Raw genomic sequence first — 144,179 nt, 5'->3', positions numbered from 1 at the left:
GGGGTTGGGGGGGAACGGCGTCGCACGGGGTTGGGGGGGGAACGGCGTCGCACGGGGTTGGGGGGAACGGCGTCGCACGGGGTTGGGGGGAACGGCGTCGCACGGGGTTGGGGGAACGGCGTCGCACGGGGTTGGGGGGAACGGCGTCGCACAGGTATATGGGGAATGTGGTTGAGGGAATGGCGATGCACAGGGTTGGGCAGAGCGGTATTGCATGGGGTTGGGGGGACAGCGTTGCACAGGGTTCGGGGAACAGTGATGCACTGGGTTGCGGGGACAGTGTTGCACGGAGTAGGGGGGATGTGGTTGGAGCGAATGGTGATGCATGGAGTTTGGGGGAACGGCATTGTGGGGGTACGACGTTACACGGGGTTAGGGGGAACGGCGTTGGGGGAACGGTGTTGCACGGGGTTGGGTGGAACGGCATTGTGCGGGATTGGGGGAATGGCGTTGCACGGGGTTGCGGGGCGAACGGCGTCGCACGGGCTTGGGGGGAACGGCGTCGCACGGGCTTGGGGGGGGAACGGCGTTGCACGGGGTTGCGGGGCGAACGGCGTCGCACGGGTTTGGGGGGAACGGCGTCGCACGGGGTTGGGGGAACGGCGTTGCACGGGGTTGGGGGAACGGCGTCGCACGGGGTTGGGGGAACGGCGTCGCACGGGATTGGGGGAACGGCGTCGCACGGGGTTGGGGGAACGGCGTCGCACGGGGTTGGGGGAACGGCGTCGCACGGGGTTGGGGGAACGGCGTTGCACGGGGTTGGGGGAACGGCGTTGCACGGGGTTGGGGGAACGGCGTTGCACGGGGTTGGGGGAACGGCGTTGCACGGGGTTGGGGGAACGGCGTTGCACGGGGTTGGGGGAACGGCGTTGCACGGGGTTAGGGGAACGGCGTTGCACGGGGTTAGGGGGAACGGCGTTGCACGGGGTTAGGGGGAACGGCGTTGCACGGGGTTAGGGGGAACGGCGTTGCACGGGGTTGGGGGAACGGCGTTGCACGGGGTTGGGGGAACGGCGTTGCACGGGGTTGGGGGAACGGCGTTGCACGGGGTTGGGGGTAATGGCATTGCATGGGTTTGGGAGCAATGGCATTGCACGGTGTTGGGGGGATGGGGATGGGGGAAGGGTTTGGGGGGAAACGGGGTTGCACGGGGTTGGGCGAACAATGTTGCATGGGGTTGGGGGGGATGGCGTTGCACGGAGTTGGGGGGGATGGAGATGGGGATGGCGTGGGACGGGTTTGGGGAGAAACAGCGTTGCACGGGATTGGGGAGAAACAGCGTTGCACGGGATTGGGGGAACGGCGTTGCATGGGGTTGGGGGGACGGAATTGCACGGGGTTGGGGGGAACGGCGTTGCACAGAGTTGGGGGAAAAGGCATTGCATGGGGTTGGGGGAACGGCGTTGCACTGGGTTGTGGGGGTGGTGTTGCACGGGGTTGAGGGGAACGGGGTTGTGTGGCGGGAAACGGCATTGCACAGGGTTGCGGGGACAGTGTTGCACAGGGTTGGGTGGAACGGTGTTGTGGGGACGGCGTTGCACAGGTTTGGGGGATGTGGTTGGGGTAATGGTGATGCACGGATTTGGGGGGTCGGAGTTGGGGGAATGGTATTGGGGGTAGGAGGTTGCACGGGGTTTGGGGAACGGCATTGGGAGAACGGCGTTGCACCGGGTTGGGGGAATGGCGTTGCACGGGTTTGGGGGGAACGGCATTGGGGGTACGGCATTGCACGAGATTGGGGGGGGCGAAAGGCGTTGTACGGGGTTGGGGGAAACGGTGTTGCACGGGGTTGAGGGGGAACGGCGTAACACGGTTATGGGGGGATGGGGATGGGGGAACGGCGTGGGATGGGTTTGGGGGGAATTGCGTTGCACAGGGTTGCGGGCGAACGGCATTGGGGGGAACAGTGTTGCACCGGGTGGGGTGGGGAACGGTGTTACATGTGGTGAGGGGAAACGGTGTTGTATGGGGTTGGGGGGAACGGCGTCGCACTGGGTTGTGGGGGCGGTGTTGCACGGTGTTGGGGCAATGGCGTTGCACGATGTTGGGTGACAGGCTTGGGAGGAATGGCATTGCACAAGGTTGGGGGGAGGGTGTTACACAGGGTTGGAGGGATGTGGTTGGAGGGAATGGTGATGCACGGGGTTGGGGGGAACAGCATTGGGGTGTACGGCACTGCACGGGGTTGGGAGGACGGGGTTGGGGGGACCAGCATTGGGGGGTATGGCACTGCACGGGGTTGGGGGGAATGGTGTTGCACGGGATTGAAGGGAACGGCATTGCACGGGGTTGGGGGGAGGGTGTTACACAGGGTTGGAGAGATGTGGTTGGAGGGAATGGCACTGCACGGGGTTGGGCGGAACGGCGTTGCACGGGATTGAAGGGAACGGCATTGCACGGGGTTGGGGGGAGGGTGTTGGGGGGAAACAGTGTTGAACGGGGTTGGGGGGACGGGGTTGGGGGGAACGGCGTTGGGGGGAACGGCGTTGAACGGGGTTGGGGGGACGCGATTGGGGAAACGGGGTTGTGGTGGGGGGAATGGCATTGCACAGGGTTGGGGGGACGGCGTTGCACAGTGTAGGGAGGATGGGGTTGGGGGGATCGGCATTGGGGGGTACGGCATTGCACGGTGTTGGGGGGGCCGGGTTGCACGGAGTTGGGGGTGACCGGCATTGCACGGGGTTGGGGGAACGGCGTTGCACGGGGTTGGGGGGGGAACGGCGTTTCACGGGGTTGGGGGGACAGGGTTGACGGGGAACGGGGTTGCACAGTATTGGGGGGACGGGGTTGGGGGGAACGGCGTTGCACGGGGTTGGGGGACAGGGTTGGGGGGGAACGGCGTTGCACGGGGTTGTGGGGATGGGATTGGAGGAACGGGGTTGTGGTGGGGGGAACGGCATTGCACGGGTTTGTGGGGGAACAGCGTTTCATGAGGTTGGGGACGGGGTTGCACGGGGTTGGGGGAATGGCGATGCACGGGTTAGGGGGAACGGCGATGCACGGGTTAGGGGGAATGGCATTGCACGGGGCTGGGGGGGGAACGGCGTTTCACGGTGCTGGGGGAACGGCGTTTCACGGGGTTGGGGGGACGGGGTTGAGGGGGAATGGGGTTGGACAGTATTGGGGGGACAGGGTTGGGGGGAACGGGGTTGCGCGGGGTTGGGGGGACAAGGTTGGGGGGAACGGGGTTGCGCGGGGTTGGGGGGACAGGGTTGGGGGAACGGCGTTGCACGGGGTTGGGGGGACAGGGTTGGGGGGGACGGCGTTGGGGGGGACGGCATTGGGGGGAACGGCGTTGCACGGGGTTGGGGGGGATGGGATTGGGCGAACGGGGTTGTGGTGGGGGGAACGGCATTGCACGGGTTTGTGGGGGAACGGCATTTCACGAGGTTGGGGAGACGGGGTTGCACGGGGTTGGGGGTGAATGGCGTTGCACGGGGTTGGGGGAACGGCGATGCATGGGTTAGGGGGAACGGCGTTGCACTGGGTTGGGGGAACGGCGATGCATGAGTTAGGGGGAACGGCGATGCACGGGTTAGGGGGAACGGCGATGCACTGGGTTGGGGGGAACGGCGATGCACTGGGTTGGGGGGAACGGCGATGCACTGGGTTGGGGGGAACGGCGATGCACTGGGTTGGGGGGAACGGCGATGCACTGGGTTGGGGGGAACGGCGTTGCACTGGGTTGGGGGGAACGGCGTTGCACTGGGTTGGGGGAATGGCGTTGCACTGGGTTGGGGGAATGGGGCTGAGGGGGAACAGGGTTGCTCAGTGTTGGGGGACGGGGTTGGGTGGGGACGGGGTTGGGGAGAACGGGTATGGGCGGGGACGGCGTTGCACTGGGTTGGGGGGACGGGGTTGGGGGTAATGGGGTTGCACAGGGTTGGGGGGACGGGGTTGGGTGGGGATGGGGTTGGGGGGAACGGTTTTGGGCGGGGACGGCGTTGCACAGGGTTGGAGGAACGGGGTTGGGGGGTCATTGCATGGGGTTGGACGGGGACGGAGTTGGAGGAACGGGGTTGCACAGAGTTGGGGGAATGGGGTTGGGGGGAACAGCATTGCACAGTGTTGGGGGACGGGTTTGGGCGGGGATGGCATTGCACGGTGTTGGGCGGGTACAGGGATGGGGGAACGTGGTTGGGGGGGAACGGCGTTGCACGGGATTGGGGGACGGGGTTGGGAGGCCGGCGTTGGGGGGGACGGGGTTGGGGGGACGGTGTCAGACGTGGTTGATGGGAGCAGTGTTGGACGCGGTTGGGGGTGGGTGGGGAGACAGGAGCCCCCTGTAAATTGAGATACATCCCACCCAGCCCCTCAGCGTCCCCTGTACACACTGACACATTCCCCCTCCTCAACCCCCCACCTCGGAGCCCCCTGGAAACACTGACACATTCCCCTCCGCCCACCCCTCTCGGAGCCCCCTGGAAACACTGACACATTCCTCTGGTGTATTAATCCGTTCCTGAAAGTTAGTGTCAACATCCCCACAATCACGCTAAATCAGCTTCTCTCAAGCTCCCACTCACAATGAAAGCAATAGCTCCCTCTACAAATGGGTGAAATGAACAATCCAAATGATACCCTTCCATTTCCGACACCAAAGCAGTGACTACTCTTCAAGCTGACAATCTGGGCCTCCAATTAATTTCTCTGTTCTAGGAATTCACTGAGTAAATATTAAAGAAATATCCATTATGAACCTGACAGACCACTTTTCAGGGATTCCCCCTGAGGGAGAATGTGTGTATTGGGTATCTCCTGAATTGTCCCAACTGCTGGAAGTGTTTCTCCATCGAGATCCTCTGATTCAGAGTCCAGAAGCCGGGATGTGTGGAAGGACAGGACTGTGAGAGCTACTGTATACCACATCTGACTGTGTCAGTCACAAAAATAAATCTCTCGGTTTGAATCCTGTCATGGTCAGTGAGGATCAGTAATGGACGTCTGATTCCCTGTCTGGGAGAAAACCTTGCTATTTTGCAAGATCAGCATTTTAAATTGAATATTCCCATGTATCAGAACTGCCTCCAGAGTCAGCGATGAACAATGGACCCTAATTTACACCCAGACATCAATGAGACTCAGAAAGAGTCCTTGCTGTTTCAATAGCGCAATCACAGTGCCACAGCCAAGCCAAGCAAATGAGGGGATTGTTTCTCCCAAAAAAACTTTAGCAACACAGACAGAACGATACCATTTAGCCCCAGGAGCCTGACTGCAGCTTAATAACATTCTTTGTTCTGATTAAAAGATTGTAGGCAGCACGTGGCACAGTGGTTAGAACTGCTGCCTCACAACGCCAGAGACCCGGGTTCATTTCCCGCCTTAGGCGACTGACTGTGCAAACTCCACCCATTCTCCCTGTGTGCATGGGTTTCCTCTGGGTGCTTGGGTTTCTTTCCACAGTCACAAAGATGTGCAGGTTAGCTGAATTGGCCATGCTGAATTGGCTGTAGTGTTAGATGTAGGAGAATGGGTCTGGGTGGTTTGCGCTTCGACGGGTCGGTGTGGACTTGTTGGGCCGAAGGGCCTGTTTCCACACTGTAATGTAATCTAATCTAATTTGTTTAAATCACTTCATGCAGAATTTACAAAGGAAATCTGCATTATTGGGAGCATAATCTTATTAGTGACAGTCTGTTGCACACAGTAACATGATCCTCTCACAAACACAAGCTTTTGTTTTATGTTGAAATTGAAATATTAAGCCAAAAAGGTTATGTAAACAATCTACTGCTTGTCACTTTAATAAACGAACTTTCTGATAAGGTAATGCTCAAAGTGTTATAAAGTTGAAGGTGTGTACTCTATCTTTAAGAGGGAGCGAACACTCTTCTGAACTGTGTACTGTATATGACTAGCCAGCAAGCCAAAGTGTACTGGGAAAAGAAACAAATGTAACATTTGGCTGTGAAATATAGACCTATGTTGGTTGCTGTTTTGACAAAATTCAAATTTAACCTAACAGTTTAAATTATACCCCAAGATTCTAAAACCCAATTGAGTTTGAATTTATTGTTTTGCCAGCATCAAGCCAATGAGATGATCTGATGGGGGCGTATAAAATGTGGACATTTTAAAAATTGGTCAGAGAGTAACTGCTGTCTGGGAGAGTCAACATTTTGCTCACCAATAAATTAGGAAAGTCTCTCAATCAAAGGGTACCTTTCCATATGAAACAAACTCAGAGTAAAAGAAGACAACGACGACCCAGGGAGATCCTCAGCCAGAAGCAGAAAGACACAAAATTCACGAGTCACTGTGTGGGTTAGAAATTAAATTGATGTAATTTTAATAAGTCTTATTGAAATAACATATAGTTATAGGGCTGGAGGCAGATAATATGCAGTGAAGAGAAAGGGAGAGCTTAGATTTATGAATAGTTGTTTAATATTCACTTTGAGTTAAAAATAGATTAATGCTATTTTCTTTAAATAGTGGAATGTGTGAGTTTTCTGTCACTAAGACTTTAACAGATTATGTGGGGAGGTGAACTTTTCTGGGTGTTTGGTTTAACTAACAGAGGGGGTCACCGTCATGTTGTAACAAAAGAAACACGACAAAGAACAGTACAGCACAGGAGCGGGCCCTTCAGCCCAGAATGTTGTGCTGAATGTGACACCAAATTAAACTCATCCTTTCTTCCTATCTTTGTTCCATATCCTTGTATATTCACATGCTCACCCAAAAACCCTTTAAACAACCCTCTCATTTCTGCCTCCTCCACCATCCCTGGCAACATGTTCCAGATTCCGACCACTCTCTGTGGAAAACACATTACCCCTCACATCTCCTTTGAGCTCTCCCCCTCTCACCTTAAATGCACATTCTCTAGTAAAGATATTTCAACTCTGGGGAAAACATTTTGACCAGCAACCTTGTGCATCTCATGGCGCTGCGCTGACTGTCCCTAATTAGGCCATTCTTTACCAAATGCACATAAATCCTATCCGTAAAAATTCTGTCCAAAGCTTCCCAACCACTGAGGTGAGACTCACCAGGCTATAACTTCCTGGATTGTCCCTACTTCCCTTCTTGAAGAGAGGAACACCATAAGCTACTCACCAGTCCTCTGCGACCTTTACACTGGCAAGTGAGGACTCAAAAATCATGTCCAAGACCCCAAAAATCTCCTGTCTTGCCTTTCTCAATAATCTGGGGTAGATACCGTCGGATCCTCGGGATTAATCCACTTTAATGCTGTTCAAGAAATCTAATGCTTCTTTCTCGACCTCAAAAATACCCGAGCACATTAGCATACTCCACACAAATCTCATTATCCCCAATATCCTTTTCCTGGGTGAATGCCGATGCAAAGTAATTATTTAGGATCTCGTCCACTTCCACTGACTTCAAGCACAAGTTCCTTCCTTTAGTCTTGACTGGCCCGACTTCTTTCCAAGTTATGTGGAAGCTGTGGAAAGAGTGCAGAGTAGATTTACTAGGATATTGCCTGGTATGAAAGGAAGTTAAAGACACTTTGAGAACTCTGTTGTTATTGCCTCTGCCGAGATATTCTGCCAAGATATTTGTACCTCGAGGTATCGTTGGCAGATTGAGGGTCCTATAGTATAATCCCATTAACTGCATCCTTCTTATCCACGTTGCCTCAGTGGGCGAGCCCCTCCAGTATGTCCTGGGTGCAGACATAACATTCACCCGATTGGTAATGCAGCTCCTCCACCTCTTTTACCGTCCTCTCCATCTCATCTGAAACAATGAAACCCTGGAATATTGAGCAGCCAGTCCTATCCTTCTCCGAACCAAATCTCTGGAATGGCCACAATATCGGATCTGTGCTTATCTACTTTAACTATGTTGCGCCTTGTGTTGAAATTAACACAATCAGCCCATTCGTACAATGGTGTTCATTTCTCTGTATTTCCTTTCTGATTGACTCGTATACATCTTCCGACCTTCCTTACCCCCCACGTGCTGCCCTGCTGCTGTGATTCCCAGGACCTTGCCATTCTAGGTTAAACCCTTCCCTTGTAGCAGGAACAAGCCTCCCAGTGAGGATATCAGTTCCCCTCTAGTTCAGGTCCCAATTATTCAAGATCCTGAAATTCTTCCCCCTATACCAGCTCTTCAGCCATGCATTCATATCTGCTATCTTTCAATTCCTTGTCTCACAAGCACATGGGACTGGTGGTAACGCAATGATTACTAGCCTCAAGGTTCTGCTTTTCAGTCGTTCCCTACTTCCTGTGCTTACTCCTCAGGATCTCATCCCTCTTTCTACCCGTGTCGTTGGTAGCAATGACCTCTGGCCTCCCATTCTCCCAATTCAGAATTTCAAGCAAATGCTCAGAGATGTCCTTGACCCAGGCACCAGGGATACAACAGTCTCAGACGCAGCCACAGTAACACCTGTCTATGCCCCCAACTAGTGCTTCTCCTCCCATTTTCGCTCCCTTGGATTTTGCCCGACCTTGGTCTACAGCAGAGTCAGTTATAGAGTCATAGAGTCCTACAGCACAGAGAGAGGCCCTAAGGGCCAGACTGATCCCTGGCAACCATAATGTCCATCTATGGTCACCCCATTTCCCTGACCATGCCCCATCTCCTTCTAATCCTTTCCTATCCATGTATTTGTCCAAATGCCTTTTAAATGTTGTTAATGTACCTGCCTCAGCCACTTCCACTGACAGCTCATTCCGTATGAGAATCAGCATCTGTGTAAAAAAGTTGCTGCTAACGTTCCCTTTTATTCTTTCCCCTCTAACGTTAAACTGATGCCCTCTAGTCCTCAATTCTTCAACCCTGGGAAAAAGACTAAATGCATTCACCCTATCCATGCCTCTCATGATCATGTACATTTCTATAGGATCTCCCTTATGTCTCCTGTCCTCTGAAGAAAAATGTCCCAGCTTGTCCAACCTCTTCCGATAACTCAGGCCATTGAGTATTATAGACCTGGCTACCGCTGGGCTACTCCCCTGAGAAGCTATCCCCAACAATACACCAGCTCTCTCTCCTTAAACATCCCGCATCCAACCCCATCTTTGTCCCCTGTACGATCCTCAGTTTCCTGCTCTTGCTCCAACCCAACCACGCGGACACCCACTACCTGATGGAACCTGGATGCTTGGACAGGACAAGATCATGGGTGTTTTTAAACGCAATGAATGGAATTCTGAAATTATATTTGGACTGAATGTAATGTAGAGCAGCGTGAAATGGAGGTGGATGACTTACGTGACTTGCTGTAAGGATACTGACAGTAGAATCTGAGGCGATCGTGAGTATATGGAGGTAGAATGTGGGAAACGAGCTGGGACTGTATTGGAGTGGTCATGGTGAGAGAGAACAAATGCTGGATGGAGGGTTTCAGCAGCTGACGGCCTGACACTGAGGTGAACCATCGGAAACTGTGCAAGTGGCCACCATCTAATAGGACAGAGAAACTGATCCATCGGCCTGAAACTGACTGACCACGTGGCTGTCAATGAATCTAATACAAGTGAATGGAAACATTGCTCAGAGTCTGTTTCTGTAACATTCAACACAACCAGGAAATGGAAAGTGAATAATGAGCTGAAAACAAGGCCACTGCTCTGTTAGAGTCAAAATCATTCAATGTTCAGTCACTGAATATTCTCACCTGCAGAAAGGAATCTCCCAGAATCACAGCAGAAGGAGAAAACAAACTTGGCAGAGACAGAATGAAGCCACCGCCTGCATCACAACAGCTCAGAACAAAGAGGCTGAATTCTCAATCAACTGACAAGCAATACAGATACTTTCAGAGTTACAGATAGAGTTCAGAATTATTCAGGAAACAGACTTACCAGATACATTGGTAGGTGGTGTGTGCCAGAAATCCATGAAATAGCTTTGTGATGTGCCGTTTTTTTCGTTGAGAAATGATTCTTTGTTTTCGCCAAGAAGAGCAGATGCATAGTTCACTGATTATTAGATTTACAGACAAAGGAAACCTGATCAAGGACTCACAGGTCAATTACACTGTTAGTGACAGTCCATCGCACACAACAACAGCCTGTTACACAGAGAACAGAACAGATTCTAGTTTAACAGAGACACTCTCACAATGAACATCTGCTGCTTTAATAAAAATGTTACCTGTTTGAAGAAAAGGAACATATCAACAATACAGCGAGACTTTTAAACTGCCCAATATAACTGTGGAGTTTTTGCCCAATTCAGTGATCACTGTTTCTATGTATTTTGAAGCTATTTTGAGCAGGGTATCTATCGTGGGTCAGTGTGGACTTGCTGGACTAAGGGCCTGTTTCCACACTGGAGGGATACTATTCAATATAATTATCAACCTGTCCCACAGCAGGATGGGTAAGGCTCGAGGGGAGTCTGTACTGGGGAGGGGTTGTGTCCCACAGCAGGATGGATAAGGCTCGAGGGGAGTCTGAACTGGGGAGGGGTTGTGTCCCACAGCAGGGTGGGAAAGGCCCGAGGAGAGTCTGTACCGGGCAGGGGTTGTGTCCCACAGCTGGATGGGGAAGGCTCGAGGGGAGTCTGAACTGGGGAGGGGTTGTGTCCCACAGCTGGATGGGGAAGGCTCGAGGGGAGTCTGACCTGGGGAGGGGTTGTGTTCCACAGCAGGATGGGGAAGGCCCGAGGGGAGTCTGTCCCGGGAAGGGGTTGTGTTCCACAGCAGGATGGATAAGGCTCGAGGGGAGTCTGAACTGGGGAGGGGTTGTGTCCCACAGCAGGATGGATAAGGCTCGAGGGGAGTCTGAACTGGGGAGGGGTTGTGTCCCATGGCAGGAAGGGTGAGGCCCGAGGATACTCTGTACCAGGGAAGGTATGCGACCCAAAGCAGGACAGGTAAGGCTCAAGGGTAGACTGTACTGGGGAGGGGTTGTGTCCCACAGCCAGACGGTTAAGGCCCGAGGAGAGTCTGCACCAGGGAGAGGTTGTGTCTCACAGCAGGATGGGTAAGGCTCGAGGGGAGTCTGTTCCTCAGAGGGGTTGTATCCCACAGCAAGACGGTTAAGGCCAGAGAGTAATCTGTACTGGGGAGGGTATGCGTCTCAAATTAGGATGGGTAAGCCTCAAGGGTAGACTGTACCAGGGAGGAGTTCGGTCCCACAGCAAGATGCGAAAGGCCTGAGGACAGTCTGTACTGGGGATGGAATGTGTTGCACAGCAGAATGGGTAAGGCCAGAGGGAAAACTGTACCCAAGTGGGGTTGTGTCCAACAGCAGGGTGGGCAAGGCTCAAGATGAGACTTTACCAGGGAGGAGTTCAGTCCCACAGCAGGATGGGTAAAGCCTAAGGGGAGTCTGTACCAGGGAGGTGTTGTGTCCCACAGCAGAATGGGTAAGGCCCGAAGGGAGTCTGTACCGGGGAGGGGTTCAGTCCCACAGCAGAATGGGTAAGGCCCGAGGGCCATCTGTACCGGTGAGGGATTGTGTCCCACTTCAGGATGGGAAATTAGATTAGATTACATTACAGTGTGGAAACAGGCCCTTCGGCCCAACAAGTCCACACCGACCCGCCGAAGCACAACCCACCCATTCCCCTACATTTACCCCTTACCTAACACTACGGGCAATTTAGCATGGCCAATTCACCTGACCTGCACATCTTTGGACTGTGGGAGGAAACCGGAGCACCCGCAGGAAACCCACACAGACACGGGGAGAACGTGCAAACTCCACAAAGTCAGTCGCCTGAGGCGGGAATTGAATCCGGGTCTCTGTCGCTGTGAGGCAGCTGTGCTAACCACTGTGCCACCATGCCACCCACAAATGTCCGAGGGAAGTCTGTACCGGGGAGGGTTTGTGCCCCACAGCAGAATGGGTAAGACCTGAGGAGTGACCGAGAGCAAAGATTTACTTAGGGAGCTGAGGGGCAACATTTTCTACAGAGGACGGTTCATATACAGAATGGACTGCCAGTGGCACATGGGAGAAACAAGAACAATTACAACATGGAAAAGACATTTGGGCAGGAACATGGAGGGGAGAAAGTTTGAAGGGCCATGGGCCAAACGCAGGGAAATGCAACTCATTCAGTTCAGGAAACCTGGCCAGCATTGGTGACTTCGGCCAGAGAGTCATGCAGCACAGAAACAGACCCTAAGTCTTGCGTTATTGAGGGAGTGGACTCTCGTGACAAGGCATGTTGTCGAGACTGAAGTAAGTTACAGAGATATGGATGGTCGTCTGGACTGGAGCAGGTTCAAACGTATGAAGTGATTGGTGAGAGGGGAGGAAAGTACAGAGATAGGAACTGTTTTTAGCATTAGAATGACTGATCCACATGACAAGCCATAGATACAGTGTGGGAGAGGGAACACAGAATGGAACATTCCCAGACAGCATTCCCACCCTCTCGTGGAAGGCCTGCTTTCCCCTCTTTTGTACTGATGCTCACTAAGACAGCACAGGCTTGGATTGATAACTGTGACACTCCCGATGTTGTCTTAGTACAACAAAACTTGCAGTAAAGGCGGTGACCGAACCTGGGGTGTGTCTGTATTGTGCACCCCCTCCAGCACTATAGCTATGTCATGTCCTGTTAACTGATGTTTGGAGCCCTCTCATTGCTCTCTGCACTGTGAGTGATCTTATCTCACTGCAGGATTTATTGAAGGCTCCAGATCTCCCTGCCCTGTGTCTCTCTGGCTGACAAACCATCTTCAATGAGGGATGGATTAGACACCCAGCAGCTGGGAAGTCTATTAGGTCAGGACCTTCCTGAGTACCTACAGACAGATAAACAGAATTGGAAATTAGAATGATGCAGTGATGGCTACACATGTCAAATGGCACTGAGTCCGACAGAAATCTGGAACACCCCAGTCTCCATCGTCTATCTGGAGTGGAGAATTCTGTTTGCTCAGAATCTGGAGTAGCTGCAAGAGCGAGGGACACTGACAGAGGCAACAATTCGACCCACACAGTGAGCGATACCACATGGAGAGTTACTAAGTAATATCACCAGAGTGCAAGATCAAACAATTGTGTAGGAAGAAAGGGTTTTGATTCTTGTTGCACTGGGATGCGCAACTTGTGAGCAGGCGAAGTGATGGCCTATTGGCATTATTGTGGAACAATTTATCCAGAAACTCAGCAAGTGTGCTCTGGACACAGGTTCAAATCCCACCATTGCAAATGATTGAATGTGAATGAAATGCTTCAAAAAAGATGTAACTAAAAACCTGTGAGTGAGTATTAAACAATTGCTGATGTTAAGAAAAATCCACCGGGTGCATTCATGTCTTTAGTGAAGTAATCTAAGGTGGGTCTTTTCTCCAATTGTCCTCGACCTCAATAGCCCCGCCCACCTGCACATTGACCTTCTCAAGATGGTGGCTCTGAGGCCCGCACTCCCTCTTCCCTCAAACAAATGGCGGCCGTCACCCTGGGCCGCTTTCCCGACAGAGACCACCACGTCCTTATCAGGGCCTTGAGGGTCTTTTTCGGGTTTTTTCACCTGTATCGGCGTCTTGTGAACTCTCTCCGCTCCTTTCTCCCAGTGAGTCTCCCACACACCACTCTCTGAAGCCGAGCGTAGCCGCACCCGGAGAAAGCTGCTCTTTGTCTCGCCGTGTCCTGGTTAATGTGACACTGCGCATGCCCTTCATAGAAACCAAACTGCGCGTGCATCGAAGATTATCAGTGAGTTTATAGAGAATATTCATAACTGCATAGAATCACGGGAGAAATATTAGACATTAGCAATTGCTCTGTCGAGTTACAGTCATTGAGATGGTTCATATCCAAATAGATTTTTCCATCCAACTTAATCATACCGGCCAGGTATGTAAATTTCCAATCATTCTGGGAATTTGAAAATAAGTTTGTTACTCGAGTTGTGTAAATCGATTGGAAATATGTACATTGTCAGATTTACATCTTAACTATGTTGTCAGATTTACATCTTAACGATTTCTTTAAAACCTCACATTGTTTTATGAGAGGGGATAATACTCCACTATGTCGTGAGAATGATCAATCCTGCAAAACAGTTTACTTTCTGACCAATGCTGAAGCGTTCACTCCCGAGAATGCATTGGTCCCGCTCCTCACTCACTCTGTTTGGAGGACTGGACGCTGCTCTGTCCTCCAGTTCCGCCCCTTCCTCCCAATTGCAGTGTTGATTGTGGCGCGACTCAACAGCTAAGCAACAGAAACATTAAGGGACAAGGGAATAAGAGAGAATCTGGATAAAGTAGACTGGAAACAAAAATTTTATGGTGGGAAGTTGATGAGCAGTGGAAGAGTTTCAAAGACATTTTACAAAGGTCTATTCCAGTGAAATGGAAGGACTGTATGAAAAGGCATACTCAGCAATGGGTATCTGAGGAAAGTGATCAAATTAGACCATAAGACCATAAGACATAGGAGTGGAAGTAAGGCCATTCGGCCCATCAAGTCAACTCCGCCATTTAATTATGGCTGATGGGCATTTCAACTTCACTTACCCAAATTCTCCCCGTAGCTCTTAATTCCTTGTGACATCAAGAATTTATCAATCTCTGCCTTGAAGACATTTAGCGTCCCAGCCTCCACTGCACTCCATGGCAATGAATTCCACAGGCCCCACGCTCTGGCTGAAGAAATGTTTCCGCATTTCTGTTCTGAATTTATCCCCTCTATATCTAAGGCAGTGCCCACCGGTCCTAGTCTCCTCACCTAACGAAAACAATTTCCGAGTGTCCACCCTTTCCAAGCCATGTATTATCTTGTAAGTTTCTATTAGATCTCCGAGGAGAAAGTGAGGTCTGCAGATGCTGGAGATCAAAGTTGAAACTTTATTGCTGGAACAGCACAGCAGGTCAGGCAGCATCCAGGGAACAGGAGATTCGACGTTTCGGGCACAGGCCCTTCTTCAGGAATGAGCAGAGAGTGTTCAGCAGGAGAAGATAAAAGGTAGGGAGGAGGGACTTGGAGGAGGGGAGTTGGAAATGTGATAGGTGGAAAGAGGTCAAGGTGAGGGTTTAGGTCGGAGTAGGATGGAGGCGGAGAGGTCAAGAAGAAGACTGCAGGTCAGGAAGGCGGTGCCGGGCTGGAGGGATCCGGCTGAGACAAGGTGGGGGGAGGGGGGATGAAGAAACTGGTGAAGTACAAGTTCATCCCCTGCGGTTGGAGGGTTCCCAGTCGGAAGATAAGACGCTCCTCCTCCGACCGTCGGGTTGTTGTGGTTTGGCGGTGGATGAGTCCAATGACCTGCATATCCTCGGTGGAGTGGGAGGGGGAGTTGAAATGCTGTGCCACAGGTTGGTTGGGTTGGTTCGTCCGGGTGGCCCAGAGGTGCTCTCTGAATCGCTCCGCAAGTAGGCCGCCTGTCTCCCCAATATAGAGGAGGCCACACCGGCTGCAGCGGATGCAGTAGATGATGTGGGTGGAGGTGCAGGTGAATCTGTGGCGGATATGGAAGTTTCCCTTGGGGCCTTGGAGAGAAGTGAGGGGGGAGGTGTGGGCGCAAGTGTTGCACCTCCTGCGGTTGCAAGGGAAGGTGCCGGGAGTGGAGGTTGGGTCGGTGGGGGGTGTGGATCTGACAAGGGAGTCGCGGAGGGAGTGGTCTCTACGGAAAGCTGATAGGGGAGGGGAGGGAAATATATCCTTGGTGCTGGGGTCTGTTTGGAGGTGGCGGAAGTGACGGCGGATGATGCGCTGTACATGGAGATTGGTGGGGTGGTAGGTGAGGACCAGTGGGGTTCTGTCCTGGTGGCGGTTGGAGGGGCGGGGCTCAAGGGCGGAGGAGCGGGAAGTGGAGGAGATGCAGTGGAGGGCACCGTCGACCACGTCGGGGGGGAAATTGCGGTCCTTGAAGAAGGAGGCCATCTGTGTTGTACGTATTTTGAACTGGTCCTCCTGGGAGCAGATGCGGCGGAGACGAAGGAATTGGGAGAATGGGATGGCGTTTTTACAGGGGGCAGGATGGGAGGAGGTGTAGTCCAGGTAGCTGTGGGAGTCGGTTGGTTTGTAGTAGATGTCCGTGTTGATTCGGTCGCCTGAGATAGAAACAGAAAGGTCTAGGAAGGGGAGGGAGGAGTCCGAGACTGTCCAGGTGAATTTGAGGTCGGGGTGGAAGGTGTTAGTGTAGTGGATGAACTGTTCAACCTCCTCGTGGGAGCATGAGGTAGCGCCAATACAGTCATCAATGTAGCGAAGAAAAAGATGGGGGGTGGGGCCAGTGTAGTTGCGGAAGATGGATTGTTCCACATACCCTACGAAGAGGCAGGCATAGCTGGGGCCCATGCGGGTGCCCATGGCTACTCCTTTTGTTTGGAGAAAGTGGGAGGATTGGAAAGAAAAGTTGTTCAGGGTGAGGACCAGTTCGGTCAGTCGAAGGAGGGTGTCGGTGGAAGGGTACTGGGTGGTACGGCGGGAAAGGAAGAAGCGGAGTGCTTTGAGTCCTTCGTGATGGGGGATGGAGGTGTACAGGGACTGGATGTCCATGGTGAAGATGAGGCGTTGGGGACCGGGGAAGCGGAAATCCTGGAGGAGGTGGAGGGCGTGGGTGGTGTCACGAACGTAGGTGGGGAGTTCTTGGACTAATGGGGACAGGACCGTGTCGAGGTATGCCGAGATGAGTTCGGTTGGGCAGGAGCAGGCTGAGACGATGGGTCGTCCGGGGCAGTCAGGTTTGTGGATTTTGGGCAGGAGGTAGAAACGGGCGGTGCGGGGTTGTGGGACTATGAGGTTGGAGGCGGTGGATGGGAGGTCCCCTGAGGTGATGAGGTTATGGACGGTCTGGGAGATGATGGTTTGGTGGTGGGGGGTGGGGTCATGGTCAAGGGGATGGTAGGAGGAGGTATCTGCGAGCTGGCGTTTGGCCTCAGTGGTGTAAAGGTCAGTGCGCCAGGGAGTAGAGACCACTCCCTCCGCGACTCCCTTGTCAGATCCACACCCCCCACCGACCCAACCTCCACTCCCGGCACCTTCCCTTGCAACCGCAGGAGGTGCAACACTTGCGCCCACACCTCCCCCCTCACTTCTCTCCAAGGCCCCAAGGGAAACTTCCATATCCGCCACAGATTCACCTGCACCTCCACCCACATCATCTACTGCATCCGCTGCAGCCGGTGTGGCCTCCTCTATATTGGGGAGACAGGCGGCCTACTTGCGGAGCGATTCAGAGAGCACCTCTGGGCCACCCGGACGAACCAACCCAACCAACCTGTGGCACAGCATTTCAACTCCCCCTCCCACTCCACCGAGGATATGCAGGTCATTGGACTCATCCACCGCCAAACCACAACAACCCGACGGTCGGAGGAGGAGCGTCTTATCTTCCGACTGGGAACCCTCCAACCGCAGGGGATGAACTTGTACTTCACCAGTTTCTTCATCCCCCCTCCCCCCACCTTGTCTCAGCCGGATCCCTCCAGCCCGGCACCGCCTTCCTGACCTGCAGTCTTCTTCTTGACCTCTCCGCCTCCATCCTACTCCGACCTATCACCCTCACCTTGACCTCTTTCCACCTATCACATTTCCAACTCCCCTCCTCCAAGTCCCTCCTCCCTACCTTTTATCTTCTCCTGCTGAACACTCTCTGCTCATTCCTGAAGAAGGGCCTGTGCCCGAAACGTCGAATCTCCTGTTCCCTGGATGCTGCCTGACCTGCTGTGCTGTTCCAGCAATAAAGTTTCAACTCTATTAGATCTCCCTTAACCTTCTAAACTCCAATGAATACAATCCCAGGATCCTCAGCTATTCCTCATATGTTAGACCTACCATTCCAGGGATCATCCATGTGAATCTCCGCTGGACACACTCTAGTGCCAGTATGCCCTTCCTGAGGTGTGGGGATCAAAACTGGACACAGTACTCCAAATGGATCCTAACCAGAGCTTTTTAAAGTCCCAGTAGCACATCGCTGTTTTTATATTCCAACCCTCTTGAGATAAATGACAACATCGCATTCGCTTTCTTAATCACGGATTCAACCTGCATGTTTACCTTGAGAGAATCCTCGACTAGCACTCCCAGATCCCTTTGTACTTTGGCTTTATGAATTTTCTCACCGTTTAGAAAGTAGTCCATGTTTGTATTCATTTTTCCAAAGTGCAAGACCTCGCATTTGCTCACGTTGAATTCCATCAGCCATTTCCTGGACCACTCTCCCAAACTGTCTAGATCCTTCTGCAGCCTCCCCACTTCCTTAGTACTACTTGCCTGTCCACCTAACTTCGTATCATCAGAAAACTTCGTTGGAATGCCCCCATCACTTCATCCAGATCACTAATATATCATGTGACCATGCAGGTAACCATGCCTGGGATCCAATCAACAACAAGTCCAGCAGTAACTTTAGTTCAATTGCCGAATGGGCAGACTGTTCAAGTCCAAGTTATTATCCAAGCAGCTCAGTCCTCAGTCACGCAGTCCCCTCAAGTTCAGACTGCTCAGATTTCTACTATACTTTAAAATGAAGACTCCCAGGAATCTGTGGATAGCACGACTGACTCTCAGAAACGTAGAGAAATTCTATCGAGACGGCCTTCATACAGGAAAATCCTGAATGAACTTTCTTCTGATCCCCCCAGTGTGCCAAGAAATCGATGAGGAGAAATCAGAAGAAGAGACTGTCTCAACCATTACTACAACGATGATGCAGACACCCATCTATCAGATTAGCAGTGGACAATACATTGCTATGACACAGGGGGAAGCAATTCAGCTGGCCATCAATGGTACAGATTAAATGCAAGGACTCCACACATGAACAATGACCAATACAGCGACAGCCAAGGTTGGAGCAGCCATTATACAGTATGCACAGAGCCCTGATGGACCGCAAATCTTTGTGCCAGGCAGCCAAATGTTTGTTCAAGGTGCTGCTGGAGATGTCCAAACCTATCAGATCTGTAGAACTCCTAACTCCACTGCTGACCAGGAAATGGTTATGGCATCTTCACCAGTCCTGCAAAGCCAGCCCCAGAATGCTGAAGAAACCACTCGTAAACGTGAGGTCCGCCTCATGAGAAACAGGGAAGCAGCTCGAGAGTACCATCGCAAGAAGAAATAGTATGTGAAATGCTTGGAGAATTGGGTTGCTGTTCTGGAAAATCAAGTTGAAAGAGAAGTTGGACAAAGTGGCCAAAAAAAGCATGAAACTAGAACTGGGAAAATGTTAAAGGTCAACCGAAAGCCACAGGAGCTATAAAGAAAAGTAATATAGAACATGAGAAAAATAAACTAGCACAAAGACAGAAAGGAAAAGTTTATATAAATATATATAACGAGAAAAGAATGGCTAAAGTAAATGTTGGTCCTTTGGAAAATGAGAAGAAGCATTTAGTTATGGGATATCACAGTGGAGGATACTAATATCTTTCCAGTAACTAGCAAAGAGACAAAGGTAGGTAAGGATTTGGAAACTATCATTATTCCAGAACAGCTAGCTTTAGACTGTTTTCAGGTAATTGAGCTAACGATAGAATAGTCTCCTCACCTTGATGGAATGCATTCCAGGGTACTAAAAGAGATGCTAGGAAAAATAGCAAATTCACTGGCAGTAATTTTCCAAAATTCACTGGAGCCTGTGGCAGTCCCAGCAGACTGCAAAACAGCAAAAGTGACACCAATGTTTTTAAAAGGAGGTAGACAAAAAGTGGGGAATTATGTACCAGTTACTTTATTCTCTGTAGTGGAAAAGATGCTTGGGTCTATTATCAAGGAAGAAATAATAGAGAATCTCGATAGAAATTGTCCCATTGTACAGACACAGCATGAGGGACAGGTCATGCTTGACCAATCTTTTTGAATTCTATGAAGACTTTTCAAGCAAGGTAGACAACGGGGACCCAGTGGATGCGGTGTACCTGGATTGCCAAAAGACCATCAACAAGGTGCTGTGCAAGAGGCTGTTGCATAATATAAGGGTGCATGACGTTACCGGCAGAGTATTAGCATGGATAGAAGATTGGTTGACTAATAGGAAGCAAAGTGTGGGGATAAATGAGCATTATTCTGGCAGGCAATCATTGACAATTAGTGTGCCTCAGGGATCGGTGTTGTGACTGCAATTATTTACAACTGATACAGATGATTTGGAGTTGGAACCACACGTAGGGTGTCAACGTTTGCATGTGACTCTAAGATGATTAGCGGAACAAAGTGAGCGGAGGACTGTGAAACTTTGCAGAGGAACATTTCAACATGGAGTGAGTGGGTAATGGTCTGTAAAATGAAATAGAATGTTTGTAAATATAAAGTTTATACTCTTTGGTTGTAGTAACATTTAAAAAAAATCACTTGAATGTTAAAAAGTTGCATTATTTGCTCTGCAGAGTGACCTAAGCATCCTTCTACATGAAGGTTGGTCACCAGATACAATAATCAGTTCAGAAAGCAAATGGAATTTAGTCCTTCATTGCTGAAGGGATTGTGTTTAAAAGCAGAGGTTTTGTTTCAGCTGTATTTGGGTGTTGGCGTACTGCATGTAGTTTTTGTCTCCTTACTTGAGAAAAGATGAGGTGCAGAGGAGGTTAACTAGGTTGATTCCAGAGTTGACAGGTTCGGCTTAACAGAGACTGAGTAGATTGGGATTATATTCATTGGAATTCAGAAGAATGAAAACATATAAAATAATGAATGGAATGGATAAAATAGAAGTAGAGAGCTGTTTCCATTGGCAGGTGAAGCTAGGACAAGAGGGCATCACCGCAAGACTAGAGGCAGCAAATTTAAGACTGAATTGACAAGGAACTTCTTGACCTCTATGGAATTCACTGCCCAGGGAAATAGTTGGTGCTCGTTCAGAAAACGTTTTTAAAACTAGGTTAGATTTTTAAAAATGTAATTAATTAATGAACACGGCGAGAACGTGGGTAAATGGTTCTGTGTCCACGAAATGATCAGCCATGATCTTATTGAATGGCAGAGCAGGCTCGAAGGGCAGGACGGCCTTCTACTGTTCGTAGATCTTAGGTTATACATCCCCCCCCCCTCATTCGTGACTTGGAGGTGTTGGTGTTGGATTGGGATGGACAAAAGTAAAATTCACAGAACACCAGGCTATTGGTCAACAGGATTATTTGGAAGCACTAGGTTTGCTGCTTCTTCATCAGGGGGTTTTGAGATGCTGTTGTCATTTTTGTAACTCATGAACAGCAACAAAAGCCACGAAGCAATCCGCATGCTCCAGCCAACAATGCGCCCCGGGTGATTGATGTCAGCGGCGGACCAATGGAAAGGCAGGGACAGAGCTGGAGGACCTGGCGCACAGTTGGTCCTCCGACCAATCAGGGTGAATGAGGGGCGGGACTAGACTAGACCACTTGATCATCCTCGCGGTCTGTTCGGGATGTGTGGATGGAGAGCTGTTGGTAAAGATAGAAATAAACAGCAGGAAGCGGGAGGGAAATGGTGTCGGTATGGGTTGAGAGGGTTTACAGACATTTGGTGCACATCGAAAATACAAATTTGAAACTCAGTCCCGTTTTTGCAGTAAACGGGAAAATGCCTCATCCAGCGATTGATTCGAGTAAGCACCACCATCTTTATTCGGGGCAACGATTCACTGGACACGTGCAGCCGCCAGCTTTGTAGGGGGCAAAGTTCAGCGGGACGCATGTGCAGCCCTCTCTGGTAGGGAATCACAGGGCAGGATTTGCACAGAGCATATTCACACCCAGAGAAATGGATTTTTTTTTCTGGATTTGTTTTTTCATTTAAATGATTTGGATGTGAATAGAGGCGGTACAGTTAGTAAGTTTGCAGGTGACACCAAAATTGGAGGTATTGTGGACAGTGATAAAGGATATCTCAAAGTACAATGGGATATTGATCGAATGGAACAATGGGCTGGGGAGTGGCAGATAGGGTTTAATTTAGATAAATGTGAGGTGCTGCATTTTAGAAAAGCAAAACAGAGCAGGACTCACACACTGAATTGTAAGATCTTGGAAAATCTTGTGAACAAAGAGACCTTGGAATGTAGGTTCATATTTCCTTGAAAGTAGAGTTGCAGGTAGATACGGCAGTGAAGAAGGCATTTGGTATGCTTCCCCTTATTGGTCAGAGCATTGGGTAAAGGAGCTGGACAGGTCATTGGTTAGGTCACTTTTGGAATATTGTGTGTAGTTCTGGTCTCCCTCCTATCAGAAGGAGGCACTGAAACTTGAAAGGTTTGAGAATTGATTTTCAAGGATGTTGCCAGTGTTGGAGGATATGAGTTGCGGGAGAGGCATAATAGGCTGGGGCCATTTTCCCTGCAGTGTCATAGGCTGAGGTGTGATGTTATAGAGGCTTATAAAAATCGTGAGGGACATTGATAGCGTAAGTAGACAAGGGTTGGTGGAGCCCAGAACTAGAGGATATAGGTTTAGGGTGGGGGGGCGGGGGGAAGAATTCAAAAGGAGCCTAAAGGGCAACTGAAATTGTAACATTTCAAAGGCATTTGAATAGGAAGGGTTCAGAGGGATGTTGGCTATGTGCTGGCAAATGGGAATAGATTAGGTTAGAATATCTGGTTTGCATAGATGGGTTGGACCGAAAAGTCTGTTTCTGTGCTAGACATCTGACTGTGGGATCATAAAAGTGAACATTGCTCTGATTCATCTCTGGGCTCCTTGATGTCCACTTGTTTGTTATCTAGCTTTCTCAGTCTCTCGTGTGTATTTTTGCTCTGTGTAGTATTTTACTATTACGTTCACAGTCCTCTTTGTAAATGAATTGTCCACTGCTGCCTGGCTCCTGACCATATACTCTATTATCAGGTTATTTTTTCCACAATATCTTTGACGGTCAAGAGTTCTTTTTTTTTCCAATAAGTGAGTGGATTTTCCTTCCATTTCTGACAGTCAAATTCTGCACCATTTTCATTCCCCCATAAATCATATTGCACTCCCTGAAACATGATGTGTATTTCTCCTTCCACAGATACCAGTGATCAAGGCCAAAGCTCTGTTGCCTGTTGAGAAGGTGATGTTTGACTTCCTTGTACTGCTGCAGTTGGTATGGTGAAGGTGCTCCCACAACGTGGTTGGGTAAGAGACATTACATATTATGCACTCAGAGATAGTGAAGAGTAGAAGATATCTGTATAAATCAACACATTTTTAATTTCACAAAATATTGAGAACTTTTGACATAAGGCTACAGATGGAGAATATTATGTCCGGTGACCAAACCTTTGCGAAATAAGCAATTTTTCAGGAATGACTTAAAGGAAGAAAGCAGATCTTAGAGGGTGGGAATTCCAGACCGTGTTGCCTTGGAATCTGTAGAAACAGTCACACAGCTGAACTCAAAAATAAACATATCATTGGGAGTCTAAACTGAAATGAGTTATTGAGATGTTGTGGTGTAAAATTCCAAGCAGTGGAATGTGGTGAAACGGTTAAAAATTATGTCCCAATACATGTGTGAATCTAACCGGAATGGAGGTGTTGCTTAGTCCCGTGTGAATCTTATTACACACCTCCCCGTGTGAATCTTCTTATCTGTATGTAACCAGAATGGAATGTGTTTTTTAGCCTTGCTCTGCTGTTCACATGAATGTTTATATCTGGAAAAGAGTATATCAGCTGGAAAAGTCTCCAGTTCGGTGAGTCTGCTCCGGGGTTACGTTTAACCGCCGAGCGTGGGTTGTTGGCAACCGCTCTACGAGAACTGACGGCTCCCAGTTCCGGTAACATGTAGAGTGAGTATAAGCCAGACCCGTTGTGGCGACGCTGCAGGGAATAAAATGCCCATATTCTAGCAGACTCGCCTCTTGGTCGTTTGTTCTGTGTCAGACTACTCTCCTACGAACCTGACCTTGAGAATTTTTTAAAACAGATGTGAAAGTGTGTCTGGTGCATGGAGATAGGAATGATTACAGCCAGGAATTAAGTCAAGGGTGTGAAAGTAAATTGCTGTTGCTTATAAATGGGTCAGCAAGTTCTGGTACAAGTGAACATTTGGGCAGTAGAGTTTTCAATATTCTGGAGATTATAGGGAGGGTGATTGTGGGATGCTGGCCAGGAGTTGGTTTAGATAATGAAATCTAGAGTTCATAAAATGAATGAATGAGAATTTCATTAAATTAGCTGAGACTGTGGTGAGGTCAGATGATATCACTGAAGTTGAAATAGTGGTCTTGGAGTGGGACGGGCTGTTACCTTCAGCTGTTTGTCAGTTTGTGAATCAAGTCTGTAACAAGCTCAGAAGCTGATTGGCCTTGCAAGCACCCAAACTGGGCGTCACTGAGCAGGTTATTGTGAGCATGTGCTTGACAGCACTATCGATGACAACGTCTATCACTTCACTGCTGAGCGAGTGTGGACTGATGGAGGGAAATTGGCTGGGTTGGATGTGTCCTGCGGTTTTGTGTTGAACAACACTGGGAAACATTTCCCAATATCGGTAGGTGCCAGTGCTGGAGCAGTACTTGTCTTGGTGGGCAGCAAGTTCTGGAGGAGAAAGTGAGGACTGCAGATGCTGGAGATCAGAGCTGAAAATGTGTAGCTGGAAAAACGCAGCAGGTCAGGCAGCATTCAGAAACTCATTCCTGAAGAAAGGCTCATGCCCGAAACGTCAATTCTTCTGCCCCTTGGATGCTGCCTGACCTGCCTGCGCTTTTCCAGCAACACATTTTCAGCAAGTTCTGGAGCACAGCTATCAGTATATATTGCCACAATGCTAGCAGGGCCCATAGCCTTTACACTACTTGTCCATTTCTTGATCTGATTTGAAATGAGTTTTCAACCAATTCGATTCACATCTGTGATGTCATGGACAAATGAAGAAGCCTCATCCACTTGGCACTGCTGGCTGAAAATTGCTGAAAATGCTGTCGTCTTATCTGTTGTATGAATGTGTGAGGCCCCTCCATCAGTAAGGGTGGGGATATCAGTGATGCTTCCTGCAGTGAGTTGTTTAATTGCCCATCACCATTCCTGACTAGGTGTGACAAAATTGCAGAGCTCAGATCTGATCCACTGGTTGTTGGATCACATAGTTCTATTTGGTGTTGCTTGCACTGTACCTTCACCAGGTTGGCGCCACATTTTCAGGTATGTCTGGTATTGCTCCTGGGATGCCCTGCGGAACTCTCCATTGAAGTAGTGTTGATTCCCCTGGCTTGATGTTAATGGTTAAGTGGGGGATATACCAGGCCATTAGATTACAAAATTGGGCTGGGGTACAGTTCTGGTACTGCTGTTGGCCCACAGTGAGACAGAGGTTGTAGGGTCAAGAGGGCTGATTGTGTTGTTGTATTTTCCAGTGCATTGGTAGATGTAATGTGGTCCATCCAGTTTCATTCCTTTGTTGAGACTGTGCAGTGACTAATACAATGAGTGATTTGATGGGCCACTGTCAGGAATGCAACTTTTGAAAGAAAGGTTTTGTGATTTATACATGAAAGAAGTGAAACTATCATGGTATTCGAACAGATGAAAGACTCAACATACAACCAAGGTATTTTTCAATGGACAATTTCAGTTACGTCACACTATAAATTTTTGCTATAAATGCTGTGCCTTAGAATTGTGCCCTCCACACTCACCTGATGAAGGAGCGGTGCTCCGAAAGCTAGTTTGCTTCCAATTAAACCTGATGGACTATAACCGGTGTTGTGTGATTCTTAACTTAGAATATTACAGCACTACTAACAGGGCTGCGTGTAAACAGGCTCAGTCCAGTTAATCAATACATTCGGAAGGATTTCCTCCAAGTTTGATAACGCAATATTCGTCAAAACCGTCAACTTCAACCTGCAATGTTGTTATTAACAAAAACTTCAGGCTGACATAAAGCTCCCCACCCCACTGCAATGTGGTAACCGGGCCCGGCCCAGGAATTGGAACTGGGACATTTGTGGACCGTGATCTCAAAGGAAGCGAGCAAACACAATTCTGACAGATGAGTTCTCAAAGATGAGTAGCAGGTTTGAGACGAGGCCGGTGGTATGCCGCCTTGCATTCAGCTTAATTGCATTTCTTTATTTACAGTAGTGTTTTGAAAAGTATAAAGAACCAGTTTGTTTTCTGTGGTTGGGGAGTTTTATCCTCGTTGATCACAGTTGCTGCCTCTCGCTCCACAAGTCAAATCATAGGATCTAAACAATAAACTGCAGGTGCTGGTGATCTAAACCCAGAAACAAAGTGCTGGAGAAACTCAGCAGTTCTGAGGGCATTGGTGAAGAGAAAAAAAAATGTTACATTTCAAGTTTTTGTCTGAATGGACAAAAGGTCATTGGACTTGGAACTTACAATGTTTAATTCCCCTCAGAGATGCTGCTGGGCCTGCAGTTCTCCATCACTGTGCTTTCGATATTCAACTTTATTTACAAAACAGATCGGAAAAATACTAATCTGCAAAAGTGAAAGGTTCATTGCAAACATGAGCATAGTTTCCACACTTGAGTTACACAAGCACGCCTCAGTTTAAAAACAAGATTTAACTCAAAGTAGTATTCCATTTCAAAATTAGCCGAGTTACACCAGTAATAAAGCTCACCAGAAACAAAGTGCTGGAGGCACTTCAGCACAACATCCTGCAGTGTTGCACACAGCCACCTTTACCGAAGAATGATCACATGTCACAAAATTGAAGGCAAAGAGCGTGTCTCTTTACAGGAGCTGAAGTCAAACTCTCAATTTTTGGAAAGATTTTTATTAAACCTGATTGAACATTTAAATCTCAGAGCAAAATCTTTGCTTTTTTTAAACAAAGTGTGTGGGAAACATCCCACATCTTGCTGAAGGTTCAGTTCAGTCTGATACATAGAGCCAAAGGTCAAACAAACATCACACTTTCTTTCACTTCTACAAAGGGCTGACATCACATTTCTTCAGGATTTAAAGTATTTTATAAATTGTTTGTAAAATCATTTGTCACGTTAAAGAACTGGACAATAACTACCATTGTATACAATAAGAGTGAAGCCTGTGACAGCAGATTGAGCTTTGGAGGGCAGTGAATGCACTTTCGAAATTCTGGGAGCACTTTGGGAGACTGCTCCCAGGTGGTGATAGTGAGCATATCTGGAATGCCCTGTTTAGATTTGGGAATCCTTGGGAAACAGTCTGTGGTTTCACTGATACTTGGTGTGCGTTGTTGGTGTACAGTAAGCAATTCATAAAGTTACTTATGTCTTGTTGTTGACTACCTGAATGGTATTCAAATCTGCCAGGTTGCTTTCAATAGTGTGAATGCATCTATTGTAAATATTTCGAATATTCCAGAACTGCCCAGTGCTTGGCAAATTCAGGGGGGACAAAAAAATCACATTGAGTAATTTGAAATTAAGAATCCAAGAGGACGTAACCACTGAAATATTCAATTCAAATAGTTAAATGGAATGCTTACATTTAAAATACCTGTTATCCATAGGAATGGATGGACTGACAGAATTGGGACCAAATTCCTGGCTGGGGCATGTGAAATGTGCTTTGATAAAGTCACCTGCATTTACCAACAATAATTTGGCAAGCTCGGAAATTTAAAAAAACAATACGAGCTTCATTGCTGCTCCAGTCGGGTCCCAAGCTCTGTGAAAAAATAACAATGTTCAGGTTTATTGCATACACTCTGAAACACGTGTTTCTTCAATAGATCTTGCAAGTTTACCAATGAGCATAGCAACATCATTTGGATGGACAAACTTTTGCCAACTCATTTCTTTCCGAGCCTCTATAGCCTGAAGAGTGACCAGAAGCAATTACTCCCCATATGTGGGAACATATGGGGAGTAATTGGGGTGGCACAGTGGTTAGCACTGTTGCCTCACAGCACCAGAGACCCGGGTTCAATTCCCGTCTCAGGTGACTGACTGTGTGGAGATTGCACATTCTCCCCGTGTCTGCGTGGGTTTCCTCCAGGTACTCCGGTTTCCTCCAACAGTCCAAAAATGTGCAGGTCAGGTAAATTGGACATGCTAAATTGTGTTAGGTGTAGGGGAATGGGTCTGGATGGGTTGCGCTTCGGCGGGTCGGTGTTACTTGTTGGGCCGAAGGGCCTGTTTCCACACTGTAAGTAATCGAAAAAAAAATTACCGTCGAGGATTTTTTCCTTCAGAATTGATTTCCATATATTCAGTGCCCAGAAAAGATAAAAAGCTTGTCACCTTTTATAGAGCAATGATTCAGTGGGAGTAAAACACTCACCTTTTCTTGCTTAATAATCACGCTGCCTAAATTTTAAACATGAACACTTCTTAATAGTTCACGAGATCCTAACGAAATATTTTGTGCAAAACAAATCACATGATACATAGTTATTCAGATAATAAAACAAGTTTGTTCATTGAAGAACCCAGAGGAAAAGGTCATGAAACAATGTGAGTTTGATACACCTCAATTATCATTTCAAGTGCATTCTCTGCATAAATTCTCCTTTTCCTCCTCGAAGTATTCAAATTCTTGAATAATTGAGAGAATGAAGTCACAGTTGTACAACACACAATCAGACCCTTCAGTCCAACTTGCCCGTGCTGACCAGATATCCTAAATTAATCTAATCCCAGCATTTGTTCCAGCATTTGTTCCATATCCATCTTAAACCCTTTCTACTGATTATCATTTTATTTTACTTTATCAGCACTTGAAATACTGACGTTGTTTTCTCTAACATTGGTTAAAGAAATCATAAGTTCATTCATCCAAGTTAATTTTGTAATCTTTCACAAAGAAACAATTGAGAACAAAATATAGCCGAGTGCAAAACAAAATACTGCAGCTGTGCGATATCTGGGAACACTCTAAAGCTGAGGCACTGATACTGCACAAGTTTGTCAGCACGGTTTCAATTACTGACAATAATTTATTAATGTCTTAGCCTTCACATAGTTAAGGTAAATGTGAGATATCTGAATTTCATGAATTGGTTCCTATTGCACTTTGATCAACAAAAAATATTCTTGGTTTAATCTACTCAAAGGAGAAAGTGACAACCAAAGAAGCTGGACATCAGAGTTGAAAAGTGTCATGCTGGAAAAGCACAACAAGTCAGGCAGCATCCGAGGAGCAGGAGAGTTGATGGTTCAGGCATAAGCCCTTCATCAGCAATCACAGGCTTCAGAAAAATAACTGGCATAGACTTATGGCAACACATACGTAGAAAGGTCAAAGCACGTTACTATCTGATTAGAGACTAATTTCAGATTTGTTACCATTCAGTGCAACATTTCAGTATGATATTTACATATGTACCTAAAAGATAAGTTTGGTTAAAATTACAAGCTCTAGAATGATTATAGGATTAAACCTGGAAATAAAGCTGGTGAACAAGAATGGCAAAGTGAAGTCCCACCAGTATCGCCTTGGGCAGTGTCAAGTAAGAATTTGAGAGCAGAGTTGCCACTTTGGAGTAACCTGCAGTCTGGCCAAATTGCAGCAAAAAGCTGTTCAATTTTATCTGCAAACTATTGAATGCAAAATCCTCCTTGCACAATAATGAGGCAGTATTTTGAGATGTCATTTTTAAAATATATTATTTTCAAAGTTACTCACAATTGAGAGTAACAGCTTGGCGCTGTCTGCATAACACAGTACGTAAAGGAATTAACAGAAAAAATATTATTACCCAAATTCAGAGTCACTAATTTATTGATATTGCATGGGTCCAGCATTGATAAGTAATCGATTTTTAAAAATAAATATAGATACATTTACTAACTACATTGGGATACAGTCAAGTTTCTTACTGAACAGTGACAGGATTGGACAGAGTCCGCGTGGATTTAAGAGAGGGGAATCATACTTAACAAAGCTACTGAAAGAATCGACAGAGTCAAATATTAAAGTAAGAAATTGCAGGACATTTAGAAAAGCTTATCATTAAACATGGTAGACTGGGTTTTGTGAAAGAGAAATTATATTTGACAAATTTGCGACAGTTCATTGAGGAGATAACAAGCAGGGCTGATAAAGGGCAATCCAATGATGTTCTGTATTTGGATTTTAAAAATGCAAATGATAAGGTGCTACATAAAAGTCAATTGCTCAATTTAGGAGCTCATGGTATCGGCGTAATGTATTAGCATGGATTGACGATTGGTTTACCACACTGACTGTTGGTGAGTCCTCACTTGCAGTGTTGTATACAATGTTAGCTCCCATATTTAATAAAGGATAAACCAACATCGGAGACCATTCAAAAAAGATTCAATTAGATGTTTCGAGGACGAAAGTGTTGACCTATCAAGAATAGATAAGCAGGAGTGATCTTATGGAAACAAGATTCTGAGGAGCTTGACAGAGTAGATGTTGACTAGATTTTCTAGCACCAGTGAAGTCTCAAACCAAGGGACATTACATAAGGGAACATTCATTTTAGAAAAAGTAAAGAACTTTTTCTCTGTGAATGGCTAGAATTTCCGCACCCAAACAATTGTGAAAGTGTGGGAGGGGAATGGTTGGCTTACTCTTCGGAGGGTTGTTCTGGCTTGTTGGGCTGAAGGACCTGTTTCCACATAGTAGGGAATCTATGATTCTATCTCAAATTATTTTTAAAAAGGGCAAATAGATTTTTGAAATATTGAGCAGTTGAGGGCTATGCGGATCAAGCATAAAAGAGGTATTGAGGTCTGGGTTGGCCAAGCCATGATCTGATAGAATGGGGGAACAAGCTGAAGGCGATGAATGCCCTACTCCTGCACCGATTCCATGAGGCTCTATTTCATGTTTTTTTTTGTTTCCAAAGAAGAGCGTGATACAATGTGCTTAAGATCTCAGATGTTGTGAAAAGGAGTGAAAATGGGGTGTTTATGTACTGATTCAGAAGGCATTGATTCATCAATCACAGCTATACAGTCATGAGTAGGAAGGCAATCCCCTCCATGAATAAAGGAAATCTCCTGCAGAGCTCACACAAAGGGAATTCTTACCCTCAGTAAACTCTCCCATCACATTACCCAACATATCAGCTAAAGCAGGACACACTGCGCATGTTCTCGCCAACAAAGGACTCCGGGTGATTGATGTCAGCACCGGACCAATGAAAGGACGGTGGGCGGAGCTGGATGACCTAGTGGGATGTTGGTCCTCCAACCAATCAAAGTGAATGAAGGGCGGAGCTAAACTAAACCATGTGATCACCCTCGCGCGCGGCGCGGAGTCGCTGTAATGAAGGCTCGGGAAGTTATGGAGAGAAAGGATACGGTAAGGAAAGAAATAAATAGGGAAACTGGAGAAAAACTGTGTTGCCATGAGCGGAGAGGTTTTACAAACAAATTGTGCACGTCGGAAAACACAAATTTGAACGTCCCAGTCCCGTGTTTGCAGTAAATGAGGAATGGCCTCAGCGCGGCTGCAGGCCTGAGTGAGCGCCGCCATCTTTATTCGGGACAACGATTCACTGGACACGTGCGGAGCCGCCATATTTGTAGGGGGCAAGGTGCAGCCAGGCGCATGTGCAGCCTTTCTCTGGTACGGAGTCATTGTGATCATTGCAGCCCATACAGCTCTGATTCACCTCTGGGCTCCCTCATCACCACTTTGTCAATATCTAGCTTCCTCAGTCTCGAACCATGGGTGTATTTTGGTCTGTTTACTACTGTATTATTACTTTTATAGACCTTTGCAAATGAGTTTTTCGCTGCGGCCCAGCCCCTGACCATGTGCTGCTAGATTATCAGATTACTTTTTTCTTGAATATTTTTGACTGTCAAGAATTCTTTTTTCCAAAAAGCAAGTGTATTTTCCTTCCATTTCTGGCTGTCAAATTCTGCACCATTTTCATTCCCTGTAATCCATTTTGCACTCCATGAAACATCAACTGTGTTTCTCCTTCCACAGATACCAGTGATTAATGCCAAAGCCCTGTTGCTTGTAGAGAGGGTGATGTTTGACTTTCTTGTACAGCTGCAGTTTGTGTGGTGAAGGTGCTCCTACAATGTGGTTGGGTCAGAGACATTATAGATTATTCATTACAGCAACAGTGATGATTTGAAAATAATGTCAAATCAACAACAGTTTGTATTTTTATTATCATGCTTATAATTTCACAAAAATACTATTGAGAACTTTAGACATAAGGCCAGAGATGGAGATATTAGGTCAGGTGACCAAAAGTAGGTTTTGAGGGATGTCTTAAAGGTGGAAAACAGACCTGTGAGATTTTGGTTGCGAATTTCAGACCATGCTGCTTCAGCAACTGTAGAAACAGCCACACAGATGAAGTAATGAATTAACAAATTGTTGGGAGTCTCAAAGAAAATGGGTTGTCGAGGTCTCAAAGTGTGTGTGGTGCAGGGAGCTAGGGATTATCACAGCCAGGAATTAAATCAAGTGTGAGAAATTTAAATTGAGGGATATTGGCCACATGCTGGCAGGTGAGACTAGATTGGGTTGGGATATCTGTTTGGAATGGATGGGTTGGACCGAAGGGTCTGTTTCCATGCTGTACATCTCTATGACTCTATGTTGGCCAGGGAGTGAGTTTGGATAATGAAGTCTAGAGATAGCTCATATACTTTCATCACATTGTGTTGAGACAAGGGTGAAATCAGCTCGAAATAGTGATCTTGGAGTGGGGCTGAGCTATCACCCTCACCTCACCTCTGGGATTCAGCTGGTTGTCAGTTTGTGAATCAGGCGGTGACACAATCGTGAGCTCATTGGCCCTGGTGGAGCCTAAAGTGAGTGTCGCTCAGCTGGCTGTTGCAGAGGAGCTGTTGCTTGGTAGCCCTGGTGATGACATCTTCCATCACTTTACTGCTGATCGAGTGTAGACTGATAGATGGAAATTGCCTGGGTTGGATTGTTCTGTGCTTTTGTGTTGAACATCCCTGGGCAATGTTCCACATTGTCGGTAGATGCCAGTGCTGGAGCGGTACTTGGCTCGGTGGGTGGCAAGTTCTAGAGCACAAGCCATCAGTATTATTGCCAGAGTATTGGCAGGGCCAGTAGCCTTTACACTACTTAACCATTTCTTGATGTGATTCAAACTGAATCGAACTGGTTTAAAACTCACATCTGTGATGTTAGAAACCACTGGAGAAGGCTGAGATGGATCATCCCACTTTGCACTTCTGGCTGCAGATTGCTGCAAATGCTGTCATCTTATCTGGTGCATGGGTATGTGAGGCTCCTCCATCAGTAAGGGTGGGGATATCTGTGATGCTTCCCCCAGTGAGTTGTTTAATTGTCCATCACCGTTCACAACTGGATGTGGCAGAACTGCAGAGCTCCGATCTGTTCCATTGAATGTTGGATCACTAAGCTCTGTTGCTTGCTGCTGATGCTGTTTGATATGCAGGTAATTCTGTTTGATAGCTTCACCAGATTAGCACTTCATTTTTAGGTCTGCCTGGTGCTGCTCTTGGCAAGCCCTCCTTTACTGTCCATTGTGATGGGTGAGAGCAGGATTTACAAACCCATGAGATTACAGATTGTGCTGGAGTACAGTTCTGCTGCTGTTGATGTCCCACAGTACCTTATAGATACCCTATTTGAGATTCTACATCTCTTTGAAGTTTGTCCCATTTAGAACGGTGATAGTGCCACTCAACACAGCGGAGGTTTTCTCAACTTTAAGGCAAGGCATTGTCTCCAAAAGGAACATGTGATGGTCGTTCTTACCGATAACTGTCATGGCCAGACATATCTGCAGCTTGTCAATTCATAACAATGAGATCAAGTATGTTTTTTTCCTTCTTGTTGGTTCCCTCACCACCCACTGCAGACTCAGTTGAGCAGCTATGTCCTTTAGGACCTGGCCAGCTCAGTCAGTAATTCTGTTGCAGAGCCAGTCTCGATTGTGGACATTGAAATCCTGTACCCAGAGTATGTTTGACACCATTTTGGTGCCTCAGTGCTTCCTCCAAATGTTGTTCAACATGAAGGAGAACTGATCCATCAGCCAAGGGAGGACGGTACATGGTAATCAGCAGGAGCCATGAGACTCCCAGGGCGAATCCTCCCTGTCTGTACACCACTGTGCCACCACCTCTGTCTGGTCTGTGCTGCCGGTGGGACAGGACATATCCAGAGATTTTAGGAGAAATTGAAGACTGCAGATGCTGGAGGTCAGAGTCGATAGTGTGGTGCTGGAAAAGCACACCAGATCAGACTGATGAAGGGCTGAGGCTCAAAACGTCGATTCTCCTGCTCCTCTGATGCTGCCTGACTGTTGTGCTTTTCCAGCACCACACTCTCGATATCGAGGGATGGTGATGGTGGTGTCTGGTCATTGTCTGTAAGGGATGATTCCGTGAATATGACTATGTCAGGCTGCTTCTTGACTAGTCTGAGGTACAGCTCTCCACATTTTGGCATCAAAAACCATATGTTAGTGAGGAGGACGTTACACCATCGAGAGGGTTGATTCTGTGGTTGTAATTTCTGGTGCCTTGTTAGATGCCACATGGTCCATCCAGTTTCATTCCTGTGTTGAGACTTTGCAGTGATTAATACAGTGAGTAGCTGGATGGGCTGCTGTCAGGATGGCAGGATTTTTTTTTACCATTGACAATGGTTTCATGGAAATCAGGAGATTCCTAATTCCAGTTATTTTTTCGTGAATTCAGATTCCACCATCTATAAAGATGGGATTCGAACCAGGACTTCAGTCGTTTGTTTTAATATTCTGGATAAAAGCTAAACACATCAGGTTTGTTCACTCATTTTAAATATCACTAACCCTGGATTTGTTTCTTTGTAAAACACTGTCCATCATCCTGTCTCCTCTATCCTCCCCTCCAATAACATGAGTGAGGAGCACATGGAGTTTCTCTGTCACCATGACTGAGATAATCCGATCTGCTGCTTCCCTCCCTCCCACTAGCCCACCGAGCCAAACTGCCTCACGTGGTGTTCCTGGTTTTTGTCCTAAACCTACATCTTTCTCCAGTCTCTTGTTAAGCCTTATCAGAGCTCATCTTTACAACTTACCCAAAGCTTGCTAAACCACAGACTTTCCAACACTCTGTCTCCTCCTCCTCCTCACCGATTCACAGATATTGTTCCTTGTTCTGGCTGTCTGTCTTTTCTGGTTATGCCCTTCTCTCCCCTTCTTTGAAAAACTTCCTTTTGACCTCATGGTTTTTGGAAAATCCTGCTCCATTTCCACTCTCTCTTTCCTTTCTGAATTCCTTGCATTTGGTGTCTCTCCAGTATCTATCCTTGCTCTCTCCTGTATCTCACCTACATACTGCCAGGAGTTGACATTGTGAAAAAGCACCATGTTAGGTTTCACATGTACACTGACACTGTCCAGCTCTCCCTCCCCACCATCCCTCTCCATTGTTCCACTGTTACTCAGTTACCAAACTGCTTATCACATTCCCACTACTTGATTAGCTGCAGTTTCCTCCAATGAAACATTGTAACGGTTAAACCCATTGCCTTCAGTTGTTATTCCAAACTTCTTTCTCTTACTGCTGAGCCTCTCCCTCTCCCTGGTAACTGTCTGAGGCAGAAATACATTCTTCACAATATTGCTGTTATATCTGACCCCAAGGTGACCTTCTGATCAGACATCTGCACAATCCCAAACACCAGGGAATTCCAATCTCTTAAACATTGTCTGTCTCCACCTCACCCCAGCTCCATTGCTACTGAAACCCCTTACCCACCTCTGTGTCGCCTTAAACTTGACGAATCTGAAGCAGAACCCTTGATTCCGCGACTGACCCAGAATCTGGTTCCAGACTCCCTTTTCAGTATTAACACTCGGAAACATCCACTCAGTATTTAACCTGTCAAACCCCTTAAGAATCCCATCTGTCTCAATGAGATCACCTCTCTTTCTCCAAAATCCAATGAGTAGAGTCCCAACCTGTTCAGCCTTTATTTAAAAGATAATCTCTCCAAACCAGGGATCATCCCAGTGAATCTTCCCTGCTGAAAAATGTGTTGCTGGAAAAGCACAGCAGGTCAGGCAGCATCCAAGGAGCAGGAAAATCAATGTTTCGGGCATAAGCCCTTCAGCTTATGCCCAAAACGTTGATTCTCCTTCTGCTTGGATGCTGCCTGACCTGCTGCGCTTTTCCAGCAACACATTTTTCAGCTCTGATCTCCAGCATCTGCAGTCCGCACTTTCTACGAGTGAATCTTCCCTGAAATGCCTCCAATAAAGTGACACATTTCCTTATCTAAAGGGACCAAAACTGCTCACTTTACTCCAGATATGGTGGTCTCACCACCACTTCCTCACGTTACTCTCGGGTATATACTCCAAACTCTCATACTGAAAACCCTCTGAACAAAACACTCCATTCCCCTTCCTGATGACCTGTTGTAACTATGTACAGTAATCCTGCGCCAGGAGGAGGGGATGGTGTGGGTTTCTAACTTGAACTGAGAGTGACAGATTTTATAAACTTGTATTACAGGATATTACAGGTGGACATTCAGATGGTAATCTCAGTAAATGTTCTGCCAAACTCTGAATTACTCAGTACATCAGGACCTGGATATTCGCATTGTGAGTATTGCGTTCCAGATCAATCCCTTTTGCTGCTTAAAAATTCTCCTTTGAATCATCACATTCTCTCAAAAGGTCTCCCCAAACCTTCAATGTGTCATGTAATCCTTTTATGATGACCTGATGAGTGTAAGGTTTATTATTCGAATGTGTAATTTTTGTACAAGGATGTCACAGAGAGGGAGCAGAATATTCTTAAAGGGGAGAATAACCATTTTGAGGGGAGGCTGTTATTTATTGGTATCAATGACATAGGAATAGAAGAGTTCACATTGTTGGATCATTCGAATCTCTTGTGGGGTAGAATTGACCTCCATCAGAAGGATGGATTGTACCTGCACTGAAAGGGAAGAGTTGCTAGTGCTATTCAGGAGGCATTAAACCAGTGAAGGAATGGAGGTATACTCAAAGAGAGAGTGAGGAAAGAGCCAAGTCTGAGGCTGGTACAGTTCAGGCGTCAAACAGTCAAGGCAGGCAAGGGCAAGGCACAGAATGAGGTCGGACTGAGCAGTTACACTGCATTTATTTCAATGCAGGAGGCCCGATAGGTCGGGCAGAGGAGCTCAGGGTATGGTTTTGAACATGGCACTGGGATATTACAGCAATTACAGAGGCATGACTTAGGAATGGTTAGGACCAGCAGCTTAATGTTCCAAGGTATAGATGCTATAGCAAGGATAGAAAGGGGGCAACAGAGCAGGGGGGTGAGATGGTTTTGATGAGGGATAACATTATGGGTGGGCTTCAGGAGGATATTCCTGGAAGTACATCCAGGCAAGTTGTGCAGGTGGAACTGAGAAATAAATAGTCAGCCGGGAATTGAGAAGTAAATTTACTAACAGATCACTTATCTGTAAGAATAGTATGATTGTATACAAGACTTGACCTTTTTAACTTCACTCACAGGATGAGGGTGTCACTGGCTGGGCCTCAAGGGCAGTTAAGATTCAACCACGTTGCTGTTGGTCTGGAGTCACATGTAGGTCAGACCAGGTAAGGATGGCAGATTCCTTGCCTGAAGGATATTAGTGAATCTCATGGGTTTTTTTTTTTGCAACAATCAACAATGGATTCATGGTCTTTAATAAATTCTTACTTCCACATTTTTATTGAATTCACATTCCACTGTCTGCTGTGACAGGATCCAAACTCTAGGCCCCAGAACGTTATCTGGTTGTCTGGATTATCCATCTAGCGATAGTATCACTAGACCATTGGGCAGGGTGAGTGACTGAGGTATCAGTGGGGCAGCACATCAGCACCAAATATCCCATGGTCTCTGTGGAACATAGAAAGGGCTGGGGAGGGAAATATATCCCTGGTGGTGGGGTCTGACTGTAGGTAGCGGAAATTGCAGAGGTTAATGCGCTGTATCTGGAGATTCGTGGGGTGGCAGGTGAGGACCGGTGGATTATATTCTTATTGTGGTTGGAGGGGTGAGGGGAAGGTGGAGGTACGGGAAGTGGAGGATATGCATTGGAGGGCATTGTTGATCACGTGGGAGGGAAATGCAGTCCTTGAAATAGGAATCCTTTCTGGGATGTCCTGGAGTAGAATTGCTTCTACTGTGAGCAGATATGGCAGAGGCGGAGGAATTGGGAGTACAGGTTCATGTTTTTACAGGAATATACTCAAGGGAAATCAGATGAGCAAAAAGGGAACATGAAATATCTCAAGGAAATGGTTTAAGTAGAATCCAAAGCGATTCTACAAATATATCAAGGATAAAAGAAAAAACAGACAAAGAATACAACTTCTTAAAGATCAAGAAGGCCATCTGTGGAACAACAGGAGGTGGGAGAGATACTATGCTACTCTTTTCTGAAGAGTTTGGAGAACTTGATAGTTAACAACAGTGATAACTTGAAAAGTGTCCATGTTACAGAGGATGTGATACTGGATGTCTTAAATGGCATCAAGGTGGATAAATCCCTGGGTCCTGATCAGGTGTATCCCAGAAATTTGTGGAAAGCTAGGAAAGCAGTGCCCCTCCCTGAGGTATTTATATCATCGTTTGTGACAGGTGAGTTGCTGGAAGACAAGTGTTGTTATTTTAAAAAGGTGGTAAGGAAAGGCCAGGGAACAAGAGAACAGGCAGCCTGAAGTCAGTGGTAGGCAAGTTGTTGGCAGGGATTCTGAGGGATAGGATTTACATGTATTTGGAAAGACCAGGAAAGATTAAGGATAGTCAACATGACTTTGTGTGAGTAATTCTCTCTTTCTAACTTGATTGAATTTTTTTGAAGATGTGACAAAGATGATTGATGAAGGCAGACTGTGGACGTTGTCTATGTGGACACTGAACGATGTTCCACAAAGCAGACTGGTTAGCAAGGTTAGATAACATGGAATGTTGGGAGAACTAGCCATTTGGATACAAAACTGGCTTGAAGGTAGGAGGCAGAGGGTGGTGATGGAGGGTTGCTTTGCGACTGGAGGCGTATGAGCAGCATTGTCCTGCAGGAATGGATATTCGGTCCTCAAATAAATGACTTGGATGTGAATATATAAGATATAGTCAGTGGGTTTACAGAAAACACCAAAATTGGAGGTGTAGTGGACAGCGAAGAAGGTTAGTTCAGAATACAACAGGATCTTGTTCAGATGGAACGAAAAATGGCAGACTGAGTTCAATTTAGATAAATGTGAGCTATTGTATTTTGGAAAGGCAAATCAGGGCAGGACTTATACACGTAATGGTAAAGTCCTTCGCAGTATTGCTGAACAAAGAGACCATGGCGTTCAGATTCATTGTTCGTTGAAAGTAGAGTCGCAGATAGGCAGACTAGTGAAGGTGGTGTTTGGTATGCTTATATTTATTGGTCGATGCATTGAATACAGAAGCTGGGACATCATATTGTGGCTGGACAGGACATTGATTAAGCCATTTCAGGAATTCTGTTTTAAGTTCAAAATCCCCTGTTCTGGGAAGGATGTTCTGAATCTTGAAAGAGTTCAGACAAGATTGACAAAGACTTTGCCAGGGTGGGAGGATTTGGGCTACAGGGAGAGACTGGGGCTATTTTCCCTGAAGAGTCAAAGACAGAGGTGACTTTATGGAGATTTATAAATCGTGAGGGGCATGGATACGGTGAACAGCCAGGGTCTTTCCCCCCCCCCCCCCCCCCCCCAGGTGAGGTGGGTCCAAAACAAGAGCACATGGGCTTAAGTTGAGAGGGCAAAGATTTAAAAGGGATCCAAGGGGCAACGTTTTCAAGCTGTGTGTGGTGTGTGTGTGAATGAGCTGCCAGATGAAGTAGTGGAGACTGATACAGTTACAACATTTGAAAGGCATCCGTGAATTCGATGGGTTTTGAGAGATAGGGCCCAATAGCTGGCAAATGGGACTCCAGTAGTTTAGGATTCCGAGTCGGCATGAATGAATTAGACCGAAGGTCTGTTTCTGTGCTGTCCATCTCTATGACACTAATAAATTAAGATGCGTTCCTCTTTTGTGGAGAGCTAGCAGAAGCACAGATAATTGTCCTTGGAGCTGAGACGGTTAAGCAGTGATTTGGACCAGGTGCAGATTTGTTTCCAAACAATTAATTTGCAGAGAGAGAGGAATTGTTAGCACGATCACAATTTTTCGTAACGACTTTCAGGTAACTGGCAAATAAAGCAGAGTGAAAATGGGAACATTATTTCACTCAGTAAGTTCTGCGCACCTGGAATAGGCTGAACGGCAGCTGGACACAGATTCAGCAGGTGTTCTCAAACAGATTTATAATTTTACTTTTTAAGGAAGGACTTAGTGGGCTTTGGGCAAGTGAGAGGGGAGTTGGGACAGATTTGCAGCATCTCCAGAGGGAGAGAGTACAGTCCCAATGGGCTGAATAGCCCCAGCCCCTGTGCTCTGTGATACTGCCCCATTCACTGTGAATGATGAAGCTCATCCCAGGGCAGAGAGAGAGAGGATCCCACCACTTACCTCACAATGGGGCCCGGCTGATTGATCTCAAACAAGTACACTGTTTCGGAAAGCGTCGGAGGTCACCCTCTCAGGGGCATATCGCACTGACAAGCAAGGTACTGGTACAGAGACTGGCTCCAATGTAATGTGAGGTATATGAGGTTCCTGGTGATCGATGGTGATAGGAGATTCTCTGGTATAGGGCACAGACTGCCGTTTCTGCAGCTGACAGTGAGACATCAGAATGGGTGGTACCTCCCTGGTGCCAGGGACAAGGATGTCTCGGAGAGGGAGCAGAGTATTCTCAAAAGGGAGTATGATCAGTGGGAGCTCATTATACATTCGTACCAATGACATCGGAAGAGGAAAGGATGAGGTTCTGACGAGAGAATATAGCAAATTATCCTGGAGGATAAAAAGTAGGTCTTCGTGGGTAGTAATATCTGGATTACTCTTTGTGCCGCATGCTAGTGAGAGTAGGAACAGCAGGATAGAGCAGATGAATGTGTGGCTAAGGATCTGGTGCAGGGGAGAAGGATTGCCATGTTTGGATCATTGGAATCTCTGCTGGGTTAGAATTGACGTGCATAAGAAGGATGGATTGTACCTGAATTGGAAGGTGTCTAATATCCAGGCAGGGAGATTTGCTAGTGCTACTCAGGAGGCATTAAACCAGTGAGGGAGTGGGGGGTAAACCTAAAGGGATAGTGAGAGAAGAGGTATGTCTGAGCCTGGTACAGTTGAGAAGTTAGACAGTCAAGGCAGGCAAGGGCAAGGCACAGAACGAGGTGGGACAGAGCAGTTTCACTGCATTTATTTCAGTGCAAGAGGCCCGTCAGGGAAGGCAGATGAGCTGAGGATATGGTTTTGAACATGGGACTGGGATGTCATGGATATTACAGAAACGTGGCTCAGTGATGGATAGGACTGGCAGCTTAATGTTCTAGGGTGCAATGGAAAGGATAGAAAGGGGGACGAGAGGAGGCAGAATGGCGTTTTGGATTAGGGATACCTTTATGGTTGTGCTCAGGGAGGATATTGGGAATATTTCCAGTGAAGTTACTTGGATAGAATTGGGAAATAAGAAAGGGATGATCACCTTGTTGTGGTTGTCTGCTTGGGTTTCGTCTGGTTGCTCTGGTTTCCTCCCACTGTCCAAAGCTGTGTAGGATGGGTGGGTTATCCAGGCTGAATTGCCCATAGTGTTCAGGGATGTGCTGGCCAGGTGGATTGCACATTGGAATTGCAACGTTATAGGGGTAGGGTAGAAGGTTCTGATGTTCAGTGTGGATGTGATGGGCTGAATGGCCCGCTTCCACGCTATCTGGATTCTCTGATAATTCTACTAGCTTTAAAATAGTTACAGAAAATAATAGACCAGATCTAATAGGTAGCCTTCTAAATTGGACAATTTCGATGGCACAAGGTAAGAACTTGCAAAATTTGTTTGCGGGAGGTTATTTCCAGGGAAAGGGATGGCTGGACAAAAGAGTAACCAGGCAGAGAATAGCAACCCTCAAAAATCAGTAAGGCTGTCTATGGAACCGCAGGCGGTGGGAGAGATTCTGTAAGTATTTCACATCAGTTTTTACTGAAAAATGATATGGAAGCTAGAGAGTTTGGAGAAATAAATAGTGATAATTTGGCAATTGTTCATATTACAGTGGAGGAGCTACTGGATGTCTTAAAAAGCAGAAAGGTGGATAAATCCCAGGAATCTGAGCAGGTGTATCCCAGAACTTTGTGGGAAGCCAGGGAAGTGATTGCTGGGCCCCTCACTGAGATATTTGTATCATCGATTGCCACAGACAAGGTGATGGAAGATGGGTGCCATTATTTGAGAAAGTTAAAAATCACACACCAGGTTATAGTCAAACAGGTTTATTTAGAAGTGTGCTTCCAATTAAAACGTTTGGACTATAACCTGGTGTTGTGTGATTTCTAACTTTGTACACCCCAGTCCAACACTGGCATCTCCAAATCATTATTTGAGAAAGGTAGTAAGGAAAAGCCAGGGAACTATAGACCGGTGAGCCTGAAGTCAGTGGCAGGCAAGTTGTTGGAAGGGATTATCAGGGACAGGATTTACATGTCATTGGAAAGGCAAGAAAAGATTAGGGATAGTCAGCATGGCTTTGTGCATGGAAGTCATTAACTTGGACTTGAGAAAGACACAAGGTTCCACATAACAGACTGGTTAGCAAGTTCAACACCATAGAATACAGGCGGAACTAGCTATTTGGATACAACATTGTTTGGAAGATCAAAGAGTCATAGATGTACAACACACAAGCAGAGACCCTTCGGTCCAACCAGTACATGCTGACCAGATATCCCAACGCAATGTAGTCCCACCTGCCTGCACCCGGCCCATATCCTTCCTATTCATATACCCATCAAGATGCCTTATAAATGTTGCATTCGTCCAACCTCCACCACTTCCTCTGGCAACTCATTCCATACACGTACCACCCTCTGTGAAAACGTTGCCCCACAAGTCTTTTTAAAGTCTTTCCCCTCTCACCCTAAACCTATGCCCTCTAGTGCTGGGATCCAACACCCCAGGGAAGAGACTTTGTCTATTTATCCTATCCATGCCCCTCATGATTTTAAATACCTCTATAAGCTCACCTCTCAGCTTCCGACGCTCCAGGGAAAATAGCCCCAGTCTATTCAAAATCTATTCAACCCCCAGCTGAGCTCAAATCCTCCAATCCTGGTAACTTTCTTGTAAATCTTTTCTGAACCCTTTCAAGTTTCACAACATCCTTCCGATAGGAAGGAGACCAGATTTGTACGCAATATTCCAATAGTGGCCTCACCAATGCCCTGTACAGCCACAACATGACCTCCCAACTCCTGTACTTAATGTTCTAACCATATGCCGCCTTCACTATCCTATCTACCTGTGGCTACACTTTGAAGGAGCTATGAACCCGCACTCCAAGGTCTCTTTGTTCAGTAACACTCCTCAGGACCTTACCATTAAGTGTATAAGTCCTGCTAAGATTTGATTTCCCCAAATGCCACTCCTCAGCCCATTCACTCATCTGATCAAGATCCCGTTGTACTCTGAGGTAATTGTTTTCACTGTCCACTACACCTCCAACTTTGGTTTCATCTCACTAACTATGCCTGCTATGTTCACATCCAAGTCATTCATATAAATGATGAAAAGTAGTGGATCCAGCACCGACCCTTGTGGCACTCCACTGGTCACAGGCCTCCAGTCTGAAAAACAACCCTCCACCACCACCCTCTGTCTTCTGCCTTTGAGCCAGTTCTGGATCCCAATTGGCTAGTTCTCCCTGTATTCCATGAGCTCTAACCTTGCTGAGCAGTCAGTGTCTTGGTGGAGGGTGCTTTTAGGACTGGAAGCCTGTGGTGAGCAAAATGCTGTCAGGCTGGGTGCTGGGTCCACTGCTTTTTGTCATTTATATCAATGATTTCCATGTGAATATAGGAGCTATGGTTAGTAAGTTTAGAGTAGACACCAAAATTTGAGGTGCAGTGGACAGTAAAGTTACTTCAGAGTACAATGAGACTCCGATCAAATGGGCTGAGGAGTGGCAGATGAAGTTTAATTTTGATAAATGTGAGGTTATGCATTTTGGAAAAGCAAATCAGGGCCGGACTTCTACACTTAATGGGAAGGTCCTGGGCAGTGTTGCTGAACTAAGAGATCTTGGAGTGCAGGTTCATAGTTCCTTGAAAGTGGAATCATAGATAGGCAGGGTAGTGAAGAAGGTGTTTAGTATTCTTGCCTTTATCGGTCAGTGCATTGAGTACAGGAGTTGTGACGTCATTTTGCGGCTGTGCAGGACATTGATTCAGTCACTTCTGGAATTCTGCTTTCAGTCCTGGTCTCCCCACTATCGGAATGATATTGTGAAACTTGAAAGGATTCAGAAAAGATGTGCAAAGATGTTTCCAGGGTTGAGGGATTGAGCTAAAGGGAGAGGCTGAATAGGCTGAAGCTGTTTTCACTGGAGAATCGGATGCTGAGGGGTGACCATAGAGGTTGATAAAATCGTGAGGGGCATGGATAAGGCAAACAGCTAGGGTCTTATTCATGTTTAGGTGAGTCCAAAACTAGAAAGCACAGGCGTGAGGGAAAAGATTGAAAAGGGATATTAGGGGCAAAGTTTCAAGCTGAACGTGATACGTGTATGGAATAAGCTGCCAGAGAAAGTGTGGACGCTGGTATAGTTACAACATTTAAAACGCATCTCATTGGATATGTGATTGGGAAAGGTTTAGAAGGCTATGTGCCAAGTGCTGGCATATGGGACGAGATTAATTTAGGATATCTGGTCGGCATGGACAATTTGGACTGAAGGGTTTGTTTCTGTGTTGTACATCTCTACGACACTAATAAATTAAAATTAAGATAGGTTTCTCTTTTATGGAGAGTTAGCAGAAGGTCAGACAATTCTCCTTGGAGCTGAGAAGGATAAGCAGTGATTTCGACCAGTAGTTGATTTGTTTCCAGGATATTTCATTTATAGAGAGACAGAGTGAGAAATTTTTAACGTCACAATTTTTAGTAACTACTTTCAGGTAACTGGCAAATTATGCAGGTTAAAAATGTGAAGATTATTTTACTCACTAAGTTCTGAGCATCTGGAACAGTTTGAAAGACAGCTGAATGCAGATTCAGTAGCTATTGTCAAAACAAATTTGAAATTTAACTTTTTAAGGAAGGATTTGGAAGGCTATGTCCAAATGGGAGGTGAGTTGGAACTGACTGGTACCATCTCCAGAGGGAGAGAGTACAGCCCCAATGGGCTGAATAGCTCCCAGCCCCTGTGCTCTGTGATACTGCCTCATTCACTGTGAATGATGAAGCTCATCACAGGGCAGAGCTGTAGAGATGTACAGCATGAAAATACACCCTTTGGTTAAACTGGTCCATGCTGACCAGATATCCCAACCTAATCTAAGTCCCATTTGCCAACACTTGGCACATATCACTCTGCACCCTTCCTATTCATATACCCATCCAGATGCCAAATGGTATAATTGTACCAACATCCTCCACTTCCCGACAGAAGATTCCATACACGCACCAACCTCGGTGGGAAAAAAAATTGCCCCTCTGATCCATTTTAAATTCTTCCCCTCTCATGTTAAACCTATGCTCTCTCATTCTGGACTCACCCACCCCAGGGAAACAACCTTGTCTATTTATCCTACCCATGCCCCTCCTGATTTTATAAACCTCTGTGAGGTCACTCCTCAGCCTCTGATGCACCTGGGAGGATCCCACCACTCAGGTCACAATGGGGCCTGGCTGATTGACACAGCTTCAGACCAATCGGAGAGTTGGCATGATCCGCCAGCCAATGGGAGTGAATGAGGGGTGGGTCCAGCAGGCCAACACATGACCATCAGCTTTGCAGGCGCAGTGTCACTGTGAGGGGGGACTCGGTGAGTGTGAAGGGAGTGGGAGAGACAGCAGAGACTGGGAGAGAGATGGAGTTAGTGTGGACTGGGAGGGTTGATAAACACTGTTTCAGTCTGCTAGAGCTGAATTAGATACTCCGGGTAAATTGAAAGAACTGTGGATGCTGTAAATCACACACAACAACTGAAAGTACTGGAAAAGCTCAGCAGATCTGGCAGCATCTGTGAAGTGAAATCGGTTCGCATTTTGGATTCGGTGACATCCTCAGGAACTGATGCTACTGAGAAAAAAATGTTGGTTTTTATGCAGAAGGTAGGGGTTAAGGAGTAAATGATAGGGGGGATAGAGTCCAAAGAGAGAGATAGGAGCAGTTGGACAAAGGAGTGGATAACGATCTGAGGGGGAGGGTGAATAGCTGTTTATGGGGACTGTTAGTGGCTAACCATAGGTAGTGTGTAATGCCAGGCTATGTAATAAAATGGCCTGGTGTGTGGGGTAAGGGGCAAAGACACTAGGACGTGGGAGAGTTCAGGACCTAAAATTATTGAATTTGATGTTGAAGCCAGAGGATTGTAGGGTCCCTGACTGGGAGATGAGGTGTTGTTCTTCCAGCTTGTGTTAAAGTGTGGCGCTGGAAAAGCACAGCAGGTCAGGCAGCATCCAAGGAGCAGGAGAATTGACATATTGGGCATGTAAGCACTTCATCAGAAATGTGGGAGTTGGGGGAAGAGGGCTGAGAGATAAATAGGGAGGGGTGTTTGGGGTTGGGGGGGAAGGGAGCTACGAAGAGACTAGGTAGATGTAGATGGGGTAGTGGTGAGAGGGTGGAATGGATAATTGGGAAGGAAGGTGGACAGGTGGGACAGTTCAGGAGGCCAGTGCCGAGTTGGAGGGTTGAGTCTGTGATAAGGTGGGGGAGAGGAGATGAGGAAACCTTGATGCCGTGTGGTTGAAAGGTTCCAAGGTGGAAGATGAGGTGTTCTTCCTCCAGGCGTGGGGTGGCTTGGATTTGGGGGTGGAGGACACCCAGGACTTGCATGTCCTTGGCAGCGTGGCGGCAGAGGTGATGTAGCTGAAGTGGTCGGCCACAAGGTGGTGGGGTTGGTTGGTGCATGTGCCCCAGAAATATTCCCTGAAATATTCCACAATTTGGCGTCCTGACTCCCCAGTGTAGAGGAGTCCACATTGAGAGCAAAGGACACAATAGTTGAGGTGTTTGGGTGGGCAGGGAAATTTCTGCTGGATGTGGGAGGATCCTTTGGTGCCTTGGATGGAGGTGTGGGCACAGGTTTTACACTACTTGCAGTGGCAAGCAAAGGTGCTGGGAGTGGAGGATGGGTTGGTGGGGAGGGTGGACCTAACGAGGAAGTCACAGAGGGAATGGTCTCTGTGGAATGCTGAAAGGGGAGGGGAGGGAAACATATTTCTGGTGGGGTCTGATTGTAGGTGGTGGAAATGGCAGAGGATGATGTGTTGTATCTGGGTGGAAGGTGAGGAGTGGGGGGATCCCATCCTTGTTGGGGTTGGAAGGGTGGGGTTCAAAGGCAGTGATGTGAGAAGCGGAGGAGATACACTGGAAGGCATTGTTGACCACATGGGAGGGGAAATTGCAGTCCTTGAAATAGGAAGCCATTTGGTATGTTCTGGAGTGTTCTGCCAGCTTGTATCAAGCTTCACTGGAACACTGCAGTAAGCATGAGACAGAGATGTTGGACAGGGAACAGTCTTGTGTGTTAAAGTGACAGGCAACTTGAAGCTCCGGGACCTTTTTGCAGCCACAATGTAACTCATCAGTCACCATTTCCACCACCGCTACTGAGATGCTACCAGGTTCCTGTCTCCTCCACTAACAGCTTTCCACCCTTCCACCAGATCGTTATTCACTCCTTTGTCTTTCCAAATGTTCCTGTCTCTCTTTGCACACTCTATCCCCACCTATTATTTACCCTTTAACCCCTATCTCCTGTAGTCCAAAGATGTGCAGGTTCAGTGAATTGGCCCAGCTAAATTTCCCGTAGTGTTCAGGGATGTGCATTAGTCCGGGGAAATGGAGAGTAATAGGGAGGGGAATGGGTCTGAGTGAGATGAACTTCGGAAGGTGGGTGTGTAATTGTTGGGCCGAAGAGCCCGTTTCCACGCTATAGGGATTCTACTTTTCCCAGCTGTTTTCGGTTCTGATGAAAGGTCACAGAACCCGTGATGCCCCTTGGTGTTTGCAGGAGGCGGAAAGGGGAGAGTGGCAGCAGAAACCGGATGAGATGCATCAGTGTAGACTGGGAGGGTTTAGTCATACTCTGTGCAGGTCGTTAATCTGAATTAGAAAATCCTGGTCCCACATTTGCAGCAAAGGGGAAGATGACTTGGGCCTCATGCAGTGAGAGGTCCTGGGTTATGGCCGCCATCTTTATTTGGGGCAAGGTACAGCAAGGCACATGCACATGTCCTCTTTTGGGGGGGGGGGGAGCGGGGTGATTTCAAGAGGAGTGTTTACACATCAAACACATACCAAGAGAAGTGTTCGCCTTCACTATTCATCTTGCACTGATTGTGAGCTTTGTTTTGCGAATTCATTTTCTAGGATATTAATTGAGAATAATTGAGACTGGGATCTCAAAAACAAGTTTCTACAGTCAGCGGAGTCATCAGGATCTGAATATCATTGGCATTTAACTATGGAACGAGAAAGGTTTGTTCAGTCTGGGAAAATACCACCAATAGTTTTGTCAAGCAAAAAGCAGAAAGATGTTCAAGTTCATGGTCAGATCACCCTTTGGGTATGTGTTCAATTCTTGGCCCTGCAGCTGTGGAAGGAGGTATTGGCCTGAGAGAGAGCACAGATTTATCCAAATGCCAGATTTAGTCCCAGTCACCCACTTCATGATGTTAACTGTAAACTCCCTACTTCCAATTCCCTGCAAGCTTCTCATTGAATTTCCTTGTGGACTCAAATTCCAGCACCATTTCAGGTGGAACATTCCAGATTCTGACAACTGTCTGTTCATCCAGAAACTGCTGAAGTCCATGTTGACTCTGGGGTTACAAAGGGCTGAACTGAAAGATGAGATGCTGTTCCTGAGCTCCCATTGAGATGCGTTAGAACAGTACAGGAGGCTGAGGGCAGTGTAGGTATGAGCAGACATTGAAAATGACAGGGCTGTACTGAGAGTGCTGCTTGGCTCAATGAGAGTGTTTTGGAGTTGGGTGTAAACAGAGTGAGGTGAGACTGGGAGAAGGTGAAGCTGAAACTCAAGTTTAGTTCAGGCCATTCAGTAATTCACGTGGTCCCAATGGGAACAGCCAATTTCTCAGTGATACCTGCGGAGTATTTCAGTTTTTAAAGTATGACATATCTGCTGAAGTAAAGGTTTTTTTTTATTATAATGTACATGTTTGAAGTGAAGGAAGGTTGCTCACTCGTTTAAATTTTCTTAATGGGAGTAACGAGATGAATGTAGAGAGATGTTGTGATAGGAGACCTCAGACCCGTGGTGTGGTCCTCTTGTACAATGTGGGAAATAAGGGACGCTTCCAGTGTCCCTGACGGCTATGTGTGCTGCAAGTGTGTCCATCTGCAGTTACTGGGAAACTGCTTTTCAGACCTGGAGCTGTGAGTGGACTCACTGTGGAGCGTCTGAGAATGTTATGGACAGCATGTTTAGTGAGTTAGTCACACTGCAGGTGAGGGCTACACAGGCAGAAAGGGAATGGATGACCATCAGATCAAGTAAGAGGCTCAGGAAGGGGGTGCAGGAGTCCCCAGTGGTCATCCCCTTCTCATACAGATACTGTATCCCGCTTGGGATTCTGTAAGGGCGGGAATGGGTGGGGTAGCTTCTTGGGAAATCAGCACCAGCCAGGGTCATGCCACCACAGAGAGCTACGCTGCAAAGAGCGGGAGGAAAGAGAGGAAACACGGCTATAGTGACAGGGGATTCAATGCTCAGGGTTAGGGCGAGCACTGCTGTGACCACAGACATGAATCCAGGATGGTATGTTACCTCCATAAAGCTACGATCCGCAATATCATGGAGCGGCTGCAGGACTTTCTGGAGCTGGAAGTTAAACAGCCCGTGGTGGTGGAACACACAGATACCAACAACATCGCTAAACAGAGGGATGAGGGCCTGAAAGCTAGATATAGGGAGAGCAGAGATGCATTAAAATGTAGCTCCTGAAATGTAATAAGGTCAGACTTACTCCCAGTGCCATGTGCTACTGAGAGCAGGAATAAGAGGGTAGATCAGCTGGATGTGTGGCTGGGGAAATGGTGTACCAGAGAAAGGTTTAGATTCTTCAGGCACTGGGACTGTTTCTGGGTGGGACCTATACCAGCCTGACCGGTTACTCCTGGGCAGAGCTGAGACAAATCTGATGGGGGCTTTTGCAGTTCCATTGGTGAGGTTTTAACTAGTCTGGCAGGGGGTTGGGAAATCAAGTGTCGGCTTAGATGGGTCAGATTCGGGTCAGGGAATGGGAGGTAGAATATTAGTGATGTAGTCAGCAGCTCAGAAAGCCAAAGAAAAGGAGGATTAAACGAGGATTGAGTCCCTCTTCAGCCATCAGTCCTGCCATCTCAGAAATGTGAGTCAACAAAATATGGAGCTGTATACATGTCTATGACTCTATGTGCTTCAGCAAAATGGTGGAAATCTACAATAAGAACATAAATTGCTGGACATCCTCAGCAAGTCTGTCAGCATCTGAAATGGTGACAGATGCAGGAAACATTGCAGCCTTGAAGAAGTGTTTAGATGATCACACCAAGATGTTACACGGAGTGCCAGAACGTGGGACTAGAATAAATAGGCGCTTGATGACCAGCATGGATACGATGGGGATGGAAAGTTGATGTTTCGGGTCAGGACTATTCATCCGGACTGACAAACTGTCCTGACCAAAACATCAACTTTCCTGCCCCTCTGATGCTGCTTGACCTGCTGCACTTCCCCAGATCCACATTGTATAAACTCTGACTTCCAGCATCTGCAGCCCTTAACTATCTACACATCCCAGGACTCAGGCTGGTGACCCTCCTTTACTCTCTCTCAGTAACGAGGAGAGCCTTCCTTGGGAAAGGGGAACAAAGGTACATGCAGTACTCCAGGTGTGGTCTCACCAAGGCCCTTCCAGAAAGGGATCCCTGCTCCGGTACTCGAATCCTCTCACTAGGAAGGTTACACATCATTTACATTCTCCACTGCTTCCCACTCCTGCCTGCTTCTGAAAAGAGGGAATCTCAGAGAAACACGCAATAAAATGGGGTCAGAGTCTCTGGTCTAAAACTGTTGAACACAATGCCCCCATCTTCTCCATACCGGTCATCAAGCACACATGCCTGGTGTGATCATCGAAACACTTCTTCAAGGCTGCAATGTTTCCTACATCTGTCACCATTTCAGATGCTGCCAGACCTGCTGAGGATCTCCACCACTTTGTTTTCTCTGTTGTAGAGTACTGAAAGGGGGAATTTGTAGTTGAGAAATACACATTGAACTTCATGTTCAGTTTTGATAGTCACTGGATCTGTGCCGATCTGGATATCATTGGCCTTTTCATCTGGAAGGAAAGGTGTGCATTCTGTCCAGAGACGAATATTTCAAATGTCAGTGTGGCTGGAAAAAGTACTGAGACAGCAAAGTCCGTGTTAGTGTGATGACTGTAGAGAGAGATTTCATTTGGTTTTTGAAAGTCTAAAAAATCATGGCACATTTCCCAGGAGCAGTTAAACCCCAGATTGGTTAATTGTCCTCATACAAAACCATGAAACCAGAAAGACAAAAGGATTCCTGCATCATGGAAAAAGCTATGAAAATGGGATTGTTGTAACGGAGTGAATTATCGATCATGGATTGCAATCCATTGGTGTTGTCACGTCGGTTCCAATGCCGTGGGGAAAACGCGTGAAATGTGATGGATGCAGTGTAGGTTTCAGTTATTAAACTGGAAAGGTGCAGAAGAAATTTACAAGAATAATGCCAGGTCTCAGGGGTCTGAGTTATAGGGAGAGGTTGGATAAGCGAGGACTTTTTTGTTTAGAGCAGAGGAAACCGAGGGGGAATATATTAAAGAAGTGTATGAGATCATGAGAGGCCTGGGTAAGGTGAATGCACTCAGTCTTTTTCCCAGGGAACTAAGGACTGGAGGGTATCAGTTTAAGGTTAGAGGAGAAAGACTAAAAGGGAACCTGAGGGGCAACTGTTCTACACAGAGGGTGGTATGTATATGGAATGAGCTGCCAGTGGAAGTGGTTGAGGCGGGTCTGATAACAACATGTAAAAGACATTTGGACAAATACATGGATAGGAAAGTTTCAGAAGCAGATGAGCCAAGTGCAGGGAAATGGGGTTCGCGTGGATGGACATTCTGATCGGCATGGGCCAAAAGGCCTGTCTCTGCTGTAGGATTCTATGACTAGGTGCATTTGCTATTTCTCCCCCTAACTCTGTTGGTATCTTGGGATGTATTCTATCAGGGCAAAGAGACTTGTCTACCTTTAGCTCCATTAGCTTGCCCAGCTCTAACTCTTTCATGATAACGGTTATTTATAGGTCCTCACCTTCCTCAGTCTCCTTATCAATTACCGGCATGTTCTTCGTATCCTCCACTGTGAAGACTGACTGCTGTGTACTCATATTCCTGAACCCTGCTGGGTAGGAATAACTGGGCACAGAACTCTGAGAGGTCTTCTTTAGAGTCTTTATTGATGAGACATGGTAGTTACGTGCAAAATGCCTTCAGACAACATCAGGTAACTCCCCGCCTGTCCGGTGTACGCCTCCCATTTTTCTACCTTTGTGGTTTGTGACTTTGAATAGAGACTATCTCTCAGGATTATCTCCATGGCAACAGAAGTTAAAAAGTGTTGTTCAGTTCAGCACTTTGTGGTTAAACCATACACCCCTCCCCCACACCCCTGTGGCTCAGTCAGGTATCTGACAGGCAGTTCAGTTTCAGTGGGGCTGTCTGTCAGGATTCTGATGTGGAGGAGCCAGGGTTGGGGTGGGATGGACAAAGTTAAAAACCACACAACACCAGGTTATAGTCCAACAGGTTTATTTGGAAATACAAGTTTTTGGAGTGTGCTGTGATTTTTAACTTGATCAGGATTATCTCTATGGTAACAGTTAAGTGCTTCAACAATTACAGAGGCCATATGTTCCCCACACAATAGGTTCCCCTCCAGCAGTGTAAACTGCTATTCTGGCCCTGGAGATAGCTACTCATTACATTTTATCCGTAATCCCATCAAGCTTTCTGTTAATCTTTGAAGTTTTTCTAATCTCCTGGTTTCTCCTTGGTCTTTACCAATTTGTATGCCTTCAATTTCAATTTGACAGACTCCATTATTTCCTTAGACACCCATGGCAGATTACTCCTTTTCCGACAGTCCTTCCTTTTCACTGATACATGTTTTTACTGAGCACTTTGAAAAATTGCTTTGATATTCCTCCACTGTCCGTCAACTGTCCCACCCTAAAGTCTTTGCTTCCAGTCTACATTAGCCAACTCCTGCTTCATCATATTGTAGTCTCCTTTGTTTAAGCACAGGATCTGGATTGGATTTAATCTTCCCGCTTTCCATTTTGTGTTCTAAATTCAACCAGACTTCTCAGGTCTTTTATCAGGTTACGTGGGGAGGCGGTGTTTTGGGTTTCATTGTCAGAGACCTTGGCTTTGTAGTAAAGTATAGGATAGATATTCCCAACAGAGTATTCTGGACGCTGTGAATGTCCTACACAGTCGAACACCATAAATCACTGTGTCCCCTCAGTTTAAAATTGCAAAATCATTATCTCCTACTCGCTTCCTCACTATCTAAGTTTGGAACGCTAATCCACCTGAGTATCCTGCGTTTTGTGAAGGTGGTGATTTTTGGATTCAGCCTTCCAGTTATTACCGTAAGAAGATAAGCACTGGGCCCAGGAGAGGCAATGCAGCCCTTCGAACCAGCTCCACCATTTAATACAATGATGATTGAGCTCACCTCGCTCTCAGCTGGATTTTCCCGCCTGCGCGCTCTCACCCTTCAACTCATTGCAAATGAAACATCTGTATCTTTTCATTAAGTTTGCTCATTGCCCTGGCATCCACCGCATTTTGAATAGGGAATTCCACAGATTCAGAACACATGGAGACAGGTACATTCTTCTTCATGAGAATAGAATAGAGTCCCTATAGTGCAGAAACAGGGTGTTCATCCATCGAGTCCACACCAACCCTATAGTCAGCATCCCATTTAGACCCATCCATTCCCTGTAACCCTGCATTTCCTGTTGTTAATTGTCTAACTGGCACATGCGTGGACCCTGTGGGCAATTTAGCATGGCCAATCCAGCAAACCTGCACATCTTTGGACTGTGGAAAGACACCGGAGCACCCAGAGGAAACCCACGCAGCCAGAGGGAGAATGTGTAAACTCCACACAGTCGCCGAAGGCTGGAATCAAACCCGGGTCTCTGACGCTGTGAGGCAGCAGTGCTAGCCACTGAGCCACCTCTCTTAAAATTTGCTGCCCCTTATTAACCTCCCCACCCCGCAATTGGCTGAACGTATATTCCTTACGTCAGAACTCGGGTTGTCTAAGCAGATGTCTCCGTAAAACCCAGTGACAGCCCACATGTCCTGTGTGTCTGAATGGGGATCCAACACCCTCCAGCCCACAATTTTCATTCACTTTCCAGAGGCTTCATGGGGACAACAACTCCCACAATCCCTGAGGCAGGGACCACACGTGTGGGGAAACCCGGCATTGTACATGTATGGAATGTGGGCGTGTTTTGGAGCATTTGTTTTGGGTAACTAGCAGAAAGCATTTCACACCGACTGGCTGTAGAAGGGACGCATCTACTTATAGTATTGATCGGTTGGGGGGAGGGGGTCAATGTGCCATCACACCCACGTGGAACCAAGTTCATCCCCAACTCGTTGTAATGCTGGGAATCGACCTATGGGAAACGAGGAAGGATCTGACACCTTCTCCCAGACTGAAGGTTCCTCTTCTGTCCAGGATCTGCCACCTCCCTTTCTGTCTCCTTTTGTTTCATTCTTATGTTACATTACTGACTTGCAGCAACTGAAGGGAAAGGAAGTGAACCCAGAAAGGGTGCAGAGTCTAACCAGGGACGGGAAGTGGTGGCATGGATCTGTTTATCAGCAACTCCATGAGAATGGGGAAGGTGTACATTAGGGGGTAGCAGAGGCAGAACAGTGGGAGAAAGTAAGTGGGCTGGAGGGTTACAGCTTTGGGGGAAGAAAGGGGAAAAATATTCAGGAGAAATTAGAATTGTCTGTTCTGAATTTCTAACCTGTACATATTCCTTTATACAGGGTGCTAGATGGTGAAGATTTGCAGACTGAAATCTCAAAATCATGTGCAAATCGTGATTACGTTAACCAGCATTTGAAGAACCAAAGACTGAGACTCACTCGGCCAAAATCGTGCAACACTCTCCCTCCCAGCATTGTCGGTCTATCTGCACCAAATGGACTGTGAATGGTTCAAGACAGCAGCTCACTACCATCTTCTCAAGGGTAACTAGAGATGGGGTATAAATGCTGGCTGAGCCAGTGATGCCCATATCCTGGAAATGGGTTCTCTCTCTAATTGCTGAAGCGCGGTTGATGTTACTGCAGGATGATGAGGGATGCTGAGTGCATCCTCCAGGAGGCAGCACCATCACATTACCCCTGCCTACACCCACACAGTAACACAGCAACGTCACTGAAACAAAAGGTGGTGAAGCCAAAGGAGGACTTCGATGAATTTACCTCGAAGAACTATATCTAAGGGGATTGGGACACAGCAGGAACAGGTGATGGATGGTCAGCTGGTTCCCATTGGTTGGTGGAGCAGGATTGAAAAGCCGAATAGCTGCTTCTTGCTATCTCCCAGGTATGTATATAGCCATGGAGCCCGAGTAGGAAGAAGTAGGCAGGGCAGGGATTCTCCTGGAGATTGCACCTCCACATCAGTTTTCAGTGAGAGAGGGTTTGATAGATTTTATTTAATATTTGTCTTTTACATTTAAAAAAAATAAATTTGCAAACCTTGTGTTCAAGTTTATCCCAGAATAAAAGTAAAAGAATCGAAACGATCTGAATATAAGTTTTTAAAATTTCAAACGCCCTGTAAAACAAAATCCTGTCTATTCCCGGACACCATCACTTCCCAGTTGCTCAAACTCCAAGGAAATATTCCCTCCCTGTCAGAACCTTTGGTTTGATTTAACTGCTTTTCAGTTCTCGTTCTGTGAGCTGTGAAGTGTTCTTTTTCCCCCCCATTTCTCCTACCCAGGAATGTTATCTCTCACAGCTGTGCAACCTTCCCACCATCAACATCATCATTACTCCATTTTGCTTTTTGTTACCAGCAGGAAGCCACCCGTGTAACCAATTGAATATTTCCAAACAAGACCCCTTACAGGCAAAGCAAACCATTACAAGTGACAAAGTGAGAAGGGACTAAATCAAGGCAGAGTTGTAGGGAGGGGGCAGCGACAGAGATAAAGCACATATCCCCTGCGGTGCCCACCTCTATCTAAAGGCATTGAGAGCATTGATACACACCACATGCTCCTTCTCCAGGGACACCCTGCTGTGTAACGTTTATCCTCAATCATAGAACAGAATCCCAACAGTGTGGAAGGAGAGCATTGGCCCATCAAATCCCACCGACCATCTGAAGAACATCCCACGCACTGCACTCCATCACTGTAACACTGCATTTCGCATGGCTGATCCACCTAGTCTGCACATTCCTGGACACCATGGGCAATGTAGCACAACTGATCCACCTAACCTGCACATATTTTGACTGTGGGAGGAAACCAGAGGACCCACACTATCGTGGGGAGAATGTGGAAACTCCACACAGGCCGTTGACCAAGGCTGGCCTCTGACCTTGTACCTGGTGCTTTGAAGCAGAGGTGCTTCAATCCCAATATAAATCAAAACAGATGATCCCTGCTCATTGTCACATTGCTGTTTGTGTAGCCTTGTGCTCAGAGAGACATCCTGAGCTTCAGAAAGTGGCAATATAAATTCAGTCAACTCCAGCCCAGTTAATGTGGTTAACACCACAACAACATCAATATTCCAACAGTGTCATCGTGTACAAGGTCCACTCCTGACTCTGATTAACAGTAACTGCAGAATCAGAGTCCTGCAGTGATGTGTGAACTCTACCCCACACGGAGCAGAGGGATGACCACTTCCCTGTGTGCACTCGCTGGTCTCTGTCATGTTGAAGATGCAGCAAATCCCTTGTCACACTGAGAGGTAAACAACTCCTACCCAGTGTGAACCCTCTGGTGTATCAGCAGGAGGGATGAATCACTGAAACCCTTTTCACACACTGAGCATCTGAATGGCCTTTCCCCAGAGTGGGCTCACTGGGGTCTCAGCAGATCAGAAGACTGGGCGAATCCTTTCCCACACATGGAGCAGGTGAATGGCCTCTCCCCGGTGGGAACGCACTGATGTCTCTGCAGGAGAGAGATTTGAATGAATCCTTTCTAACACATGGAGCAGGTGAATGGCCTCTCCCCGGTGGGAACGCACTGATGTCTCTGCAGGAGAGAGATTTGAATGAATCCTTTCTAACACATGGAGCAGGTGAAGAGTCTAAATCCTCTGTGACCTCTCTGGTGCCTCAGCAGATTGCAAGAGTGAGTAAATCCCTTCCCATACATGGGGCAGGTGACCAGCCTCTTCCCAGTGTGACTGTGTCAGTGAGTGTCCCGCTGGGAGGGGTAAGTGAATTCCTTCCCACAATCCCCACATTTACACAACCTTGCCCTGGTCCTATCACATTGGTGTCTTCCCAAATCACATGACCAGTTAAATCCTCAACCACATGCACAACACGAATGGTTTCTCTGGGCTGGGAATGCTGCTTTCCCCTTCCGTATTATGTATAATGTTCAGGACCTGCGGAATTGGGTGTGTTAAATGTGATGTTAAAGCTGAGTTTCCCATCTGTGAACTCTCTCTGTAAAACAAATTTATCTCCTTCATTACTACAGCTCCCAACACCAGCTCTCCCTTTAGTTCTCCTGAAATTCTAAATTTGGACTAATGCAATAATGTGGCTTTCTCTCACTTGTTTCTGAAAGTAAATTAGGATGATTTTGAATAACTGGACTTTACTAGCCAAACTCGTTCCTACTCTATCATATACGACCTTTAACCCATGGGAAATGTGTTACCAGCTTCGATGACCGTTATAATGTTCTGACCACTTCTATGGAGTCTGTATAAGTTGATTCTAACAATTATCAATAGATCGTATCTAAACAGGATGCCCACACAACAGTGGGCGCTCTGACACTCAATGCCTGTAAGTTGTTATTTTTCTTAAAGCCCCACATGTGTCTGGCAATCTGGCAATACAATTGAAGATAGTTTATACAGTAACCTTACAGTCTTAGTTGCCAATTCCAATCCATGAAGCAGTCAGTAACATTCCCCAGTGAATTGAATTCTATTAGCAGCTTTGTCCTGTCAGGAGAGATTGAGGATCATGAAGCTGTCTTCTCTGGAGGACTGAAATATGAAACACTTGAAATGAACAAAATTCTTTAAGAGCTCAATAGGATAGATATAGGACGATGTGCACCCTGGCTGATATGTCTTGAATGAAATAAGCACTAACTGCGGTGTCTTTACCCAGCATCCCCTTTAGCTGCATAAATGTTCAAGATTTATTTGCTGCTCTAATTCCACTCTCTTATTGAATCCCATTTGTAACTGCTGTAATGTTGTTGCCGTGCAAATTGGTAACATTTGATTCAATCTATCCTAAAACCTCTCTGTATCTGTGTCTCGCTTTTGTTCACCAAGACCCTCATTCAATCTGACCTCTTTACAAACCCTGCCCTGATATTTTCTTAGAGGGCTCAGAATTAAATGTCCACAGAATTGTTACTGCACAAAAGGAGGCTGATTGGCTCATCAGCTCTCCAAAGGATCACCTCACCGAATGCTATTCTTCTACCTTTACCCCATAAACCTTCCCATTCGTCCTCTTCCAATAACTGTTCTGTTCAATTCTATTCTCTTCATTATACCTGGCTCCCATTGTACTCTTTGGCAGTGCATTCCTGACCATAAACTGTCTCTGCATGAAAACACTTTGTATCATGTTACATGTGCTTCTTTTGTCAATCCCTTGACATCGGTGCCTCCTCATTATTGATTCTTTCAAGAAAGAGAGCAGTTTCTCCTGGTCCACTCTCAATAGATCCCTTTTGGAGGTGTCTTTACCCAGTATCCCTCGGGATGGTGAATATCATCTCTCCTGGTCACAGGAGACCAGTGCGAGACCATTCAGTAGCTTTCACTGTGGGGCTGGGTTCAGGACACCATCCAGCCTCACTGTACTCCAGCGAATACACACTGGGGAGAGACCATTCACCTGCTCTGAGTGTGGGAAGCAGTTCACTCAGATATCCAGCTTGATGAAACACCGGCGAGTTCACAAGTAACCACAGCGATTGGATTTATTTTGTTTGTTCATGGGATCATGGCAACACTTGCTGGGGCAGCATTTGTCAATCATTCTGACTGCCAAGAAGATGGTCCAGGGTCAACCCCATTATTCAGGGTCTGGATTCACATGTAGGCTGGTCAAGGTCAGAATTAACACAGTTTCCGAGACTCAGTGACATGAAGAGGGAAAACACTCAGACACTGACCAACCCATCTGATTGTCAACTCAGACAGAAAGACAGAAAGAAAGATGCACATTTAGATAGCACCTTTGATGACCTGGGGCAATAACGCATGCTTCTATCCCAATGATTTCAACCACAAATCTCTGAAAACACAGGCACAAAGCTTCCTACTTGTACCAGGTTGTCTCTCAGCCTCCTCTTGAGAAAAGAGTTTTAAGCTGTTAAGACTTTCCTGGTGATTATAACCTCTATGTTCCTATAAGATTTGTGACTGAACCTTTATTTTCCTGTTCCTTGTGAGTGATGCCAGCAGCAGAAACAGCTCCTGACCTGTGCGGGTTTCGATTGGAGTATTTGTATTTAAAAATGCATTTTCACCCTCATGTACAGTGTGAAATTGCTATAAAACAGAAGGAAAGGATTGAGTGAGAACCCACAGAAACACAAAGGCAGTATGTGTACCTGAACTGAATGAACCGGGCATGAGGAAAACATGACGACAATCACAGCTAGTTAGAGTCACAGAATCCCGTAGGTGCAGAAAGAGGCTATTCAGTCCATCAAGCCTGCAATGAACTGCTCTCCCACCCTCCCTCCATAACCTCTCATTTACCATGGCTAACCCAACCCGCTAAACCTGCACACTACAGGCCATGTTAGCACAGCCAATAGAGCAAACCTGCACATCTGTGGGAGGGTCACAGATTACATCCAAATGCTCAGAATTGTGGATGATGTCTCACGAATATTTGACTCTGATACAAATGCTCTGTTTTTAAAAATAAAATCTGGGAGAAACTGCAACCAGAAAGATTTCCAATTATCTCTGGAGGAAGAGAATTCAAAACTCGTGCCATTGACCCAAGGGGACACAGTGAAGTCACAGAGGTCTGGGAACCATCAGAAATGTAACAGGTTGTGAGCAAGGAGGAGGTGAGACAAGGACAAACAGACAGTCTGTCACACAGGGGAAGGCAGGAGAGATTAAACAGCAGAAATGGTAGTCCCTCAAGGCCACAGGGAATAGTGTTCAGGCTGGGATTGAAACTAGGAAACAAGGTGTGCAGCTGTCAAAGAAATACATTGAAAAACAGATAATAAGAACATAGAGGGCAGAGATCACAGTCTGAAATTGTTGCTGTCAATGGTGAGTATAGAATGCTGTAAAGCCTGGATAGTTCTATTACAACCAACACATACAGGATGGGCCAAGTGGCTGCGATCTGTGCTGTAACTTTCTGATAAATTTATTCCGACATTTGGATATCAAGTCTGATGATGCTAATAAATTCTCAAATTCGACTTGAGTTGAATATGCTGGAGAAATGTCAAATAAATCACATTGATCCCATTCTGCAGACTTTAGTCTGCAGCCCTGCATGTTCCAGCATCTCAGTTACATCCATAACCTTTTGTCCTAATGTGATGCTGGTTACTGCCTCTGCCACCCCATCAGTGACTCACCATCTCCGAGTGAAATGAATTCTCCCCTCCCCTTCTTTCTGAGAATTAGTTTCAATCTAAAACCTCCAGTTTCTGACCTCTCTGCTAATGAATAGCTCCTCCCTATCCACTCGATCTGTATTCTTCAGCATTTTATCACTTCAATTAAATCTCAGCTCATCCTCCTCGGAAATCATCCCCAGCCTACCCAACCTTTCCTCAGAGCAGAAATTTTCCAATCGGAGAAACATTCTGATCAATCTCCTCTGTACCCTCTCTGGTGTGATCACATCAACCCTGGAATGTGGGGATCAGAAGTGTGTGCAGTACTTTAGCTGTGGTCAAACGAGTGTTCCTGACCTTTCCCACGTCACCTCCGTGTTCTTGTGGTTGTCGCTCAGACAAGAAGTGTCCTGGTTTTCCCACATGGAACTGGATGTGCACTCCATGAGCCTGGGATTCCCTACCATGTGTTTATTTGTTAACTAATCCTAAATTAACTTCAGATTAAAACAAGATTATCAGCTACCCACCAATCAACTTCTTCCATTATACTCAAGTCACCTTACTTTTTAAAAATATCTTTAAAATTATTACTATCTAAACACAACAGGCTTTAATTTGCTGATCAAGTATTCAGATGTCTCCACTGTTACAATCACTTGAAGATTATCTTTACCTTCAGCTACATTTGGTGAATTGAACACTGATTGTAAATATATGAATATCAAAAGGACTTGAGTTTTATGATAATTAATCCAGTCTGACATTCTTGTTGGTTAATATCTTGAAGAGAACTGTCCTCAGAACTCCAGCTGTGCTCTGACTTCATTGACAACAGTCCATGGCTGGACTGCAGAGCTTCGATCTGTTCTGTTGTTTCCCGGATTGCTTCACTCTGTCTATCACTTGCTGCTTCTGCTGTTAGGAACACAAGTAGTCCTCTTTGGTAACTTCATCAGGTTAACACCTCATTTTTGGGTATTCATGCTGCTTTTACTGTAAGTTTTGTTGGAGTACAATTTTACTGCTGTTGGTGGAAGGAGAGAGCTAAACTCTTACACTGTCGGCCCCATACACAAGAAGCTACATGCAGTATCATGATCACTGAAAGGCCAAGACATGAAATACAAGCAACTCTGTACAATGATGCAGGATCACAACTGCAGCAAGGGGAGTTTAAGATCCAACCCGACATAGGAGTATGGAAAAAACAGCTGATCAGATTGTCTCATTCAGAGTCACAAAGAGACTCTGTGAGATTATTGTGCTGTTGGGGGTGAGGATGGAAGAGGTTGGGGAGATGGAGAGTCCTTCAAAAGAAACTAATCTGCCTGAGAGTTATGGGATTGACTTGATTGCCATGCATTTAACAGAAAGCTAATTGAAACTGTTTTTATCCCCAATAGATAACAAGGCATCAGAAACAAACCCCATGATACATGGTTCTGAGATGGATGTCAATAGCCCATCAACATCCAACTCCTGCAATGAATAAAGGAAAATAAAAGTCTCTACCCAGTGTGAATCTGCATGTTCAACGATGTTGTGAACATTTCCGAAGCTAAGTTCTCTATGTGCAAAACTTTATGAACTGCCAAAACCATTGTTCATTACTTGGTGTGAACAAGAGAAAAAAAATCCTTCAACTTGTGGTTATGAGTAAATTGACTGGTGTCTCAGCAGGATGGATGCCTGAGTGAATCCCTTCCCACCCACCCTCCCCCCCCCACCCCCACCCCCAACCACACACTCACAGAGCAGCAGAGCAGGTGAACAGCTTCTCCCCAGTCTGACTGGTTTGGCCAATTTCCAGGTGGGATGGGTAAAGAATTCCTTTCTGGCATTCCCCACATTTCCAGAGTCGGTCCCTAGTGTGGCTTCACTGGTGTTTTGCCATTTCAGACAAATGCTGGCAGACTGTTATACACACCGTCACACCCCCTCCCCTCCCCCACCCTCGAACCCAGTATAAAACAGTAAACATTATCTCCTGCTGTGGAGGGACAGCCTGTATTAGTCTGTGTAGGAACCCTGAGCAGATTTACCTCAATGACAATTTAATCGGTGACCAGAGCAAGTTAAGCAAGTCCAAATAAAATGCATTATAGCACAGAGAGAGGCCCATCAAATCCAAGCTGGCTCTCTGTAGCAGAATCCCATATTCTCGCTCCCTATACTTCCCCCAAACTCTGCAAGTTTACTTCCCTCAGATCGGATATAATTGTTTTTATCAATTATTCATCTTCTCCTCTGCCTGCACTACCATAATAGGCAGTATGTTCTGCATATTTCCAGCCAATACAGACAGCAGAAACAATGGCTCATCTCCCACTGTCTCAAAGTGGGGGTGGCGTTTTTGCCAGTTTGATGGTGAGTTTGGTGTTGGAGCGGACGGGGGTGGAGGTTTTTGTTGGTTTGATGGTGAGATTGGGGAGGCGCAGTGGTAGTTTGGCGCACTGATCTTTACACCGCTGAGGCTAAACGCCAGCTCACGGACACCTTCTCCTACTGTCCCCTCGACCATGACCCCACCACCTCCCACCACCAAACCATCATCTCCCAGACCATCCATAACCTCATCACCTCAGGGGACCTCCCATCCACCGCCTCCAACCTCATAGTCCCACAACCCCGCACCGCCCGTTTCTACCTCCTGCCCAAAATCCACAAACGTGACTGCCCCGGCTGACCCATTGTCTCAGCCTGCTCCTGCCCCACTGAACCCATTTCTGCCTACCTCGACACGGTCGTGTCCCCCTTAGTCCAAGAACTCCCCACCTACATTTGGGACACCACCCAAGCCCTCCACCTCCTCCATGATTTTCGCTTCTCCGGCCCCCAACGCCTTATCTTCACCATGGACATCCAGTTGTTATACACCTCCATCCCCCATCATGAAGGCCTTCAAGCGCTCCACTTCTTCCTTTCCCGCCGACCCAATCACTACCATTCCACTGATACCCTCCTTCGACTGACTGAACTGGGTCCTCACTCTTAACAACTTCTCCTTCCAAACCTCCCACTTCCTCCAAACCAAAGGAGTAGCCATGGGCACCCGCATGGGCCCCAGCTATACCTGCCTCTTCGTCAGATATATGGAACAGCCCATCTTCTGCAGCTACACTGGCACCACCCCCCACCTTTTCCTCTGCTACATCGATGACTGTATCAGCGCTACCTCGTGCTCCCACGAGGAGGTTGAACAGTTCATCCACTTTACTAACACCTTCCACCCCGACCTCAAATTCACCTGCACTGTCTCAGACTCCTCCCTCCCCTTCCTAGACCTCTCCATTTCTATCTTGGGTGACTGACTCAACACGGACATTTACTATAAACTGACCGACTCCCACAGCTACCTAGATTACACCCCCTCCCACCCTGTCCCCTGTAAAAACGCCATCACATATTTCCAATTCCTTCGTCTCCACTGCATCTGCTCCCAGGAGGACTAATTCGAATACTGAACAACTCAAATTGCCTCCTTCTTCAAAGACCACAATTTCCCCTCCGATGTGGTCGATGATGCTCTCCACTGCATCTCCTCCACTTCCCGCTCCTCTGCCCTTGAACCCCACCCCTCCAATCGTCACCAGGACAGAACCCCACTGGTCCTCACCTTCCATCCCACCAACCTCCAGATACATCGTATCATTCTTCGTAATTTCTGCCACTTCCAGACAGACCCCACCACCAGGGATATATTTCCCTCTCCACTCCTATCAGCATTCAGGAGAGACCACTCCCTCCGCGACTCCCTCGTCAGATCCACAACCCCCACCAACCCAACCTCCACTCCCGGCACCTTCCCCTGCAACCACAAGAAGTGCAAAACTTGCGCCCACACCTCCCCCCTCACCTCCCTCCAAGGCCCCAATGGATCCTTCTATATCCATCGCAAATTCACCTGCACCTCCACACACATCATTTACTGTATCCGCTGCACCCGATGTGGTCTCCTCTACATTGGGGAGACAGGCCGCCTACTTGCAGAACATTTCAGGGAATACCTCTGGGACACCCACACCAACCCACCCAACCGCCCCGTAGCGGAACACTTTAACTCCCCCTCCCACTCCACCAATTACATGCAGGTCCTTGCCCTCCTCCATCGTCACACCCTGGCCACATGACGCCTGGAGGAAGAGCACCTCATCTTCCGCCTAGGCATCCTCCAACCCGAGGGATGAATGTAGATTTCTCCAGCTTCCTCATTTCCCCTCCCCCCACCTTATCTCAGTCCCAAGCCTCGGATTCAGCACCGCCTTCTTGACCTGCAATCTTCTTCCCGACCTCTCCGACCCCACCCCCTCTCCGGCCTATCACCGTCACCCTCACCTCCTTCCACCTATCGTATTCCCAGCACCCCTCCCCAAATTCCCTCACCCCTACCTTTTATCTCAGCCCGCTTGGCGCACTAGTATCATTCCTGCAGAAGGGCTTATGCCCAAAACATCGATTCTCCTGCTCCTCGGATGCTGCCTGGCCTGCTGTGTTTTTCCAGCACCACATTTTTCAACTCCCGCTGTCTCAAAACCTTACATCTGATCTTAATTCTTATGCCATCGCCTATCGAATACAGATATTTTTGTCTGCTATATCTAGGTCTGTTGTAATCTTATACGCTCTATCAAAAATATATTCTACATCTTCACTTCAAAGAAAATAGCAATTTCTTCAAATCAATCCAGTGACAGCATTTTCTTCATCAGTGAACTACTCCAGTAAGTCTGTACTCTATACTCTGAAGATCACTCATATCCTTCATTGTTGATGTCTGTTTTGTTCCACAAATCCAGACGACGCAAGTTTTCTGCACAACGGCAGTAGCTTTATTATTGGACAGCCGGCGAGAGTTTCAAAGCATCTCTAAAGTAGCTGAGTGTCTACTTGCAGAGGCTGTTCTTCCTGAATCTCTGCCTTACCCACAGAGACAGTATATTTAATAGGAATTAGACAAAGGCATATCAGTCACATGGGAGATTGTCAATAGATAGTTTAAAGTAGGTAATTATGACCTTACAAAGCTTGATGAATGACGATGTCCTGTGATAACGTGTGATGGATTACAGAAACTGATTATCGTATTGTTCATGTTTATGTGTTGATGGGAAGAGATTAAGGCAGAAGGGTTCTTCCTTCAGTAAATGGGGGATTCACTTACATATGCTCATATGGAGGGGATGTAAGACAATGGACCGGGAGGCAGTTTAACAGGCTTGTACCCAGGACTCTCAGTCTTGTCTGGCAAGGGCCAATTCGTCTGTCTGGGGATATGGTGGAATCCACATGTCCTGAAAGAGAAGCAAATTATGGAACTGGCCCCTCTGTGGTATTTTAACTTCCTCATTCTGATCAGAAATCTGTTGACCAGAATTGGATGCAATGATTGTCTGTGACCTAACTAGAGCTTTGTCAAGGGTTAGCATCTTTTCCATGTATAAAGTTAAAAATCACACAACACCAGGTTATAGTCCAACAGCTTTAATTGGAAGCACACTAGCTTTCGGTGCGACGCTCCTTCATCAGGTTTATTAGATTAGATTAGATTACAGTGTGGAAACAGGCCCTTCGGCCCAACAAGTCCACACCGACCCGCCGAAGCGCAACCCACCCATACCCCTACATTTACCCCTTACCTAACACTACGAGCAATTTAGCCAATTCACCTGACCTGCACATCTTTGGATTGTGGGAGGAAACCGGAGCACCCGGAGGAAACCCACGCAGACACGGGGAGAATGTGCAAACTCCACACAGTCAGTCGCCTGAGGCGGGAATTGAACCCGGGTCTCCGGCGCTGTGAGGCAACAGTGCTAACCACTGTGCCACCGTGCCGCCCATATATTGGACTATAACCTGGTGTTGTGTGAATTTTAAATTTGTACACCCCAGTCCAACACCGGCATCTCCAAACCACATTTTTTCCGTGAGTTTGTTATCATTCCCCCATTAATGAAGCGGAGCATCCCATATGTTTTCCTCAAAACAATTTATGTTCTCTCTCCCTTAATGATTTGTACACTTTGTTCCCCATTCCTGCTGTCACGCTCTCTGTTTCTGTGCCATTCAAATTATATATTCCCTTTCTACATTGCTTCTCTCAAAATGCATCAACTTACTGTATGTTCTAAAGAAGAGACATATTCCATTCAAAATATTAACTGTCACTCCATACATTCTACAGCCTGGAAAACAGAACAGCACAGCACCGGAATAATCAGCCCACTATGTCTGTGCGGATCATGATGCTATTCCAAACTAATTCAATCTCCCTGTATATGATCCATATCCCTGACAACCCATGCCCGCTTATGTGCCTGTCCAAATGCCTCTTGAACGTTGCGATTGTTTCTGCTTTTACCGACTCCCAGGAGAGTACATTCTAGTCACTCACCACCTTCTGCTCAAGAAACTTGTCTGACACAGCTTCCTTTAAACTTGCAAAGATGTTGTTGGAAATGCTCACCAGGTCATGCAGCATCTGTGAAGAAAACTCAGTTAATGTTTCGGTTCTGGTCACACTTCAACAGAAACGTTAACTCTGATTTCCCTTCACAGGTGCTGATAGAACTGCTGAGTTTTTTTCCAGAAACTTCTGGTTTACAGCATCTGCTGTTCTTTCGGTTTTCATTTCCTTTGAACTTGCCCCCTCTCCCCTAAAATCTATGGCCTCGAGAATTTATCATTTCCACCATGGAAAAAGATTCAGATTATTCACTCTGTCTGTGCCTCTCGGATTATTCCGCAGCCACTGACTTTCCAAAGACAGCAATTCAAGATTTTCCAACCTCTCCCAATCCAGGCAACATCCTGGTAAACCTGTTTCCACTCTCTCCAAAGCCTCCACATCCTCATTATAATGTGGTAATCCAAACAGCACAAAATACTCCAAAGGTGGCCTAATGCCAGTTTTATATTCACTCCCCTGACAGAAGAAAGCTTTATTCCTGATGAAGGGCTTTTGCCCGAAACTTCGATTTTACTATTCCTCGGATGCTGCCTGAACTGCTGTGCTCTTCCAGCACCACTAATCCAGCAGAAGGCAAGCCTGCCATCCACCTTCTTCACCACATTCAGGGAGCTGTGAACTTGCACCTGTATCCCAATGCTGCTCAGGGCCCTTCCGTTTAGTGTACACATTCCTCTTACAATGAGCCTCCCAAAATGTATCACCTCACACTTATCTGAATTAAAATCTGTCTGCAATTTCTCCACATAACCTTCCACCTGCCCTCTTCCTTGCTGTATCCTTTGACAACATTCTTCATGTACCATGTACCATCGACAAACTTGCTAATTAAATCGTTTACATTTTCAAACTAATCATTTATATACATTACAAACAACAGATGTCCCAGTTCTGATCCTTGTGGAACAGCACTAGCCACAGACCTCCAGCCGGCAACTTGCCCCAGCACAACTGTTGTTGGGAGAAATATCAAAGAGGAGCCTTCAGTTCTGTGCTGTGCAGCATGACCAATGTTTATTCAGAGCTTACTAACGCATGATGGGAGAGTTCCCTCTCTGGCTCCCCCAACCAAATCCAGCATTCTGCTGCATTTCCTTCATACGTTCCGGTAATATATCCCCCCTGACCCAATCTCCTGGGTTTGGGATGTCAGCTTGGAGGTTTCTCTGTTCCCTTTTCCAGTTTCTGATTCTCTACCGTTCTGCAACTTCCCCTCTCAGCTCATGCAGTTGCTTATCCAGTTCTTTCACAAATTGTTTAACCCTATCCTTACCATTGCACATCTCGAGCCCTCCCACTGCCACGCCCTCTGGTAGCTGCATAGTCCATTCAGTCACTAATTCAAAGGTAAACAGTCCTGTTTCCTTTGCTGGGGTTGCCCTCAGTTTCATTGGGATGATGGGGAGTACTCTAACCCATCCCTGCCTGTCTCTGTAAAGGCCTTAGTCAGACTAGCTGTCTGTGTCTGCTTCATTCCTTCTGCTGTACCTGAGCACTGGGGGTGGTGTGGGAGATGGGATTTCTGTTCAGTATCAAACAGGGAACAGATGTGTTTAACTATGTGTCCCTTGGTCAGAATCTGCAGGGGAATGCTTTCACTCACTGCGTAAACCTATTTATTAAGATCCAGCAGGATTTCCTTCCCTGGGCTTGGGATGGAGGTGTATGTAAAATCCATCTTAATTATTCCCATGTCCTTCTGGGTCTCAGCTGCTCGATCCACTTTACCCTGATTGCTTTCTCTGGCTCACACAGTGTACAGACTACACACCTTCGACAAAACCTCTCCCTGTTCCAGGTCACCCCGGTAGTAGGTCATCTGATATTGCATGTATCCTGCCCAATATGGTTCAGCCTATGATATGTTTTTAATAATGTTTGTCTTATACAGTGTAGTGGCACTGCTGGATCATCCAGACTCTGTCGTGTCCTATTATTGCCCCATCCTTTTCCTGTTCCTGTTTCTCCAGTTCTGTGACTGTTTCTAAGAATGTCTTTAAACTTTCCTTTCTCGCTTCTGTAGCTACTGTCACTGCCACTTCCCCAAATGTCTGCACTGTTTCAGTCAGTATTTTACCTGCCTTACACGCATACTCACTGCTCTGTTGGTGTGGAGTTTCTACTTTTGTGAGCTCTAATCTTCATCATTGTTGCTTCACTGGGAAATTTAGCTGTTTCCACTAAGTCTCTGACCTGTTCCTCATGCTTTATGTGGCCCCCAGAGGGTGATGTACCCTCACTGAGCCCAGGCCAACACATGGTCATGAACAATGTCAAAGGCATGCTGTGTACATGTTTCCTCCCTGTCCCCTGGCTAATGCCAGTGCTTCTTTCAGGGCTTTAGATGGCTCTACCAATTCTGGATATTACTTACAAAATTCCCACAGTAGTTAAACAATCCTAAGGTTTGCCTTACGCCCTTCACGGTGTGCGGGTGGACAGTTTTAATATCATAGTTTTTGGTTCTGCTGGGACTGTCCCCTCACGCTTCATGATTTGATCTCCCCAGTATGATATCCCTACCTCCCCAGTTGCACTCTCTGTGAGTTAATTTTAAGCCCAGCCTGGATGACCTGACCCAATACTCTGTTTAATATCCAGAGATGTTCTATCTCACCAACTGAGGTGATAAGGTGTTGGTAAGATCAATTTGACTAACTCCATCAGCCATATACCGGTGGGATATACTGGAATATTGTGGGATCCCTGAGGTAACTGGATCAAGGTGCACTGTTTCCTCAGACAGCTATCCGGCTTCTGTCAATTAGTAAGGGATACTGTCAGTCTGATGATTCTCTACTTCTCTCAATCTGTTACTGTCACAATTACTGCCTCCTCAGCCCCAGCTTTAATGGGATTCTGTTTGTGTGGGGAGTGAGAGGGCCCTCAATCTTTACAGGATCTACAGATAATAACCCACATTCCTGTTTGGGTTACCCACACCGCTGAGTGGGTCCTAGCTGTAACTCCCAAGATTCCCTGACTGTCCCACTCTCCCTGCAATTCAGCTACTTTGGTGATGTCGCCTCTTATTTTCTTCCTGTCCCATTACTGACTGGAGCGTCCCTATGTTATAGTCCAGGTCTCTACATCAATAGTTGCTCCTAATTGTTCTAAAATGGCAACTCCCAGAATGGTCCTTTCCTCAGTTTCACACTCCCATATCTGAATGTATTTTGTTATATTCCTGATCTACATCAGGATAGCTTCCTCCAGCTTCATCCAGCTTCCTCAGTTCCCACTCCGACTGCTCTCATTGTAGTAATTGAAAGGGTGAGGGGTAAATCCATATCAGTAACTGATATAGATGCTCCTGTGTTAACATCATGTGTTGCTCGAGCCCTAACAGCGTGTCAATAAATATTTATGGGCTATGCATGTGCACACGTGAACACAGGCCACACACAATGTGAACACCTATCTCCCTCTCTCTGCCTACGTTCCTTGTCTATATGCGCTTTCCTGCTTCCCTTGCAACATTGCGAGTCTGGTTCCCCTCCCTGTACTGCAGCTATTCCCTTGTGTTTCTGAGTTTGCCTCAGCTCTCATGGCCCAATTCAGAATTTGTTTAGAATTATCTCCCACTGGGAGTCCCATGTTTATAATTACAATTACATGGGGTCCCATGTCATCTTTTAAATACATCAAACAAATTTCATCACCACAGGTTGAGGTTTGGTAATCCCCCGTGGTCCTTATACACCTCAAGCTTCCTCTCTGTACGATCGTTGATATTACCCTTGCGGCCCTGAGTCACTAAGGTTATTTTAGCCCATTCAGCCTGTCCCCTCCCCAGTGTGTCCCTGTAATATCTGTAAATGCCTGGAGCCACTGATCGGCTGTGCACTGAAGGGAACCGGCTCACACCCCCACCCTCTCATTGCAGGGACAGATTCTGCTGTACACGTCAGGGCATCTTGGCCTGAAAGGTTTTAGCCTGACATCCTCATCAGTGAGATTGTGTACTTCAATTAATTCATCCATATTCTCCCAATAAGACCCATTATTACCATTTCTCTATCAGGCTGGGTGTTCATTCACCAACATCTGTCATTCAGCCAGGTAAACAGTTCAGGTTTAGTTTCTGTCAGTTCCCTTTGTTGCCCCCTCCTGTCTGTCCAAGTTTGAGTTTTGATGCCAGGCGGTGCCATAGACACGGCCTTCTGGACTTTACAGGGCGGTGGGTCATCCCACCCAATGCTGGCCCTCTCTCTATACATACAGTCATAGAGACATAGAGATGTCCAGCATGGAAACAGACCCTTGGGTCCAACTCGTCTGTGCTGACCAGATAACCCAACCCAATCGAGTCCCACCAAACCTTTCCTATTCATATACCCATCCAAATGCATTTAAGTGTTGCAATTGTACCAGCTTCTAACACTTCCTCTGGCAGCTCATTCCATGCACATACCACCCTCTGCATAAAAAAGTTGCCCCTTAGGTCTCTTTTATATCTTTCCCCTCTCACACTAAACCTATGCCCTCTAGTTCTGGACTCCCCAACCCCAGGGAAAAGACTTTGTCTATTTATCCTATCCATGCCCCTCATAATTTTGTAAACACCTGGAAGGTCAACCCTCAGCCTCCGACAATCCATGGAATACAGACCCAGCCTGTTCAGCCTCTCCCTATAGCTAAAATCCTCCAACCCTGGCAACATCCTTGTAAATCTTTTCTGAACCCTTTCAAGTTTCACAACATCTTTCCGATAGGAAGGCAACCAGAATTGCACACAATATTCTAACAGTGGTCTAACCAATGTCCTGTACAGCCACAATATGACCTCCTAACTCCTGTACTCAATACTCTGACCAAGAAAGGAAAGCATACCAAAAGTCTTCTTCACTATCCTATCTACCTGCGACTCCACTTTCAAGGAGCTATTAACCTGCACTCCAAGGTCTCTTTGTTCAGCAACACTCCCTAGGACCTTATCATTAAGTGAATAAGTCCTGCTCAGAATTGCTTTCCCAAAATGCAGCACCTCGCATTTATCTGACTCCATCACTACTTCTCAGCCCATTGGCCCATCTGGTCCATATCCTGCTGTAATCTGAGGTAACCCTCTTCGCTCTCCACTACACCTCCAATGTTGCTCTTATCTGCAAACTTACTAATTGTACCTCTTATGCTCGCACCCAAATCATTTATGTAAATAACAAAAAGTAGAGGAATCAACACCGATTCCTGTGGCACTCCACTGGTCAGAGGCCTCCAGTCTGAAAATCAACCCTCCACCACCACCCTCTGTCTTCTACCTTTGAGCCAGTTCTATATCCAAATGGTTAGTTCTCCCTGTATTCCATGAAATCTAACCTTGCTAATTAGTCTCCCATGGGCAACCTTATCGAATGCCTTACTGAAGTCCATATAGATCACATCTATTGCTCTGCTCTCATCAATCCTCTTTGTTACTTCTTCAAAAAACTCAATCCAGTTTGTGAGACAAGATTTCCCATGCACAACGCCATGTTGACTATCCCAAATCAGTCCTTGCCTGTGATGGCTGTAATAGAACTACCCAGGCTTTACAGTATTCTGTACTCACCAATGAGCAATAATTTCAGACTCTGAATTCGGCCTTTTTTTTCTGTTTTTGTTTTCATTGACAGCTGCATACCTTGTTTCCTTATTTGTTTCCCAGCCCTAACTCCATTCCCCGTGGCCTTGAGGCAATACCATTTCTGCTGTTTAATCTCTCCTGCCTTCTCCCGTGTGACAGACTGTCTTTTTGTCTTTGTCTCACCTCCACCTTCCTCACAACCTGTTACATTTCTGATGGTTCCCAAGTCTCTGTGACTTCACTGTGTCCCCTGGGTCAATGGCACGAGTTTTGAATTCTCTTCCTCCAGAGATAATCAGAAATCTTTCTGGCTGCAGTTTCCCCCAGATTTTATTTTCGAAAACACAGTATTTGCATCAGTCAAGTATTTGTGAGAATTCATCCACAATTCCAAGCATTTTGATGTAATTTGTGACTCTCCCAAGATGTGCAGTTTTGCTCTATTGGCTGTGCTAACATGGTCTGGAGTGTGCAGGTTAGGTGCGTTGGGTTAGCCATGGTAAATGTTGGGTAATAGGGATAGGGTGGGAGAGCAGGTCATTGCTGACTCGATGAGCTGAGTAGCCTCTTTCTGCACCTCAGGGATTCGAACGAGTTGTGATTGTCATCACATTTTCCTGATGCCCGGTTCATTCAGCTCAGGTACACATGCTGCCTTTGTGTTCCTGTGGGTGCTCACTCACTCCTTTCCTTCTGTTTACATCAATTTCTCACTGTAGGTGAGGCTGAGAATGAATTTGTAAATACAAATATTCCAACCAAAACCAATTAAAAGGTCAGGACCTGTTTCTGCTGCTGCCGTCACTCACAGGAACAGGAAAATAAAAGTTCAGTCACGAAACTTACAGGAGCATAGAGATTATAAACACCAGGAAATGCTGAACAGCTCAAAACTCTTTTCTCAAGAAAAGAGGAGGCTGAGAGACAGCCTTTTACAAGTAGGAAGCTTTGTGTTTTTGTGTTCAGAGATTTGATGTGGGGATCATTGGGTCTGGAGCATGGTTCAATGCCCCAGGTCATCAAAGTTGCTACCTAAATGTGCATCTTTCTTTCTGTCTATCTATCTGAGTTAACAATCAGGTGGACAGGTCAGTATCTGAGTGTTTTCCCAAATCCCTGATTGAATCTTCCTCCCCCACAATCTCAGGTGCCTCACCACTCACTGGGTCATGGAGAAACTCTGCCGTTACAATGAGAACTGTCTTTGCTGTCGCCTCTTCTCGTGCTTCTGCCTAATCCCCATTTCCCATCATTAAATCCCAGCTGCCTATAGCCCACCCACATGGGCATGTTGAAGAGCATGACAGGAGATTGGATTGAAACCGAGAGTTCAATAGCCAGAATGAAATAGGAAGAAGGAAATAAACCGGGTTTGTGGATCCCAGGGGATACAGACTCCAGGTTGGGTCCTTTGTGGGCATTCCCGCAGTAATACGAGACAACATTCTATGATGAGAGTTAAACCCGGATGGCAGGAGAGGGAGCCACTGAACATTAGCAGGTTTAGCTCAAACACAGGTTTGTTCAGTCAGTAACAGTGTGTTAGACATGGAAGTGAAGTGAGCAGTGAGGGGAAATGTTGCCGAAAGCTGCAGATGGGCAAATTTCATTGGAACAGGAGGAGGCTATTCAACCCCTCAACCCTGCTCTGCCATTCAATAGATCATGGCTGATTTCTGGCCTAACTTGCAATGTTCAAAACTCTCCAAACTCATCAATAAACTCCTCTGCAACAGACAAGATCAACATTGAAAAACTAACGATCTGCAAATGCTGGTAAATCAGACACAAAAACAGAAATTGCTGGAGAAATTCAGCAGATTTGGTAGCATCTGTGGAGAGTGAACCTTTGGGGTCAGGTGACCAGCTGCAGCTGACCATTCTTCCTTTTCTGTAACACTATCTGGAACAGGTTGTCTGTGAGAGGGGGATGAGATTGTCAATAACAACTGAGCAAACAGGAGGGCATGCTCAATTAGAATAAAACCCATTTTGGAAAAAGTGAGGACTGCAAATGCTGGAGATCAGAGCTGAAAATGTGTTGCTGGAAAAGCACAGCAGGTCAGGCAGCATCCAAGGAGCAGGAGAATCGACGTTTCGGGCATGAGCCCTTCTTCAGGAATGAAGAAGGGCTCATGCCCGAAACGTCGATTCTCCTGTTCCTTGGATGCTGCCTGACCTGCTGCGCTTTTCCAGCAACACATTTTCAGCGCTAAAACCCATTTTGGTCTTGCACTTTTAATTCAACTGCAAACATTATTCATTACCATTTCCAAAATAGGATAATAGATCATAAATCAACTCTTAATGTCACTGAGTCTAGGAAACTGTTACTTCTGACCTGGTCCAGCCGGCATGTGAATCCAGACCCTGAATAATGGGGTTGCCTCTGAACCATCTTCTGTGCAGTTAGAATGGATGACAAATGCTGCCCCAGGAAGTGATGCCATGATCCCATGAACAAACAAAATAAATCCGATCACTGTGGTTACCTGTGAACTCGCCGGTGTTTCATCAAGCTGGATATCTGAGTGAATTTCTTCCCACACTGAGAGCAGGTGAATGGCCTCTCCCTGTTGTGTATTCACTGGAGTACAGTGAGGCTGAATAATGTCCTGAACCCAATCCCAGAATGAGAGCACCTGAATGGTCTCGCACTGCTCTCCTGTGACCGGGAGAGATGTAGACACTATCCCAGGGTATGGTGGGTAAAGATATCTCCAAAAGGGATCTAGTGAGAGTAGATCAAGACAAACTGTTCACATGCATGAAAGAATCAATAATGAGGAGGCACCGCTGTAAAGGGATTGACAAAAGAAGCACATGGGACATGAGACAAAATGTTTTCATGCAGAGAAAGTTTATGGTCAGGAATGCACTACCAAAGAGTGTGGTGGAGTCAGGTACAATGAAGAGGATAGAATTGAACAGTCATTGGAAGAGGATGAATGGGAAGGTTTATGGGGTAAAGGCAGAAGAATAGCATTCAGTGAGGTGATCCTTTGGAGAACTGATAAGCCAATCAGCCTCCTTTTGCACAGTAATAATTCTGTGAACAATTAATTCTGAGCCCTCTAAGGAAATATCAGGGCAGGGTTTGCAAAGAGGTCAGATTGAATGAGGGTCTTGGTGAACAAAAGTGAGACACAGATACAGAAAGGTTTTGGGATGGATTGAATCAAATGTTATCAATTTGCACAGCCACCAACATTACAGCAGTTACAAACAGGGGTGATCAAGAGCATGGAATAAGAGCAGCAACTAAATCCTAAACATTTATGCAGCTGAAGGGGGTGCTGGGTAAAGATAACAACGTTAGCGCTTATTTCATTCCAGACACACCAGCCAGGGAGCACATCCTTGCTGTATTTATTCCATCGAGCTCCTGAAGAATTTTGTTCATTTCAAGTGTTTCATTTTAGATACTCCAGAGAAGACAGTTTCATGCTCTGCAATCTCTCCTGCCAGGGCAATGCTGCTGTTAGAATTCAATTCACTGCGGCATGTTACTGGCTGCTTCATGGACTGGAACTGGCAATTGAGACTGTAAGGTTACTGTATAAAATATCTTCAATTGTATTGCCAGATTGCCGGACACATGAGCGGCTTTAAGAAAAATGACAACTTACGGGCATTGAGTGTCCATTGTGGGGGCATCCTGTTTAGATAAAATCTATTGATAATTGTTAGAATTAACTTGCACTGGCTCCGGTGAAGTGGTCGGAGCATTATGACTGTCATCGGAGCTGGCAACAAACTTCCCATGGATTAGAACTCGTACATGATAGAATAGGTGTGGGTCCTTCTTGTAAAGTTATTCAAAATGGTCCTAATTTACTTTCAGAAACAAGTGAGAGAAAGGCACATTACTGAGGTCATTGCATTAGTCCAAAATTAGAAATTCAGGAGAACTGAAGGGAGAGCTGGTGTTGGGAGTTGTATTAATGATATGGAGAAACTTTTTTTTTACAGAGAGAAAGTTCCACATGGGAAACTCAGCTTTAACATCACATCAACTGCAGAGTCGTCCAATTCCGCAGGTCCTGATCCTTATCGGTAATATGGAAAGGGAAAGCAGCATGCCTAGCCCAGAGAAATAATTCCTCTGCTCTGCATGCAGTTGAATATTTAACCGGTCATGTGATTTGCGAAGACACCAATGGGACGGGACCAGGGCTAGGGTATGTAAATGTGGGGACTGTGGGAAGGAATTCGCTTACCCCTCCCAGCAGGACACACACTGACACAGTCACACTGGGGAGAGGCCATTCACCTGCCCCACGTATGGGAAGGGATTTACTCAATCTTACAATCTGCTGAGGCACCAGAGAGGGCACAGAGGATATCGACCCTTCACCTGCTCCATGTGTGAGAAATAATTCATTCAAATCTCTCACCTGCAGAGACATCGGTGCATTCCCACTGGGGAGAGGCCATTCACCTGCTCAGTGTGTGGGAAAGGATACACTAGGTCCTCTGAAATGCTGAAACACCGAGCTCACTCTGGGGAAAGGCCATTCACTTTCTCACAGTGTGGGGAGACATTCACTCAAATGCACTACCTGCAGTGACCCCAGAGAGCTCACTCTGGGGAAAGGCCATTCACTTGCTCCCAGCGTGTGGGGAGAGATTCACTCAAATGCATCACCCCCCGAGACACCACTGAGCCCACACGGGACAGGCCATTCAGATGATCAGTGTGTGAGAGGGGATTCAGTGATTCATCCCACCCCCTGAGACCCCAGCGAGCCCACACAGGGGAGAGGCCATTCAGATGCTCAGTGTGGAAGAGAGGATTCAATTATTCATCCTGTCCCCTGAGACCCCAGCGCGTTCACACTGGGTAGGATCGTCACTGCGTGACAAGGGATTTGCTGAGTCTTCAACACGACTGAGAGCCCAGTGAGTGGACACAGGGAAGTGGTCATCCACCTGCTCCGTGTGGGGTAGAGTTCACACATCACTGCAGGACTCTGATTCTGATGTTACTGTCCATCAGAGTCAGGACTGGACTGTGTTCATGATGACACTGTTGGAGTATTGATGTTGTGGTTGTTAATCACATTAACTGGGCTGGAGTTGACTGAATTTATATTGCCACTTTCTGAACTTTGAGATGTCTATCTGGGCAGTGAGTCTCCACAAACAGCAATGTGACAATGAGAAGGGGCCATCTATTTTGATTTAAATTGTGATTGTAGCACTGCTGCTTCACAACATCAGGTATAAGGTCGGAGTCCAGCGTTGGCCAACGGCCTGTGTGGAGTTCCCACATTCTCCCCATGATAGTGTGGGTCCCCTCCCGGTGCCCTGGTTTCCTCCCACAGACTAAAGATGTGCAGGTTAGGTGGATCGGTCGTGCTAAATTCCCCATAGTGTCGAGGATTGTGTAGACTAGTGGATCAGCCATGGGAAATGCAGTGTTACTCTGGATTGCTCTGGGTGGGATGCTCTTCGGATGGTTGGTGGGATTTGATGGGCCAATGCTCTCCTTCCACACTGTAGGGATTCTACTCTATGATTGAGGATAAAGGCTACACAGCAGGGTGTCCTTGGAGAAGGAGCATGTGGTGTGTATCAGTGCTCTTGATGCCTTTAGATAGAGGTGGGCACTCCTTTATCTCCAGCGCTGCCCCCTCACCCCCAACTCTACTTTGATTACGTCCTTTCCCACTCTGCCACTTGTAGTGGTTTGCTTTGCCCATAATGGGCTTTGTTTATAAATATTCAATTGGTTATTCAGGTGGTTTCCTGCTATAATGGCGAAATGATGATTTTGATGGTGGGAAGGTTGCTGTGATAACACTTCTGGGTCGGAGAAATGGGGAAAAAAGAAAACTCCACAGCTCACACAACGAGAACTGAAAAGCAGTTAAATCAAACCAAAGGTTCCGACGGGGGGGGGGGGGGGGGGGGGGGGGGGGGGGGGGGGGGGGATTATCTCCTGGAGTTTGAGAAACTGGAAAGTGATGGTGTCCGGGAGTCGTCGGGATTTTGTTTTATACGGCGTTGAAATTTTAAAACTGTTATATTCAGATCGTTTTGTTTCTTTTCTTTTTGTTTCATTTATCGTGGAATAAACTCGTACATGTTTTAAAACCAAATTAACAAACTTTGCATTAAAGACAAATGTTAAACAAAGTCCATCAAACCATCCCTCACTGAAAACTGATGTGGAAGTGCAATCTCCTGGAGAGTCCCTGTCCTGCCCTCTCCTTCCTACCCGGGTTCCATGGTTACATACAGACCTGGGAGATAGGGGCAGGAGGGGGGCTTTCGGCTTTTCAATCCTGCGCCACCATTCAATGGGAAACAGCTGACCATCCAGCTCAGTCTCCTGTTCCTGCTGTGCTCCAATCCCCTTTGATGCCTTTACCTTTAAGAACTATATCTAAGTCCTCCTTTAGCTTCATTGCCTTTTGTTCCAGTGCCGTTGCGGTGTTACTGTGTGGGTGTAGGCAGGGGTAATGTGATGCATGCACTCATCATCCATCATCATCCTGCAGTAACAATCAGGTTTCAGTAAATAGAGATAGAAACCATTTCCAGGATATGGGCATCACTGGCTCAGCCAGCATTTATTCCCCATCTCTAGTTACCCTTGACAAGATGGTAGTGAACTGCTGTCTCGAACCATTTGCAGTTCATTTGGCGCAGATAGACCGACAATGCTGTGAGGGAGAGTGTTGCAGGATTTTGGCCGATTGACTCTCAGTCTTTGGTTCGTCAAATGCTGGTTAACTTAATCACGGTCTGCACATGATTTTGAGATTTCAGTCTGTGAATCTTCACAATCTAGCACCCTATATAAAGGAATATGTACAGGTTAGAAATTCAGAACAGGCAATTTTAGTTTCTCTGGAATATCTTTTTCCCAGTCTTTCCCTAAAGCTGTAACCCTGCAGCCCACTTACTCTCTCCCACTGTTCTGACTCTGCTACCCCCTAATGTACACCCTCCCCATTCTCATGGAGTAACTGATAAACAGAACCATGCCACCACTTCCCGTCCCTGGTTAGATGCTGCACCCTTTCTGGGTTCACTTCCTTTCCCTTCAGTTGCTGCAAGTCAATAATGTAACAGCAGAATGAAACAAAAGGAAACAGACAGGGAGGTGGCAGATCCTGGACAGAAGAGGAACCTTCAGTCTGGGAGAATGGGTTAGATCCTCCTTGGTTTCCCATTGGTCGATTCCCAGCATTATGAGGCATTGGGGATGGAACTTGGTCCCACGTGGGTGTGGTGACACCTTAACTCCCCGGCAGATCAATACTAAAAGCTGATATGTTACTCCTCCAGCCAATCACAGTGTGAAGTACTTTCCGCTAGGTACCCCAAAGCACATGCTCCAAAGCCCACCCACATTCTGTACATGGACAGTGCCGGGTTTCCCCACTCACGTGTGGTCCCTGCCTCAGGGATTGTGGGAGTTGTAGTCCCCAGGAAGCTACTTGAGCCCTGTCTCTGGAAAGTGAATGAAAAGTGTGGGCTGGAGGGTGTTGTCTATCAAATCCCCATTCACACACACAGGACATATGGGCTGTCATTGGGTTTCACTGAGACATTCGTTTCCACGACCTGATTTCTGACGTGAGGAATATAGATTCAGCAAATTGGGTGATAGAGAGGTTAATAAGGAGGAGCAGAGTTTAAGCAGAGGTAGCTGAGTGGTTAGCACTGCTGCCTCACAGCGTTAGCGATCTGGGTTTGATTCCAGCCTTAGGCGACTGTGTGGAGTTTACACATTCCCCCCCATGTCTGTACGAGTTTCCAACCGTGCTCCAGTTTCCTCCCATAGCCCAAATATGTGCAGATTAGGTGGATTGCCCATGTTAAATTGCCCAGTTTCCATGCATGTGCTGTTTAGGCAATTAGCCACGGGAAATGCAGGGTTACAGGGAATGGGTGTGTCTGAATGGGAGGCTCATCATAGGGTTGGTGTGGACTCTGCACTATAAGAACTCTATTGTATTCTCATGAAGGAGAATGTACCTAACTCAATGTGTTGTGAATCTGTGGAATTCCCTATTCAAAATGCGGTGGATGCCAGAACAATGAGCAAATTTAATGAAGAGATACAGATTTTTAATTTTCAATGAGTTGAAGGGTGAGATAGAGCAGGCGGGAAAATCCAACTGAGACCGAGGTGAGCTCAGTCATCATGGTATTAAATGGTGGAGCTGGTTCAAAGGGCTGCAATCCCTCTCCTGTGCCCAGTGCTTATCTTCTTACGTTAATAACTGGAAAGCTGAATCCAAAAATCACCACCTTCGCCAAAGGAGATTTTCGGGAAAAGTAGGATAGTCAGGGGGATTAGCATTTCAAATTTAGAAGATGAGGAAGCGTGTAGGAGATAATGATTTTGCAATTTTAAACTGAGGGGAGACAGTGATTTATGGTTTTTGATTGTGTAGTAAATTCACACCGTCCAGAATACTCTGTTGTGAATATCTATCCTGTACTTTATTACAAAGCCAAGGTCTTTGACAATGAAAACCAAAACACCCAGGTAACATCATCTCACCTCGTAATCTGATAAAAGACTTGTGATAAGTATGGTCAAATTTAGAATACAGCTGGAAAGCGGGAAGATTAAATCCAATACAGATTCTGTGCTTAAACAAAGGAGACTACAATAAGATGAGACAGGAGTTGGCTAATGTAGACTGGTAGCAAAGACTTTACGGTGGGACAGTTGACGGACAGTGGAGAAATATCAAAGAATTTTTTCAAACTGCTCAGCAAAAGTATATATTAGTGAAAAGGAAGGACTGTAGGAAAAGGAGTAATCTGCCATTGATGGCTAAGGAAATAAGGGAGTCTATGAAATTGAAATAGAAAGCATACAAATTGGCAAAGACCAAGGAGAAACTAGGAGATGAGAAAAACTTTAAAGATCAACAGAAAGCTAGATGGGATTGGGGGAGAAAAGTGATGAGTAGCTATCCCCAGGGACAGAATAGCAGTTTACACTGCGAGAGGGGAACCTATTGTGTGGGGAACATATGGCCTCTGTAATTGTTGAAGCACTTAACCGTTACCATAGAGATAATCCTGATCAAGTTAAAAATCACAGCACACTCCAAAAGCTTGTACTTCTAAATAAACCTGTTGGACTATAACCTGGTGATGTGTGGTTTTTAACTTTGTCCACCCCGTTCCAACACCGGCTCTTTCACATCAGAATCCTAACAGACAGCCCCACTGAAACTGAAGCGCCTGTCAGATACCTGACTGAGCCACAGGGGCGTGGGGGAGGGGTTTTGTGGTTTAACCAATCAGTGCTGGGCTGAACTCAACTTTTAAACTGCCATTGCCGTGGAGATAATACTGAGAGACAGCGTCCATTCAAAACCACAAACCACAAAGGTATAAGAATGGGAGCGGCACATCGGACAGGTGGGGAGTTACCTGATGCTGCCTGGAGGTGTTCTGCATGTACACTATCCAGGTAACTGCCATGTCTCATTAATAAAGACTCAAAGAAGACCTCTCAGAGTTCTGTGCCCAGTTATTCCTATCCAGCAGGGTTCAGGAAGTCTTCACAGCAGTCAGTCTTCACAGTGGAGAACACGAAGAACATGCCAGTAAATGATAAGGAAACTGAGGAAGGTGAGGAACAAGAAACAACCATTATCACGAAAGTGTTAGAGCTGGGCAAGTTAATGGAGCTAAAGGTAGACAAGACTCGTCGCTCAGATGGAATACATCCCAGGTTGCTACCAGAGATAGCGGGAGAAATAGTAAATATACTTAGAGTCAGAGTCCTACAGCAGAGACAGGCCTTTGGCCCAAACTGGCCAATACTGACTAGAATGTCCATCCACGCTAACCCCATTTCCCTGCACTTGACCCATCTGCTTCTGACCCTTTCCTATCCATGTATTTGTCCAAATGTCTTTTACATGTTGTTAATGTACCCACCTCAAGCACTTCCACTGGCAGCTCAGTCCATATACATACCACCCTCTGTGTAAAACATGTGCCCCTCAGGTTCCCTTTCATAATTTCTCCTCTAACCTTAAACTGATGCCCTCCACTCCTTGATTCCCTGGGAAAAAGACTGAATGCATTCACCTTACCCAGGCCTCTCATGGTCTTATACACTTCCAGAAAACATTCCCCCTCTGTTTCCTCTGCTCTAAACAAAAAAAAAAATCCTCGCTTGTCCAACCTCTCCCTTTAACTCAGACCCCTGAGCCCTGGCAAAAATTCTTGTAAATTTCTTCTGCACTTTTTCCAGTTTAATAACTGAAACCTACACTGCACTCATCACATTTCCAGTGTTTCCCCACGGCGCTGGAACTGACGTGACAACGCCAATGGATTACAAGCCACGATCGATAATCAACTCCTTTACAACAATCCCGTTTTCATAGCATTTTCCATACTGCAGGCATCCTTGTGTGTTTCTGGTTGCATGATTAATTAAAACTTTGTCCTCATACAAAACAAATCTGTAGCTTAATCGTTCCTGGGAAATGTGCCATGTTTTTTCAGACTTTTAACAACAAATGAATTCTTTCTCCACAGTCACCACGCTAACATGGACTTGGCTGTGTCTCAGTACTTTTTCCAGACACATTGACATTTGAAATATTCGCCCATGGACAGAATACACACCTTTCCTTCCACATGAAAAGGCCAAATGATATTCAGATCGGCACGGATCAAGTAACTATCAAAACTGAACAGGAAGTTCAATTTGAATTTCTCATCCACAAATCCGCCCTTTCAGAACCCTACAACTGAGAAGACAAGTCACCACCGTTAACACAGGATGGAAATTCATAAGACAGTGATAGTATTAAATTGTAGTTTCTTTGCTCCCCCAAAGCTTTAAATCTCAGTCTCACAATTGCTCTCTTCTGTGAACTGAAATCCAAACCAATCTCCTCACCATTTTTCCTCCACACCCAGTTCTCAGACACTCTCTCTTCTCTTTGAAATCAGCTTCCTAGCTCCTGCCTGCAGACTAAGAACCAAAAAAAGGTTTCCTCCCACAATCCAAAGATGTGCAGGTCAGATGAATTGGCCATGCTAAATTGCCCATAGCGTTAGGTATATTAGTCAGAGGGAAATGGGTCTGGGTGGGTTACTCTTCCGACGGTCGGTGTGGACTGGTTGGGCTGAAGGGCCTGTTTCCACACTGTAGGAAATCTAATCTAATCAAATCAATGAGTCTGACTCGGAGCCTCCTGGATGTTGGTGAATCCTCCCCCCATCTCCCAGGCTTCCTTCCTGGTCAGAACCAAACTGATTTTTTTCCCCCAATCTGGAACATTTTATTTATTTCCCCCACACGGACCCTCTGATGAGAACCATCCTGCAAACACTGACCAAATCATATCTGATTGAACTAAGATGAACCAAATTAGAACTTTAATTGCAGGCCCATCTGTGTTGTTTTCCATAACATTCCTGAATATTCACACGAGTTCTGATAACTTTCTGCAAAATGCTCCCCCCACTGATAGCCGACTACTTGTCACGATATCAGGGCAGGGGCCATTTCCCTGAGTTCTGTTCCCAGAGGGAGGAAACTGCCAATGACAGATTAACCCCACACACGCACAGCCTCCCTCCTGGCCCTGACCAGCCCTGCACATACACCAACAATTGCCCAGCACTGCGCCCGTGCACTGGTCTCCCCTCCTACAGCACATGCTCCAGATCACACAGAAGCTGGGTGATTGACAGCAGCCGCTGCCCAATAGGGTGGAGGGGGCAGGGCTGGAGATTGTAAACAATGAATGAATGTGGAGGACACTGGGGGATGGACAGGTCAGTGACGGACAGGAGCAGTGCAGCAGTAGGAGGGGACCCTGGACAAAGTGAGCAATGGGAGAGAGAGTCTGACAGGAGAGAAACTACCGGAAGGTTCTGTTGAGGCTCAGGCGGGGACAGCTGGGAGACAGTATGGCCTGGCGGCTTGGTCATGTTTTCCAATCACCCTTTTCAAAGATGCTGTTACTCAACTCTGAGCCCGATCCTCCTGGTTCAGAGGAAATGACACTACCATCATTTTCTGGTGAGCTAGTGGAAAGAAGGGAAGATTTTCTCAATCTCTCTTACATGAAAACTCCATGAGCTCCTCCCACTTACTGTCTATGGTGGGGATGGAGACAGAGCAGATGGGAGCGGGGTTCTGGATATAGGGACTGCCTTTCAAATGGAACTTACCTGTGTGGGTGATATCAACAAGACTCAATACACAGTCACTAACACAAACCTGATGTACTTGAACTTTATCCAGAATATTAACAGTCATAACTGGGTGACACAGATCCCAATGTACAGAGTTAAGTCCTGGATATTAATAATGGCTTTGTGTATGAGAAATCACGTCACATGTACTTGAGTCAATTTTTTTTGAAGTAACAAAGAGGATTCATGAGGGCAAAGCAGTGGAAACGATCTACATGGACTTCAGTAAGGCGTTCAACAAGGTTCCCCATGGGAGACAGATTAGCAAGTTTAGATCTCATGGAATAGAGAGAGCACTAGCCATTTGGATACAAAACTGGCTCAAAGGTAGAAGACAGAGGATGGTGGTGGAAGGTTGCTTTTCAGATTGGAGACCTGTGACTAGTGGGGTGTCACAAAGTATCAGTGTTGGATCCACTAATTTTCATAATTTATATCAATGATATGGATGTGAATATAGGAAGTATTGTTAGTAAGACGACACCAAAATTGGAGGTGTAGTGGACAGTGAAGAGGATTACCTCAGATTATAACAGGATCTTGATCAGATGGTTGAATGTGCTGAGGACTGGCAGATGGAGTTTAATTTAGATAAATGTGAGGTGCTGCATTTTGGGAAAGCAAATATTAGCAGGATGTATACACTTAATGGTGAGGACCTTGGGAGTGCTGCTGAACAAAGAGACCTTGGAGTGCAGATTCATAGCTCCTTGAAAGTAGAGTCGCAGGTAGATAGGATAGCGAAGAAGGGGTTTAGTATGCTTTCCTTCATTGGTCAGAGTACTGAGTATCGGAGTTGGGAGGTCATATTGCGACGGTACAGGACATTGGTTAGGTAACTCTTGGAATATTGCGTGCAATTCTGGTCTCCTTCCTATCAAAATAATATTGTGAAAGTTGAAAGTGGCCAGAATAGTATTAGAAGCACATTGCCAGGGTTGGAGGATTTGAGCTACAGGTAGAGGCTGAATACACTGTTTTCCCAGGAGCGTCAGATGCTGATAGGTGACCTTATAGAGGTTTATAAAATCAGGATGGGCATGGATAGGGGAAATACACAAGGTCTTTTCCCTGCGGTGGGGAGGAGCCAGAAGGGGGAGACCGAGAGCGGAGGGTGACGGTTATTTTGTAGAGCTACAACACAACCCTGTTCCTGTTTTCTCCCCATTCCCTTCAATCCCTCTGAAGGGCTCAGAACAAGTGCACAGGCCCTGAAAGGTAGAGCTTCAGGGTGATTAAGTGCTGAAGGTTGCATTTGGGACACTGACCTTTATTGGTCTGTGCACTTATCAATAAATGGACCTAGGTTCAATTCACTGTCCTGGATTCATGTCTGTGGCCACAGACGCGCCTGTCTCTGACATTGACTACTGCATCCCCTGTCACTACAGCTCTGCCATTCTCCTTCCTCCAGTTCTGTGCAGCGGAGCTATCTGTGGTGTCATGAACCTGGCTATTGCTGACTTCCCCTGAGAGTCCACTCCACCTGTTCCCCACTTGTAGAATCCCAAGCGGTGCACAATATCTGTTTGAGAAGGGGAATGATCACTGGGGAGTCCTGCACTTCCTTCCTGAGCCCTTTACTTGATCTGATGGCCACTCATTCCCTTTCTGCCTGTGTAACCCTAACCTGCAGTGTGACTAACTCACTAAACGTGCTGTCCATAACATTCTCATTATCGCAGATTCTCAACAGTGATTCCACTCTCAGCTCCAGGTCAGAAAAGCAGTTTCCCAGTAGTTTCAGATGGGCACTCTTCCTGCACACATAGCCATCACGGACACTGGAAGCGTCCCTTATTTCCCACATTGTATAAGAGGAGCACACCACGGGTCGGAGGGCTCCTGTCACAACGTCTCTCTAGTTTCAGCCAGATACTCCCATTCAGATAATTGAAATGAGCTAGTAACCTTCCTTCACTTCAAACATTTCCATTATAACCAAAAGCCCCGATCTTTACTTAAGCTGACATTTTACACTTTAAAAACTGTTAATAAAAACTCAGCAGGTATCGCTTACAACCTGGCAGTTCCCTTTGGGAACATGTGAATTTCTGAATGGCCTGAACTAAAACTGAAGCTGAGGTTCACCTTCTCCCTGTCTCCCCTCGCTCTGTTTATACCCAACTCCAAAACACTCATTGAGCCAAGCAGCCCTCACAGTGCAGCCCAGTCATTTTCATTGTCTGCTCATACCGACACTGCCCTCAGCCTTCTGTACTGTTCCAATGCATCTCAATGGGAACAGCATCTCATCTTTTAATTCAGCCCTTTGTAACCCCAGAGTCAACATGGACTTCAGCAGTTTCTGAATGAACAGACAGTTGTCGGAACCTGGAACATTTCACCTGAAATGGTGCTGGAATTTGACTCCACAAGGAATTTTCATGAGAAGTTTGCAGGGAATTGAAAATAAGGGGTTTACAGGTTAACATCATGAAGTGGGTGATTGGGTCTAAATCTGACAGTTCCTATAAAGAGATGAGGTGTAATTTGGATAAATCTGTGCTCCCTCTCAGGCCAATACCTCCTTCCACAGCTGCAGGGCCCAGAATTGAGCACAAACCGCAAGGGTGATCCAACATCTTTGAACATCTTTCCGCTTTTTGCTTGAAAAAAAAGATACTTTCCCACAGAGAGAACAGACACACCTTTCTCCTTCCACAGTTAAATGTCAATGGTATTCAGATCCTGATGACACTGCTGACGATAGAAAATTGGTTTTGAGATCCCTGTCTCAATTATTCTCAATTAATATCCTATAAAATGAATTCACAAAACAAAACTCACAGTCAGGGCAGGCTGAACCGTAAAGACAAATATTTCTCTTGGTATGTGTTTGATGTGTAAATGCTCCTCTTCAAAACGCCCGCCCCCACCCAGGAAGAGGACATGTCCATGCCCCAAATAAAGATGGCGGCAATAACCCAGGACCTAGCACCGCCTGAGGGCCACAGCCATTTTCCCATTTGCTGTAACCGTGGAACCAAGAGTTTCTAATTCAGGCCTAACTACCTGTACAGGGTGTAATTAAACCCTCCCAGTCTAAACTGGACCCAACTCCCCTTTCCAGTTTCCTCCTCCTGCACACACCAAGGGACATTCTAGGTCCAGTGACCCTTCCTCAGAACCGACAACAGCTGGGAAAATTAGAATCCCCACAGTGTGGTAACAGGACATTCGGCCCAACAAGTCCACACCCACCCTCTGAAGCGTTTCTCAACCAAACCCATTCCCCGACCCTATTATTCTACATTTCCCCTGACTAATGCACCTAACCTATACATCCCTGAGCACTACGGGAAATTTCGTTGGGCCAATTCACCGAACCTGCATATCTTTGGATTGCAGGAGATAGGGGTTAAAGAGTCAATAATAGGTGGGGATGGAGCCCAAAAGAGACAGTAACATTTGGAAAGACAAAGGAGTGGATAACAATCTGGCTGGGAGGGTGCAGAGCTGTTAATGGAGGGGACAGGAACCTGTGTCGGGCAGCATCTCAGTGGAGGTGCTGGAAATGGCAGCTGATGATCTACGTTCTGCTGCAAAACCGACCCCGAGCTTCCAGTTGTCTGTCACTTTAACACACGAGCCTGTTGCCTGGCCAACATCTCTGTCTCATGCTTACTGCAGTGTTCCAGTGAAGCTTGGTGCAAGCTGGCAGAACACTCCAGAACATACCAAAATGCCCTGTATTTCAAGGACTGCAATTTCCCCTCCCATGGGGTCAGCAATATTCTCCAGCGTATCTCCACCACTTGCCTCACCTCTGCCAGTGAACCACACCTCTCCAACTGCAGCAAGTATAGAATCCCCCAGTTCTCATCTTCCACCCAGATACAATGCGTCATCCTCTGCCATTTCCATATATTAACATAGAAATCATTGATATAAATGATGAAAAGCAGTGGACCCAGCATCAATCCTTACACCATATTGCTCATCACAGGCCTCCAATCCGAAAAGCACTACCTTCCGTCTCCAACCTTCCAGCCAATTTGTTTCCAAATAGCTGGTTCTCTCTGCATCCCATGGTGTCTAACTTGCTAAATGTGGAACCTTTTTGAATGTCTTTTTGAAGTCCAAGTTAGTGATTTATGTACAAAGCCATGCTGACTATCCCTAATCACTTCATGCCTTTCCAATTACATATAAACCTATCCTTCAGAATTCCTTCCAACAAATTGTCTGCCACAAACTTCAGACTCACCAGTGTATTGTTCCCTGGTATTTCCTCATCAACTTTCTCAAATAATGGCGCCTGTCTTGCAACACCTCACCTGTGGCTATCGGTGATAGAAATATCTCAGCGAGGGGCCCGGCAATCACTTCTCTAATTTCCCACAAAGATTTGGGGTATACCTGATCAGGTCCCACAGATTTAATCAGCATTATGTATAAGACATCCAGTACAACCTCCTCTGTAATATGGACAGTTGTCAAGTTATCACTATTTATTTCTCCAAAGTCTCTAGCTTCCATATCCTCTTTCAGTAAAAGCTGACATGAAATCCTCGAGACCCATGATGGAATGCATCCCAGGGGACTAAACGAGATGGTGAAGGGTCTATTGTACTTCCTTGCTAGAGGGATGGTTATGCTGCAGCTGTACAGGGTGCTGGTGAGGCCACACCTGGAGTACTGTGTACAGGTTTGATCGCCTTACTTCAGCAAGAATGTACTGACACTGGAGGGGGTGCAGAGGAGGGTCACTAGTTTGAGTCGGGAGTGGAGAATGTTGGTGTATGTGGAGAGATTGAATAGACTGGGATTATACTTGTTGGAATTTAGAAGAATGGGAGGTTGTATTGGAAAAACTAAAATTAAGAAGGGAATAGATAAGATAGAAGAATGGGAGGTTATTTCCACCTGGGGGGGGGGGGGGGGTCAACCTCGAGAGTATAGCGTCAAAGTAAGGGGGTATCTGATTTAGGACAGAGTTCAGGAGCAACTTCTTCAGCAAAAGGGTTATGAATCTGTGGAATTCCCTGCTGAGTGTAGCAGTTGATGTTATCAATTTGAATGTCTTTAAGGCAAAAGGTAGATTTGTGAACAGGAAAGGAATTAAGGGTTATGGTGAGAGAGCAGGAAAGTGGTGCTGAGGCCATGATAAGCTCAGCCCTGACCTTATTGAATGGCAGTGCAGGCTTGAGGGGCCAGATGGCCTACTCCTGCTCCTATTCCTTCTGTTCTTATGTTCCCACTTTCCAGCCGTCCCTTTACCTGGGGGGTTGCAAAGAAATATTGAAAGTTCTTGCCTTGTACCGTGAAAATTAACCTTTGTCCAATTTTGAACAACAACTTTTAGATCTGGTCTATTATTTTCTGAAACTATTTTAAAACTAGTAGAATTATCGTCAGAGAATTACCAAGTGTGGAAGCAGGCCATTCGGCCCATCACATCCACACTAACCCTCAGAGTCTCCTGTCTTAGCCCTGTAACGGTGCATTTCCCATGACCAATCCCCCTCGCCTGCTCATCCCTGAACACTGTAGGCAATTTCGCATGGCCAATCCACCCAACCTTCACATCCCTGAACAATATGGGCAATTCAGCCTGGATTATCCCACCCAACCTGCACATCTCTGGACTGTGAGAGGAAACCAGAGCACCCGGATGAAACCCACACAGACAACCTCAATAAGGTGATCATCCTGTTCCTATTTCCCAGTTCCACCCAAGTAAGTTCACCGGGCGAACTCCCATGAATATCCTCCCTAAACACAACAATAATGTTATCCCGAATCAAAAACACCATTCCACCTTCTCTCTTAATCCCCCTTTCTATCCTTCCTCTTACATCTATTCCCTGGAACATTAAGCTACCTGTCCTTTCCAACCTAAAACACGTTTCTGTGATACCCACTATATTCCAGTCCCATGTTCAAAACCATATCTTAAGCTCATCTGCTTTCCCTGTAAAACCACTTGCATTGAAATAATTGCAGTGGAGTGCTATCAAAAGGACAGTCTGATGGGCAGAGGGGATGGGATGGCCCTGTTGGTGAGGGATGACGTTCAGCCCTTTGCGAAGGGGGAGACACAGAGTCAGGAGATGTAGAGTCAGACTGGAGGGTGGCTAATGTTGTCCCACTTTTCAAGAAAGTTGGGAGAGAGAAAGCAAGGAATTATAGACCAGTTAGCCTGAGGTCAGTGGTGAGAAAGATGCTGGAGTCAATTATAAAAAATGAAATTATGGCTCATTTGGAAGCGGTAATAGGATTCGTCAGAGTCAGCATGGATTTACAAAGGGGAATATACTGACTTGGATTGAAAATTGGCTGGCTGACAGGAAGCAAAGAGTAGTGATAAACGCTTCCTTTCGGAATGGCAGGCAGTGACTAGTGGGGTACGACAAGGTTCGGTGCTGGGACCGCAGCTGTTTACAGTAAACATTAATAATATAGATGAACTTATTAAAAGTAATATTAGCAAATTTGCCGATGACACAAAGCTGGGTGGCAGGGTGAAATGTGAGGAGGATGTTATGAGAATACAGGTTAACTTGGATAGGCTAGGTGAGTGGACGGATGCATAGCAGATGCAGCTTAATGTGGATAAATGTATGGTTATCCACTTTGGAAGCAAGAACAGGAAGGCAGATTACTATCTAAAAGGAGTCAAGTTTGGTTAAGGGGAAGTACAACGAGATCTAGGTGTTCTTGTACATCAGTCAATGAAAGCAATCATGCAGGTACAGCAGGTAGTGAAGAAATCTCGCTGCATGCTGGCCTTCATAACAAGAGGAATTGCGTATAGGAGCAAAGAGGTCCTTCTGCAGCTGTACAGGGCCCTGGTAAGACCATACCTGGAGTATTGTGTGCAGTCTTTGTCTCCACATTTGAGGAAGAACATTGTGGCTATTGAGGGAGTGTAGGGTAGGTTCATGAGGTCAATTCCCGGAATGGCGGAATGATCATATGTTGAAAGATTGGAGCGACTGAGCTTGTATACACAAGAGTTTAAAAGAATGAGAGAGGATCTGATAGAGACCGACAAGATTATTAAAGGGTTGGACACTCTGGAGGCAGGAAGCATGTTTCCACGGATGGGTGAGGCCAGAACCAGAGGACACAGTTTAAAAATAAGGGAGAGGCCATTTAGAACAGAGTTGAGGAGAAACGTCTTCACCCAGAGAGTAGTGGACACAGGGAGTGCACTGCCCCAGAAGGCAGTGGAGGCCAAGTCTCTGGATACTTTCAAGGAAGAGATGGATAGAGCTGTTAAAGATAATGGAATCAAGTGTTACGGAGATAAGGCAGGAACAGGATAGTGATTGTGGACGATCAGCCATGATCATAATGAATGGTGGTGCTGACTCAAAGGGCAGAATGGCCTATTCCTGCACCTATTGTCTATTGTACCTTGTCAGTCCGACCTCATTCTGTGCCTTGCCCTTGCCTGTCTAACTTCTAAACTATACCAGTCTCAGACTTGCCTCCTTTCTCACTATCTCTTTAGGTTTACCCCACGCCCTCACTGGTTTAATGTCTCCCGAGTAGCACTAGCAAATCTCCCTGCTTGGATATTAGACACCTTCCAATTCAGATGTAATCCATCCTTCTTATGCACGTCAATTCTACCCCAGCAGAGATTCCAATGATCCAAAAACGTGAATCCTTCTCTCCTGTATCAGATCCTTGGCCACGCATTCATCTGCTCTACCCTGCTATTCCTACTCTCTCTAGCATGTGGCACCGGGAGTAATCCAGATATTACTACCCACAAGGACCTGCTTATTATACTCCAGGCTAATTTGCTATATTGTCTCATCAGGACTTCATCCTTTTCTCTTATGTCATTGGTACCAATGTACAGCGACCTCCCACTCATCATTCTCCCCTTTCAGAATATTCTGCACCCTCGGAGCCATCCTTCACCCAGACAGTAGGGAGGCACCACCCCATTCTGATGTCTCACTGTTAGCTACAGAAACTGCAGTCTGTGCTGCAGACTAGAGAACCCCCATCACCATCGATCGCGTGGAACTGGATATACCTCACATTACACTAGGAACTTGGCTGTCAGTGCGATATTTCCCGGAGAGTCTGTGACCCCCGATGCTTTCCAAAACATTATACTTGTTTGAGATGGAAATAACCACAGGAGACTCCTGCACTACCTGCCTTCCACTCCTCCCTTTCCGAGTGGAAACCCATCTACCTGACTGGATCGGCAGTTTTCCTAACTTTCTGAAACTGCCACCTATCACACCCCCCGGCTCCTGTAAATTCTTCATTACCTTTAGCCATCGCTCCATCTGATCCATGAAATCCTACAGGATTTGCATCCTCACTTCCTGCAGACAATCGGGATCATTGAAACTTTCCTTAATCTCCTAAATCCAACAGGAAGAGCACATCACTGTACGAATGGCCATCTCTGCACCTTAACCGTCCACAGACCCAGAAAAAGGCACATAGTCTTACAGCTTTACAAAACACTACCCTAGAATAAATTAGTACCAATATTTTATATTAAAACACTTAATCAAAGTATCATAAGATGTGTACTTAAAGAAATAAACCGCCACCCTACTGAATGTTGTAGCTTTACTAAAATAAAACAGACTAAGATTTATCTTTGAAGAGACCGAAACCCACTGAGCTGTGAGGCACAGATAAACAGCACTAAACAGAATCTTCGGTCAAATTTGTCCATGCCGACCAGATATCCAAACCTAATCTTATCCCTCTTGCCAGCGCCTGGGCCATATCCCTCTAAATCTTTTCTATTCATGTCAATGTCCAAATGCCTTTAAAATGCAATAATTGTCAGCCTCCACCACTTCTGGCAGCTTATTCCATACACGCACCACTCTCTGCGTGAAAAAGTTGCTCCTTAGTTCCCTTTTATATCTTTCCCCTCTCACCCTCAACCTCTGCTCTCGATTTCTGGACTCTCCTACTCAGAGAAACGACCTTGTCTGTTTACTCTATCCATGCTACCAATGACTTTATAAACCTCTACGGAGGTCACTCCTCAGTCTCTGATGCTCCAGGGAAAGAAAGCCCAAGCCTTTTTGCTCTCTTCCTGCAGCTCAAACCCTGGCAATATCCTTGTAAATTTGTGTTGAACCCTTTCAAGTTTAACAACATCCTTCCGATTGATGGAGAACAGAATTGCACACAATATTCCAAAAGAGGCCTGACCAATGTCCTGTACATGACCTTCCAACTTCTATACTCAATGCTCTGATCAATAAAGGAATGTATTCCAAACACTTTCTTCAATATTCTATCTACCTACAACTCTACGTTCAAGGAAATATGAACCTGCACTGCAAGATATCTTTGTTCATCAACACTATCTAGGAATTTGCCACTAAGTGTATCAGTCCTGTTAAGATTTGCTTTTCCAAAATGCAGCACGTCACATTTATCTGAATTAAACTCCATCTGCCACTTCTCACCCATCTGAACAAAATCCTGTTGTAATCTGAGGTAACCCTTTTCGCTGTCCACTATATCTCCAATTTTGGTGTCATCTGCAAACTTACTAACTATACCTGCAATGCTCATAACTAAATCATTATATATATATATATATATATATATATATGTATATATATATATATATATATATATATATATATATATATAAAACCACCACCCTGCCTTCTACATTTGAGCCAGTTCTGTATCCAAACGGCTAGTTCTCCCTGTATTCCATGAGATCTAACATTGCTAACCTGTCGTCCATGGGGAACCTTGTCGAGCGCCTTACTGAATTCCATAGATCATGTCCACCTCTCTGCCCTCATCAATCCTCTTTGATACGTCTTCAAATAACTCAATCAATTTTGTGAGACATGATTTCCCACGCACATAGTCATGCTGACTACCACTAATCAGTCCTTACTTTTCAGAATACACACGCATCTTGTTCCTCAGGATTCCCTCCAACAACTTGCCTAGCATCAATGTCAGGCTCACCGGTCGATAGTTCCCTGGCTTGTCCTTACCACCTTTCTTAAATAGCGGCACAACGTTAACTAACCTCTAGTCTTTCGGCATCTCACCTGTGATAATCAATGATACAAATATCTCAGCAAGAGGCCCAGCAACCACATTCCCAGCTTCCCAGAGTTCTAGGGTTCACCTGATCAGGTGCTGGGGATTAACTAAGCTTTAAGGGTTACAAGACTCCAGCACGTCCTCCTCTGTAAGATGGACATATTCAACATGTCGACATCTATTTCCCCACATTCTATATTGCCCATGCCCTTCGCCACAGTACACACTGATGCAAAATATTCAGTTAGTATCTCTCCCATCTCCTGCGGCTCCACGCAGAGGCTATCTTACTGATCTTTGAGGAGCCCTATTCTCTCTCGAGTTACCCTTTTGTTCTTAATGTATTTATAAACACCCTTTGGATTATTCATAACCCTATTTGCCAAAGCTATCTCATGTCCCCTTTTTGCCCTCCTGATTTCCCTCTTAAGTATACTCCTACTGTCTTTAATGCTCAGGGTTTTTTGGATTGGAATAAATGCAAATATTACATCTTGATAAAACAAACGAGGGCAGACTTACACTAATTAAAAACAGAGCCTCGAGTAGTGATATGGAACAAAGAGGCCGAGGGGTTCGGGTCTTTCAAGTCTGTGTCACATGTAGACAGGGTGGTTAAGAAGGCGCTTAGCACACTTGCCTTCATTGCTCAGACTTTTGAGTACAAGAGTTGGGACGTTATTTTGGATGTTGGGGAGGCTTTATCTGGAATTCTGTGTCCAGTTCTGGTCATGCTGATATCGGGAGGACATTATGTAGTTGGAGCGGATTCAGAAGAGATTTACCAGGATGTTAATGGGAATGGATAGTTTGAATTATAACCAGAGACTGGATAGGCTGCGACTTCTTTCACTGGTGCGCAGGAGGCTGAAGAGTGACCTTATTAGATGTTTCTCAAATCATGGAGGTGTGGTATCAGTAATGTGAACAGCAGGTGTCCTTTCCAGGAAGGGACGCGATTCAAGACTGGGTACATACCTTTTCAGGTGACAGCAGAACGGCTTTAAAAAGGCGTTTGGGATTTTTTTTTATTTTTGTTCAGATAATGGTTTATGTGTGGAATGAACTATCAGAGGAAGTGGTAGTTGTGAATCAAATTACAACTTTAGGGTGGCTCTGTGATTAGCTGTGCTGCCAGGGCCCCAGGTTCCTGCTGCTCAGGAACAGGGAGAAACAGGAGGTAATCACTCAACTGCTCGATTCTGGGACATAGGGACAGGAGACAGTCTTTCAACTGTTTGAAATTGGGACACAGGAACAGGAGGTAGTCACTTAACTGCTCAATACTGGGACACAGGAACAGGAGGCAGTCACTCAACTGCTCGTGACAGGGATACAGCTAAACATGGAGGCTAGTGAGGCCCCAGATTTCTGTTCCCCAGGAACAGGAGGCGGTGACTCACTACCCATCAGTCTGGGACACTGGGAGAAAAGGGAAATCGGCTTGTTACTAACAGAAAAATCTGAATAATTTGCATGAACGAGCCATTTAATCCTGCTCCAACATTCTTCAAAACCATGACTGATCTGATTGCAATTCCATCATTCCATTTTACAGAGATTCCCCTCTCTGAAACCTCTGCTCCATTTGTTGGTCATGTTGCAGATCCAGATGCTGCAACTACAGTCACCATGTTTCATCCATATTTGGATCATCAAAGCCTCTGGTCTTCCTGAATTGCCAGAGCAGTTTAAAACATAGCCTCCCGGAAACCATCCACAGCACTTCCACGAATGTACAAAAACTAGAGTTAAGTCAATTGCCAGTGAAATGCAAGTGAGAAGACTGGTATGAATCACGAACAGTTGTGGGGATTCCTCATGTTACTGACCACCTGAGCAGCAGAGAATGATTAAAACAGGCGTTCAATGTTAGACACAGAGCAAGTTACAAAGATGTGTCTCAAAACTGCTAAAACCCCACTCTCCAACATGGAGCACAGGGCAGGACACTGGGACAAACACAGAGACAACACATGCACACAGACCCACACGGACACACAGACACATTAGCATCTTGAGGATATAACTAGATAAGTTATGCTTAATCATGGGATCAAGGCTTGTTGTGAGAAGGCAGGAGAATTGGCTTGAAAAGCATGTCAGCCATGATCAGTAGCTCCGTAGACTGGATGGGTCAAATGGCCTTTTATTCTGCTCTAATTATTTACAGTCTACGGTACATGCATTTGTCTGTGTTTGTGCGCATACTTGTATGTGCATGTGTCTGTGTGTGTGACCGTGTTTTTGTGTGTTTGAGTGTGCCTGTGTGTGCATGTCTGTGTGTGTGTTTGAGTGTGCGTGTGTGTGTGTATGTTTGTGCTCCTCAGTATTTTCAGAAACAGAAATTTCAATGTACATTTTTAAAAAATGTCTATTCTGTTTGATATTCACTTTTCCATCATAGTTTGAGGAACTTTGTTTTCGTCATGAATTTGTTATTTTAATAAATGAAGGAAATCAACCTGACCTCTTCCGAGGATGACCCTGACCGAATGTGAGACCTACAACATTGGCCATATCATCAACCTGGTTACAGCGTGAATTTGTTGTGACCAATGGAAGAGTGGCAGTAGAAAATAAAACAGTTACCCAACAACCCAATAAACTCTGGACCAGTGAGCCTGACATTAGTGATGCGTGAGCAGTTGGAGGGGATTCTGAGGGATAGCCAATTGCATGCATTTTCAAAGGCAAGAATTGATTGGGGATAGTCACCATGGCTTTTTGCATGAGAAATCGCGTTGTACGAATTTGACTGAGTTTGTTAAAAAAGTGACAAAGCAGATTGATGAAGGCAGTGTTGTAGATGGTTTCCATACAAACTGGAACAAGTTGTTTGACAAGATTCTGCATATTAGGCAAGTTAGTAAGGTTAAGTCACATGGGAACCAGCGCATCCAAGCCAATTGAATACAAAATAAGATTGAAGGAAGGAACAGAGGTTTGTAAAGGATTGCTTTTCAGACTGGAGGCCTGTTTTAAGGTACGAGGGGAAATATTTTAGAGGGAGGTGTCCATATGGAATTATCTCCCAGAGGAAGTGGTGGAGTCTGGCATCTTTGGTATTTGAATAAGGAGGTTTAGAGGAATATGAGACAAATGCTCTCAAATAAGACTCGATCATAATGGGATGTCTGGGCAGCACTTACACATTTGCATGCTTTATGACTCTATAAGAGGGATGAGCAGAAATTCTAAACAGGTATTTCAAGTGGGAATTCTCATCCCCACAAGTTTGAGATGTCTTTTTGTTTATATTTATTCAACGCTGAGTTAGTTAAATATTGGACAGAGAAGTGATTCTTGGATAATAGCACACAGACAGAAATGTGGAGCTGAGACCACAACTTGATCAGCCACAATCTTAATCCCTAGTAGAGAAGGATCAAAGTGTCCAATGACCCACTCCTGCTCCTCAGTCCCATGTTTCTGTGTTCCATTTAGCCCATCAAACCGACTAGACGGAGCAATTAGAGGCTACTTACTCCTTTCACAGAAAAGGAGGAGACCATTCAGCCCCTCAAAACTGTCAAACCCAGTTTGGACTAGTTAGGAAAGTGTAATAGGAAATCCCAGGCACTGGTATGAAAGAGGGTCCTCATCACTCCTCATTGACCTTCCCCTTTCTGCAACTTGTGCTTCGTTTGTTGGTCAAGTTGTGGACCCAGTTTCACTGTGACTACAGCCCCCATTCCTCACCCTGCGGTGGTCCAGACAATCTGGTAATATTCAACAACAGAGCTTCTAGGAAAATAACAGCCTCTACTTTCAAATAATAGAACGTGAGAAGTCCACAAACAGGGATATGTCATTCATCCACACGCCACCCACCCCCGTCCATCCCCCCCCCCCCCCACCCACAAGCAGGTCTTCTCCCACAATAAGATCATAAGGTCTAATGTCCTCTTTCGTGTCCAATTCGTGTCAGAGCCCTCAACTCTGACTGGTCAAAAAGCACTCCCTGCCCCACACTGTGGCCTATTGATATGAGCAAAATACGTGAACACAAGGGCTCAGGGAAGAGTGACCGGCCCTGTCATCAAGGCATCATTTAACTAAGGACGGTCTCAAGGAGTCTGAGCAGGATTGCACTTAATGGGAATGAGTTGTAAACTTCCCCGGTTAGAGTGATTTAAAGCATAAAGCACAATGATTGTGGTTTGTGGACAAAACTCCATGCAGTCCTGGACATGTCTGCAAAAGATCCTCAAGGTAGCTTCCTCAGCACAAACATCTTCAGGTGCTTCATAAATGTCTTGCCCACACCATAAGATTAGAAGTTGGGGTGTTCACTGAAGATCATACAATATTCAGGAAAAAAAATGTCCCCCTTCAGCTCCTGAACTAGTCTGTGTACATGTGCAGCAAGCCCTGCACAACATTCAGGCTTGTGATGTTGGAAGTATCGGTAACATTCATGCAACAGTGCTGCTGGACACTGCATATTTCCACAGTTAAAAGGAGGGAATTATTCCGCTCCTCACAGTAGCTTCACAGGAATATGAGTAAGTCATTCAGCTCAATGATATTATTGGGGAAGTGTAGAGATAGCCCATTTAATGCCTCCAACCAATTATACAGGGAGAGAAGGAGTCACGTGTTATGGACGACAGCAGAGCTCCTCAAAAATATTTGAAGGCGTTGGCCTAGACTCTATTAATAATTAAGTGTTCTGATACATGTAATTGGACAAAAGGAAAGATCAGACACAGATTTTCAGATGCAGTTCTCCAATCGAGGAGGGAAAACAAATCAAGTGAAAATTTAGAGAGAGATGCAGCCAGGATACTTCCACTGAAGCTCCCAACTCTGTAAAGACGCCAATACTTTCTGATGTTACTGAGAAACCAAAACACTTCTTGTAACGTGGCTGCCAGAACTGCACACAGTATTCTATCTATGGCCTAACCAATGGCATGGTTACCTCATATTATGTCACCTTGATGAATAAACACTATGCCTACAGTCCCGTATGATTTCTACACTGTCTGGTCACATTCAGGGATGTGTGGAGAAACACCCTCTGATGTCCCTATTGTTCTGCTATTCATTGCATTCTACCCTGTCTGGTTACTTCTTACAAAGTGCATCACCTCATATTTATCAATTTTCCATTCCATCTGCCATTGATCTGACCATCTGACCACTCCACCTGTGTCTTCCTGTAACATAAGGCCTTCCTCCTCACTGCCAACCACCTGACCAATCTTTGTGTCAAACACAAAATTACTTATTATGCTCAGCCCTCAACCCCCACCACCCCCTCCACATTTACATTTACATCATTTATGAATACCACAAATAATTTGATACACTGCACTGCTTGCTGTGGTACACAACGAGGCACTGGTCTATCTCTACCACCCTTCCAGTAACTTGGGACCACATAGCTGTTCTCCAGTCCTCTAGCACCTCCCTTGTGTGGACAGATTCGACTAAAACATTTAGGTCAGGACATTTCCTCTCTTGTCTCCAACAGCATCCTGCGATACAACTCATCTGGACTTTACATTATCCAAAACCATCAATTCCAACTTGCATCTTATATCAATCTGTTCGAGAGCTTCCCAGTCCATCTTCTTGAATTATGTACCTGCATCTTCCTTATCCCAACTAAAACAGATGTAAGCTCTCGTGTTACAGTCTATTAAATGTTCCCCAGTTTCACATACTGATTACCCGCTTGGTTTCGAAATGGATTCTAATTTTTCCCTGGTTATTCAGCAATGGAGGAGAGCTGAACCATGCTGGAACTGATCTCAGCCAAGCTGCAGAAGCATGACCAGGAGATCCAGCGTCTCGGGCCACATGTCGTGGAGGTGGAAGAGTGGACTGCGGCTTTGGAAATCATGACAGAATCCTCAGCAGGTCTGGTCCAAGACCTAGAATGGTAGGTACAGACCTTAGTAGAGCAGATCGAGGACCTCGAAATTAGAGCCGTCAGAAGAACATCAGCTTGGTTGGGCTGCCAGAACGGGAACAAGAAAGCCATCTCGTCAGCTTCTTGGTACAATGGCTCACACAATTTTTGAAACTGGAAGTCAGGGCAGACTGGGTGCGGGTCGAGCGGGCCCACCGGGTCGCAGTGTGCAGGCCCGGATCGGACTAGCATCCCTGTCCGGTGCTTGTGCAACTCCAGCACGATAGAGAAAAACAGATGCTGGAATCTTCTTGGGTCGTACAATTAAGGGGAGACTTTAAGTGACGTGTGGACCCGGAGGTGATAGGATGTCGAGGGTATCGGAGGTATTTCCCCGCCACCCAGGCAGCTGGTGGACCTGAACAGGTAGCTGGGTTGGCGGATGTGTGAGATGTCTTCATCCTGAAGATATGGACTTCACCTTTATTTCTAACCCGCATAAATGCTATACTAGGATTGACATGTTGTTTGCCCCATTGGTCTTTCTAAATTAGATGCTGTCTTTTAGAAATGGGAACCATTTATGATCATGTGGCAGTGTACATGGAGGTCAAGGATGGTGGTGATGGGACAGGCTCACGGCACTGGCACGTGGATCATTGCCTCCTGAAGGATAGCAAATGTTTCGGGGGAATTTATATTTTTTTGGAACATGAACTTGTGTACGGCCAGTAATCCGACGGTGCTATGGGAGACTGCCAAAGCCTATACAAGGGATTTGATTATTTCTTATTCAGTGACTCAGAAGCGGCAGAAGGGAGAACAGCAGAATATGCTTGAGGCTCGGCTGAATAGAACTGATACACCATATTTTGTCAGACCGTCTATAACTTAATTGCAGCAGATTGCAGCCCTGCGGACTGCTCTGAATGCTGCACTCGCCCAGAGAGCAAAGAGAGAGAGTTCCTTTGCGAAACAGAAGGTATTCGAGCATGGTGATAGCCAGAGCTGATAATGTGTTGCTGGAAAAGCGCAGCAGGTCAGGCAGCATCAAAGGAGAATGAGAATCGATGTTTCGGGCATGAGCCCTTTTTCAGGAATGAGGAGGGTGTGCCAAGCAGGCTTAGATAAAAGGTAGGGAGGAGGGACTTGGGGAAGGGGCGTTGGGAATGCGATAGATGGAAGGAGGTTAAGGTGAGGGTGATAGGCCGGAGAGGGGGTGGGGTCCGAGAGGTCGGGAAGAAGATTGCAGGTAAAGAAGACGGTGCTGAGTCTGAGGGTTGGGACTGAGAAAAGGTGGGGGGGAGGAGAAATGAGGAAGCTGGAGAAATCTGCATTCATCCCTTGTGATTGGAGGGTTCCTAGATGGAAGATGAGCCGCTCTTCCTCCAGGCGTCGTGTTGCCATGGTCTGGCGATGCAGGAGGCCATGCCTTATAAGTATTATTGAATTTTTTGAGCATGAGGAAAAAACAGATTTATGAAGGTACAGCAGTGGATGTGGTGTATTTGGATTTTTGCAAGTCATTTGATAACGTTACCAGTGGTATGTTCATTCAGAAAGTAAGGATGCATAGGATACAGGGAAATCTGGCTATCTGGATACAGAATTGGCTGGCCCATAAAAGACACAGGGTAGTGGTAAATAGAAAGTACTCAGCCTGGAGCTCGGTGACCAGGGGTGTTCTGCAGGGATCGGTTCTGGGTACTCTGCTCTTTGTGATTTTTATAAGAGAGTTGAATGGAGAATTGAAAGAGTGGCTTTCCAATGACAAGGAAGTTGGTGGAGTTGTGGATAGTGTGGAAGATTGTTGTATGTTGCAAAGAGACATTGACAGAACTGAGCTGATGAGTGGCAGATCGAGTTAAATCTGAAAAAGTGTGAAGCCATTCACTTTGGAAGGTAACATTTTCATGCAGAGAACAGGGTTAAAGGCCGTATTCTTGACAGTGTTAAGGAACAGTGGGATCTTGGGTTCCATGTCCACAGATCCACAAAGTTGCCACCCAGGTAGATGTGGTTGTTGAGAAGGCACAAGGTGTGTTGCTTTCACAAGCCGGGGAACTGGGTTTCAGTGCTGTGAGGTTATGCTGCAGCTCTAGTGCTTTTCTGCATTGAGAGCTTGCAAGAACCTGTCATATGACTAGCTAGCAGTTTCAGAGTGTACTGGAAAATTGAAAATGTGTAACATTTGGCTGTGAAACAGATGCCTTGAGTTTTGGTTGTTCTTTTGACAACTTTCCATATTTAACGAATCTGTTCTAATCATGCTTCAGGGTAACAAACGCAACAGATTTTGAATTTACTGTTTTGCCAACATTGAACCAATGACATGATTTGATTTTGAGCGGATAAAGAGACAAGCATTATGAAAGTTAGACAGAGAGTAAACTGCCATCGACAGAGAGTGCCATGGAAAACACTCTCTATTAAAGTTATGTTTTTTTGCATGATACCTCCTTGCGGTAAAAGGCAGAAGACGACCCAGAGACATCTACAGATGAAAGAAGGAGGACACTGGAGATGACAGCCGCTTCCTGGTTTTGAAATTAAATTGATGTAATTTTAATTTAGTTTCTTTTTAATGGGAACAGTATATTTTTGGAGAGGTGGAAGCAGATAACAAACAGTTCAGAGAAAGGGAGCTTAGAGCCGTGAATAGTTGTTGTTCAATGTTCACTTTAACAGTTAAGGAATAAACTGATATTATTTTTCTTTAAATAGTGGAATTTTCGAGCTCTCTGTCACTCGTGCTTTAACAAATTATAAGGCAAGGTGAGCTTCTCTGGGTGTTTGGTTTAATTAACAAACGGGTTCATTGCTGTGACGCAACAGCACACTTGGAACATTGTGTTCAGTGCTGGCCACCTTGTTATAGGAAAGATGTAGAAGCTATATTGAGGGTGCAGAGGAATCCCAACGGATCAACAAAAATATTAGCACACACCACACGATCGAGTGAAATATTGAGGAAGTCACCACGCGAAAAATAAATACTGGCAGATTCTGCATGTCTGTATAAACGTCAGTGTGTCAGTGTTTGTGGTGCGTCTGTACTGATGCCTGTATATCTATGTGTGCACGTGCATCAGTGCATTGGCATTTGTCTCTGTGTGCTTTCGTATATGTGTGACTGCACCAGTCTCTACATGTGCCTGTGTATCTATATTCATATCTGTGTGTATCTGCGTGTCTCTGTGCGTATCCGTGTGCACAGCGGATCTGCCAGCCTCTGTGGTGTTTAAAGTGATGCAATGTCCGCCTCTGCTGGCCTTCACACTCTACTGCATTGATGGCAGTAGAGGGAGAAGACCATAAGGGATTCAGTCTAGGAGGTGGGGCGAGGGAGGTAGATCATAGCACCAACCAAACTGACAGCACCATCTGGACAAGCACACACACACACAGTTGGGCATAGGGTGGATCATAATTAGACTGAGGACACTCAGAGTGGCGAATGCTCCTGAGGAGTAATATCTGTGCTTGATCTGCAATGTGGAAGCGATTTGTCTTTGGAGATTATTCGTCACACAGAGTGCACACCTTGAAGAGTATTTCCACTGCAACCGCATCCAAGTAACTCTGACCAAAACACTTGTAAGGTGATGCGATGAATTTATTGCACGTTCGTTAAATTGAAATATTTTATATTTCACCCCTACAAGGTGTAAGTGAGAAAGGATTGAAATGTCCTGAAATTGACCCAGTGAGGATGGTAATATATCTAGGTATCAGACAAAACTGTTCTGTGCATCCAAAGATATTTGCAAAACCAAACAGCCGTGCAATGTGAGAGATTCGCAGTATTTGATGTCCTCTGATAGAAAAAAAAACTGACACTTGTGCAGTGGCATGGGGAGACCAGCAGAGGGTGTCATCGTATGACTATAAACTTAACAGGGACAGACGTAGAGGTGGAGGAAGGGAGTCAGGGTTTATCTCAATTTCAATGGATTTACCCCCAAAATCACAGAGCCATCATTTCACAGAGATGCACACAAACATACATAGACACATTAAACTCACAACACACATACATACAGATATGGACACTTACACACAAACACATGCACACTCCCGCACACAGGCACCTTGTTTTCTTTAAGATAGAGATAAATATGTTTTTCATGAATAAGGGAATCAATGGTCAGTTTGTGAAGGCAGGAGAATGTGGCTGAGAAACATTTTAACTGTGATCATTCGGCACAGCAGATGCAAGGGGCTAAATGGCCTAATTCTGTTCCAATTTCCTATTTTGTGAAGGGATTCATTTTGAAAGTCGAATTTGAATGCCGATTACTGGGTCAAATGTAGGTTTCCTAGCAGTGTGGAGGAACAAACGGATCTTGGGGTCCATGCTTATAGGTGTCTCAGTTGCCACCTAAGTTGATTAGGTTGTTAAGAAGGCGTATGGTGTGTTGGTTTTCATTAGCAGGGGGGCTGAGTTGAAGAGCCGCAAGATTATGCTGCAGGTCTATAAAGCTCTGGTGAGACCACATTTGACATGTTCTGGTCGCCTTAGTAAAGAAAGGATATGGAAGCTTTAGAACGGGTGCAGAGGAGATTTACCAGAATGCTGCCTGGACGAGAGGGCTTGTCTTATGAAGAAAGGTTGAGGGAGCTATGGCTTTTCTCATTGGAGTAAAGAAGGATGACAGGCAACTTGATAGAGCTGAACAAGATGGTGAGAGTTACAGACAGAGTAAATAGCCAGAGACTTCTTCCCACGAATGATTGTCACGAGGTGAGCATAATTTTAAGGTGTTTGGAGAAAGGTTTTGGAAGATGTCAAAGGCAGTCCGACACCAGCCCCCCCTCTGCCTCCCCACAAACCGGGTCCCAGGTACAGTGAGACAGACGTGCTAACCACTGAGACAGCATGCACCCCCCCCCCCCTCCCCATCCTCCCGAAATCGGGTCCCTGGTACTGTGGGACAGCCGTACTAACCATTGAGACACCATGCCCCTCTCCCCCTCTCCCCTAAACTGGGTCTCTGGTACTGTGAGACAGCCGTACTAAGCACTGAGACACCATGCAACCCCTCCCTCTCCCCCCAAACCCCGGGTCCCTGGTACTGTGGGACAGCCGTACTAACCACTGAGACACCATGCCCCTCTCCCCCTCTACCCCAAACTGGGTCTCTGGTACTGTGAGACAGCCGTACTAACCGCTGAGACACCATGCACCCCCTCCCCTCCCCTCCCAAACCGGGTCCCTGGTACTGTGAGACAGCCGTGCTAACCACTGAGACACCAGCCCCCCTCCCGCTCTCACCCAAACCGGGTCCCTGGAACTGTGGGACAGCCGTGCTAACCACTGAGACACCATGGCCCCCTCCCCGCTCAACCGGGTCTCTAATACTGTGGGACAGCCGTGTTAACCACTGAGACATCATGACCCCCTCCCCCTCTCCCCCACACCGGGTCCCAAGTACTGTGAGACAGCTGTGTTAACCACTGAGACACAATGCCCCCTCCCCATCGCCCCAAACCTGGTCCCTAGTACTGTGAGACAGCCGTGCTAAGCACTGAGACACCAGGTCCCCCCTCCCCCAAAACCAGTTCCCTGTACTGTGAGACAGCCTTGCTCACCACTGAGACACCATACCCCCTCCCCTCCCCTCAAACCGGGTCCCTGGTACTGTGAGACAGCTGTGTTAACCACTGAGACACCATGCACCCCTCCCCTTCCTCCAAACCGATTCCCTGGTACTTTGAGACAGCTGTGTTAACCACTGAGACACCATGTCCCAATTCCCCACCCCCATCCCTCCAACCGGGTTCCTGGTACTGTGAGACAGCCGTGCTAATCACTGAGACACCATGCCCCCTCCCCCTCCCCCCAAACCAGGTACATGGTACTGTGAGACAGCTGTGCTAACCACTGAGACACCATGCACCCTCCCCGCCCCCTCCCCCAAAACGGAGTCACTGTGCTCGGTAATACTTGGGAAATGTAAATAAAAGTGATCCGATTAGAGCTATGATGTTGTGGCCATTACAGAGGCATGAGTTTCTCAGGGGCAGGAATGGTTGCTGGATGTTCCAGGGTTTAGAACATTTAAAAATAATAGGGAGGAGGTAAAAAGAGGAGGGAGTGTAGCACTGCAAATTAGAGAGGGTATCACAGCTACAGAAGTAAATATTATCGAGGAAGGTCTGCCTACTGAGTCAGTATGGGTGGAAATTAGGAACAGTAAGGCAGCAATCACCTCATTAGGGGTTAAATACAGGCGCCCCCAATAGAAGCAGGGAGATTGAAGAAAGCATAGGTCGGCAGTTTTTGGAAAAGTGTGAATGGAATAGGGTAGTTGTAATGGGTGACTAACTTTCCCAATATTGATTGGAACCTCCTTCCAGCAGACGGTTTGGAAGGAGCTGTTTATGTAAAGTGTTTTCAGGAGGGTTTCCTAACTCAGTACGTTCACAGGCCGATGAGGGGAGAGCCCATTTTGGATTTGGTGCTTGGCACTGAGCTGGGGCAGGTGTCAGATCTTGCGGTGGCAGAGCATTTTGGTGATAGTGACCACAACTGCCTCATATTCTTCATAGCCATGGAGAAGGAGAGAAGCAGGAACAATGGAAGGATATTTAGTTGGGGGAAAGGAAACTATGATACTATCATACTGCTTTGCGAAGCATGGACTGGGAGCAATTGTTCCATGGAAAGGGCACTATAGACATGTTTAAGGAACAGTTGTTGCGAGTGATGCACAAATGTGTTCCTTTGACACAGGCAAGAAAGCGTAAGGTAAAGGAACCTTGGATAACGAGAGCGGAGGAGCTTATCGTCAAAAGAAAGAAGGCAACTTACGTAAGGTGAAGGAAGCACGGGTCTTGCTCAGCTCCGGAGGATTACAGGCAGGCGAGGAAGGAGCTGAAAAATGGTCTGAGGAGAGCCAGGAGGGGGCAGGAAAAAGGCTTGGCAGGAATGATTAAGGAGAAACTAAAGGCATTTTGCACATATGTGAGGAATAAGAGAATGATCAAAGAAAGAGTAGGGCCTATCAGGGATAGCATATGGAACTAAGGAGGTAGGGGAAGCCCTAAATGAGTTTTTTGCTTCTGTCTTTACGAACGAAAAGGACTTTGTAGTGAATGAAACCATTGAGGAGCAAGTAATCATGCTGCAACAGATAGATAGAGGAAACTGTTGTGTTGAAAATTTTGACAAACATTACTGTTGACAAGTCACCAGGGCCAGACCATATTTGTCCTCGGCTGCTATGGGAAGCGAGAAATGTGATTGCTTCGCCACTTGCGAAGATCTTTGCATCCTCGCTCTCCACCGGATTCGTACTTGAGGACTGGAGGGAGGCAAATGTAATTCCTCTCTTCAAGAAAAGAAATAGGGAAATCCCCGGAAATTACAAATCAGTTAGTCTCACGTCTGTCATCTGCAAGATATTAGAAAGGATTCTACGGGATAGGATTTATGACCATCTGGAAGAGCATGGCTTGATTAAATGCAGTCAGCACGGCTTTGTGAGGGGCAGGTCATGCCTCACAAATCTTATTGAGTTCTTTGAGGATGTTACTAGAAAAGTTGATGACGGTCGAGCGATGGATGTTGTATATCTGGACTTCAGCAAGGCATTTGATAAGGTTCCCCATGGTAGGCTCGTTCAGAAGGTCAGGAGGAATGAGATGCAGGGAAATTTAGCTGTCTGGATATAGAATTGGCTGGTCGACAGAAGACCGCGAGTGGTAGTGGAAGGAAAATATTCTGCCTGGAAGTCAGTGGTGAATGGTGTTCCAAGGGCTCTGTTCTTGGGCCTCTACTCTTTGTAATTTTTATTAATGACTTGGATGAGGAGATTGAAGGATTGTTTAGCAAGTTTGCAGAGGACACAAAGGTTGGAGGTATCATTGACAGTACACAGGACTGTTGCAGGCTGCAGTATGACATTGCCAGAATGGAATTCAAACTGGATAAATGCGAGGTGATGAATCTTGGAAGATCTAACTTGAAAGTTGAGTACAGGATTAAAGGCAGCATTCTTGGCAATGTGGAGGAACAGCGGGATCTTGGTGTGCAGGTACATAGATCCCTTAAGATTTCCACTCGTTGCAGCTCCATTTACTCATACCCCTATACTTATTCTCCCATTTTCTCATACTCCGACACTAAATTCTCCTGCTTTTTCATATAACGATACTAATTCTGCCATTTCCTCATATCCCAGTATGATTCTCTCATTTCCTGATGCCCGAGTTCAAATCTCGCATTTTGGAGTGCCCTACTCTAATTCTACATTTTAATGGTGACTTGCACCAAATATCTAATTTAGGTCCACTCCACACCATTTCTTCCATTAACTATGTAGCTGCAATGATTCTCCCATGTCGTGGTCCACTGCTGTAATTCTCCAATGTTGGCGTTTACTGCATCAAATTCTAAAATTGCCAATTCTGCACTAATCCACCCTTTCGTCATGAACTGAAGAAACTGTCCCACTGAGTATTGCCATGCCCCAACTCTCCTGTTTTGCTGTTTCCTGACATACATCTTCCACATAATGGTTTACTACTCAAAGTTTTTTCATTAATGTCGCCCTGCATCGAATGGCCACTTTCCTGCACTTTACAACATTTCTCCGACTTACTGATTCCTGCCCGTGTTCTCCCATTTAAATATGCTCTGTTCCAATTCTGCATGCTTTAAACACCCCACACCAATTTTCGAATTCAATATTGCCCTGAAACAATTCTCATGTTCATTGATACCCAAACCAACTTCTCCCAGTGTGGGGAACGCCACTCTGGCTCTCTGAGATAGTGGTGTCATACCCCAATTTGCTGTTAAAGTTCCAATGTGCAATATTTCCATTTTGTGGTTCGTGCAACAATTGTCCCAAATACAGCTTCACATCCGTGCACCATTCTACCATTTTCGAATACTGCACGAATCTTCTTTACGTCAATAACTGCACCTCCACCACATTTAATATTATTCAGAACCAGTTCTCCCACGTCTTCCACCAAATCTCTACTTTCGTGACATCGGCACCAACTCTCCCATTATTGATGCCCTGCGTGAATTGTCCCATTGCGTTGTTTCCTGATACACTTCCTGATACACGTATGGCTTCCCTGCTCCAAAGTTTTTTTTTTTCATTTCTTGATGGGCGGACTCGTATCTCGACTTTACTGCTGCTTGCAAAATCTTTCCTTCTCAATGGTTCCCTGCCCCTATTCTTCCAATTAGAGGTCTTCTGCTCAAATTCTTTAATGAATAGGCAATTTGTACAAATTTTCCAATGTAATAGCACTGTGCAACAATTCTCCCATTTACTGATACCCAACAATTCTCCCACTGCCTGGCACCCTGACACCTGTCGTGGAAATTTAATCGACTCGAATCAACTGCTTGCAAGAGCAAAATAAAGGCTTTATTTTTCAACCTCTGCATGCAGCGCGGCCAATATCTTTGGCAAAAGTGCCTTATGTAAGGGCTGTGAACAAAATTCACATATTCGTGTTATACTATTCTTATCACATGCTCAAGGACAACTGTTGGGAAACATTCGAGCTCATATTTTCTCATTCCCATGCCTTGGACATAATTGTCTTTATGTTTTCCGAAGCTTTTTTATGAACTCGGCTGCTCGCAAGGCCAGGTGAAATGTTTGCAAAGTTCCACAAAGACAAGCTGACTCCTCGACACAGAATTCAGCAAAGTATTTGCATATTTCAGTGAAGTATTAAATTTTGCAAAACATTCTCTGACAGATTTTACATTAAATGTTAATTTTGTTAATTTTCCAATACATTTTCCAAATTTTTGTCATTTTACAACAAAGACAACAACCAAAAAAAAAGCCAGATAGCTATTCATCAAAAATAATTTTTGAACACCAGGCATTTCCTCAGACACCACCTAACTCTAACAAAGCTTTGTGGTGGTTTTCCCACTTCCCTGGTTTGCGCGATACACAGCCCATCTTCACACGTCACATTCGTCAACATCGCTGTAGGGTGCGGACAAGCAATCGGATCTTCCTTCTTTGGGGCCACGGATAGTTTAACATTTCGTATCCTACTGCATTCATAAACAAGTGGTGTAGGCAGGTACACAACTAGGGTCTTATTCAAAGCAGTATGAGTAAGACCAGTCCTACAACTAGTAGAACGATATGGGTCCATTACCCCCAGCCCGCATAAGAAGGGACGTGAGCCATCGGGAGCAGGAGTCATCTGCTCGTGGAGGCGGTCATATAGCTGCCTTCATACCATTTATTAAACAAGCAATATTTTGGGACTCATCAGGAACATTAATACAGCATGAGTACCTAACGTTTTGCAGACGCCCCCTCTCTCAGCCGTCAGGATGTCTCGTACTCATCGATTTTGTGTCTCTGCTTCCTCACCGCCATTAACTCAGTGTTAATGAGTACTAGGCCTTCCTCCGTCTCATTTGCGAATACACCATATGCGAGGATGTTCTGCGAGTGTGTACCCATTCCAATGCAGAGGGATGCCCCTTCGAGTTCGGCAATTGCTGCCTTTTAGGGCGAACACTGTTGTGTAGGTGGACTGTGTCGCGTTGTAGCAGAACCCCTTTCACCCCGGGGGAGTGGTGGTACCCTTTCTCGCCACCTGCCCATATTATACCTGCCATCCTGATTAGATTAGATTACTTACAGTGTGGAAACAGGCTTTTCGGCCCAACAAGTCCACACACACCAGCCGAAGCGCATCCCACCCATACATTTACCTAACACCTAACACTACGGGCAATTTAGCATGGCCCATTCACCCGACCGGCACATCTTGGTGACTGTGGGAAGAAACTCATGCAGACACAGGGAGAATGTGCAAACTGCACACTGTCAGTCGCCTGAGGCGGGAATTAAACCGGGGTCTCTGTTAGGCAGCAATGCTAACGACTGTGCCACTGTGCCGCTCATGGTCTGACCATTGATAAAGGAACAAGCAATGTTTATGGTCGTATCATTTGCGTATGTTGCTGTACAAGAGTCATTGTTCAAGTACAGCATCAACCTTCACTGGGAGATACCCAAAAGGATTCTCCCCCGATTGGTGCAAATACACGTTTCTCCCCTGCAATCCACTATCTGGAATGCTGTGGTCGGTAGCGTGTCAGGCTTGGGGCTGTAGTTAGCTTGGAGTTCGGGTGGTGACACGAGATTTGCCCAAATTGCCACCCACTAACAGGGTCAGGCTAGTCGCCTCCCGCGGAAGCAGACAACTGGCATTTCTCGCCAGGCTCTCAGTAGTTTACTGGACAGTCTACCTTTGGGCTGTGTGCAAACATATCCAACAAGTGTAGCCAACGTCTAGTCTCTCGTTTTGTCTTATGACCAAAGCACATGCTCTGTTCCCTTCCCATCTAGCAATTGCCCTTCGCAGCTCCCAACCTACTGGCGTCTCATTTCCGCCATTTATCTCCAGCAGGCATATTCCCCTCCTGCTTTAAATTCGCTCGCTCGCCACGGACGTCTCCCTTCGGGTTCCGGTGTGTCATTAATGACCTTTGCCCGGCTTGGGGTTAGGTCCATGATCTGGTTTGATTGGTTGCCATGCCCCACTGCTCATATCGTCTGTAATACATTCTGCACTGCCTCTCGGAGGGCAAGGGTGGGGCGACTGGACCACTATATTCACCTGTCTACAGATGTTTGAGACGGATCTATCTATTCCACACCACAAGACTCCCTCATTGCTCTTCTGAAACTTACTTTGATCACAGAATATCTATTTCCCATGTCAGGTGCCCCTTTTGCCGTGGTGGCTACTATTAAGTGCCAGTCTCCGGCACGCATGGATCCATGCATAAATCTTAATTATCGAGTTTATAGTCGTCCTTGTTTCTGAACGGCTATGGGTCGCATGTAAAGATCTACTTCGTCCTATCAGTTAAGATTACCGTCAGCTGCTGCATCCCCGACGCCCCTGCCCTTCTGAATAGTCCTACCAGGGCGCTTGCCAACAGTGTGAACTGGGGCAGCCCCACATTTGCTTAAGTCTTCAAATAAATACTTGTTCTAAATTGGTTTTGGTGTTGTGCGATGTCTCCTCAGTCCCAGCTGCAAGTTTGTAATGGCTGGCGTGTATCCACGTGGCTGTTCCAGCGATCTTAACAGCTGTCTGTGCTGTAAGGCGTACTTGAAACGGTCCCAGCCACCTCTTCGCCTTCCTGTTTTCCCTCCTGAAGTCTTTCGCCACTATTCAGGCTCCAGGTAATACATCGTACATCTTCCCTTCTGCTGATTGGGGTAGTGCTGTCTTCACTTGATTCTGTATTTGGGACAGAAGTGTCGAGAGTTTCATGCAGTAACACAACATCTCATCTTCACAGTGGCCTGTTATCTGGCTTCCCTGACGTCTCGGGGAATTTTTTTTTTTGTTTGGCGGCCTACTAAACAAAATCTCAAACGGGCTAAGATTAGCTCTCTTCGTTCCGTGGTCTTTCTCTTAGGCATCTGCTGATGAAGTTGCGCGGGTATCCGTTTTTGGTGAATACCTTGTATAGGTGTTCTTCTTCTTCTTTTTGCAGTCCTGGTGTACTGCAGTGTGTTGTGGCCCTTTTGAATAGTGTCCTGATGCAGCTTCGTTTGTGTGTGTTGGGGTGGTTACTTGCATAGTTTAGGACTTGGTCTGTGTGTGTGGATTTCCTGTATACTCTTGTAGTGAATTCTCCGTCTGGTGTTCTCTGTACCATCACGTCTAGGAATGGGAGTTGGCTATCCTTTTCTTCTTCTCTCGTGAATCGGATTCCTGTGAGTGTGGCGTTGATGATCCGGTGTGTTTTTTCTATTTCCGTGTTTTTAATGATTACAAACGTGTCATCGACATATCTGACCCAGAGTTTGCGTTGAATTTGTGGTAGGACTGTTTGTTCTAACCTTTGCATAACTGCCTCTGCTATGAGTCCCGAGATTGGTGATCCCATGGGTGTTCCGTTGATTTGTTCGTAAATCTGGTTGTTGAATGTGAAGTGTGTTGTGAGGCACAAGTCCTAGACGTGATGGAACAGAGAACACCAGACGGAGAATTCACTACAAGGGTATACAGGAAAGCCACACACACAGACCAAGTCCTAAACTATGAAAGTAACCACCCCAACACACACAAACGAAGCTGCATCAGGACACTATTCAAAAGGGCCACAACACACTGCAGTACACCAGGACTGCAAAAAGAAGAAGAAGAACACCTATACAAGGTATTCACCAAAAACGGATACCCGCGCAACTTCATCAGCAGATGCCTAAGAGAAAGACCACGGAACGAGGACATATCACAACCAAAAGGACTAGCCACACTACCATACATCAGGAGCATCTCGGAACTGACTGCCAGACGACTGCGACGCCTAGGACTCATAACGGCACACAAACCAACAGCCACGCTCAGACAACAACTCACCAGAACGAAGGACCCGATACCCAACATGAGCAAGACGAATGTAGTGTACAAATTACCATGCAAGGACTGCACTAAACACTATATAGGACAAACAGGAAGACAGCTAACAATCCGCATACATGAACATCAACTAACCACGAAACGACACGACCAGCTATCCTTAGTAGCCACACACGCAGACAACAAGCAACATGAATTCGATTGGGACAACACTACTATCATAGGGCAAGCCAGACAGAGAACAGCCAGGGAATTCCTAGAGGCATGGCATTGATCCACAAACTCCATCAACAAACACATCGACCTGGACCCAATATACCAACCACTACAGCGGACATCTGATACTGACAACCGGAAGCGGCAGGGACAGGCCACTATAAACACCGGAGGAAACATCAAAGAAGCGCTTCGCAGGAGGCTCCCAAGCACTGATGATGTCGCCTAGCCAGGGGACGAAACGTTTGCAACAAAAACTTCCAGCTCAGCGAACAGAACCACAACAATTAGCTCTCTCTCTCCTCCTAGATCTCATGCACATTAGCACAATTGGAAGTGCCTTTGTCCATGCCATTCCTAGTTCCTCAAAGCATTTTGTCAATTTATTTTTTAAGGTAGAATTTTCTCTTTCCGCTGCCGTACCGCTCGTTTGGTTGTAGGCACAGTGTTATCTCATGTTTATTCCCAAATACTCACTAATCTGCTGTAGGGCATTATGGACAAATGGTGTCCCACTGTCACTACTAAGCCTAGAGTGTAGGTTTGCTCGCTAAGCTGTAGGTTTGATATCCAGACGTTTCATTACCTGGCATATGGAGGTTAGTGGGCTAGTGTATGTTAGGTGGGCTTGGCTCAGCGCAACATCGAGAGCCAAAAGGTCTGTACTGCGCTGTATTTTTCTATGTTCTTTGTTCCAGGTAACTTCATCAGTGACGAACTCCAAGTGAAGAGAAGCTGTTATCTCCTGCTTTCTAGTTATATGTTTGGGGTTTGTGGTGATGCCATTTCCTGTTCGTTTTCTGAGGGGTTGATAGATGCTATCTCGATATATGTCTTTCTTTATGGCGTTGTGGTTGGAGTGCTAGACCTCAAGGTATTCTCTGGCATGTCTTTGCTTAGCCTGTCCCAGGGTAGATATGTTGTCCCAGTCGAAATGGTGTTTAAATTTCATCCGTGTGAAGGGCGACGAGGGAGAGAGGGTCGTGTCTTTTTGTGGCTAGCTGGTGTTCTGTATCCTGGTGGCTAACTTTCTTCCTGTTTGTCCTACGTATTGTTTGTGCCAGTCCTTGCATGGAATTTTGTATATGACGTTGGTTTTGTCCATGGGTTGCACTGGGTCTTTTAAATTTGTTAGTTTTGTTTGAGACTGTTGGTGGGATTCCGAGGGGTCTTAGTAGTCTGGCTGCCACTTCTGAGACTTCATTGATGTATGGAAAGGTCGATAAGGTTTCTGGCTGTGTTAGGTCTCCTTGTCGTGGTTTGTTCCTGAGGAATCTGTGGACTGTAGTTTTGAAGTATCCGTTCTCCTTGAATACGTTTTATAGGTGGTTCTCCTCTGTTTTTCGAAGTTCGTGTGTGCTGAAATGTGTGTTGTTTCGTTGTAATAGTGTTCTAATACTGCTTCCTTTTTGCGTGTTGGGATGGTTGCTGGTGTAATTAAGTATTTGGTCAGTGTTTGTCGGTTTGCTGTATATGCAGACACACCAGCGAATTCCGAGATGCCTCGCACTCCAATCACAACGCCATAAACAAACACATAGATCGATTTAGCATCTGTCAACCCCTCAGAAAACGAATAGGAAATGACATCACCACAAACCCCAGGAACCACATCCAGGACAAACATATCAATAGAAAGCAGGAGACAACATCTTTGCTACTCTTGGAGATCGCCACTGATGATGTTACCTAGCCAGGTAATGAAACATCTGGATAACAAACGTACAGCTCAGCGAGCAAACCTACACCCTAAACCTCAACCGGAGCTATAAACCTTCACAAATCTTGGGACTACTAAGCCTCTCAGGGATGCTCCATCTCGGAATTATTTCAGTTAGGAAAGCTTTGGTTACGGCACTGGCATTCTGTTTTGCCGTGGGGAACGCTTGCACCCATTTGGAAAACATATCAACTATTACCAGACAATACCTTTTTCTTTCGCAGGTTGTTAGTTCGGTAAAATCCAGTTGTAAATGTTCAAATTGCTTTTGGGGTTTCGGAAGTGCTACATGACTCATCTGTATTCCCCTCCCCACATTATTGTGGCACAGATAATGCATCGTTCACAATATTTCTGGAAGTCATGAGTAAATCCCTCAGTGTACCACTGTGCTGAAATGCTGTCATATCTCCCCTCTTTTGACACATGTTCCTTACCGTGTGTCAGTTTGGCATAGAATGGAAATAATGATCGTGGTAGAAAAGGTTTAACATTGGGGCCACACCATACCCCTTACCTCAAACTGCACTCTGCTTTTTCCCACTCAAACCTTCTTCAAGCCTGGACTTCGACTGTGACTCCCGTACGTCTGCTGTTGGGGTAAGGATTTTTGTCATTCCCATGTCAAACTGATCATTTACCGGCTGCTGGGCTGCCGTCCTTGCCGCTGAGTCTGCCCTTGCATTTCCTTGAGAAACGGAATCGTTATTTTTCGTGTGGGCATCGTATTTACACACAGAGATTAATTTAGGCAATAGGACAGCTTCCAACAGGTCAGAAATCTGATCACGGTGTGTGATGGGCTTTCCGGTGAAGGTCAAGAAGTCCCTGTATTTCCACAGGGTTCCAACATCTTGTGCAACTCCGAATGCGTATCTGCTATCGGTTAAATATTCGCTGTGTTTCCCTTAGCCAATTTGCATGTCTCAGTCAAGGCAATCATCTCCGCTGCTTGCGCTGACAGTTGAGAAGCGAGTGATCCCGCTTTGAATACCTCGTGGGTAGTTACTACAGCCTGCCCAATACAATTCTGGCCTATCTCCTGGCCTATCTCCTGAATGCTGACACATCCACAAAAAAACCCGCCATATTTGGATTCTGAAGTGGTGAATTCTGCAAGTCTTATCTCGGCAGCACATTTCATTCATTACAGCAATACAATCATGTGGGTCTCCGTCTCCTTCTCTAGTGAGAGGATTAGCAGGATTAAGGACCTTACATCGTTTTATTGCAATGTTAGGCTTCTCCAATAACACAGTTTTGTATCTGAGTCAACGCGCTGCCGACATACGTGCTGTCTTTTGCTCGGAAAGCAGTAAGGACACTGCATGTGCGATAAGTTTGGTTTAGTCGCCATAGCCGATTATATCCCCGGACACTGCAACAGCCTTTTCAGCTGCAACCACAGCTCGCAGGCATTTACGCAATCCTGCCGCTACGAGGTCTAGCTTAGCCGAAAAATAGGCTGCCAGCCTGAATTTTCCCCCATGATCCTGTAACAGCACAGATGCCATGCAGCCATGTTTTTCATCTACTGTTTGACAGAAGGCTTGTTGTGCTTCGGAATCCCCAGTCCAGGTATACTTTGAAACATCTTTTTCAATTCAACTCGCCCGCTGGGATCCATTGCAACGGACCTTGGTTCTGCTCCCCTTTTCCATGGGCCGTGCCACTTCAGGGCGCCTCAAGATTTGTGTAATGTGGGATAAACGTTCTTCAGTAGGAGCACATGCCCCAATAGGACAGCAATTGTTTCTTCATGTGAGGCCTTGGAATTTGCTGAATTACTTGCTCTCTGTCTTCACCAATGGCCCTCCCTTGTTCAGATATTAAGTGACTGAAGAACGTCACCTGTTGTTGCATAAATCGAAGCTTTGCGAGACTGGCTTTGTGCCCTTCCCTCGTGCAATGCAAGGGAATCCATCTCACATTGTTCCTCTGTCGGTGCTACTATTAAGCAGTCGTCTACAGATTGCAGAAGCGCAGATCCAGGAGTTAAAACAAGAGTCTCCAGACTCCTACGTAGAGCCTCATTATATATGGTGGGTGACTCACGTAACATTGACAAAGTCGTGTGAACTCAGAAGATTTCCATTTGAATGAAAAAGCGAACGAGTGTGTGATAGTGACGCAGTAATTGGAAGGAGATCAGGTTGATTGTGATGCAGTAAGTGTTACTGTGTCAGGCTGATTCCGATGCATAAAGTGGGAGGGGACAGGATGATAGTAACGCAGTAAGTGTGATGGGGTCAGGCAGAGACTGACGCAGTGAATGTGAGACAGTCACGGTGATAGTGAGGGAGTAGGGGTGTGCGTTCAGGCTGGTAGTGACACAGTAATTTGAGAGTGTCAGGCTGATAGTGGCCAATAAAAGTGAGGTGTTAGGGGAATAGTGACGCAGTAAGTGTGAGGTGTCAGGCTGTTAGGGATGTGGTCAGTGTGAGGGGTCAGTCTGATAGTGAAGCAGTAGATGTGAGGGGGTCAGGCTGATAGAGACGTAGCAAGTGTGGTGGGGTCAGGCTGATAGTGTCACAGTATGTGTGAGGGGTCAGGCTGATCGTGGTGCAGTATGTGTCCGTGAGTAAGAGTGATCCTAATGCAGGACGTGAGAGGGGACAGGGTGATAGTGACGCAGTGAGTGTGAAGGGGTCAGCGTGATGGTGACGGAGTAAGTGTGAGTGTTCAGGCTGCTATTGATGCAGTAAGTTGAGGGCGTCAAGCTGATAGTGATGCGGGAAGTGTGCGAGTGTCAGGCTGATAGTGACGCAGTAAGTGTGTTGGGAGCAGAGTGATAGGAACGCAATAAGTGTGAGCGGCTCTGGATGATAATGACAGGTCAGTATGAGGGGGAGGATGGTAGTGACCCAGTGAGTGTGAGGTGTCAGGATGACAGTGAAGCAGACTGTGTGAATGTGTCATTGTGATGGTGACCTGGCAAGTGTGGTGTCAGGGTGACAGTGACGCAGATGCTTTCAGGGGGTCAGGTTGTAGTGATGCAGTAATTGTGAGGGGTCAGGGTGACAGTGACGCAGTGAGTGTGAGATGTCAGTGTGATAGTGACGCAGAACATTTGAGGGGCCAGGCTTATAGTGACGCAGTATGGGCAAGGGGTCTGAGTGAAAGTGATGTAGATGCACTCACAGGGCCAGGTTGTCGTAAAGCTGTAAGTGTGAGTGTCTCAGGCTGATAGTGATGAAGTAAATGCGAGGGGCTAAGGCGGATAGGGATGTAGTAAGTGTGCAGGGGTAGTGCTAGAAGTGACACAGTAAATTTGAGTGTTGAAGCTGATAGTGACGCATTAAGTTTGAGGGGATCATGCTGATCTTGACGCAGTAAGTGTGACGTTGTCAGGATGATAGTTACGCGGTAAATGTATGGGAGCACAATGATCTTGACGCAGCAAGAGAGGGGATGCAGGGTGATAGTGACGCAGTACGCATGAGTGGGTAAGTCTGATAGTGATGCAGTATATGTGAGGGAGTCAGCCGGGTAGTGGCGCATTATGTTTGAGATGGCCAGGCTGATATTGATGCAGTTAGTGTGTTGAGGTCAAAGCGATAGTGACGCAATAGGTGTAAGCGGTTCAGGATGATAGTGACACAGTGGGTGTGAGATACCAGTGTGATACTGACGCAGTAAGTGTAAGGGGTCAGGATGACAGTGACACTAAGTGTAAGGCCCTCAGTGTGATAGTGCCGCAGGAAGTGTGGGGTGTCAGGGTGTAAATGACGTCGTAAGTGAGAGAGGAGCATTGCGATAGTGAAGCAGTAAGTGTGAGGCTGATAGTGACACAGTCAATGTGACGGGGCATTGTTTTAGTGACAAGCTAAGTGTGAGGCGTCAGTCTGATACTGACACAATAAATGTGATGGAGTCAGGCTGATAACGACACAGTAAGTGTGAGAGGTCAGACTGATAGTGACACAATAAGTGTAAGGATTCAGGGTGCTAGTAACATGGGAAGTGTGAGGGCGTGACTGAAAGTGACGCAATAAGTGTGTGGCGGTTGTGCTGATGGTGACGCAGTAAAATTAAGGCCGGCAAGGTGAAAATAGCAAAGTCTGTGTGAGTGGGTCAGGGTGATAGCGATGCAGTAAATGTGAGGAGGTCAGGGTGAGAGTGACGCAGTAAGTCTGAGGGGTCATACTGATATTGATGCAGTAAGAATGAAGGGGTCAGGCTAAGAGTGACACAGTGTGACGAGGGAGAGTTTTAGTTACACAGTAAGTGCGAGGCGTCAGACTGAAACTGATACAAAAATTGTGAGTGGGTCAGGGTGATAGTGACGCAGTACGTCTGAGGGGTCAGGTTGATAGTGACGCAGTCAGTGTGATGGAGCAGAGATTTAGTTGCATGGTAAGCGTGAGGCGTCAGTCTGATACTGATACAAAAAGTGTGATGGAGTCAGGCTGATAGTGACGCAGTAGGTTTTAGGAGTGAGGGTGATATTAACATAGGAAGTGGGAGGGCATCACTGATAGTGACGCAATATGTGTGTGGCTGTCAGGCTGATGGTGACGCAGTAAAAATGAGGATGTCAAGGTGAAACAGGTGCAGTAAGTATGAGGAGGCAGACGGACAGTGATGCAGTAAGTGTGAGGGGTTCACGCTGATATTGAGGCATGCAAGTGTGAGGGGCCAGGTTGATAGTGACGCTGTGTGCCGGCGGGTCCGGCTGATAACGACGCAGAAAATGTGAGTGTCTCAGTGTAACAGTGAGAGAGTCAGGGTGATAATGACAGAGAAAGTGTGAGGGGGTCAGGTTGATAGTGATGTCGTAATTGTGAGCTTGGTCAGCGTGATAGTGAGGGGCTCAGGCTGATAGCGACATCGCAATTGTGAGGGGGTCAGGGCAGGAGTGACGCAAAACGTGTGAGCGGGTCAGGGTAATAGTGATGCAGTACATGTGAGGTGTCAGGCCGATAATGACCCAGTAAAGGTGAGAGTGTTGGTGTGCTAGTGACGCAGTAAGTGTGAGCCGCTCAGGATGATAGTGACGCAATAAGTGTGAGGTTTCAGGTAGACCCCCATGCGGTAAGTGTGACGTGTTCAGGGTGACAGTGACGCAGACACTTTGAGGGTGTCAGATTGAGAGTGACACAGGAAATGTGAGGGGACAGGTTGATAGTGACGCAGTAAGTGTAAGGGGTCAGGCTGATAATGATATATTAATTGTGATGGAGTCAGGATAATAGTGGTGCAGTGAGTATGCGTTGTCAGGGTGATAGTGACACACACGGTGTGAGTGGGATAGAGTTATAGTGATGCAGCAAGTATGAGGAGATCAGAGTGATAGTGTGCAGGGTCTGGGTGAAGGTGACGCAAGAAGAGTGAAAGGTTCAGGGTGATCTGGACGCACTAAGTTTGGGGGTCAAGGTGATAGTGATGCTGTAAGTATGAGTGGGTAAGTCTGATAGTGACACAGTACATTTGAAGCGATCAGGCTGATAGTGATGCAGTAAGCGTGAGGGAGTCAGGCTGATATTGATGCACGAAGTGAGAGAGTGTCAAGGTGTGAGCTTGTTAGAGAGAGAGTGACGCCGTTAGTGAGTGGGGTTTGGCTGATAGGGATGCATGAGGTGCGCATGTGTCAGGGAGTGAGTGATGCAGAAAGTATGAAGGTGCCAGAGGGATAGTGACGCATTAAGTATTAGGGCATCAGAGTGGTTGTGATGCAGTAATTCTGAGGGGATCAGAGAGATACCAACGCAGTAAGCATGAAGGGGTCAGTTTGTTAGTGACTCTGTCAGTGTGAGTGCCTCAGCCTAATAATGATGAAATAAATTTGAGAGAGTAATGCTGATTGTCAAGTGTTAATTGTGAGTGAGTCAGGCTGGTCGTGACGCTGTAAGTGTGAGTGTTGAAGTTCATAGTGAAGCAGTAGGTGTGAGGTGGTCAGTGTGATTGTGGCACAGTAAATGTGAGAGGGTCAAGGAGATAGTGACATAGTAAGTTTGAGGAGGCAGTGTTGTAGTGACATGGTAAGTGTGAGGCGTCAGTCTGATACTTACATAATAAGTGTGATGGAGTCAGGCTGATAGTGACACAGTAAGTGTAAGGAGTCAGGGTGATAGTAACATAGGAAGTGTAAGGGCTTGACTGATAGTGACAAAGTAAGTGTTTGGCAGTCAGGCTGATAGTGACGCAGTCAAAATGAGGGTCTCGAAGTGAAAGTGGCGCAGTAAATGTGAGGGCACCAGATGGATAGTGATGCAGTAAGTTTGAGGGGTTCACGCTGATATTAAGGCGGTAAGTGTGAGGGGTCAGGTCTATAGTGATGCAGTAAGTGTCAGCGGGTCAGGCTGATAGTGATGCATTCAAAGACCAAATATCCAAGGCTCACTGAACAGCGAGACTTGTCAAGGCGAAGACAAAAATTCAATAGTTCTCATCCTGGTCATAAATCACAATGCTTCATTTTAAAATTGTCCTCCCTGCTTCTAGATTCACCAATGAGGGAACAAAATTTAATTGCACCACCCTGTTTATCTCTTCAAATATTTTGCAACTCTCAATGAGATTACCTCTCTTGTTTTGAAACTGTTAAAAAAGGCGGGATTTGCCCAATTTCAATTCAGAGGACTAATCACCATGATATCAAGGCTAATCACCATTCGTGGTATTCCTCATATGGAATTAGTATCTTTCCTAAATTGAGGATTATAATTCCTCATACTGTAGTCCAAGTGCGGTCGAACTGAGCCACCATACATTGGAAATAATGCTTCGTTCTCGTACCCTGAAATCCTTCTACAGCTTTCACAACAGACTTCTACAACTGCTACTAGACTTCAATGACTTATTAAAAACTTCTCCAAGATGCATTTCTAAAAATCTGTACATCAGACGTCCTACTTCAAACCTTCGACAAATAATCTCCACACATTTCCCTCCTGACAAGTATGATAAAGTCAAATCGTTGATATTTATTAAATCATGAGGGACATGGATAGGTTGACTCGTCACGGTGTTTTCCGGCTGGTGGGGAAGTCAAAATTTAGAAAACATCGGTTTAAAATTAGTGGGTAAGGATTTAAAAGGGACGTCAGGGGCAACTTTTTCAGACGTGTCCAGAATGCGCTGCCAGAGAAATTGGTGGAGACTGGTACAACTGTAACATTGACTGGCATCTGGATGGATATATGAGTAACAAGGTTTAGAGGGATGTGGGCCAAATGTTGGCAAATGGGACCTATTAATTTAGGATATCTGTCCACCATGGTCAAGTTGGAAAAAAGGGCCACTTTCCGTGTTGTATTGTTCAACGACTTGATGACTCGAGAACAACCGCAAAAACTTTGCAAATAATTCCGTCAAGACGATTTCAAGTTCCAAATCTTCGGTTAATCTTCCTCTCTTGTGCTCACAAGTTCATTACCTGATGTCAGAACAAACGATTAGTTGCTGGATCCATTCCTGTAAATTGGTTCTGCATTCTTTCTAATTCTGATATTTTTTTACGAATGTAGCTAGTGTTTATGGACTTAGCATCAATTTTTCTAATACCATATTTCGATGAATATTAAAACACAACAGCATATTTAATTTGGCACCAGATGATGAACAATTGAGTCAAAATCGATCGGATGCAGTGAGACAATGATCCTCTCTTCGTGTGGTGTACATCCGTGACTCTATAATTCGACGAAGAATCATTCCCACAACTTCAGCTGTGTCAGAATCTAGTTTGCGATGAAAGCCTGTCAATCTGCAAAGGTAACGTTCTCTGGGTCACTGCAAAGGATTTGGCGAAATCTTTGGGTCTTGAAAATTTGTTCTTCCAACAAATGAATTCAGTTGTTTTACTGTGAATATTGACAATTTTGCCGCAGCTGTGATGGCCGAGAGGTTAAGGCGTTGGATTTGAAATCCAGTGGGGTCTCCCTGCGCAGGTTCAATTCCTGTTCACAGCGTCGAATCTTTTAAAAGTCATTAATTCCTTTGCAGGATTTGGATTTCATGGAGCTTGAGCTTTGCATTCAATCGAAAGTAAATTTTCAACTCTGAAGAATCCGAAGTAATTTCAAGACTGACCCAGTCATCTAATTGAATAAATTATATGTCGAGACACAAAAAGCCACCAACTTCCAACACGAATCAGTTTCAACACATTTGTCGAACTATCGTGAAATTTGGATGTTCGGGGGATGGAATTCAGCAAAACAAGAAGCAATGCAATACATTTACCTGCAAGTGATGAATTTTTTTTTAGGATCAGTTGAAAATCAAGCTGAGAAAGTTCAACCTAATTTGCAGCTGACTCTCAAGGCCAATAATCTATTATATCAGCAGTCAATGAATTAGAAAAAAGCAACTCCATGTGTGGAAAGGAACTCGACTGATCCAGGTTCCTGGCTTGCGATGTGAAAAGGCAAGGCGATATCAGCGGAATAGAATTTTCTGGAAATATTAGAAATGGAATGTTTACGGTCTTCTGCTGTCCACATTCGTAAGAAACTGTGCATTAAGAACTGAAATTGAAAATTAACGATTTAGCCCTCTGCTTGTGGTGTAGCATTGTTCAGAACAATAGGTTGTTGTTGAGGCTAAAATTGACCAAAATAATCGATGTGGATCTTATCCACGGCCTTCGTTGGAGCAGTTGGTGCGGAGAGCTGAGCTTGAAGAACCAAATGCCAATTATTCATCCTGGCTGTCTGAATTGCTTAGTTAAACATACTGGGAGAAAGTGAGGTCTGCAGATGCTGGAGATCAAAGTTGAAACTTTATTGCTGGAACAGCACAGCAGGTCAGGCAGCATCCAGGGAACAGGAGATTCCTGTTCCCTGGATGCTGCCTGACTAGTTAAACATACTCCCAGTTTAATGAGAAAACCTTTGCTATCAGAGTTAGATATTTTCATGTCAGCATGTTCCGATATGAGAAGACACTTATGAGTAGATGGACTTAAATTTTGACTCTAACGTCAGAGATGTTGACACATTTCTGCACCAAAACAGCACTACCATTGGTATCAAATCAAACTGAACAAAGGACTAGTCACTTAGACATTTCCTGTCTGCAGACTCTGCCAATGGACCGTTCAGGTCCGATGGAGGAATAGGGCGTGGTGACATCTGTTCGCAAATGGATCACTTCATTCTTGCTCACGATCCATAAACCGTAATTCATTTTGAACTTCTTTGCCATCTTCATGATAAGTGGTACATAATGCACAGGTTTCCTTCTCGAAAGAAAAGCGAAATCTTATTCAATGCAGACGCAAATTCAAGTTGTCCCTGGTCGACCAGAAGACAGATGTCGCGAAACAAAGTGAATATAGAAAACAATCAATGTTTTCTGGGAGTCAAAAAGATGTACTGGAAGAACGGAAACACATATTTGGAACTAAAGTCACATACCACTTCCATAGACTAAATGTTCTTGAACCGTTATCTTAATTTGACCTTCATGTCCACCATTGCTGCAAAAATTATCTTAACAACTCAGAACTTTGTGTTCTTTGATATTCTCTCCTTCATGTATCTCTTGATTTTGAAACTAAAACCGAGCAATAATAATGCACCCTATTTCACTTGCAAAGATCGGAAGAAGATCAATTTATAAGAGAACAGAAATAAAGCTACGTCTGTCTTTCGAGAGAAAACAGTTACCATTTAGACTCCAAAAAGTCTTCTTCAGAAGTCTGCGGAATGAACTCGAAATAGTAGACCGAAAATGAAAAAAAGAAGCCAAAATGCCGCGAATACACCACCCGCAAGTGCATCAAGTCCTACTCGAATATGCCGGATTACTACCATCAACATCAGTGGAGAACGGAACAAAGCTCATTCTGCAGTTGTCAACCTGTTGTGACGTAGTTTGTAAAGTCAGAAATATGATGATGTAAAAAGCGGGATGAAAGCGGGATATAAGAAGTCTGAAAAAAGCAAGTGCGTGCTTTGCTTTGAAGAAGGTTGGCAGTGATGATAATGGAAATTAATACTCAGCATCGTTGCAACACACAGGGACGCAATTCGTTTTGCTAGGTTTCTGTTCTGCCATTTTATAATCACGACTGCTGTCGGGTTTGGTTTCCATTCCAGGCTTAGGTGACAGCCTGATGGAAGTTTGCACATTCGCCCAATTTCTTTGTGGTTGCTCTGGTTTGCTGCCACATTCTAAACATTTGCAGGTTATTTGGAATCGCCATTGAACGCACACGGTTACAGAGACAGTGATGACTCTGTAATAGGAGTGTCTGGATAGGACGTACTTCAGAGGATTTTTGTGAACTTAAATAGACAGAGTGGGGTTAATCTGCTGTTTCCTGGGTGAGCTACATGGACAGAGAGGGGTCAGGGTCTTCTTCCCTGAGGGAGATACGTTGACAGAGTTGGGTTAGTTGCTCTTACCTGTTTCAGTCACGCAGATACAGTAGGGTCAGTCTGCCCTTCCCTGGGCGAATTTCTTTCACAGAGTGGTAACAGTCTGCTCTTCCCTGCCTGAGTGAAATAGAAAGAGCGGGGTCAGTATTCTCCTCCCTCGATAATTTATGTTGACAGTCTGGCTTCCGTCTGCTCCTCCCTGGCGAGTTACATTGGGAGAGTGGGTTTAGTGTTCGTTCATTGGGTGAGTGCCATAGACAGAATGGAATCAGTCTGCTCTTCCCTGAGGGAATTATATTTATAGAGTGGGGTCAGACTGCTCTTCAGAGAATGACTTTTATTGACAGTGTGGGATCAGTCTGCTGAGTTTCACTGAGAGTGTGGGGTCAGTCTGCCCTTCCCTGGGTGAGTAACACTGACTGAGTGGCGTCAGTTTGCTCTTCCCTCAGTGAGTTACATTGGCAAGGTGGCGTCAGGAGTGGCGTCTTTGAGGAGTTGACAAAAGTAACTCGTCCTCTACATCTTTGGGATAATTAGGGATGGGCAGTGAATCTCATCTCATTGAAAGACAACTGTGTCCCAGAAATGCATTTCTAATAATTGCATGTACTAATTCGACACTGCAAGCGGTCGGGAATAATTTGAGGAGAGGTGCAGGGTCGAATAATTAAAGTCAAATGCACTGATGCCGAGGAGACATGACACAAGATGTGAGTGTTATGCTGATGGTGCAAGGTTCAGTGTCAGTGCTATTTATTTCTCACTGTTCGCAATGACTCACACACCACTGCTGTCAATTCACAACAATGAGCCTGTTCATCTTGGTTTGAAAATCCCTGCATGTGTATTAACGTGGTTAATGGGACGCGAGAGGAGATGAGCACATCCTCTTTATTCTGTCAGTTTAAACAGATGAAAATATCTGTTGAATGCCAATGCAAGAGGATACTGTCTTTTTCTGTGCCGTTTCAGTGGGGTATGCTCAGCATTGAAATGTCTGTTTTTGCACAAGCAGAGTTTGATTGCCATTCATACTGAGCAACGCTAATACAGAAAACGCGTTTTCGAATTCCTGTGATCAAGTGGTTCAGACATTGCACATATGGACGACAAATCTGGCTTTTAACGTGGCGCCCCGTGGCTTAGCTGGTGAAAGCATCTCCAATCACACTGGTGCCTGCTCATTTTATTGAAAGCTCGTTATTTCTCACAAGTATTGCGTTGCTGATCGAGAAACTCAGTGTCGTGTTTGAATTGATTTATATTCTGATTTCGAGTTCCGTCTTCATTTTCCAGGTTTAAATCCAGTAGTGTATGTTGCTCTTTTTAACTACTATTTTAACCTGGAGATTCTTCCCGCAGTTCCACGAGCACTTCTGCTTCTCATCCTCTTATTCTCATTCCTTCATTCCCAGATTTGTGGAAATTAAGTGGTGAGGCAGGAGACACTGCAGCATTCCTGGGGAATGTTGTTGTAATGGCACAGACACCACGACATGATCACCCTCATTCTCTGCTGTCACCATTCATTGATTGTACACCAACAGTAAATGCATCCTTGTTCTTCTTCAGCTATCATGTAATTACTTTCTTTTTCTGTTGGATAAGGAATTCAACTTTAACTTCGAAAGGGTCTTTAGATTTTGAGGAAGAAATGTCTCCTTGCCTCAGGTCGAAGTGACAGACGCATTATCCAGAGAATGTGAGACTACTTCGACCGACTCCAGCCAGGCGTCAGAAAGCCTCTCAGCAGTTCGAATCTCAAACTGTCTCTGAATGTCAGGCTTTTCAGAGCAGAAATGGGAAATGAGGGATATGGACAGCCAGAGAATGTGAAAAAAGGCCCAGGAGGATACAGAGACAAATATAGAAAGAACAAGGACACATTTTGAGGCAGACACTAAAAGAAACAATTCTCCATTCGGCGTGACTGCTAAATAACAGAAAGCAAAAGGAAATGTTGCCATTAAAATATAGCCTTCCACCAGCTCAGGAAAATGAAAGTAGCATGACAGCTGATTAAGTCCTTTTAAGATTGTAAATTCGACGTTTGTAAGCTCAAGAGTGATTTTGATAAATATCCTGATTCGACAGGTAAGATTATCATTTTCCCAACAGTATAATCTAGGAATCTATAACTAACCTGTTTCCTGTCCATCTAAAAAAAATCTGTTTCTCTCCACAGATGTTGCCAGGTGTAGTGGGTTTCTCTATCAATTCTCGTTTTTAGTTCAGCTTTCCAAAACCTGCATCTTTTTGATTTTTGATAACCTGGCACAAAACCAAGAATTACCAGGATCGGACCAGTGGTCAGAAATACTGCTACCACGATATATTTGCACAATAAAACATTCATTCCCTGTCCGAAAATAGAACTAATGCCATGGCAGTTCTAGTTCCAAATCCTACCTACGACATTACACTGAATGAAGACAGACGCTCTTGCACTTATTCTCAATGAAATGGCTTTTCCTTTTCATTTCTGATCAGTTTCACTGCAGATTATTTTCTACTCGTCGTCAAGTTTTGCAGAATGAGAAAGCCCATTTGGCCCATGGTGCAGTCTGGTTTAAAGACATTCGTCTATCCATTCCCTGTTTCCAGCTTTGGTCCATAATCTTATGTGTTCTGATGTTTCCAGTGCAAATTGCAGTGAGGTTCTCGCTTTGATCTTAGATGACACAACAATGGGATTGAAGTTTGACATAGTCACACTGTGTTATTACCCACGTCGTGTCTCCGACAGAAAGAGACACACAGACACATTCCCCGAGAGTGGCAGAGTTCTCAGGATTTGACCAGCTCCTTGTGCTTCACTTCAGCTGTCCGCTCCAACATGCAAGTTCAACCGCCAAAAGGCAGCTTTTGGTTAAACCAAAGCCAGTTCTACAGACAATGAGAGACGTTGCTCTGAGCTAGAATTTGAAGTGGACGAAAGAAACTGCAAATTCGAAAACCCAAACCCTTCCGTTCCTGACAGACAACAGGAATTGACGAGCACGCTGCATCCTCGCGATTTTAAATGCGAACCGACAATCCCCTAACTCGACGTCAGGCGTGTTACCAATTCCGTCACTGAACCAAAAAACCAGGTTTGGCTGTGACAGTTTGTCTATAGGTAATATAAACGTCCACATCAGGGGAACAGCATTCACAAGGTGAAAAATCAGCAAACATAATCACCGTCACTGTTTCACTTGGAATTCCCCACTCTGTGAACCATTTCCTTTCACTTTACTTTCATATTTGAAGTTTGTTACATTCCAGAGCCTGAACTAATTCAGCGAGAAACCACTGGTCATTTCGAGCCCGTCACCCGGAATGAGGCGAGTTGAACGATGCCTTTCTTGCTGCCAAAACCTCAGCGCAGCTCAAAACGAGCTCGTGTTTGCATCAGTCTTTACTTAACTTGCTGCAGTATATCTGCTGAACAACATCAGATTATCACAGCATTGCCTTCTTCACATTGAAACCAAGGGTGATAATATGAACCGACTTGGAAACTTGGAGAGAGAAACACTGCTGACAAAGACAATTATGACGTGAAGAGCAGGCACTAGAGTTTGTACAGGTCCCAGAGGCTACTGCAGTATCATTGGACATCCCTGCATACGAGTCTGAGTTTGCATTGCCAGGAACAGGCTTTCATTCCCAGTTAGGAGATGTAGATTTAATTATCTTCTTGTGAATTATCCGAATGAAAACTAAATCCTGGCTGCACCCAGAACACACACACGGATCCTGCCAGAACAATTCAGTGATTGATCAGCATCTGTCTGGAAGGACAATGGCAGCAAATACAAGCGAAAGCTATCACAACAATTACCCCTCCAAGGTTCTCGCGTTTCCCAGTTGAAAATATTTCGCTGTTCCTTCAATGTCACGACGTCTAAACCCTTGCCTCATGGCATTATGCCTGTACCCCGCTACTGAGGTCACCCAGGGTTATGCGGAGTAACTCATAATCTCAATCTCTCGAGTAATTAGGGATTGACGGTGCATCCCATCACATTGAGCAATGACTTTATCCCAGTAATACGTTTCCTAAAGCTGCAGTTTCTAAGGGAACACTTGCAAGCTGTCGGGAATAAGTTGAGAAGTGGAACGGACGAGAGGAAAATGTGATAGGCAATGATGACTGGGAGGCATGAGACAGCAAGTGAGTTAGGAGCTGGTGTTGCAACGTTCAATGTCAGTGTCAGTACTTACTGATCACTATTCACTCTGACTCACACACCACTCCTTAACAATTCACCGCAATGAGCCCATTCCTCTTAGTGTGAGTTTACCTTTGCGGATATTAACGCGGTTAAAGGTGCCCAAGAGGATGGATGGATCCGCGTTATTCTGTCAGTTTAAACAGTCTAAGTTATCAGTTTACAACAAAAGTAATAAGAGATTGCCTCTTCCTGTGCATTTTCAGTGGAGAATATCCAGCTTTGAACTCTTCTACATAACCAGAGGCTGTTTTAAATTTACACCGAGTAACTGTGAAACACACAAAAATGAGTCCGAGTTCCTGTGTTCGAATAGTCAAGTAAATGCACGCATAGTTTTGAATCGTTGAGCTTGGGCAGTCCCTCAGCCTTAGTTAGTGAAAGTTCCTGTGAAAAGACAGCCGAATATGGGATCAAATCCTGACATCTCAATGTTTATAGGTCTTTCATGAAAAACAGAGTTCCCGACTTCACCTGTGGTTCTGGTTGTGGTGGGAATTCAAATCAATGACTGGGTCTAGGTTATAGTTTAAAGACAGCTCCTTCGACACCTCTGCCACGCTGCCACAAAAACACCCGCAAACACGTTTTTCATGATTAGTGTTTCAGCTCACTTCAGGCACTTACCCACACGCACTTTCAATGGCGAACTTGGCGTAAGTTTGATAATATTTATGAGGATGTTGCAAGGCATACAGTGTTTGGACTGTAGCGTAAAGCTGAATAGGATGTGAAATTTTCCCTGGAGCTTGAGGGCTGAGGGATGGGCCTACAGAGGTTTATATCAATATGAAGGAGACGGTAGACTAAATGGTCAATGACTATTTATTCCCAACGCAGGCAAGTTCAAAACAAGGGAACAATGTTTTAAGGGGAGAATGGTAAAATTTAAAAGGGATCTGAAGGACATTGTTTTTTTCACACAGAAAGGTTTACATGTTTGGAATGAATTGTCAGATTTAGTGGTGCAGTCTGGTATACTCTCAACATTTCAAAGGCATATGGATCTGTATACAGACAGGAAAGTTGTAAAAGAAAAAACGTGAAAATTTGGCAAATAGAGCGGTTGTTTAAGGGGTCAGCCCCTCTGAGATGCTGCAGTGGCGATCACCAGTTTGAATAGGCACTCATCACTTGGTCAGTGCGTTGGGCTAGTTTTCTGTAAGATGGTTAGATTAGATTCCCTACAGTATGGAAACAGGCTCTTCAGCGCAACTAGTCCACACCGACCCTCCAAAGAGTAACCCACCCAGATCAATTTCCCTCGAACTAAAGCACTGATTATTATGGGCAAATTAGCATGTCAAATTCACCTGTCCTGCACGACTTTGGAGTGTGGGAAGAAACCCAAACAGACGCAGGGAGAATGTGCAAACTACGCACAGGAATCAAACGTGGAACACTGGTGTTGTGAGGCAGCAGTGCTAACCACTGAGCCACGGTGCCGCCCTAAAAGGGGATGGAGAACGCAGATAGCAACCCTGCAATCTCTCGCATGCAAAGAGAGTACTCACCCATTTGAGATAACTCCCACAGGCTGCTTCGGTGAAAACCAGCAACGAATCATTTTTTTCTGATCTGAGGCTGCCAATGACCATTCTTCTTGACACATTCCCAACTTCTCAGTGGGAGGTTTTGGCTGCGGAAAATACCTCACAAATAATGTTGCCCCCGCAGCTCTCCAGCGAAACCAAAACCTGACATCTCATGAACAGAAGCAGAACTGACAAAGATAACCTATTTTCAGACACACCGACTCATGAATGCTGTCTGTGAGGCAGAGCAAGTCGTTTGGGTCATGAGCTGCTCACACAAATTGCAGCGAGGCAATTTCAAATCGTGCTTTCAACGTACTGACGCCTTAGTGCACCAATACTTCCAGGAAAGTGCTCAAGTTACATGAATCAGAACTGACTAACAATGAACCATGAAAAGTGAAGATTACCAGTAACAGTCTCGATTAGATGAGGTTAACAATTGGGCTGATGTCTCCACCGGATCGAGAGGACCAATCACCATCCTCTCTCATCAGGACAGAAATTAAGGAAATTAGGGAAAAGTAACCAAGTTTTATATCGCAATTTCCGTCCTTTTCGCAACAACAACAGAAAACTGCGAGCAGATTCAATGTAGAACCTAATTTCACATAAACAGGGAAATAAATATCTCCATTCACTTTCAGAGAAACGGTGAAAAATGCAAATTGTCTGGAATATGAAAGATTGGCCCAGCCTGTTTTTGAGTCGCATATTATGCTGGTGGCCTTTCGAGCTGCAGGGGAACGTGACAACTGCAGCAGAAGGGGAAAACATGGGCACTGACATGTTGGTTGTTTTCTGCTGTGCCACATCACAGCCGGGTTAGAAGAAATGACTGCTTTTTTTAATGTTCAACTTTAACAAAACTCATCCCTGCAAAACGTTGCCAGCTTAGTCCATTAGCACACGTGGCCGCGCAGGGATGCAAACACAAGCCTTCTTAAGAAGTGGAATATGAAATCAGAGTCTCAGGTTGCTCAGCCACGCGAGGACACAGGCCAAAACCGGAAACCCAAGAGCATGTACCTGATGATACCCTGCAGCATACTCACAGCAACTGCACCAGTTCTGCAGAATAAGCGGTGGGAAGGAATTGCTCTATCTGAGCGGTCGTGCTTGTTGTTCTCATCAGCAAATCTGGCTTTGAATTTGCTAGCCCATATCTGCTGCCATGCTGAAACGGAATGCAATTCCGATTAGTCGCTGTGTGAAACTTTGTTCATTTTCTCTCTTCAGATAAAGTGATCACTGGAGATGATGAATTCTGCTCCTGCCAGAAACGCTGACTCTCCTGCATCTCGGATGAACTGAAAAACTGATTTAGTACTGGAATCCGAGAATGGCAGAACACGTAGCAAGATTATTCGAAACCCAGAGCCAATAAGAATTCCAACTTTCCTTTTCTTTCTCCATAATAGTGCATTATCCAGCTGAGCCATGAGCAACTGCCACCTGGCTGCAAGCTGAGTTGGAAACCTATGTGGCAATCAAGGACATGCGACTCACTTATTGTCGGTAAATCAAACACTTCTCACTTTGAGGTGTACAAAATTAGTTTCTATACATATTCAGGGAAGGTCAAAGACGATCTGAAATGTCAAAGAGGTGGTCACTGTTCGTGATTGCTCTTTGTTCGAGTTGTGAAAAGGTTTCCCGCTTTAGTCGCATTCACATTTCTTGTTGATGACTGAATCAGACAGAAGGTGTTTCACCAGAGCTGCACTTGACTTGCATTCCTCTCCCTCGCTGTCATACTTTCCTGGAACTCTGTGAGAACAAGAAAACAAAATACATACTGCGTCATTCGGCAGCCTGTCTGTGATTTCCAAATTTTCAGTTACAATATGGCTTAGACTTCAGGCCACACGGTAATATTAGTAACAGTATGAGAACAAGAGTCGATAGTTCATCTGTGCCTGTAAATCTTTTCATTCCTGTTGTTGACTGAATGAACTGTATCCGTGTCTGCTGCTTCGAAACTCGAATATGTGAACTGCTCCAAACTATGATTGAGGATTTCTGGTTTTGGTTGACACACCTTGAGAAACGCCAGACAACGTTCAAATGAAGCTTTCAGAGCACATTTTCGGATGCATTTGACAAAGACTAACATCATGAATCCAGTGTTCGCTGTGACAGAAGGAAATGAATGTTCTCCTTGTTACTGATCCAGGCCACCTTCGCATGTCAAGCAAATGCGGTACTGTTGTTACAAAAAGGATCAGTGCTCGGTAACTGTGTCCTTAAAGAGGACATGATTGAAAAAATAAAGAATACTATGTTGAAATATCCAGGAAATATTGGCTAAAAAGGCGCAGACAATTTTCCCTGCAGCGCCAAGACAGAGGAACATATGTAACGGCACTCTTAAACAGGATGGCCAGCAGTGATATAGACATCACCACATATGAAGGACCACTGCTAATAGAAATTTTAAAATGAATTTCACGCAGCAGGTATTCGGACTTATATTTTATTCACCGCTACAGTAGTATTTGGCGAGTAAATTCAAAACAAGGTTTGCTGATGAGAATGCAATAAAACCCCATCGATCATGATATGAAACTGAGATTGATGACACGTGGACACGGTGTAACAGCTGCCAACACATGTGGAGGGTTTTGGGACGGATGAGGACCCACTCTGGGAAAAAGACTGGATCCTAAGACTGGGGATTAAGTGTTCAGGTAGAGGACTGGAGAATGGGGTTAAGAACGATATTAGCCAAGATCGAATGATGAAGCAGATTAGATATTCTGAAAGCGCTAACAGCTCCTATGTCTTCTAATCTCTGGCCATCTGGTATCTAAGGAAATAGAAACAGAGTTATTTGTTCAGTTGGAAGTCCTGGGCAAAGTGAGAGATAGAACAAGCATGATACAATTTTAGAGACTGGGAAAATGTTTGGAGAGGAAGCAATAAAAGTGAAGCTGAATATAAAGTTTGAAGTCAGGACATATTCAATAAGAAGGAAGTTTGTAGAAAGGCAGAGGGACATGGAGATGGAAGAAGAAGTGTCACCAGTCCCGAAATCTCATTCGGTTTTCATTTTCAAGATGTGACCGGACCTGCTGAGATTTTCCAGCAATTTCATTTGTTGATTCTGAAACAGAAGATGGGAGTGATCCTGGACCAATCAGCTCTCTCATGTTCTGGGAATATTTCACTTACCCGTTCGATCAGATCAGGTCTGTCCCACACTGAAACCTCAGAATCCTTCCCCACCCCCACCCTCGTTACTGGCAATAAACTGTTCATTACATAAACTTACATGAGCACACAACAAGAACAATTGCAAAATGTACAGGGAGAGCTCCGTTCCGTTCCATCAGCACATTCTGAATCAGTTAATTTTTGTTCAGGATCCATGATACATTAAGCCGTCTCTGTCAGACCACTAACAAATGACCATTCGCGTTCTGTGTCTTTGAACACTTTGGTTGGTGCACGGATGTAGTGGAATCTCATGTTTTGTAATGGACATCATTCATAGTATTTTCAGCTGCACTGATAAACTTGTCTCTGGCGCTTCCAGGAAAGTGCAGACAGTTTTCACTCAGTAACCGACATGTGATCAAAGCAGGAGGACATATGCGTCTATAAAAGCAACAAGAATGCTCCACCAGCGTTGGCTTGCAATTCTGCGTGTGGAACAAAGAGCTGGGACTCGATTAAACAGTGAAAACGACTATTATGGGCCTTGGACGCACGGCTCCCTGATTAAACACCTCACATTGCACCGAACTGAGATATCCAGGCTTGGGACACGATGAATTAGTTTGCTATTTCATTCTGAGCATAATTCACCTGGCACAGAAATTTGCAAAGATCCAGCTCATTTCTCTCAATCACAAAGAACATAATTCACATCTTTCACTTTTTTTATTTCTTCAAAACATTACAATCTATTTAACACTGGTCCCGGCATTTAAGATTCAACCCGAATATTTTCACATGAAGTGATTTCCAGTCACTCTGTCAGACAGTAAATCAGTCGGAAAATTACCTTAGGAAACCCAACCATTTCTGTTTACAGTATTGGGAATTTCCCATCTGCTGACAAGACAGAGTCCTCACACTCAACATTTTCTTTGTTCTTCCGGCCTAAAACGTTTACCACTTCTTATTTTCAAGACAGGAATTTTTGTTTATACCACGTTCCAAGAACAGGAACAACCTTCCAATCTCCTAAAGCCGTTTCCAATTTAAAATGGAAGTTTTGTTCCTTTCCCATGGGAAGAGTAGTTAATGAGAAAGGAATTCCCACGAGGTGTGTCCCAGGGTTTAGCAGGAAGCCGCTAATTGCAGCTGCAGTGGCCGCTTTCAGTTGGCATCGGGGGATTGGAGAACATGGCGTCGTATTCTGCTGCGTGTAAACGTCTTGCTCCCTGTGGACTCAGGGTGAATCATGGATGAGTTTTCGGAACAACACTGCCTTCCAGCCTCTGGCCATCTGCTATCTAAGGAAATAGAAACAGAGTTATTTGTTCAGTTCGAAGTCCTGGGCAATGTGAAAGATGGAACAGTTCTGATACAAAATTGGAGACTGGGAAAATGGTTGGAGAGGAAGTAATAAAAGAGAAGCTGAATATAAAGTTGGAAGTCAGGGGACATTCAATAAAAAGGAAGAGTGTTCAAAAGCAGGTGGAGATAGACATGGAAAAGAAGTGTCAATAGTCCCGAAGTCTTAAATCGATTTATATTTCCAAGATACTACCAGACCTGCTGAGATTTTCCAGTAATTTCATTTGTTGGTTTAGAAACAGAAGATGGCACTGATCCTGGACCAAACAGTTCTCCCGTTCTCTGGGAATATTTGACTTACTGTGTCTATGTCCCACACTGAAACCTCACGATCCTGCCGCACCTCCACCCTCATTACTGACAATATACTGTTCATTACGTTAAACACAAGAAGAACAATTGCAAAACGTTGAGGGAGAGTTCCCTTCGGTTTCCATCAGAACAATCTGAATCACTGAAAATTGGTTCAGGACCCATGTGACATTGATCCGTTTCTGTCAGACCCCCAGCAAGTGGCCATTCGCTTTCGGTGCCTTTGAACACTTTGGGTGGTGCACGGTTGGTTTGGAACCTCACGTTTTGAAACGGACATCATTCATTGTATTTTCGGCTGCACTGATAAAGTTGTCTCTGGCGCCTCCAGTAAAATGGAAACAGTGTTCACTCAGAAACCGACGTGTGATCAAAAGCAGGCGGACAATGAAAGCAGCAAGAACATTCCCCTGCGAAGGGTTGCAATACTGCATGTGAAACGGAGAGCCGGAATTGTATTAAGCAGTGAAAGTGCCCATTGTGAGACTTGCACCCACCACCCTCAGATTATGCATCTCACACTGCACCGACTGAGCTAACCAAGCACGGTGCACTGTGGATTAGTTTGCTATTACTTTGCGAGCATAATTCATCAGCAATTTTTTAGGATCCAGTTCATTCCTCCTCATCACAAAAATATCATTCACACCTTTCACTTCAGTTATTCCTTCAAAGCATTACAATCTATTTAGCACGTGTCCCGGGATTTAAGGTTCAGCCTTAATATCTTCATATTTTTAACCTCACCTTTATGTCGCTGATTTGATTTCCAATCACTCTGGCAGACAGTAAATCAGTCAGGAAATTACCTAAGGAAACCCAATCATTTTTACATTGTTGGGCATTTCCCATCTGCTGACGAGACAGAGTCGTCTGAATCAAAACTTCCTTTGTTCTTTCTATCTAAAACCTTTACCACTTCTTATTTTCAAGTCAGGAGTTTTATTTATAACATGTTCCAAGGACTGGAGCGACATTCCAATGTCCTGAAGCCCTTTCCAATTTAAAGTGAAAGCTTTGCTCCTTTCACACGGATAGAGCTGTTACTAAGGAAGGAGTTTCCACGAGTTGTTTCCCATGGCTTGGCAGAAAGTCGCTGATTGAAGCTGCAGTGGCCGCTTTCTGTTGGCATCGGGAGCTTGGAGAAAATGATGTCGTATTCTGCTGCGTGTAAACGTCTCACTCCCTGTGGACTTGGGGTGAATCATGGATGAGTTTTCCCAGTTGAAATGTCAATATATGGTCGGGGTAAATGCTTGTGCTGAAATATTTGAGGCTTATTCCCTGGGTGGGCTCGAACCACCAACATTTCAGCCAACTGCACTGACCATTTTGAGATACAGAAACTGGCAACGCAGATATCCAAAACCAATGTTATCGACGGGATATGAGGATACGTCGGACAGCAGGAACTTGCGTTGTTTTCAGAGACGGTCGCTGATTTTATCACCGAGAGGGTAAGCATACTGAGGAGCTGCAAATACTCAAATTAAAAGGCATCCACGCATGCACACTGCGCTCACATACATCTCCACACAGTAGCTCACTTACGATGCTGGTAGTTGAAGCCACGATTCGATAGAAACTGAAGCTTAAAATCCAGCATATTAGACCGCTCGACCACGCTACCACACAAAAGCCATCACTCAGATTTGTTTTGACTAGTGTTTCAGCATCGATTCACTTCAGGCACTTAGACCTCGTAAATTTTGTAATGGAATTGGCATAATTTAAGAAGAAAGACTAAAGAAAATGTACAGACAAGGAACAGGCCCTTCATCCATTCAAGCCTGAGCAGATCCAAATCTACTGTTTAAATCTGTCACCCAATTCCTAAGCATCTGTGTCCCTCTGCTCCCCACCTACTCATGCATCTGTCCAGACGCATCTTAAATGTATCTACCGTGATTACCGCTCCCGTCTCTGCTGGGAACGCGTTCCAGACAACCACCACCCGCTGTGTCAAGTAGTTGCTGCGTGTATCCCTCTCAAACTTTTCACCTCTCACCTTGAAAGCGTGACCTCTCGGTATTTAATCCTTCAACTGGGAAATAAAACTTTTCTCTATCTACCCTGTCTGTATCTTCATGATTTTGTAAACCTCAAAAAGGTCCCCCTCAAACTCCTTTTTTCTAATGAAAACAAACCTAACCTACTCAACCTCTCTTCCTAGATTGCACCTTCCATACGAGGCAACATCCGCTTAAACCTTTTACGCGCCCTCTCCAAAGCGTCCACATCCTTTTGGTAATGTGGCGACCAGAACTTTGCACAGTATCCTAAGTGTGGCCAGACCAATGTATTGTTCCATTTTAACATGACTTGCCAGCCATTTTATTCAATACCCCATCCAATGAAGCCAAGCATACTATATCCCTGCTTGTCTACTCTATCCACCTGTGCAGCAACCTTCAGTGTATAATGGACCTGCACTCACAGATCTCTCTGTCCATCACCTTTTTTTTTCCCAAAGCTCTTCCGTTCATTGTATAACCCCAGCTAGAATTAGACTGACCGAAATGCGTCACCTCACAGTTGTCTGTTTTGAACTCCAGCTCCCACTTTTCCGCCCAACTTTCCAGTATATCTCTATCCTCCTGTATTCTTAAACAGTCACTTATACTTTCTGCTCGTCCAGAAAACTTCGTGTCATCTGCAAACTTTCTGATCATTCCAACAGTGCTCTCTTCCAGATTATTTATGTATATCACAAACAACAGTGGCCTCAACACTGACCCCTGTGGAGCACTACTGCTCATCTTTCTCTATTTCCAGAAACTCCATTCAACTGCCATTCTCTGTCTCCTATTGCTCAACTAATTCTTTATCCACCTGTCTAGAACACCCTGCACACCATGTTACTTTACGTTCTGTATTTGGTTACCATGGGGAACCTTATATAACTCCATACTGTAGTGCATGTATATGACATCAACAACCTTTCCTTCATCTATCAACTTGGGCACTTCCCCGAAAAACTCTGTGCCTCTCACTGATATGCACATTATTTTATAAATATGAATAGATCCTATCCCTCAGTACCTTCTCCAGCAACTTTCCCAACACTGATGTTAGGCCCATTGTTCTGTAGTTATCCGGAATATCCCTATTATCCTTCTTGTACAGTGGACAATATGAGTAACGTTCCAGTCGGCCAGAACCTCACCTGTGTTGAAGGATGCCACGAAGATATCTGTCAGGGCCCCAGCTATTTCCTCTCTCACCTCACTCAGGAACCAGGGATAGATCCCATCCGTTCCTGGGGATTTGTCCACATTAATTACCCCTAGCCTGCCCAACACAGCTTCCCTACTTATGGCAACATGATCCAGACTAATCAAATGTTTTAGTTGAAACTTTATTGCTGGAACAGCGCAGCAGGTCAGGCAGCATCCAGGGAACAGGAGATTCGACGTTTCGGGCACAGGCCCTTCTTCAGGAATGAGCAGAGAGTGTTCAGCAGGAGAAGATAAAAGGTAGGGAGGAGGGACTTGGAGGAGGGACTTGGAAATGTGATAGGTGGAAAGAGGTCAAGGTGAGGGTGATAGGTCGGAGTAGGATGGAGGCGGAGAGGTCAAGAAGAAGACTGCAGGTCAGGAAGGCGGTGCCAGGCTGGAGGGATTCGGCTGAGACAAGGTGGGGGGAGGAGGGATGAAGAAACTGGTGAAGTCCAAGTTCATCCCCTGTGGTTGGAGGGTTCCCAGTCGGAAGATAAGACGCTCCTCCTCCGACCGTCGCGTTGTTGTGGTTTGGCGGTGGATGAGTCCAATGACCTGCATATCCTCGGTGGAGTGGGAGGGGGAGTTGAAATGCTGTGCTACAGGGTGGTTGGGTTGGTTCGTCCGGGTGGCCCAGAGGTGCTCTCTGAATCGCTCCGCAAGTAGGCGGCCTGTCTCCCCAATATAGAGGAGGCCACACCGGCTGCAGCGGATGCAGTAGATGATGTGGGTGGAGGTGCAGGTGAATCTGTGGTGGATATGGAAGTTTCCTTTGGGGCCTTGGAGAGAAGTGAGGGGGAGGTGTGGGCGCAAGTGTTGCACCTCCTGCGGTTGCAAGGGAAGGTGCCGGGAGTGGAGGTTGGGTCGGTGGGGGGTGTGGATCTGACAAGGGAGTCGCGGCATCTGCAGACCTCACTTTCTTCCCAAATCAAATGTTTTACTCGAGATTCAACATTCATCATGTTCCTCTCCTCAGTGAACATTGATGCAAAATAATCATTCAGAATCATACCCACTCTCTCAGATTCGACATACAGCCTTCCTTCATTTTCCTTTAGTGGACCAATCCTTTCTCTGGTTACCTGCTTGCTTCTTATATATGAATAATAGGCTTTAGGATTCTCCTTAATTGTGCTAGCGTGAAGTTGTTTCATGACCCCCTTTTAACCCCCTTGATTCCTCGTTTAAGACTTGTCCTACTCTTCCCATGTTCCTCCAGGGATCATTATGTTCTTGGCTGTCGAGTCGTTATGTATGCTTCCCTGTTCCTCTTGGCGAGTCGTACAATTGTACTGTCATCAACAGTTCACGAATATTGCCTTCCAAATCCTTTGCCTTCATCGGGACATGCCTATCCTGCAATATGTTTAACCTATCTTTGAAAGCCTGCCACATATGAACTGTGGACTTTCCTACAAATAGCTGTGTCCAATCCACATTTCCGACCTCCTGCATAATTTTGATACAATTAGCTTTGGCCCACTCTCATCTTTGTCAATGAGTATTCTAAAACTTACAGAATATTGGACACTTCCCAAATAAATCACCCACAGCAACTGCTATCACCAGCCCTGGCTTATTCCTCAATATCAGTTCCAATATGGTCTATTCCTTCGTTGGACTATTGATATCATCCCTGACTAGCAATGCAACTCCTTCCCCTTTTACTTCCCTCCCTGTCCCGTCTGAAGCATCTATATCCTCGAACATTTGGTTGCCAACCATGCCCTACCTTCAACTAAATCTCTGTGATCGCAATAACGTCATATTCCCAGGCACCAACCTAAGCCCTAAGTTCATCTGTCTATACTCCATGCATTAAAGTAGATGCATTTCAGGTCACCAGTTCTTTTGCATTCATCTGCTCTCTGTGTACTCTTCCCATTATTAATGCTATCTTCCTGAGTCTAAGCGTTTCCAGTTTCCACCTCACTGCCGACTTGCTTAATCGTGTGGTTCCCAACCCCCTGCCACATTAGTATAAAACCTCCCCAACAGCAGTAGCAAAAACTCCCGAAAGGACATTCGTTCCCGTCTGGTTCAGATGTACATCGTCAATTTTCTCATAGTCCCACATTCCCCAGAACTGGTCGCAAAATCCAACAAATCTGAAACCCGCCCTGCAGCATCATTCCTCAAGTCACGTGTTCATCGTGCCTTTTTTAAATTTATTTCTACGCTGGCAGTCACATGGCACCGGCAGTAATCCCGAGATTACTACCTTTGAGGTCCTCCTCTTTAATGTCTCTCCTAGCTCCCTGAATTCTCCCTGCAATTCCTCATCTCGTTTTTTTTTCGTTGGTGCCTGTATGCACCAAGACAACTGGCTGTTCACGATCCACTTTTCGAATGCTCTTTAGCCAATGGGTGACATCCCTCGCCTGAGCACCTGGGAGGCAACAGAACTCTCCAGAATTGCTGATGCTCCACAGTGAGTCCACCCGCAGTTCCAGAGTGACCACGCGGTCAAACAAGTGCTGCAGCTGGACACACTTCTTGCAAGTGTAAGTTTCGAAAACCTTTACAAGGATTTGCAAGGTTTGCACTGCGTGGACATGAGAACGAAACTGAATAAGCTTCGTCTGATTCCCAGGAGCTTCATTGCTTAGATATGGCCTCACAGAAGCTTATAAAATCATGAGGAAGACAGACAAAGTAAATAGTCAGGGAGCACTTTTTCACAAGACACGCGAGTTCAAATCTACATAGCAAACGTTTAATGCGAGAGAGGAAACATTTAAAAGGGATGTGAGGGACACATGCTTTTCACACAGAACTGTTGTTTGGTGGCAGTCTGGTGCACACACAACATTTCAAAGGCATCTGAATGGGTGTATAGACAGGAAGACCTCGGAGAGATAAGGCACAATTATTGGCAGATATGTATGGATTAATTTCGGTTATCTATTCAGCAAAGGCAAGTTGGATCGCGGGAGTTGTTTCCATGCTCGACAACTTTGAGATGCTCCAGCCACCGGCAACGGTTTGAATACACCATTTGCAAAAAAAAACGCATGATGTTTGTTACTCAGTCAGCGAGTTTGGCTATTTTGTTTGGAGAGTGGATGGGCCCAACCGATCCAGAGATGAAGGTTTTCCAGATATTTGCTTCCAATGACCATTCTTCTTGACACTTTCCCAAGTTCGCCATCAAAGATTTTGGCTGAAGAAAAATACCTCCCATATCGCATTACCCACTTTGCTCTCCAGCGAATCCAAAAACTGAGAGCTCTTAGCGTGGAACAGAATTAAAACTGAAAAGGCAGTACCATGATCAGACACACCGAAGCTTAAGTGCTGTCTGTGAGGCACTGTGAGTCGTCTCTGACATGAACCGCTCGCACAAATAACAGCGAGGCAATTCCAAACCTACTGGAGATTTAGTTTATTGCCAAGTCCCAGAAAGTGCTCAAGTATCGTATAAAAAAAAGAACAACAACGAACCATTAAAAGTGAACATTTCCAATTATATCCGTGATTAAATTAGGCCATCAATGCGCCGGTGCCCCCATCTGATCGAGAGAGCCAATCACCTTTCTCCCTCACCAGGACAGTAATGAAGGAAATGAAGGTATAGCAACGTTTCACATCGCGATTGCCCACCTTTTCGCCACAGCATCAAAAAGCGGCGAACAGATTCAATGCAGGATCTTCTTTCGAAATAACGGTGAAATAACTATGTCTATTCACTTTCAGAGTAAACGGGGAACAACACAAGTTGTCTGGAATATGAATAACCAACATAGACTACTTGGGTCCCAGATTCTACTGATGCACAGACTTTCAGATGAAAAGGTACCTTGGGTGATTGCCCTACACCCAGAAATCTTCTGTCTGCCTACTGTTTGCCCTGT

The 144,179-nt window shown here is 45.8% G+C and overlaps 3 long non-coding RNA genes, 1 other non-coding gene and 1 pseudogene across 6 annotated transcripts; 4 read left to right on the top strand and 1 right to left on the bottom strand.

The window, feature by feature from the left end:
* The first annotated feature begins 18,209 nt into the window (after positions 1-18,209).
* LOC148138973 (cyclic AMP-responsive element-binding protein 1 pseudogene) lies at positions 18,210-19,104 on the top strand (annotated as a pseudogene).
* An 11,861-nt stretch (positions 19,105-30,965) lies between these two features.
* Positions 30,966-54,992, top strand: LOC148138972 (uncharacterized). 3 transcript variants are annotated; one of them, XR_015753590.1, is made up of 7 exons: positions 31,417-31,558; positions 31,667-31,773; positions 34,399-34,481; positions 36,205-36,296; positions 37,203-37,289; positions 48,195-48,302; positions 54,944-54,988. It is a non-coding gene; the product is annotated as an uncharacterized LOC148138972 (long non-coding RNA). The 3 variants fall into 3 exon arrangements; XR_015753589.1 differs by lacking the exons at positions 31,417-31,558; positions 48,195-48,302 and adding an exon at positions 30,966-31,030 and having other exon boundaries at positions 54,944-54,992; XR_015753588.1 differs by lacking the exon at positions 48,195-48,302 and having other exon boundaries at positions 31,418-31,558; positions 54,944-54,992.
* Positions 54,993-55,002: 10 nt separating this feature from the next.
* On the top strand, positions 55,003-62,254 carry LOC148138971 (uncharacterized). Its single transcript, XR_015753587.1, has 2 exons — positions 55,003-55,508; positions 62,142-62,254. It is a non-coding gene; the product is annotated as an uncharacterized LOC148138971 (long non-coding RNA).
* A 17,266-nt stretch (positions 62,255-79,520) lies between these two features.
* On the bottom strand, positions 79,521-87,706 carry LOC148138970 (uncharacterized). Its single transcript, XR_015753629.1, has 4 exons — positions 87,632-87,706; positions 83,397-83,515; positions 82,185-82,376; positions 79,521-79,576 (listed from the first exon to the last, which is right to left on the bottom strand). It is a non-coding gene; the product is annotated as an uncharacterized LOC148138970 (long non-coding RNA).
* A 36,313-nt stretch (positions 87,707-124,019) lies between these two features.
* trnas-uga (transfer RNA serine (anticodon UGA)) lies at positions 124,020-124,101 on the top strand. The gene has a single exon. It is a non-coding gene; the product is annotated as a tRNA-Ser (tRNA).
* The last annotated feature ends 20,078 nt before the right edge of the window (positions 124,102-144,179 follow it).

Source organism: Chiloscyllium plagiosum, unplaced genomic scaffold (genome assembly GCF_037043375.1).
Source record: "Chiloscyllium plagiosum isolate Xiang-an unplaced genomic scaffold, Cpla_swu_hap1 HiC_scaffold_38, whole genome shotgun sequence".
NCBI lineage: Eukaryota > Metazoa > Chordata > Chondrichthyes > Orectolobiformes > Hemiscylliidae > Chiloscyllium > Chiloscyllium plagiosum.
This window is presented reverse-complemented; position numbering and strand designations above follow the sequence as displayed.